This window comes from Dermacentor andersoni, chromosome 1 (assembly GCF_023375885.2).
Source record: "Dermacentor andersoni chromosome 1, qqDerAnde1_hic_scaffold, whole genome shotgun sequence".
Taxonomy (NCBI): Eukaryota; Metazoa; Arthropoda; class Arachnida; order Ixodida; family Ixodidae; genus Dermacentor; species Dermacentor andersoni.
In genome coordinates, this window is record NC_092814.1 from 172,398,627 (window position 1) to 172,511,366 (window position 112,740).

Consider the following 112,740-nt stretch of genomic DNA (forward strand, 5'->3'; position numbering starts at 1 on the left):
GTAAAGAGCAGGCGCTGTCCGCACCATTTGATTGACAAGTTTGGTGTAATTTGCCACCAGTCAAAGATTCTGAAATATGGAAGGTCATGGCAAATTCGCGCGACGATTAGGCACACGCGACATGTGGCATTGCGCAGGCCTCAACTCCTAATACGAAGAATATTCGAAAAACCGAATAGTAGATACAGTTAAACCTCGACATAATAAAGTCTAATATCGGCAATTTGCTTCGTTATATCGAAATTTCATTCTATTGAAATTCGACCTTTTATGCAAATAAGTACAGTCGCCGATCAATTTTTCTTTCACGGAAAGGGGCTGCAGAATTTCCCGCATTATCGGGCAATCGAAAAAAGCTAATTTGAACGAGAAAACAATTCATTATGACAAATTTAGTAGTTGGCGAGGAATGATACGACTAATACGAGGAATGAAAGCGAAGCGAATTATACGAGGAATGAAAGCGAAGCCCACCACGCTTTCGCGTGCACTCTGCCCCCGCGGCTGATAGCGTCGCCTGCATTGGGACGAAGCTATCAGGGAAAACGCCGGCAGCGGGGAGTGAATGCTTCGTCTGCCGCTCGCTCCAACGAGTCACCAGAACTCGAGATTACGCAACCTCCAATACTAAACGCGCGGTAAGACAGTTTACATGGTGCCACGCTATCTCGGCACGCCCACTCTTAGCACACGTGGCAGATTACCTCTAAAGCAGGGTGAGTGGCTCCGTATGCGCTCAGCCGCGCTTACAGCCATGCGCAGCCACTGCCGAGACGCGCGCCAACTTACCCCTCACTCACCCCACTCCGCCCCCTCGCATGCGCTTGATCGCGCTACAGCTTGTTCGCTCACCTCCCCCTCTTTCCCTTTGCTCGCGCGGGAAGGCGGCACTCCCCCGTGAAGCCCCCCCCATCTTTGTCTTAACTTCGCACACTTTCACTCGCACTTAAAGCACACAGTGCGCGAGGCCCGATAGGATCTTATCGTACTTGGACTTTATATGGAACATGATGCGGCTCCACTTCAGCGGTCGCTCTTGTAGAGCGGCGTGCGATTGGAGAGGTGCGTTTGCAAATAGCCACTTGTAATTCAATCATTTGACCACCTGCGTCCGCGGAAGTTTCCGTTTATTGTCTCTGCATTCCTTTGTGGTGGCAGTTAAATTTCGTTATATTGAAATCGCATATCAACGCACTTCGTTATATTGAGAATTCCGTTATATTGAAGTTTGTTATATTAAGTTTAACTGTATTTGATTTGCAAATCGAATTATTCAAACATTCACTATTCAATTCGGTGATATTCAAGTATTTGCACCCCCCCCCCTCCAGCCACGAGTGATGCAGGTGTGCAGATACCACGACTTGGTGCAACTGTGCTTGGCACTAGGTGCCATAAGACACTGAGCCGCCACAGTTCCAGGTCACAAAAAACAAAACAAAGTTGTAATAAAGTAGTTCAGTTTATATACAAACAAATACAACAAATAAAGAAAAGTAACCATGACAGCATCAACACAATTCTAAATACAGTTTCAAATAAATGATATTACCGTCAAACTAAAATTTTTAATAAGATATTTAAAAAATATATCATGCTTACTTACACATTTCCAAAAGTATGAACAAGCTATAAGATAGCAATAAAGAAATTGAAGCAAAATCAATAATTAGCATTATTTGGAAACAAACATCAAGCATGCAGTAGCATATCATGTCCATCCCCCTGTGTTGTCCAGGTTCTTTCCAAATGTAATAAAACAATTAAAATCTATAGTTTAAAGTGCCGTAAGTAGTACAAAAAAATAAAATTGATTTTGTCATTTACCAACAATAATTACACTACCTAGAAAGACACAAGAGGGACTAAAAAAGTGCCACTTGATGCTACCTTACCATGGTTAAGTCAATTCAAAAGGGGAAATCGGTGGCTGCAAGCCACATATACAATACTTTGACTACAAGGAAATTAGGAAGTCTTAAAAAATTATAGTGAGCATTTTTGTTGCAAAGATTCCATCATTTTCCAAGGAGAATAATATGAAAAGAGAAAGTACTGCAATTGAATAAGTAAAAAGTCACAACATATTTACCCTTATGTGGCACACAAGAGTGCAAAATTGAATGGTGACTTAAATAGAGAAACACAAACATTACACCAACATTCCCCATTCACTAAATGTTCTGTTAGAGGTTGCCAATACAAAAATGTGTGAGCAGGAAGTATCAGTAACCACTGGCCACAGCCTCGTGTTACATTGAGTCAAGGCTCCAAAGATGTAAACATTGCTGCATCATAAAACCATACAGTAAATTCCGTTTGGCGAAAGTAACCATATTATAGTGCTCCTACTTCTGCAATGTAATTCGTCAGTATTAACATAAAACAAGCAGTCTCTAAACGGCCAAAGTAGCTCACTGATCTTTTGCTGCACCAATATTTCCACCAAAGCTGCAGAAATGCCAAACACACTAAATGCATAAAAGCAGACAAATAGTACATCAACCTAACGCTGCTGAAATAACATGGTGCATAAAATGTCACACATGCATATCTCTTTTAATTTAGTGTGTGAAGTACAAATTGTTTTGATTTTTAAATGTTATCAAATTCTAATCACAATTTGCAAGCTTCACTGAACAGCCAAGAGAAACTGACTTTTGTAAGCCAGGTTTTTTACAATTAATCAGCCATGAATATTTACAGAAATAACACAATGCTGCCCGGATGTCAAATAAAGACAAGTGGTCATACAGATTCGACCTAAAATACTTTGTCAGACTAACTGTACCATCAACAAACCATCTTTATGCGAATTAAGGCAAGGTAAAAGCAAACAAGACTACCTTTCAGGTGAGCAAAATAAAAAGCTTATATATACACCCTTAAATGAAAGACATACATACTTTTATGATGGAAAAGCACTGCTAAAACAGAGACGTAGGAAGCGCACAGGACAAAGTGCTTCCTGTGTACTTCCCAAGTCTCCGCTTTAGCAGTTCTTCTCCATGATGAACATTTACCAACACGCCCAACTGACAGCTATTCTAAACATACTTTTATGTTACATGCAAATTGAGCTGATTCTTTTCAAAACTAGCAGAAGCATTCTAGCCATAGGGTTTACCCTTTTTTGTTATCGCAGCCTGGCATCATGGAATTTGCCATAAAACTACACGTAATATGACACACCATATTATGCCAAATTTCTTAAAACAGCACCAAGAGGCCTCTCAAGGAGGCATGGCAAGTGTTTGCTAACACTGACTTTGCACATGACATACATTTGGTGGTTTACAGTGCAGTCAATTGTTAAAGGATACATTGCCGTGGATCAGACATTGGGCTGTGGTTGCTTCAGCTGTGGGTGCTGCCAGAAGCAGTGTAAATGCATTTAGCAGGCTCAAAGAGAGCAACCAGAGCCACTTACCACAAGTACTCTACTGTAAAGTGAAGCCCTTCCAATCAAGCAACTGAGGAAGATTTGCTGATGATCAAGTGCTTGTGTGTTCCTTTTAACAGTATATCACGCTATTATTGAAATCCTTTCTTCTTTAAACATTAAAAAATCACTTTCTTCAACCATTTACATAACACTGTTATGAATGAGTTTGTTGACAAAAGACAAACTGCACAATGACAAAAGAAGTAATCCACACAAAAATGAACGAGAGTAGCAGCATTAGTACCTTGAATTTAGCACAATATACGTAGGCCAAAATATGTCAAGATGTGCTGCTCCTGATGCACGCTGAAATTCCACTTTGCCCACCAATAAACAATGGTGACATTGGTTCTTGTGTTGCTTAAATATTTGAGCTCTCTAAAACACTCAAGGGAGATGTGTCTCACAGATCTATTTTTGTTAATAATTGAGCTAATCGGATGGAAATCGCGCATAATATAGAGCTTTACTATCCTGTTTTCGAGTATGATTCCAGTTTCTCAATATCATGTGGTTTCTCTTGAGCAAAGTTTAGGCTTCATACCCGGCCCATGCAAGTGTTATAAAACAGCCTATATATTACTCCTTATAAACAAATAATTGCAAATAAGCTCAAAACCAATTTGTATAGCTTTATTATTTAAAGATGTTTTTAAATAGTGACTTTAGTTACTGATAATTTATTGGTAAACGCACATGACCAAAATTAGCTGCAAATTACAATAAAACCTAAATACTTGCATTTTACACACCTTAGTGCATGTGCATGCAAAGTTGCCTGAGATTGAGTCAAATTAAGTACAATAATTTTTGTCCACAAGTATTAAAAACAGCACAAGCTTGAAAAGGAAAAACGTAGTGAAACAACATTGTTTCTGTTTCCTAATAAGAAAGCCCATGTTGAGTTAGTAAAATATAGTGAGAGACCTGCATAACTCTTCATGCATGACTGGACGCTTATAGGACAACTGTCAGCTAATTAAAGCTAAAAGAAGGTTAAATTCTTATCTTACGTAAAACGAAAACGGCATGAACATAAAATCAGGAGTGGGAGGGATGCAAGAGACCCAATGGCAACTACACAAGCTTGAAGCCAGTATTAGCACGATCATCTACACACAACAAAAATGTTTTCAGGTTTCCAGGCTACCTGAAAAAGCATCACAAATTGTAATAACAATTACAGTCATGCCTTGCTTTATAAAAAAACCTGTAATATTTAACTTAATAGAAACTGCCAACGAACCTCGCAAATATTCAGCAAACATTAGCAGTTTCTTTTTCCAGGTTCACCATCTGATTAATTAAAGACAAAACAAAAGTAAATGCAAATGGCACCTGCAAACCAGTAATGCAGTGGCAAATTATGATATAGCATGCAATGAGCAAGCCTACTCTAGGATACTAGTGCTAAAATCAATGCTGGTGTTACCATGCTGGCACCTGCATGATGACCACACACAATGTTCAAGCTTGTCGACAGTGAAAGCTTGCACTGTCCAGAGCTGACTAAGACGCAGGAAAGCACTTCAGTTAGCCAGATTGCATGCAGGCGGCAACATGATCAGGGGGTACCAAAAGTGCTCAAATATCAGTTGTTTCCCATCCCTGCCCAGGTACGCAAGCTCTTCAAAACACTTGTCAGACCAGAGCACCAGTTCTGCCTCTCCTCCCTTGTGTCAGCAGACAGCAGGTGGTCCTTGCCATTGATGTGCAAAACTATTGTGTGAGGTCGTGCACATATGTCACGTGATGCCAGACGTGCCTCTGGACTGGTGCACTGGCTCAACTCCAATCGACCTACTGGTTCCTGCATCATGGCACCGCAGAGGCAGAAAATTAAAGAAAACTGTCATGTAATGCTATCACAATAGCACAAGACAATTTCTCATCCTGCAGGTGTAAACATGCTACTTGAAGAGGAGGCTTTCAATACATCACAGGTAAAGAAACAAAACCTGCAAGGTTACGTTCATCATTCAATTCATATGCAACTGAGCTAATATGCGAACATATTATTCCATTTTAATGAAGTCATACAAAAAGAGATAGTGTAAATAAGCTCATGCACACGATAATCTTTTTAAATGCATTGAATTAAAAAAAATTTTTGGCAATGCTCTCTAAATACTATTGGAGAAAATGGTGACTGCTAACATGTTGCAGAGGTATGCAGTCATTGACAACGTAAAACTGGATCAGCTCTGCTTCACACACCATATCACATGCTATTTGCAGCGATGTAGAACCTAAGGTTTCCTTACCTGATTACCATGTTGCACATTTGTGAGCTGCGCTTCTCTGTATTGCTAGTTTGGTCGAACGCTGGGTATATTACACTGCATATCTGGGGCCGTATTTCCTAAAGATTCTTTTTTCTAGCACTTTCCACATAATCTGTCCTGTCCAGTAGCCAATAGTGGCAATACAGCTTGACTTGAGCCAATCATGAAGAAAAAATGGGTTATTACAAAATCCAGCACCAGGATGTGATTTTCTATGAGTGATGGATTTTTTTTTTGTAGCGGATAATGAAAACAAAGCCAACACTTCACAAAAATTCATGCACTGAATTTTTCTTTATGAAATATTAAAAATATTAGTTACAGTTGCAACACCATCTATAAGAAGAAACCAATATCCTTACTAAGCAAGTTTCAATGACGGCATATAGTGAACATTTCCGAATGAAAAACATTGATTTTGAGAGAAGCCATATTCTGCCATGACCAGAAGCTGACAATGAGGTGGCTATAGAGATGTGACAAGTAAGAATGTAAGAAAGGCAGACAAAAGTATTGACACACATAGGTACAAATACTTGCCAACTTTGCTTGTGCAAAAAAAAAAAAAAAAAAGGTGCAATATTAACTGTATGACAGTAAACTTCCAATGCTTTGGCTTTTCTTTTGGTTATAGAACTAGGTGAACATTAAATCTGGGTGCACATTGTTTTTATACTATGAACCCACAAAGAACTGCATGCACATTACATTTAAAGGCACATCAGAATTGGGTACATAATGCCAAATGCAGGGGGCAGCACTGTGTCTGAAGTTTTTTCTGCCTCTTCTTTTATTTCAACTGAATAATTCTATCAGTTCCGCCAGTCTTGTCACCTGTATTAATTGAAGTTGACTGTAATACTATTGTGTTTCTATCATGTTTTGTATTTAAGTTTCTCAGTCGCTTTTGATCATGACAACCCTTGATATACAGTGGAATCTCGGTGATACGAATCTCAAGTGGCAGCGAAAATATTTATGTCACCAGAAAATTTGTATCATCAAAAAATAAGGGGGATTTATGTACAGGGGATTTATTTGCATGGAAGAAAGTGCCGGATGTCCGCCTGCGTCTTCTTTTCTGCCAGGTCAGCCGGCGAAGAACTTCGGAAAGAAAAGAACTGAGCAGACGTGTTTTTGCGCACAGTCTCTGATGCAACCACGCGCCACAGAATGTCAAGTGCGTGCATTGTTTCTGCTGCCGTCGGAGGCTGATCACAGCTGTTGTAGTTATCATCATCATCACTGCTCGTGGCTTCAACTTGTGATGTGTTCACATCATCCGCAATGTCTGCAATGCTTCGCAGACTGCAAGTTGCGAGGTCGTCAGCCGTGGTCACAAAGTCGTTGGCAGAACAGTTCACGCCAAGTAGGTCCCAATTTTCAACTTGGAGCAAATCTGGCTTTTGTGAAGAGGTGGCCACACTGGATTTGAAAATGCCAGACTTGCTGAAGCAGTTGGCAATTGTCGTAGGCAACACACGATGCCAAGCCATTGCAATAAAGTGTTGGGCATCCAGAAGATTGATTTGCAGGTTTGCGTCCTTGCGGTCAATTTTCGCCAGGAGACGTCACACCAACAAGCTTTTATAATGATGCTTGACATTCTTGATAATGACTGCATCAAGCGGTTGGAAGTGACTGGTGGCATTTGCTGGCAAAAATACAACTTTCACACTCTACAGCATCGTCTCTTTTGGGTGTGCTGGGCATTGATCTAAAATCAATACAATCTTCCTGTTTTGACTAGACATCTTCCTATCAGGTAGGTAGCAAACTGCAAAAAATTGGAGGACCCTTAAGCTTCGCCTTCAAGAGTGGAACGTGACAGCGTTCCCGTCGACCCGCCAAGGGGTGTAAGACGCGCTACATCGCAGCGACTACACGCCCCGCATCGGACGCGGTGAGCGTCGAGCAACGCAGCGTTCGGCGCGACAACGAAATGTGCGCCTGAGCAAGCGACGCACGCCTGAGCCTTAGAAACAGCTCGTTTCTAAGGCAACACCGCGTTCACTAGAGGCGCTTTTGTACCGCTTTGAAGCATCGAACTCGTGGCTCAGTGGTAACGTCTCCGTCTCACACTCCGGAGACCCTGGTTCGATTCCCACCCAGCCCATCTTGCAAGTTGTTTTTTATTCATGAAGTGCCTGCTGGGATTTATCGCTCACGGCCAACGCCGCCGGCGCCACCGGCTTTTCTGCGACACGAGCTCCTTAATGCTGTCGCGTTAAAACAATGATGACGTCATCCATGCCTTTTTGTTAGCTTTATAGATGCGAAGTAACCGCCCGGCTACCTTGAAGCATCGCGGCTTCTGTGATTTGCCTATGACTGTCAGCTGCATCTTTTCCAATCGGCACTGCCGGAGAACAGCACAGTCATGCGCTATTTGCTCTACTGCCCACCCTGGCAGGCTTCACCTTTAAAACACAGACTCTTCTCGGGCTGCATGTTGTAAAAAAGTTCAGCCTCGCCCATGTTGAAAATGTCTTGAGCTTCGTAGCCCTCAATTAACGCTGGCAGTGTTGCTTCTATCCAATTCTCAACAGCGGAGGCATCGACCTTCTTAGCTTCGCCGTCGATGGTCTTGTAGGCAAGGCCATGCCTGGCTTTAAACCTGTACATGCATCCTCCGGAGGCCTGAAAATCTTCTATGCTGAGCGAAAGTGCTACGTCCGTGGCTTTTTCACGTAGGACTTCAGCATCAACACTGACGCCAGCTGCTGTCACTTCTTTAAACCACATCAGAGAAGCCTCTTCTAACTTGAGGTGATGAGAAATTTTAGACTCCTTTTTATTGATGCCAAAGCGCGGCACATTGAGCATAATTTAGTCGCACTGACTAACAAGGTTTGATAGAGTAGACGGCACTAGGCCTAACTCTTTGGTGAGGTCTGCGCAATTTTTCTTTGGTTCCTCATTCACTTTCTTCAAAATTTCTAGTTTTTCTTTAAAAGACAGTGCCTTCTGCTTCATCATACTTTTGGGGGCTGACATGGCTCTTGAGGATTGATGCTTGTGAACAGACACGCATGCATGAAACAGGCACGCGCACACGAGCGGCCCGCTGCCACAGCCGCCACAATGTTCTCTGGTTGGCCGGTCCGCAGAGTGAACGGGCCAATCCGCAGCGGCATATCCCTTGTGTGCAGGTGAAATGATCAAAGTATTCAACGTCAGAAACAAGGGGGAACGCTTGATTGCCGCCACGGCTGCAGTTTATATATAAAAACTAAAAAGGAAGCTAGAAGCACTCGAGCTGCAGCCAGTGGAAAAGAAAGGGACAGCAAGAGGGTAGGTAGAGGGAAATAAAAGATGGGAGGGGTCAGGGAGAACGGACAGGCGTAGAGGGGGTGAAATGTTCTGTTCATTCAGAGCAGCACCTCGCCCGCCGCTATTATAAACACACCAAGAGGTGAAATACCATCGGCGGCGAGGACTAATTGCTTTTGAGCTCATGAGCATCCACGGCCGCAATGAAAATCCCGACCCATCTGGCCTCCTGCCCACACCGCCATCGGCTGCTCGCTGCTCGCATGTTCGTATCACCCGCACCAAAGTGATAAATGTGTACAGATCATCTGAATTTTTTTACATTATATACAATGCACTTTGTCCAGGGAATTTTGAAAATTCGTATCACAACAAAATTCGTATCAGCTGAATTCATATCACCAAGGTTCCACTGTATAGCATCAGAAAGTTCATTCTGTGCCATTTGTATGAAAGTCATTGCACTGCCACAGGACAGTCTTCTGCACCATTAACAGTGCCCAATGATTGAAATGCAATACTCGGGGCGCATGGCTGCCGGCACTTTTCGCACCACCGGTGGGTGCTGGGAACACCGAGCTGATGCATTATGATATGCAATAAAAGTGAGAGCCTTTTCGATGCATTATGACTACATTTGGTCCCCCAACAATCACTTAGCGCTCACTAGTGGCGCAGTAAGCGCTGGCCACCATGTGGTCTGATTATTGCGTTTCAACTGCTAAGCAATGAACACGTTCATAAAGCACTGTCATCACAACTTACTAGAGTCTATTTCGGTGCTAAATAACAATCATAGGCAATGTTATTCCATTCTCCACCTTAGACAAACAAAATTGTTTTGTTTGTGCATACATACTTGCCTAGCAAAAAAAAAAAAAAAAGAGTATTGAATTACAGTGTCTCAAAAGCTAAGTACAGTTTCAGTTGAGAAAGAAACATCCAAGTAAATATATATGTAGAGTACACATACAGGTAATGACTGCAAAGGGACTGTTATTGGTATAGCAAGGACATGTCATACAAGGACATCGCATGTGCACACAGCATAGTGCAGTGCTGCAAGCAGCTTATGAGAGTGTATAGCAACACCCATACATTCATTGCACAACTAATAGTATGCATGCACTGACTGTCTATTTAATTAGTGCCTAATGATGAAGCACACTGATGAAAAGAAAGCAAAAGGCAAGTACCCAAAAGGCATGTACTACTGTCATCTGCAACCTAATGCCTGCTTAGTATTGGCATGCATTGAAATCTGGAAATAAGAAATATGGAGACAACCCATGCTAAATTGGCATTAGCATGAACATTACCATAAACCTAGAACTAATTATTCACTCTGTTGCCTTGTTCATAACGCGCTTTGTGTGCACAAGGTACAAGACGAAAAGAAGAGAACTCGTGCAACATGCTGAATACAGTGAACTGAGTCTTATGCTCAGTATGATGCTAAAGTTACACAGGCAGGGATTTTGTGCACACGACTTTCACCTTCTGGCCCGACAGTTACATAATATGACTAAGAGTAGGCAAATATTAGTTCGTCCATTAAAAACCACAGAATATATTAAAACAGAAGACCTAAGGATCTCTACATTGAAAAGCCTAATATGCAGAACCATAAATAGGAAATCTGAAAAATAATGCCTGTGGATGTCTAACACAAACTGAGGCTCTGCACAAGGACTGCAGAAATACACAAATGTCCTTATGGTTCAAATCTTGCCCATGACTACATGAAATAAGTTGTCACATCCAAACACCCTTTTATAATCCCATACTAATGGTGCATACCAACTTTTTAAATGGTTAAAGATGAATGGGGAGCTGGCTACAAGTTTATTCAAATTAATATGCACCATGGCACATACTAAACTGCTTGGGTGAAATTGTATGCAAAATCATGCCTTGTGATTATTAAAATTTTACATCCAATGTCTTTACCAAGTTACCAATGAGGGTAAGTTCGTAGTTCCATTACAGCTTACAACATTAACTCCTGCAGACAAAACAGAAGCATACCGTTTTCTGTACTTTGCTTAAATAGGGACATTAAAGGCAAATTATGTCCAGCTGAAGTGGTAGATTAATGCCAAAGAATGTCTGAGGCATCAATATTATTGAGAACAATACTTTACTAATTGAGAAAATGAAGTACAGTAAAACCTCATTATAATGAAATGGGATATAACAAACTAATGGATATAATTAAGTGATCGTGATTCTCCTTGAAATTCCGATAGATGCCCATGCATTGAAAACCTTGTTTTAATGAAGCTAAAATTTCCTCACAATGGGTATAACGAACCTTTTTTAAAGCGCAGCTCTTTGGCACCCGTTCCTTCATTTTGCGGCACCGTCGTGCCACACCATAACCAGCTCTGTAGCCGGGGCCAGCGCGCTGCTTAGCTGCACATGCTCCTGGCGTAATCTGTCATGCACGGCACGAGCCCTGCTCTCTTCGCTCCTCCTCCAATGGCACTCATATGCGGCGGCAATCAGAGCGCTGGCTCAGTGGCGGCTGATCTCGATTATGTGCTGCTGCCCAAGCCGAAATGCATAGCCGCCGCCGTTTGCCACCGTCGTTCGCCACCGCGTGTACCCCCTACCCCCCTCGTCTCCTCCGTAGCGGCGACCGCGCAGGAGTACACGGTGTTCTACGGTTGCCGAAGCGCCGGCTCGGTATCAGTGGATCACAGTGCATGCTTCCCAAGCCGAAACGCAAAGCCACCTTCAGCTGACTCGCTAGCAGCGTCAGCGGCGTCAGTCAGTCACTGCCATACCTTCGCCGCGCAACGTTCCTATGCGCCTACACGCTGCTTCCTGCAACCTTCCGATAAGCGAGGCAGCTGTGCCAAGCTATGTTCCGTTTGCGGCGGCTGGTGTGAAATGTTCCACACCAGACGGATTGCCCAAGGCTTACAGACGGTTTATATTATAATATAATCCATCTGCCTATATAAGCAGTTTATTCTCAGCGACTTCTTTCTGAGCCCTGAGCGAGGCAACCAGTGGAAGTCCTTTGTCTGCCGCTGCTGCTAAATGAGCTGCCCGAGCAGAGGCCCAGCGCCGTCACCGCCAGAATCCAGAAGTGTGCTACGCTGAACCAAGCATTGGTGCAGCAAGTCTAGCATATATCCATCTATTTCTCCGACCACAAAACTATCTTCATGACAATCAAGAACTGGGAGTGGAGTGTTTCTTGAAGAAGTGAAGAATAAAATGTTGTAACTGTACATACATGTCTTGCTCGAATTATTTGCCTCAGTATATAGAAAAGCCAAAACAGCTGAAGAGCTGTGCTCAAATTTCGCATTAGCAAGTAACGTAATCATCGGCAATTTTTTTTTGCACAATGAGCATTTACTGACCATTTTGGTACCTGTGAGGTCAATGTCTTATAGTGTGTGACGTTCGCGTCTCCCGGTCTCCCCTTTCCTGTGGAACTGGTGGACCCGCCCGCTCTTCTGCTGCGTGCGTGGGGCGCCGCTGACTGGTTTTGTTGTTGCTTGTCGTTGCCTCCGTGTGCATCCACAATATAAGTGTTTCTATTGGTTCCTTCGTGCGAAACGAAATCAATCGAGCAGAAGGTGGCTATGCTGAAAGCCGTCGAGTCCGGCATGAAGAAGAAAAAGTGGCCGAAGACTTCGGCATAGTGTTGAGAACGCTGCCGACATGGTGTAAAAGGCGACAGAAAGAAGCTGCGAACTCCCGCTTTCGAAGCTGTAGAGAAGGCGGTCTTCAAGTGGTTTTTGGACGCAAGAGCAAGCGGCGCTCCTGTGAGTGGGGCACTGTTGCAGCGCAAAGCGAGGGACTTCGCATGCACCATAGGGCATGACGATATTGTGGCGAGTGTCGGCTGGCTGCAGTGTTTCGAGGAGTGCCACGACATCATTGGCAGGGCTGTCAGCGGGGAAGCGCAGTCTGTTGACCGCAAAGCTGCAGTGGCGTGGGTGGAGACAGACGTTGGACAGCTGCTAGAAAAATACAGTGCCAAGGATTTGTTCAACGTGCATGAGACAGCCCTGTTCTACCAGATGCTGCCGCAAAAAACCTTGGCCCTCAAAGGTGAACGCTGCCAGGGCGGTAAGCAGAGCAAGGTCCGCGTAACCGTGTTGCTTTGGGCCAACATGGATGGGTCGTAAAAGGTGCCGGCCCTCGTAGTCGGCAAATGTGCGTCACCATGATGTTTCAAAGGCAAACGAAAGCTCCAAGTTAGTTATGTATCCAACCGTAAGACTAGGATGACGAGAGAAATTTTTGCACAATGGCTGCGGGAGTGGGACGAGCGGCTGGGCAAGCCGAATCGGAAGTTATGCCTCGTACTGGACAACTGCGCGGCCCACCACACTGCCACTGTGCTCAAAAACATCGAGCTATGCTTCTTGCCACGAAACTACACTGCAGTTGTGCCACTCCTCGACCAAGGAGTTATCATGAAGTTTAACTCGGGCTACCGCAAGCGTGTAATCATCCGGATTCTGCTCAATATGAGCATGAAGCGCGAGTCCACAATCGACTTGTACATGGCGCTCGAGATGCTACAGGCTGCTTGGATGGCTGTACCGGCAAGCACGATCGCCAATTGCTTCTGGCATGCCTCATTTGGCGTCAGCAGCGGGGGTTACAGCGAAAATCTCGGTGCTGCCGCCAATGAGGGTGCCACGGGCGACCAAGCCCTGGCGTCGTGGGACGCTCTCCTTGACGCCGGCATTGTGCCCGACTGCAACACCTTCTGCACGTACGTCAGTGCCAATGCTGACGCGGTGACAACAGAAGAGCTAACGGAGGCGGAAATTGTGCACGCGGTGACGCAGGTGCCTAATGACGACAGTGACGAATGTGTCCACGACAGCTCAGAGCCTAATATTGGCGAACCCGATGTACCGATGCCCGCACAAGCGCTGGATGCGGCAGACCTGTTGCACTGCTTCTTTGCCGCTCACAATGATGCCGAGGATGAACTCGAAATAGCGGCTGCAGCTGAAAAAAGCCATCATTCGCCTGAAGAAGACGCAGCAAAAATCTATCAGGAACTTTTTTCTGCGAAGTGAGCTGCCAGCTGGTGTGCTGTTGATCGATCAGTGATGAATCGTTTGGCGTGAATAGAGTAGCAATTCCTTATTGTCTTTTTTTCGCTTGTTTTTTTCCGTGAGACGGCCGTTTTCTTTTTCGCGTGGTGGGCTGCTGTGAGATTTGGTGGTGAGTACATCCTCTCTTGCTTGCTAATTGTGGATAGAAATGGATAGTGGTTATAACAAACTTATGGTTATAATGAAGTAATTATGACCCCCTTTCAACTTCGTTATGAAGAGGTTTTACTGTAAACGCAGGACACGATTTGAGACTCCCCGAGGGTATTCAAGTACTAGCCCGATGAAGTAGACACTCCTCATTGTAAATGTCACTAGTACTCAACCACTCACAATAAAAATGTTGCATTACATTATAAGACGTTGAAAATGCTACTTGTCTAATTCTATTCAATTCTTAGAAAAAAATAACTTTTAATATTACCCTTGACAATGACAGGGGTGGTTAAAAGGCTTTGTTTTTGCCCGACTCTGCGGTGCCCGTGCTTCGTTACCACGTAGTGCTGCACTGGTTTTGCTGGATCATGAAACTCACACAACAACAATACACAGCTGTTGCCTTATTGGACCCCCCCCCTTTCTTTTGCTGTTTACAGTAAACAGCTAATATGAATGAAAACACCAGCAATAATATGGAAAACATTTTTTTTTGCACACTCTTACAAATGAATCTTGTTTATTTATGCAAAGTTTACTATGTCTGGTATTATACTCAGTGAATGATTGTTTTTTTCTGTACAAAACTGATGCTACCCTACTGCCAAGCAGGTGAAGGACCATTGTCAGAAGGCCAGTAACATTCTTTTGCTTTGACCCGTGGGCAATTCTAGGTATTGTCCAAAAGAATGAATAAAAAATAAATTCGGACAGTGTGTTCAATTACAAGGAATTTCAAACCTTCTTGTGTTGCATAGCTTTTCTTGGCAAAAAAGCAAATAAAGCATTCTTTATAAGGTAATGTTGCTTTAGAAATCCTAATGCCTGGAGTAAAGTTGAGCACAGTAACTCTTAGAGATAAGGGTCGCGCACACATAGTTTTCAAGATGCCAGATGTTGACAAAAGTGGTGCAGCTCCTACGCCGACATCACAAGCAGGAAGCACAATGTGGCCAGCAGTTCTAGGGCATGAACTGAACGTACACAAACCAATCTTTAAAATAAGTTATGATCAAACTGTACAACTATCAGCTGTGCAGTCTGGTGCACATTGCCTAAATGCCCATAAATATGTACGTTACAAGCTTTGTTTATATCCACACGCCTAAAAATATATACAAAGTTGCTCTAAATGGCTAGCACATTCTTTGGATGAATGAAATAGATAACTTGCCTTTCTTTAATTACGGAATGTTTGACTTTGTGCCATTAGCAGGATACTGACTGCTTATGTAAGCATGCCTCACTCAATTGAATTCTAAGCACCCTCTGCATTTTAAAGCTGCATTTCTTTTAGGGGCGGGGGAGTGTGTGGTGGCTTAACTTCAAGTTAATATAATATGCACCTTAAAGCAAGCTGTTGAAACCTTCTTGTAATACTATAAAATTTCAGGAGGAGGAACAGTTAATCTCACACTTGCCTTGCTGCCTTCATCTTCAGGGTAGCGCCAGTAGGACAGTCTGTTCTCAGCTAGCACACACCACCGTCTGTGCCATGCACCAAATCCTCCCACTTCTTCAAACATGGACTAAAAAAAAAATTGGAACATGTTAGAACTAGTGAAGTTGTTACAACATTGCAACAACAGCAGACTCCACTTAAAAACAGAAAAAAAAAGTAGCAACAACTTGACTTGGGCGAGTTGGTTCATTTTGAAGGTATATTGAAGCAGCTTGATGGGATAAGTACAAGAAAACAACCACAACAGGTCCCATCATGCACCTTTAATACATCTTCAAGAAATAAGTGTGTTATTATGAAATAAGCTTGGGATAAATGGTACAGCAGTTCCATTGAAAAGTGTTGAGTATTTTAATTTTACTGCAGTGAAAAAGATGTTATTGAACTTTAAACATCACAGCTCCTTTTGAATAAAGTATGCAAGAATTCTGCACAGCTCTTGCATCGAGAATAGCACTGCCGACTTTCACCTACATGTCTTGCCGTCTGGCCTGAAACAGTAATGCGGACTGGGACAGTAATATATATGTCGTCCTCACTAGAATCATGATCTTTGCCACCAACCTTTGCGTTAATGTCTTCAATGGTTTGCTCTTGCCTAGTGACGTGTTGATGGTGAAAATACTGTTGCAACTTTGGATCCTTAATTTGCTTTCACTTGCCTGCAACTACCAAATAGACCAGAATTTTTTTCAACTATTTAGCGTCATCAATTAACATGGTTGTTAAACTGTTCCTGCTTCATATCTGGTATGACAGTTGATGAGGCAGACGGTAGTTTCGGTTTCTAAAGTGAAGTTTTAAATAAAGCATTCTGTTTACACGATGTCTGTTAGTGTTGTGCCTTTGGGTGGCAAACCAAAGTTTGTACCCTTGTTCCATTTATTAGTCAATTTGATTTTTTTAACTATTTTTCGTGGGGTCCACTGCACTGTCAATTACAATAACACAAGGTATATTGCAAGCTTACGATGGGTAACCATAAACAAAGCTTGCTCCACAATCAGGTGCAGTACTTATTTATACACCAAGCATAAAGCTTATGAGTCATTAGCATTAAAGGGGCTTTGAAACATCTTTTGAGCATAGTAAACAAATGTTGCCGATCTGTTAATGAGGCTCCTGTGAACATGTGAACCAAATATTATTGCATTGCATACAGCAGGAAGTTTACAATCTCGTGTCAGAAGCAGTGATAAATCGCTCGCTCTCGCTTCCAGTAATGTTGTCATGCAGAATCATCCCAAGCAGCTGGACCCACAACAGCTATTGGCTGATTTTATGATCATAAGAACATACTTAGTGATTGTTGTTCATTTGAGCTAAGTGAAAAATATATGTTTGCAATCTCAAAAAGACAGAAAAACCATTTTATCTTTGCACTACTGGTCTAAACACCACAATTGCACATTGCTGCATCAGCTGTGCATGGCCTCGGAGATGAAAAGCATAGCATAGATAATCTGGCCGTGATGGGGCGCTGCCATGAGCCGTCTCGTGTTCAACCTTTGGACGGGACCATTGGGGCATTGCTTCCTTGCGCCCTCTTGCTGTCTTTCCTCTGTAGCTTCCAGTGTGATAATAGAAATGAGAGGAGACAGAAAGCTTCTGATCGGTCCGAAAACTACGTCTAACTTCGATTTTGCTTAAACGATTCAAAAACATTTTGCGACAGGAGATCCGTGAGGAGACATAATTTAATAGCGAGTCATTCTATGATTAGTAAGAAAAGTGTTTTCAGGGCCCCTTTAACAGGCACTTCCAACATTTTTTGAACATGGTAATTAAAGCCACTGAATGGAATGCAAAGCTACCTTTCAAAATGCTGAAATGTACTTTGCAAAGGTTTCTAAATGTCTTGATATATACGTACCCTTAGTCTTACACCTCAAATCCTTTGCAATATGAATCTGACATTTCAATCTGCTAGTGTGTTTGTTGACCTGAGAATGTTACACTTTCTTAGTTTCACGCTAATTCATAGTTGGAGACTTTGCCCTGAACTAAAATTTCCATACTTTTTTTTTTATGCAGTGTAAGGGTGCTTGCGATTCCAAATATATATTCTGTACAGCATGATATGTTTTCTCACTGCTCACTAGAGTGGTGCTTTCATGATACTGTATTAACAACTGCACATCACAATGTTCTGACTTAGTGCTGCATTGACAGCTTGAGGTATTCAAGTCATCCTCATGGCTTTTTCCTTGACCCTCTACTTCTGAAAAATAATGACAATGGCGACTTTCTAACACTATAGTCGCCGATTGATAATTTGGACATTGGGGACTGCCAAAACGTCCAAATTATCTAATCCAATATACCAGATTCAGCCAAAAATCAGCGACTATTTTAGATATAGCCAGAAAAGGTGTGCCATATTCTTGGATCATCACTTTAGGAGATACCTTCAGTTTATAGCACAAGACACATCGGCGTCTAGCAGCGACAGCATTTTTGGCGCAGTGCCAGCACGCTATCTATAGCGTGACTAGAGCAAGACGCATCGGCGTATACAACCGCTATCATCCTTGGCACAGTGCCAAGCACACAAAATATTGTGAAAATGAAAGTCTCTTTCAAAAGTGATTGTCCAACAATACCACCCAAGTTTGTCAACGCGTGTTGCTGCAAGCACATATTCTTGTCCTTGGCCTAGACATTCCATGGCTGCAATTTTCTAGCAATGCCTTTTATGCTGTTCCTTTTCACGATTTTCACATTTAATCAGTGGACAGTGCTATGCTCTGCACGCGTTATCGACGAGATCAGCCAGCCACAACAGTGGATGGTAACTAAACATGGTTTTTGGGCGCTAGACGAGACGTACAAAAGGAAAGACACACACAAGGTACCAATGTGCGTGTGTGTCTAATTTTGTATGTCCCATCTAGCAACCGAAAACCACTTGTTTAGTAAACCCCACCAACATGCCCAAGAATAAGCTTTATTAAGTGGATGGTAAGAGTGGTGTAAAATCGAGCGGAAAGCATTGTTACAATATCGTAGCCCGTATCTCGACCATTGTCATGCTGTCACTACAGATAGATGAAAGTACAATGAATGCATGCACTGAATTCTCATTGGCGACTACAAGACCGACTAGGCCTCACTAGATTTAGTTTTGTGGAGCACCGGCGACATGGTCGGAGAAACCTCAAAATGAAAATATTTCCATCTTGCTCCACTCGGTGGCCATATTGACGCATGGTCGTGCAGTCAGAGTTCAAATTATCATACAATGCGCTGTACTGTGTCCGAAATTTCGGTCGTCCTAATACACTAAGTCTATGGGGCTAGTGGCAGTGCTGTAAGGCTGTCCAAACAATCAACCATGTCCGAATTACCAGGGTCTGAATAATCAATCGTTCACTGCAGTGTATATGCACCTGCTGCTGGGGAATTGTGACTTGAGCAAGCTGATACATGACTGATTAAAAAGCATCTCTCAAAATGAACATGAACCCTAAAGATGCACAACACGAAATCATTTTGTGTTCTGACATCTTTGCTGACTTGGTTCACTTCAATCCAATGTCTAATCAGACTTTCTTACCTACTGCTTCTTTAAGAACACCGAAAGCTTATGCAACTTACCAGGAATCCTCGAAGCTCGTGGTGATGTTCAGGTCTCAGCATCAACTGTACTAGCAGTGTCCCTTCAAGGGGCGAGTTTGGAGGAACCTAGCCCAAATAGGCAGAAATGCTTTTAGTTATTGTATCTCACTTTTACAAGTAGCAACAAGTACTTATATGTTATGTATTGTATTTTCCAGACAAAAAAGTCACGTTTTTTTCCACAAAATTTTCTACGGTGCAGTTTATATATTCATAAAACAATGCACGCTGGCACGACCAATATGAGCATTATTTTTCCCCAGGCATCCTACACCGCAGAGGCAATGCCAGCGATGTGTCTACAACATCTTGCAAAAGTTATTCAGTGGCTGATGATGCTGACCCAGTGATACTGCCCGCTGAAGTAGCTGAACTTTTTGACTGCGTCGACGGATGAGGCCTTCAATGGCTTCAAGTAAAGTGCAATAAAGCTTGATCTTTTGTCCCTAAAAGGAGTCTTGATCAGTTTCTTTTTTTTTTCAGCTTTTGGTGGCTCACAAAAATTTTTACGGAAATTCAGCGGCACAAAATGACTAAGCACAGCATTTTTATGGTGAACGTAGAAGGGTGCATAATCACGCTTCATCATGCTGACTGCCTTAGAATACTGTATTTTTCTGCGTATAACTCGCACCCCCCCCCCCCCCCCAAATCACAACAGTCTGGAAAGAAAAATATATAATCGTGCACATGATCTGTAGAAATAACTGCATACAACAATGTTCAAATCTTTGCAAAAACAGTCTCCATTCGTGGATGCATGACTTTTCCACGTCGTATCTTCAGCCAGCAGCTCTGTTCCCCCATTCTTCAGCGATGCTGACAAGGCTGGGTTGTCACGGTCAAATCAGTCATGTGATATGTGACGTGAATCAGATTACTTTGCAGCTAGCATTCACACGACAGCAGATGACAGCGCGAATGGAGCAGCCCTCATATGGGCAACGGTGATGGAGCAAACAAGACCAAGCCAAAAATCTCAATGGGGTTCAGCTCACCGCCGTATCGCGAAGTGCTTCGCATGGACGAAAAGAGCGCCGTGGGAACAGGTGACGCACGAGTTTGCTGGCACCACGTGAGCTATTCGCTAATTACTAAGCGCAAAATGGCGACCCATAAAGAGGAGGAGAATGGTCAACCATTAAAGAGGTGAGAAGGGAGCTTCAACCCACAGAGGTGAGGAGAGGGTGGGGTTCCCTAGGAGATAACAGAACTTTGAATGGCAGAGAACCTTGCCTTGAGTTGTGGCTTCATGGAGAAATTCACATATAACCCTCATCCCGATTTTATATCTAACTTTTTTGAAATTTGGGAATGGTTATACGCGCAAAAATACGGTAGACGCGTCTTATAATTAGATGCTACTTACGTACAGTCGACTTCTGTTAATTAAATGCTGGCGGAACCAAGAAAACTGATCCAATTATTTGGTGGGTCCAATTAAACAAGATGCAGAAAAAGAACATCAACACACCGCTCATTCTAGCACGTCCCCAAATCAAATGCACACGCACTTTCAATGTGTCCAAAGCAGATTACTAATGCAAAAATGACATTAAAGCTCCTAAACAAAGTAGAACTCTTAAGCGCACCTGATTTTTGTAGCAAGTAAAATGGGCAAGGGTGTAATATGTTACACAACGGTGGCCAGTTTTAGAGCCAGCTTCATCACAATACACTGTGATATGTGGCAATGCACCTGAATGCCCCTGAGGCAGTTTTGGTATCATGTGCAGGCAATTAACTGTACAGGCAATTTTCGGCCCAATTTTCTTTAAAGAAAGGTTAGTGTTAGAGTTCGGTAAATACCATAATCAGACATTGTAAGCTAAGGTTCACGCTTGAAAATTTCGCTAGGGCAGGTCGAAAATAGGCGTTGTCGACGGGAGATGGTGTGTGTTCCACACATTCACTGTCCCCTAAGCTCTGCTGAGAAAGATGCTGCCATAAAGGGGTTGCTATTGCAGTCACCTAGGGGTCATGCAAAAGCACGTGCAAGTTCGAATTATCCAGTGAAGGCCAATTTTAGGATTGAGACAACAAAAGCTTGGGCCAATAGAAATGCATCGGAACTGGCCGGGACCTTTGGCTATAATCAAATTAACAAATGTTTACTATACGAACTTTTTTTTTTATATATATATATTGCAAAACGTGGGGGATGCGACTTATATTTATAGTCCAGAAAGTATGGAATGTATACAGTGGTCTACTGTTAAAGGGCAACTCCAGCAATTTAGGTCAACGGATCTGAATGAAATTTACTGAGTGCTCCTGCATACTTACCATAATTTCTTTAAAACATCATGCTTGAGAGTTGTGCAGATCTTTTACAAATGAATTTTGTTCATTCCCATGTACCACTTGCTTTGCCTGCTCCTCAGCTACTGGCCACATTGCGTTACGACGTAAAAGGTGATATATGCAGAGCATGCTGGGAATGAATGGCAGACGACAAGGCTGAGGAGTGAGCTAGAGATAATGAGCTAGTGTTTAGTGTGACAAGTTGCTGTCATGAAAAGTTACGTTCTGTGTGGAAGGGCAGGAGATGGTAGGCAAGTGGTGTTGCATTGTAGGCTGTACGTACATCAGCCCTTGCCATCTGCACACACAGTTTGAGCCGATGCCGATCACGTTCAGCTGAGGTTAAGCCTATCACAGTGGCCAAGTTCGTGCGTCTACTGCTGAGGGAACCGAGTGACTGACCTGAATCTAATTAAGCCAACAGAATGAAGAAAACTGCTTCTGTAGTTCAGTTTTGACTATACAGATTGAAATAAACCATTCCTCATTTTGTACAGTATACATGCAAAAAGCTAGAAGTTAAGATGCGGGTGTGCTATCAACATCGGTACATTACCATTCTCAAAGGCAGCCAGTCGCACACGCTAGCCCTTTCCTAAATTAAATCTGACTATGTACACGGCTGTATTTTTACATATTGTTATGATGACTCATTACTTAGCTTCCGAGGTAAACTGTTTGCCTCATATCTCAAATGGGCAGCAAGCGGAAGCCCTTTCAATACAGCAACGTGAACAACCGCATTGTTCAGATACCAACAGCGTCAGTATTAGCATTGGAATTTCCACGAGAAAACTACACATTCTCTAAATCAGTGGTTCTCAATGGGGGTTCGTGAAAGCCATAGCTGCATTTTTTTAAAATTTCCCGGACGAGATTAATGCAAGCCTTGAGGCATTCTGGTTGGCGACTGCAGAAATGTTTCCCCTTTTACATGAGATGGCTGTAAAGCTTTTGTTGCAGTTTCCTGTGACATATGCATGTGAGCATGCTTTTTCCAGGCTTGCATACTTGAACAGCAAGTGCAGAAACAGGTGGAATGTGGCTGCAGATATGCAACTCTGCTGAAACGTGACTGCACCACGTATTGACAAGCTGTCCAGATTGAACTGATGTGGCACATTTGTTTGAACCTTCTTTGCCAGGTAGCAATAAATGACACCTGTTTCACACCGCATGTTGTGTTAATCTAAACCATCTCCTCCCCACTGCAAGGGGTCCTCCATCATTTCCATCGGTCCAGGAGGGGTCCCCGACACATCCATGGCTGAGAACCACTGCTCTAAACGAATTATCATACGGGCTAAATCCTAATCTATGCCTACATTATGCAACACATTAATTGTGTGCATGAAGAGAATATGAATAATGATAACATAACACATAACACGCCCACATAACGCTTCCGTACCACGGTCCCCCGCTCGCTGTTTTCAAAAGTGCATGGTCACTCATACCAGCGCAACTCAGAGTGCTGCAACGGTGCTTATATGCACAAATTCGGTGTGTTTTGATATGTTCTGACATTAGCTGATGTCACCAATGAGCAGCTAGCATCATATCTCAAACAGACGATGTACCTGTCCATGTAAACAAATGAATCAGTCGGTGCTAGGGACTGTCAGCAGCATTCTTGCGAAATACAAATGCGGAAAGTCGTGCTCTACATACTATTATAGTGAGAATGTGAAGCGCCTCCTTGAGAAGGGGTAAAACACCTAAAATAGAAAGCAGCGCATATAAAATCAGTGGTTAGGGCTACCCTTGGTCTTCAAGTCGCAGTGCGATATGTTGCACATGGGTGCTGGCTCTTGTGGTGGCGGGTCAAATGCGAACGGCGATTTGTGGCTATTGAATTCGTCAGAATCATAGCTGTCACTGTTTGGCAGATCCGACAAGCTGGTGAAGCTGACATTGTCACCCGAAGGTCTGGCACAGTCACGAATCAGCCGAGCGCCTGCTCTTCGCTGGTTTCGTTCACCCTGAAGGCAAGACCGGCACGCCTTGCGCGCCTTCCCCGCTGATGTATCTCTTGTGACGTCACACGAAGAGGTTCGCTCGGCTGCTTGGTTAAGTTTCGGTTTCATTCTTGCACTTTTTTGCTTATTTAAAATTATTTTCGAACTTGCGGAACAATTTTACTATCAGACATGTGACAGGGGGTCTCGGGAACCTAAATATTACATTATCTTGAGATGGTCAAAAACGCGACGGAGTTTCCCTTTAAATAAAACACTGGAATGCTGTTCGGTGCCACCCGCCTGTGGCTGCAACGAGTTTTGCGCAGGCACAGTGAGCACTGTGGGCGGTGCTTTTTTTTCCTCTGCTACCGTCTGCTGCCGTGCTTCAGGTCGTCGTGAAGCAAGCCATTCACACATTCTTAAAGTTGGCCGCACACTGCATGGTCATGCTCTGATAGCCAGCCGTTTCAAAGGTGAAAGAGAACTAGACGAGGCAAAATACAAAATATTATCTCGCAGATATTTTTTCCGTTTCAACTTAACACACAAACATCAGAATTTTTTTTACGGATGTCTTTTTGTGGCACAGCCATATTAGAGAATATTCTTTTCAGGCAGTGCCCATCTCACGTGTACTAATGCATAATACATATGTAATTATATAAGTAATTAATATTATTTATATAATTTCATGAAGTAGGCAATTCTTTATGAAAAGAGAAGGCAAACAAAAGACAGCAGTGTCATTGCTGTTGATGTGTAGGGCGACATTTATCTGATTATAGATCAATCCAGTCACTTTTCTTCTAACTGGAAGTAAAGTGGCTGCTTTCAAATAATGTACAATGTGAGCTGCTTGCTTAACGGCAATCCGAAGCGTGGCAGCAGATGGTAGCAGATGACAAAAGAGCATCGCCCACAGCGCTCACTGCTCCCACGCAAAGCTCGTTGCAGCTGCCGGCCAGTGGTGGCGCCGAGCAGACACCATGCACTCCGCTGTTCCCTTTAACAGTGGACTACTGAGTGTGTACAGGGTGTTTAAGCTAACTTGTGCAGGCCTTGAAAAATGAAGCCATACTGTGCCGACATAAGCAACACAGTATTATAGGCTCTGGGTGTGGGATGAGTTTGGATTGGCGGCACCTTCATGTGGTGGCACCGTGTATGTAATGGCATGTGAGGGACAGGCAGGGCGCTTCAAGCACAGCCGCTGCCAGACACAGTTCATTTTGTTCTGTTGTTTCTTCAGTTTTGTGTTGCTGAAATACCACGTGGAACCAAATACAAGCAATAATGTTGCGTTTTTAGGTGCACAAACAGTTACTCAAACACGGCTCAAGCTTGAGAGGCAATTCAGTTCCATCTGTTTTCATCACGGACTCGCTAGATGGAAAGGCGTAAAACCTCGTTATGTGTGGTCTGTAGGCAATGGTACATATACTTCCGATGCTGCTTTGCTTTTGTCTGGTTGTTTTAACATAAATAAAAGAGCTGTTCATTTGCACATGCTTCATGTTTCCTGTAAATTGTATCTTCACCTTTGCAGGTGTGACGGCTCCTGCTCTTGGACACCAAAGGCGAACCCGCAAATTTGCAGTTGTGATTTTGCTGTCCACTCAGTGCTAGTTCTTTCTTTTCTCTCTCTCTCTCTTTTCTGGAGGGGGAGGGGGGGGGGGAATATTTTCCTTCCTTGTGCTTCCCAGCTCTGGCTGCATCTGGTACACGACTGTTTGCTCTGAATCAACGATGAACGCCAAGACAGCGACATGTGCACCGGCAGCTGATAATGGTTCTGATTGTGCCAAACTGTGTGAAATAGACAAAGACTGCAAATAGACATTAAGATTGGCATATCTTTGCGAAAGAAAAAAGAAAAACATACCAAAGAAGTCGGGAAGAGAATCAGAATCGGGGGGGGGGGGGACGTTTAGTCTGGGATTGTTGTGCTGCCTCGCCAATCTACATGATTAAATACACAACAATGTGAACATCTACAGCAATATAACATCCATAATGTAACTGCTAGATTTCCACGTCCTTTCTGCAGCGGTGAGCTTTGTTTGTGGAGTGCGGCGGTGACCTTTCTTGAAGGCATATTCACGAAAATGCGTTTTTCAGTTCGCCAGGCCTTAAGAGCTGCAGTGCAAACTCACTGGAAGCATCGTGTGCATCTTCGTCTCATCGTTTGCATCCAGGCAATGCCAGTGCTCTTACTGCTGCAGTTCGCAGCGCTGTTGGTGCCTTACGATGGCCAACTGGTGTCTATTTTTGTCGAAGAGCTTCATTTATTAATGAACTATCTTAGCAAAGTCTAATTAGATATCTTCCGATGCATTGACTTAAGAACAAAATCTTTATTACGAAATTTGTAGAGGGTACTGAGACACCGAAATGAATTGTTTCCATAAAGATATGTGTTGTGGGTTTAATTTTCCTTACCTCTAGGGAAAGCACACAAGATTTGAATAAGAACCACGTGACTTGGCACTTTCATGTAGTGGTGTGATGTAGCATCTTCAAGCATGCTTTGTACAAATTATTACTGCTGCATGCAGACAGGTTGTATGAACAGGCTGTAAGTTATGGGAACAGAACAGACATAGACGTATTGGCCTCCAGTTTTGTCAAGATGACTTGTCTGCTGGAGTGATGGAGCCACAAATGACAGCATAAAGAGCATATGGCAACTCCCAAGGCCCTGTCATCATTTTTGTTATTAAAGTGAGGAAATGGCGAGAAAGCTGTGGTGACAGATGGCATTGCATCTGAAACGACAGTTGAGGCTATTGCCACAAGACCAGTGTTTTTGCTTATGGACTGTTGATACGTTCAACTTGCTTGCAACATGCATTGTTCATTTGAAACTTAGGGGTACAGAAACATCGGTGTGCACCAGTGCTTAAAGGGACACTAAAGGCAAATACTAAGTCGACGTGGCCTGTTTAAATACCATTTTAGAAACCTCGCAACGCTTGTTTCATGCCAAGAAAAGACTTAGTTTACGAGAAAATTGCATCTGAATGGTCCGAATGCCTCTTTCGAAATTCAAATCTCCTGCCACCTAAGCGGGGGAGTGGTGGCATTGCATGCGCCATCACCACATTCTGCTGCCTGCCGTCGGTGAATAAAACAGTGCCCGACAAATGGCGGTACCGAGTCAAGACAGAGAGGTGGATTCGCTGCTGCAGCTGCTTTTTGGTCAAGTGGTGTGGACCGTTCGGGCATCTCGCGACATCACATGGAAGTCGAATTCTCTGCTACTTGCAGCTTGTGCAAGTTTCGTGAGCCAGCAAAGCTAGCGCAGCACTACGTGATCATGAAAACGCGAAAATGCGAAAGCGTGGGCGGCGCAGAGTCGAGCACGAACAAACTCTTTCGACCACCCACGACGTCAACGGCAATTTCAATTTCTTTTTTTTCTAAAAATGAAATAGAACTGGACAAGTAGCACTTAATTTCATCTTATAATACAACACATGGATGTTTTTTGCAGCGAGTTGTTGAGCACTAGTGACAGAATTTAACTGAGGAGTGCTTTTGTCATCGGGCATGTGCTCGAATGTCCCGGGTGAGTCTCTAATGTCCTGCATTTGCCTCAATTTCTTGATTATTAAGGCTGTGTTCGCGATAATATTGACGCGTTAGAGATACTCGAGCACTAATTTATCACTTTAGCTTGACTTAGTATTTACCTTTAGTGTCCCTTTAATTATGTGGCACTTTTTTTTGATCACACATGCTTTGCATTTATGAAACACAGAACCAACAGCTAGTCGTTTCAGAAAAAGCAAAAAATATATTATTTCTCAATACATTATAAAGGTTCTCCATTAATAATTTTGCATTACATACTTAAAAATAGTTAATCTGTTAATTAGTTTGCTGTGCAAGAAATGAATTGCTGAAGAGGACACTGAATATTACTGAGTTGGTTTTATTTGCATAGCAAGGGCTTACATTGTTAACGTTTTTGCATAAATTAGCTCAAAGACCTTGTATGTGTAAGCAAAACAGATGAAAAGTTTGCTCTTAAAGAGTGCTTATTACCAGTGGTCATGTGATATTTTGAACCAGCATATATTTTAAAACATTTTCATAAAATGTAAGCTTATTCTCTATTCTTCAATACAACAAATGTAACACAATACCTTTTCAAGGTTGAAAGTTGACCGACGACAGTTTCCAACTGTAAATCGTACAGAGCCAACGAGGCCAAAACTGGGTGTCCTTACTTTTGAGCCTGATGGTGCACAAACTGCAAAATAAGCATATAAAGCAAAAAATTAAATTAAATTACGGGGTTTTACGTGCTAAAACCATGATCTGATTATGAGGCACGCCGTAGTGAGAGACTCCATAAATGTGGACCACCTGGGGTTCTTCAACGTGCACCTAAATGTAAGTACACGGGTGCATTCGCCCCTATCGAAATGCGGCCGTCGTGGCCGGGATTCGATCCCGTGACCTCGTGCTCAGCAGCACAACTCCATAGCCACTAAGCAACCAAGGCGGGTTACCATATAAAGTAAAATTAATATGTGGCGTGATCTATTGAGAAAAGCTTCAATTAGGAAAATGTTGCGTCACCCTCTCTATAGCCCTGACCTTTCACTTTGTGACTCACATTTTTGGACCTCTAAAGAAGGTGTTGAAAGGTCAGAGGTTTCACTCAGATATTGAGGTGAAGGCCCCTGTCCATCATTGTTTCGATAGCCAACCTTCAAAATTTTACCTGAATGGCATTCATAGATTGGTCAGACAATAGATTAATGTCTGAATGCCTATGGCGATTTCTTTCAAAAAACAAATACTGTGACACACTCATCATGGATGCCTGTACTAATGTATAAAAAGACTACAACTACTACTTTTGCAGATGTAGTCTGCAAGTAGTTTTCAGTCGATCAACCCTCATACTTTTTTCTTCTGCTAGAAAAAATTAAGTTCACAGGTATTATAAATGAGCATACCTACTACCACAATGAGAAGTAAAGGCCCAGCCCAATTTCAGCCTGGCTAACTCAAGTGTTCCTGTGCATACACTAGGCAAAGTGCTCCAAATACAAAAAAAAATTTCGCATAACATGATATAGAATTGTTCATTAAATTGTTTATTAAACTGTTTATTAATGCGCTCAAAAACAGGGTAAATAAAAGAATGAGATTAGCTCAAGTGATCACACTCGTGCAAGTGTTAATGCTTGTGTGTGGGTACACATTACGGCCATGGATACAATGCATATGTTAGGAACTAGACTCTAGTACTATACTCCAATAAAAACTACACTGCATTGCCCTAAGGGGCCAGATGTGCACTTCCTGGCACAGTTGTATTTGCACCAATGAGACCATGCAGGCACGCACAGCAGCAGCAGATCATGCTGCATATTGTGGCACATGCATGTGCAAATCATGTGGAGTAGTGGGTGCATCAAGGGGTTTCATTTTCATTTAGTGTGGGGCATGCAATATGACAGATGCCACAGAAACCACTTACACAAAGAATGAAAAGCGTTTATTACTAGTATTTGCATAGCGACACTCAACTCATTGGTTATATACATACTGTGATGGATAATGACATCAACTGGCTCACTAACAATAAAATTATGAGATGTCTTGGTCGTGAAAACTGCTTCCTTGAATGAGGACACGCGTGCCCTGGTGATAATATTACAATGTAAGGAGGCCACCAGACATTATCTATTCTGCATGAGTTTGGTGTGTGATGCCCTGAAAGCTTCAGAGTAATATACGATTTGTATGGGATGAGGAAAATTGTACTTTCTCCAGAGATTTGTCATTGATTACAAATGGGTGAACATGTGGGGATGCTGGACTCCCTCATGTCCCCTGACTGATGTTTGCCCTGCATGGTGCTTGCATCACCTGGAATCCGGTTCCCCTGCAGAGCACATGCCGCGGAGGGAGTTGGTGTCATTAGCCACACAGTACGACGACAGATGGCACGAGTGTTTTAGTGCTGGTGTAACCCGATGAAGCGGATACTCGGGCTCAAGAGGAACTTGCTTCATCCTCTCTGGCTTGAAGTCGGCATAGTGCACGGACTAATCACGTGATCATCAGCACGCTTCATGTTCGAGAAAGGTTTCGAAGCATGACACTGGGATAGGCAAACTTGATCACTCAAAAACACCTTCGTTCGCGAGACTTCACTTGCGAACAACTTAGACGGTGTCCAGCATCGGGCAAACATTATTTGCTTGGTATCCTCATTTGGCGAGTCGAACTTTCTAGATTTCTCAGTGTATTTCATTGACATATTTCGCTCATTGCATATCACCTAGCTGGCATTGTACAAAAGGTGCTATAAGTGCCTTTTCGTTTGTTTTCACTACTGTGTGTGGTCGTTCCTTTGTCACCAAGAGTATTTAGACCCCACAGAAAATTGTTCTGTAATTAAGGACATGTCGATGCAGTAAACATTTATGAATTGTTTTATTCGTTCACTTGACGATTCCACATCCATATAACTTAGGTATTCTTTCCAGCCCAATGAAATCAGAATGAACGAGCATGTACTGTAATAATTTCGTTATATCGACAATTATGCAATAGCCTACCCTGATCTTTAGGTATCTTATAGTGCAATAAAGTTTGTCCATAAAGCTTGTAGTTCAGCTCCAACCACCCTACTTGTGCTTTGTGGGAACTACTATTTTATCATTAACGTAAGCTAAAGATGTCAGAAATGTGAGTAGACAATTGCACTCTAAACATATTGAGGAATACAGATGAACGATTCACAATTCAACAATTGGATGTCCGAGCAGATTGCACAAAAGCTGAAAACCAATCAATAGTACCTATATACATATTGCAAAACTAAAAAGATGCACTTGAATAATGTATATAATGATGACAATAAAGGAGAACAGCTTTTTCTCGTTATGCTGTTTTGTGCTAGAATACAATATTTGTGGAAAGTAAATAGCCAGAGTATTTCTCTGCTTCCTCGAATGAACTGCGCTTCGAACAAGCGAGAGCTCAGAACAACCAAGTTTGAAGTTTCCTGAGTAACCAAGGCTGCACGGGAACCTTATTTCACTTTTGTAAAGTTTATGCTTACATTTATTACATATGAAAGTGTAATATCCTAGCATAACTTGCAAGAAAAAAAGAAAAAGAACAAGGATGTATTTTTCCAAGGCAAATACAATCTTTCAATTCAAACACTCATTAACATGTTTACTGCAGCGTGGGTCACAAGTCTGGCACAGTAGTTATCCCCCTGTGCAGGGCTTTTTTGCTGTGCACAAGCGACACCTTTGGTAGAAATCAACTGAGAGGAAAAATGCTTGTTACTCCCAATCTGATGTGTTGTGGTGCGAGCACAACTTCCTGTTGACTCACTGGTGGGTGAGTGACAAGTGACCTATCAATGAGCCATCATGCACAGGAGTTGAGACTTCAAGAAGTACTGCAGCAGTGATTGTGTTAAAAACACTTGTTGAACAAAACATATTTGCTACGTTAACCCTTTGAAGGTTTTCGCCGTACATGTACGGCGGCGGTTTTCTGTCCCGCAAGGTCTTTGCCGTACGGGTACGGTTCCGACCCTCCGTTTGAAATTTCGCGCCATAATGACGATGAGCGCTCATCGGGAGGTGCTGCCACCTCTTAGCACTTACAAGATGCGTTTGAAATTGGTGCTACCTTCTTGGGGAGATAAACAGAGCTGATTGCTAGCTTCAGCGCGTCGTTCAGACTGCGGCAACGCCCCTTTGGCGGTTTCGGTTTCGCCGCGTGATCGCAACGGAGGCGCGCGAAACGTCATTTTTTTCTTTGTCGGCACTCTCTTGCAGGGCGGTGGAAGTTGATTTCTATCTTGATTGGCGCTGCTCTTAGCTTGCTTATAGCGGCGTTCGCGAGGTATTCCCGCTCTCAGTGGCAACGCGCTTTCGCGGTTTCGGTTCCGCCGCGTGATCGCAACGGAGGCGCGCGAAACGTTGTTTTTCTCTTTGTCGGTACGCTCTCGCAGGGCGGCGGAAGTTGATTTCTATCTTGATTGGCACTTCTCTTAGCTTGGTTATCACCACTTGCTTATCAGCGCCGTTCACGAGGCATTCTCGCTCTCCGCGGCAACGCGCTTACGCAAGAGGATGCCTCAGACCTCTGCCCAAGGCAGCCGCACGCAGAGATGGCATGTGTGCGCCAACACAACTCCTCGCTTCAAGAGAACAGACACGCATTTTAGGTGTGCAGACTGCGATAAGGCGCTGTGCGTAGACCCGTGTTACAACGAGTACCACGCTCGGAAATACTATTGAACATTTTGCAATTCTGAGTGATGCCGACACCAAAATACTGTTCCTAATTATTTTTGACTATTTATTCCCGACTTAATACATTTTGGACATTCAAGATCCGCAAAAAAATAATTTGACCACCTGGGACAGTTTTTTTCAAAATAATTCGACCCTCAAAGGGTTAACAGAAAAGTCAGTTTTTCCGGACAGGCAAAGCATTAGTTATGATAGCAAATTATTAGACAGCTATACAAAGTTGTATACAGTTGTTTTATCAGCTACATAAACTGCTGTAAACATTCGCTTACTAACTAAATTAACAAGCCCATTGTCATGCACACAAGGCAAACACGAACACATCTCACTCAATGACCTCAGACCCTCGATGTCAGAATGCTGGTATGATGAATAGTGGCAGCAGCACCAGCGAGCGAATTCTCTTCCATGCTGCCTCTCGCTTCAACGCGAACTAGGAGCACGAGAACACTGTGGACACGAAGCCTTCAGCTACCTCTGGTTGGCTAGCCTTCGAACCCAGCACAGACTGCCTCCAATATAGGCTATACATAAACGGGCTATACATAAAAGTTGCCAGCAATGCGCAAGAAGAATAATGGGATCCAAGGTGCTCGATACTTAAGACAAGTGATCATTAAATGTAACAGACAGCAATGCTAAGAAAAGCATCCAGATAGTATTGAACATTTTAAAATTATTCTTACAGTATCTAATAATTTGAAGTTAGAGGGATGCTAAAAAGAAGTACTAAATCAGTTTAGACTGAAAAAGTATTCTTTGAAAACTCTATTGTTAATTTAGTGATAACAGGTTGATTATTAGAAGAGATAAAGGAGGCCAAAGTTACATTTTTTAAATTTTGCACCAAAACCCCAGCAACGGTAAGTCAGTGTGATGTCACAGATTTCACAGTATTTTTTTGTATTTAGGTCTCGTTGGCTCAGTAAATGTTTCCAAAACTTGCCAAGTTCAATCTTTATCCCCTTTAGAATACAATGTAGCAAACCTTTACCAATAAACAATGAGCAAGGTCCTAGAAGACACGGTACGGTCAAAATGTATTATGTCACGGCATGCTTGTGCAGGAACTTTGAGGCTGCGTTGCTGCCCATCTTTAGTTTTGGAGTCTTTTCTGGCTTACCAAGCCTCTCCTTATGACACAAGTGGCTTCTTTTGTATTGTAGAAGGGTAATTTACTAATAAATGTGAAATTATTTTTCTCTTTAGTGTCCCTTTAGATCTGTGAGATTTGGTAAACAGGACAGTAAACAAAAAAAGGGACCGCAAACAAAAGTGAAGAAATGCCAAACTGCCTGTATTTGCTTATTGAGCTATGACTCCCGCAACCCCTTCCACCTCGACTTTCTTGGGTATTTCTGTTGCATATATGTAACCTAGCCTAGAAATTGTTAGCCAACGCTACTCGCTGCCATGGCAGAAAATGTGTAACATTCATTAGGCTGGTATGTTGCTTGTAGTCCCAATATATAAGAGCAAGCTATTAAACTCTATTGTAACATTAGTCAGAAACATTTTGGCAGTGTACACATTTTCATGGCTGTGTTTAAAGGGTTCCCTAAAGTAGAACAAATTTCTTTCTTACTGACAAAAACACGGTCAAACTTCTGCTGTGCAAATTCTGCCAAGAATGCTACAGCATGAGGCATCACCTTACCAGTTGCAGGCGACAGGGTAGACTTGCTAACACTTCCTTTGCTGCTGCTTTTAGGTGTCAATTTGTGCTTGCCATCCTGTATTCGTGAGAAACAAAGTTTGTTCGTTAAAGAAATTAGTAAAAAACTAGAATAAAGACTCAACACAAGCATGAGCTATACAAACAAGTTGAGAACTTCCATCAATAGAAAACTGTGGCTATCAAGCATAACAGTTACAGTGACGTGTACAGTCATAACTTCCAAGAACACATGCGAGCATTAAAATTGTACAATATGAAATAAATGTTTTAAGTAAACTCCTATTCCATATGAAAATTCAGCATCTGAAATTAATAAATAATCGGCTATTGCCAAAGGCTCCCTATGATGATTCAGGATTGCAGCACACTGCTCAAGGCATGAAATGGCAGAAGTGTTTAAAAGGTTGCTTTCTTGTTCATGTGTGACACATCTTCACTGTTTCAATGTTAAGCAGTTACCAACTCACTATTCCAATTAATAGAGAAAGCACTCAGTGATCTCTACCAATAAAGCCACATATGAAAGAATGACTCCAAGTGCACTAACTTACAGTGCTTAGACAATGTGATCAGCAAAAGTTTAATTAGCAATGATTGCATAACTTGCCTTTATATATTGCCTAGCCAAAGGTAAAATATTCCGTCTTTCTTGGTTCTTTACTTTATCTCATTCAGCAGTGCTAAGGTATAATTAGCATGTCCTAAATAAAGTTAAAGTCATTGAAGTAGTTATTATACTAAACAAGTAGTACCTAAATTAAAGGCCACCATAAGTTAATTTCTGTGGCTTCTTTTACAGGCTATACTGATGTGATGTGATAATGCAATTCAAACAGGAAATTCTTAATAGTTGTACATCATAAGGGCTAACAGAAAGATAACATGAGTAATGTCTTAAACAGTGCTTTAGTAAATGTAACTCTTGATGAGCAATAAGGAAAGTTATTACTGCACTATTAGTGGCAGAAGTGGTAATTGTACCAGCAGTACAGTGTTGTGCTGAAACATCTGAAAAAAGTGATCACAGTTCTTGGCTCATAATTAGCAGAAATCCACAAATTAAAACACATAATTAGGGCAGCAGCAGCAAAAAAAAAAAAAGTGCTTCCTGGGGCTATGTGTACATGACTAACAAGAAAGAGATGCAAGTACATAGGTTTTTGGCAGAAACTTTTTAGGCCAAGAAAGTTTCTTTGTATCAGGACACTTGACAAAGCCCCAATACACTAAAAATCACATCAGTAGCAAGCTTCAGTCTAGAACTGAATTGCACCAGTGAAGCTGGTGTGAACTTCAGGTGAGTTACATTACACATCATTTGGTTTTATGTGCCAAAACCACTTTCTGATTATGAGGCACTCCGTAGTGGAGGACTCCAGAAATTTCGACCACCTGGGGTTCTTTAACGTGTACCTAAATCTAAGCGCACGGGTGCTTTCGAATTTCGCCCCCATCGAAATGCGGCCACCATGGCCAGGATTTGATCCCGCGACCTTGCGCTCAGCAGCCCAACACCATAGCCACTGAGCAACCACGGCGGGTCTGGGGTTCTTTAATGTGCACCTAAATCTAAGTACACGGGTGCTTTCGCATTTCACCCCCATCGAAATGCGGCCGCCGTGGCCGAGATTCGATCCCGCGACCTCGTGCTGAGCAGCCGAACACCATAGCCACTAAGCAACCACAGCGGATGAACTACACGTGAGTTCTACTTATTATTATGAGAGGAAAACGTGTTGTAAAAGGCAATGGCATGTCCAACAACAAAAGACTCCATTGAAACTTGTATACATGGCTTTTGCAAATCTTCTGAAACACAAAAAAGGCACAACCTTATTAATGTAACCACACTGAAACATACCTTTCCACCAATGCGGTACTTGCGATGATGTGACAAGGTTTCTTTTTTAGTTTGCTGGAAGGAAGGTGAAACATTCACACATTACTTTTGTGAACAAGAAAGCGCTAATTTCAGTTACATTAGCACCAATGGACAAAAAGCCTTTTCCCAAGCAATAGCATCTTGTGGCAAAATAATGAATCCACCATACTGATATCCAAGGCACATCTTCCATTTAGTGATGCACACACTGCAAGCATCTGCTTTGCATTAGTCATGGCTGTCCTCCCTTTCAAGCTGCAACATATGTGGTTAAAACTCACTCAACCCTGCCCTCATTTGTGCTCACAAGGTTTCAATGGGACTTACAGGCACAGGCTCAATCGTAAGGTGGTTTGCACATTGCAATTCAAGAAAAAGTTTACCTTTCTGTTTGGTGAAATATTCAGTTAGGTATTCACCAGCTGGCCTTCACACCATGTATGATCTAACATAACATTTATTTTACCGCAACAGCAGTTAGCTCAACCCTGAGTTTGCTTTGTCCACCCACCCACCTGTCCTCTCTAACACCATCATCTTAACAATGCCACCATTGTCATCAATGTGTCATCATTGCCTGCCATCATCTTTAGGGCACCTGCTCACTTCATCCCCTCCTCATCATCACTATCACCATATTACGAAAGAAAAGCAAACCTTGACTACAACCACCACTGGGGATTGTACTGATGCAATGCAACAATGTGCAGGTGGGAGCCAGGTGTGCTACCCACTGAGCTATCACACAAATTCCACACTTTGCGGGGTTTTAGGCATGTCACCTGTGTATGTAGTTGGAGGCATTCCTGCCAAGTTCCAAACTTGAGAAAAATTAGGGACCTTTAAAGCAGGGACAAGGGTAGTATGAGGAGGGGGTTAGGCTTACTTATCATCATACACTGAAATTGGGCAATTTATCACCTTATCAAAATTTTCCATTGCTTTCTGCTCACTTGCAGTCTCCTAATCCAGATTACAGTGGTGAGCCAGGAATACGTGGTGGATTTAACAAGTGCACGCTCTTAGATGCAGATCTTATGCCTGCCCAAATGAACAAAGTGTTGATGCTGCATAGGGTGAAAAACCCAGCGGGACAACCCTTGCAAGATTTTTTTTAAAAAGTCAGAAAATTAACACAATCCGTAAGCAGGCTTTCTCGCAAAGCTAACTTTCCCTAATCAAGATAGCTGCATTTCTGCTGGTAATGCTGATACCTGTTTTGAAACCTCAGACAGTGCGGAGAATAGACGGTGGCAGGAATGATGTCACTGACCTGCATGTCGACATTTCAATTGCGATTTTAGCCCAAGGTCCACCATCTTGGTTGCACTCAAGATGTGCGGAGAAGCACACTTGCAGGTTTTGCATATCGTCTATCATCCAAGTAGAAACAAACATAATATTCACCTACCAAGGCATAGATCTGTACTTGGACTGCAAAGTCTGCCCTGAGATCCCGCAGAGTCATGTGGTTACTGAAGCAAAGAGCATTGGTACCAGCATTGTCTGTGGTCGACAGCATCTGGCTGGCCAGCACCTGGGCTCCATGCTTTACTAGGCACAGAAAGTAGTGCACATCTTCCCCTGGAAATATCCACAAATACAAGTCAAAACATGCAATATTGAGGCTGTGAATAATAAAAAAATGCATGTTAACAAAAATCATGTTTAACAGGACCTTACAACATGTCTTCAAATTAGAACAATCAGCCCAGTTATTAGGCCTTGACATGAACATTCAAGTGAAATACTGTGCATTCAAATACTGAAGACACTGTATAGTCTTGCTCAAAACAATGTTTGTTACTTGCTTGAAATCCCTGTCACTTTTAAGGTGAGACATTGCTATGCTTGTCTTAAAGCAGCTATTGGCTAGCTTCCTTACACTCTAAAGAACATGTGCCATTTCACATACAGGAGTCGCAAGCAGAACTGCTAGGAGAGCCATAACGAGTTTGGGCAGCATGCCAGGCAACATAAAGTAGATATTGTGATCACCTGCCACTGTGCCAAGTACTGTGCATGCAAGTGGAGACTTGCAGCTTCGCCAGGACTCAAACTTGCTAAGTCACCGAAGAAAGCCTCAAAATGTGGCAAGATGTAACTTACGGCCATTAATTATTAGTCTAAAACAAAATGCTTTGAAAAAAGAAAAAAATAACCTCTTGTGGGAGGAGATTGGTTAAGAGGGCACCTTCAAACTGAATGAATTTTGTAACTTCATCACAAAAGAGTTGTGTAATCACTTTAAAGTGACAAACACCTCTGTCAAAATGGTGAGATGCTTTGGTACTTATAAGATAGTGCATAATAAATGTTCTCCTGTTAAAGTGTTAAGGCAGTTACAAAGAACGGAAATTCATGCCTTGTAACGATTATCTTCCTCTGAATGGTGTTGCCCTTTCGAGAAAGAGGAAAACGAGAGCACCCACATATTACACAGCATGGTCAAATCAATGTCAACTGTGGTCTCGGGCATATGACAGGTGTCAGGCTGTACACACAGTACCTCCTGCATTTGCAGGAGTTTGTGGAGGGTGAGAGGATAGTTGGCTAATGCTTAGGCAGCTTATGAAAGTACTGCATTCAGAGGGCATTGAGAGGGCCTTGTGGGTAGAGGTGTGCACGAGCTCCGGATGACCCGGAAGCCCGTACCTGAGCCACCTCTATGGGCTGAGCTCGGGCAGCCCATCGTCATCTTGACTCTGCCTCGGGCCTGGCTGGAGCCACTGTATTTTTCCATCTGGCCACATGTACAGAGCCTGACTCAAGCCCAGAAAATGGATGCTATGGCAGATCGGCCCTTGAGTGCAACAAGAATTTGTTTGAAGAATTTGAAACACTTGCTTGAAGCGCAAGTTGCTGGACAACTTGCTGTTTTTGTGTGATGACTTATGATGTGGTAGTGCCCGTTTTCTGAATATAGTAGGCCTTGTATGTTTAATTAGCTTTTAATTTAATATGATAAATACCAATTTCATTCAATCTCAAAAAAAAAAAATATTGTCACCGTGACAAAGCCCTGACAGTGTCGGGCCAAGTTAAAGTTTTTTGTGTCAGGCCGAGTCGGGTGGGCTCATTCTTTGACAGGTGGAAAATCATGCTGAACCTATCAAGAAAACGGCGCAGACGGTGCCTGCTCCTTACTGTCGACAAAGGCTACGCGCGGAGCGGTGATCGAGTCACATGATGAGTGGTCCTTTTGTCTGTCACGCAGATTGGCCTTACCATAACCAACCTGCCGTAAAGTTAGGCTAGCCCTTCTGTATTTTGGAGAAAAACTGGAAAGCAAAACTTTCTATGTAATTTTATTTATTTATTTATTTCACAATACTGCAGGCCAATGTGGCCCAAGCAGGAGTGGAATTACAATGAAATGCGAAAAGGACAGCACAGAAATAATTTCCAACAACATTTGCACGACAATATAATACATCGGTTTCACTGGGACGGTATTTATCATACACACACGTAAAAGAACAGCACATCAATAATTTACAACAGTACTTGCACCAGAAATAACAGTTTGGCTACGTTGATATTTAAGACAAGTGGAGTTCAAGGGCTTCGTCAAAATTTTCAGCCTGACAAACAAACTCAGGTAGACTGTTCCAATCCGAAACTGTGCGTGGGAAAAAACTCTGCTTAAAAGCCTCTGTTTTGGCAAAAATTGGTTGTAGGGAGTGTTTGTGAGTGTTACGTGTTGGTCTTCTTGCGGTGGACTTTAAATATGGGGGTACCGATATATTTATTTTTCCAGACAAAATATTATGCAAGAATTTTAGTCGACTGATTTTTCTGCGTGCAGCCAGGGTGGGAATGTTATGCGCAATCATGAGCTTAGTTGGAGAATCCAGCCTTTTATATTTATTAAATATAAATCTGATAGCTTTCCTTTGCAGGCGTTCTAAGCAGTGTATATCGTTTTTTGTGTGTGGATCCCATACAACGGATGCATACTCCAATTTAGGTCTGACAAGGGCATTGTATGCTTGAAGTTTAACATTCACCGTTGCCTTTGTAAGCTTCCTTTTTAAAAAACATAGTTTGCGAAAAGCTGTTGCGCAAACTACAGAGATGTGCGCTCCCCATGTCATATCACTAGAAAGAGTAATTCCTAAATACTTATATTGAGTTACTGCTTGAATGTGAGAACCATGGATAGTGTAAGTGAACATGCTAGGATTAGTTTTCCGCGTTAAATTTAATAACACTGTTTTGTTAACGTTTAGTTCCATGTCCCATTCTGCGCACCAGCATTCAATGTGGTAGAGCGTTCGCTGTAGTAGCATATGATCTTCATGGCAGGTTATTTCTTTAAACACTATACAATCGTCCGCAAAAAGTTTAATAGACACTGAGTCAGGGATTACTTGAACTAAGTCATTTACATATATAAGAAATAATAATGGCCCCAAAACACTCCCCTGGGGAACACCGGATGTGACGCTGAGCATCCTAGATACACTAGATTTGATTTCAACAAACTGCTGTCTATTAGTTAAATATGCCTCAACCCATTTGATAAGATATAGCGGCAATCCTAGGTTATTTAATTTTCGAAGTAATTTACAGTGCGGAACCTTATCAAATGCTTTAGAAAAATCCAACAGAAGTATATCAATTTGCCCAGAACGATCTAGAGCTGCTAAAAAGTCGTGAATAGTTGTTACCAATTGTGTCGTCGTGGACATTCCCTTCCGAAAGCCGTGTTGGCAAGGAGATAAGACGTTATTATCTGCTAAAAAGCCCTGAATATTGTGAGCCACAATATGCTCTAGTAACTTGCAACAGACAGAGGTTAAAGAGATCGGCCTATAATTAGAAATGATTGACCTATCACCTTTTTTAAAGATGGGGATTACGCGTGCAATTTTCCAGTCATCCGGAAGTTCGCAACTACGCAAGGATGCATTAAAGACCTTCGCCAAGAAATCGCTTATCTGTATAGAATAGCGTTGTAAAAATGTATTTGGGATTTGATCTGGTCCTATACTCTTCCTGGTGCTCAAGTTCCTTAACATAATTAAGACACCTTCCCTTGTGACGATAGGAATGTCCCTATCATCAAGCATAGCGGGTTGGGGTACGTAAGCACTTGATGGAGAGAAAACGCTCTGAAAATATACATTAAAAGCCTGCGATATTATAAAGCCGTCAGTTTCGAATTTCCCGTTCAGTTTAATTTTATTTACCGTTTCATTGCTTTGACCCAGAAATCTCCAAAATTGAGCAGGATCATCTCTAATGAATGCAGGGAGAGTGACGTGATAGTAATATGTCCGCGCTTCATTTACTTTAGTTGCCAAATTTCTTTTCAGTTCATTGAAGTTCTCAGGTATTACGTCTCTACGCTTTCTAAGTCGCTTGAGTCTACGTTTAATATGAATAATCTCCCTAGAGATCCATGGGTTTTTACGGTTCTTACGTACCTTCCGGAATGGGACATATTGTTCAATTGAGAATATGACTGCCTTTTTAAATTGTGCCCATAAGGCATTAACATCATCATGTGTAGTGTGGTTTAGTGCAGTGTCTAAGTAATCTGTGATAGATGTATCATCAGCGCGGTCAAAGTCCTTAATACACACTGAATGAGTACTCGAATGCTCTGCGGACCTTCGATAAGACCAAGAAAAAAACAATAAGCTGTGATCCGACATGCCAGGTTCAGTACTAATAACACCATTTAAAAACATATCACTTACAAAGAATAAGTCCAAGACAGCACTGTTGCGCGTAGGTTCACAGACAATCTGATCAAGGTTCAGAGCTAGCATTGTGTCTAAAATAACATCACTCGATTTAGATTGCCCGTAAACTAATTTATCCCATTTAATAGCTGGAAGGTTGAAATCTCCTGTAATAATCACGTGTCGTGGGTGTTTTAGAAGAAGATGATCGTAAAGTTGTTCGAGAAATGATTCTGACATTTCAGGGGCTTTATAAACAACACAAAGCATAAATGTAACAGCATTAACAGTGATGTTCAGAAACAGGCTTTCGTGATCATTAATCTGGTTTGTCAGACATACATCAATACCGAGTTTAGAAATGACAGCAACTCCTCCGCCACGTGTGCCTCGATCACGCCTGTGTATCTGATAGCCGGGCGGAATAACTTCATCATCGTGTACGCCATCATGCAACCACGTCTCAGTGATAGCAACCACATGAGGGTCGTAAGTCAAAAGCAATATTTCTAGTTTTTCCACTTTGTTCACAATGCTTCTGGCGTTAAAAGAGAGCACACGAAGATTCTTAAGAGTAGACTGTGAAAGCTACGCTCTTGGTGTAGGATCTTTCCCGGATCGGACAACAACACGTGTGTTCGAAACGTCATCCCATGCGTAGAATTGGGAATCGATGCGAAGTTTATCGTTCACTAGTGCGACCTTCTTTCCTTGTTCTTTATCAGCTTTAGCACTTTGCCACAACAGTTTTCGTTTTCTTAATGTTTCGACAGAGAAGTCATTTTGCACGGAAATCTGCGTTCCCTTAAGCTTTTTGCAGTTGCGTAGCACTTCTTGTTTTTCCATATAATTTTGAAAAAACAGGATTACAGGTCGCTTTCCAGGATGTTTTCCCAGGCGATGTATTCGAGCAATAGACAAACACTTTACACCAAGTCTGTCCTCGAACACATCCTTGATTACTTTCTGTCGCAGATCAGCCTCAGTTTCATTTGTTCGGTCATCTATGCCGAAAACCACAAGATTAGATCTCCGACTCCGATCTTCCAGTTCTACAAGTTTAGCCTGTTGCAATACGAGTGTTTGTTGAAGTTTTTCAACAGAATTGCTAAGGATTTCGCAATTGTCTACTTTATGTGCTATTTCACTGACATTTGTTTCAAGGTGGGCCATTCGGGTCGAGAATGCATTGACGGTTTTTTCGGCGTCTTCCAACCGCTTTTTAAGCTCTGCCAGATCATCCCTAATAGCCTTTTGGCCTTGTATCAACGTCTGGAGCATATCAGCATTGGAAGGACCCGGATTCAATTCTACATCGCCACAAAGTAACAATTTGCACACATGATAACACTCGTAGGCTAATGCAATCAAAGTCCGTGGGCACGGCACAACAACAACGCCTCTTTCATCGCTGCGGTATGAGTGAACACAACTAACCTGGAACAATAATACGGGACGCATGGTTAACGCTCCGCTTCCTGCGTTTTCGCCGAGCCCACTGAGGAATCCGTGTTGGAGCTGCTCCTTTATAGGTTCGGGACTGGCCGATGTGACGCATGCGCTGCCGGTATCTTGTAGGATGCCTGACGTCCAACTGATTGCCAAATGGGCGAAGTTTCCGCTTGCTCCACGAGCACGCGCAGCGCAGGTATCATTCTGCGATGTCCAGGAAGCAGTGACGATAGGCAGCAAAGCCATCTGGAACAATAATACGGGACGCATGGTTAACGCTCCGCTTCCTGCGTTTTCGCCGAGCCCACTGAGGAATCCGTGTTGGAGCTGCTCCTTTATAGGTTCGGGACTGGCCGATGTGACGCATGCGCTGCCGGTATCTTGTAGGATGCCTGACGTCCAACTGATTGCCAAATGGGCGAAGTTTCCGCTTGCTCCACGAGCACGCGCAGCGCAGGTATCATTCTGCGATGTCCAGGAAGCAGTGACGATAGGCAGCAAAGCCATCTGGAACAATAATACGGGACGCATGGTTAACGCTCCGCTTCCTGCGTTTTCGCCGAGCCCACTGAGGAATCCGTGTTGGAGCTGCTCCTTTATAGGTTCGGGACTGGCCGATGTGACGCATGCGCTGCCGGTATCTTGTAGGATGCCTGACGTCCAACTGATTGCCAAATGGGCGAAGTTTCCGCTTGCTCCACGAGCACGCGCAGCGCAGGTATCATTCTGCGATGTCCAGGAAGCAGTGACGATAGGCAGCAAAGCCATCTGGAACAATAATACGGGACGCATGGTTAACGCTCCGCTTCCTGCGTTTTCGCCGAGCCCACTGAGGAATCCGTGTTGGAGCTGCTCCTTTATAGGTTCGGGACTGGCCGATGTGACGCATGCGCTGCCGGTATCTTGTAGGATGCCTGACGTCCAACTGATTGCCAAATGGGCGAAGTTTCCGCTTGCTCCACGAGCACGCGCAGCGCAGGTATCATTCTGCGATGTCCAGGAAGCAGTGACGATAGGCAGCAAAGCCATCTGGAACAATAATACGGGACGCATGGTTAACGCTCCGCTTCCTGCGTTTTCGCCGAGCCCACTAATAAATAAAAGGTTGCCGCAAAACACAGGTCCACTATTAATTTGAGATGCTCATTGGTATTCAGTGCAACAGAACATCACTAATTCATTAGTTTCAGAGGTGAGGAAACACATCTATTCAATAGAAATTCTATTGATTAAAATATATCTCCCAGACCTTCATATACTAGAATTGAGCTGTAATCAGTGCTGGTATACTAATTAGGTGTTCCCTTTATTAAGAGTACCCTGTACATTGTATATCCCATGTACCTATGTTATTGATAGCTTGATACATTCTTGTCATGCATGCTAGTAGAGTCCTGAGCACCTACCGCAGCATATTTTCTAGTTATCCTGGGAAATACTGGCAACTGTGCCACAGGCTGACAGCTTTGTGTTAACGAGGGCAGCGTTCGTGGTTGGCGAAAACAAAAAGCTGCTCTTTTTTCCGTACAGCAGCATGAGCAATTTCCGGGAGCCAAAGAACTGAGAGTTCCCTGAAGTTGAGGTGGCGCTTTCCTGATTTGGTGCGGCGACTAAGTGGCTGGATCATCATCAAACAAAATCTTTCATTGAGTACTTTCAGCGCTCATGTCATCTCTCTAGTCCAACGTCTTTCATTCGCATTGTAATTCACTTTCGTTTTAAGTTTTTTGCACTCATGTTATAGGCCAAATAAAACGTTTAAAGCAAAGCTTTCTTTGCCTCTTCCTTCGACTTTTCTACTGCTGCTGTCTGTTACACCGCGTCGGGGGGTGGTTCAGAGCATGTGTACACATGACAGGACTGAGTCATAGAGGAAAGACAACGCGAAAAAGTTGTTTGGACATTTGCACCGTGTTGAATGTGCACAATGCCCTCTGGAGCTTCCTGCGCATCGCCATATTAGGCTCCAAACAGCAGTAATTATTTGTGACCTCCGCGCAAAAGCATTGCAAAAATTGCTGTGCTTACCTTTCTACTAATGTGCAAGTCCAGAGAATGGTAGAGAGGAGGGAGGAGAGGAGGCAGAGACTGGGTAGAACCAATGCAGTTGCAAAACAAGTCTATAAAAGCCTTGCGAATTTTTGCTCGCAGTTCCCATACAAGGGGGAGCGGGTGGGGGAGACTGGGAGAAGGTGACGAGAGAAGGCAAGGAAACACGACTGCGGTTGCGGGCAAACAGGATAAATTTAAAGTACGGTATGTTTCTGCTATTTCTGAAAAATAAACACCATGCAAATTTGTGAAGTGGGAAACTTACGCAGAGCGTGCAAAAGCAAAGCTGCATTAAAGCACACCGTAGGGTCTAGGCGACACTACAGATGTGGTCACACGTCGTATCAACCCTTCTGTGCCCGCCATGGTAGCTTTGTGGTTATGGCATTGCTTGAGGTCACGGGTTTGATTCCGACTGTAGCAGCCGCATTTCAACAGGGGCGAAATTTAAAAAATCTTGTGCACTTAGATTTAGGGACACGTTACAGAACACCATGGTGTCAAAACTAATCCAGAGTGCGTCCCTATGGCATACCTCACAACCCAATTGTGTTTTTGGCATGTACAGCCCCATAACTCTATTAAAGTTTAACACTTTTGCCGCAATTTGATGTGACATGTGAGGCAATGACAATTCTAACCTTCTCGTAGGTTATGAATAATGGCGCACAACACCACCTCAAGCAAACACATCTCATTGTGTGTTCTGTGTACTACAGAGACAAACAGCAGTGGTACATGCAAGGTAACATTTAACATCAACTCACCACTCTTGTGTTGGAATAAATCTTGAAGAAATTAAACATTTGCCGTCAACATCATAGCTAATTCTCGTCAACCAAAGCAAACAGCACAGAAAGCTTCGCTTACATTGATTATCACAGTGCGTGGGATCCACTATTTTTTTTTTTCAATTTTTGCTCTTCGATAATATCACCTCGCACTATATTTGGGTCTGTGTTATACATGGGTATTTACGGTATGTACTAGATCTAGCTCTGGGTGTGTTGGCCGATGCCGCTCACGGTCATGGTGGCAGATGCGGAATATTCTTTCAATCACAAGCGTTATGTATTATGCAAACAAAAAAGCCGGTACTTGGCCAATTGTTTTAAAAAAATTATTTTGGGGTTTTGCATGTCAAAACCACAATATGATTATGAGGCACGCCGTAGTGGGGGACTATGGATAAATTTTGACGACCTGAGTTTCTTTAAAGTGCACCCAATGCATGGTACATGAGTGCTTTTGCATTTTCCCCCCAATGAAATGTGGCCGCCATTGCCGGGATTTGACTCTGTAGCCTCAAGCTTAGCAGCACAACACTATAGCCATTGTGACACCACGGCAGGTTGGTACCTTTCCAATAAGCCCTCGTATGCTATGTGATGTGATTTCCATGGCATCAAGGCTACCAGATGATTTTTAGCACAAGCCAAACATACCACACTGAGGTAAGTTGCATTAACAGCAAATGAAAATGTACCTACCAAGAATTCCTTCGAGTTGAGCAGCCAGAAACTCTCGCTTGAGCGGCAGCTGCAGTTGACTCAGGGTCAGACAGGCCCTCTCTTGGACCACTTCATCATCTCCACAGCCACCACGTGTCTTGAGTCGTTCGACTTCTGCTAGGCAAGCCTGCCTGCGCTCCGCTAATAGTTCCAAAATCCGCAATCAAAAGTTAATTTCAGAGGACAATAATGACATTAACTTTAAACATGCACAAAGGGCAGAGACAATAGTGTTCACACAAGTACACATTTTAACCTAATAGACTTACTTGCAAGCAAAAGCAGGCGTTCTCCTTCCACTTGTTCAGCAGAGCCAAGAAACTGCATTGTGGAGTGACACACATCCAAAGCTCGGCTTGCCTGAGCCATCACCACTGACTGACCTTCTGCTTCCCTGGACAGAGCCTGCAAGACAACGGCAGACTGGTAATGACACAAGCACTAGACCACTGATGCTGCAGAGACAAGTGTTATAGTGAAGCGTAGCTATATTCATGATGTACTCAGATGTGAATGCAAAACAGGGCACTTGGACACCACACATGCGAAACAGGCCCCCCCCCCCGCCCCCCCAAAAGACTTTTTTATGCCGCCAATTTTTTTAAATAATAATTTTAAGAAGAGCACCGAGTTGCATGACCAGTACCTCAGCTCCACTATATCTGTTTAGCCCTGAAGTACTTGGATAAAATATTCAAACAGGGACCATATCACAACGTGCTAACTGCAAATATTGCCCAATGTACCAAGAAGGATAACCTTTTAATGTAAATAAACTGCCAAAAGGCTAAAGGAAGCCAGTATGGTTGTAAGCGGGAAAAAATACTAGAAAGAAAAGGCATTGTTTCAATCAAACATATTCATCTTAAGAAAGAATAAATTTTAAGAACTTGGAGCATTTTGATGTTAAATAATTGCTAAAAGCTGGGTTCATACAGAACATTCGACTAAAATACAAGAAGAATTAGCGAATTTCAAGGATGACAAAGGCTGAATTTCAAGGAGGAAGAAACAAACCTTATTCATACACATACATTGGAAAATAGTGAAATCTCCTTTTCAGCTGCAATTTCTTGCAGCTAAGCAGTTGCCAAGTAGGACACACACTTCAAGCTCTTCAATTAGCTTTTCAGAGTTGACTTTCCAATTGTAAGGATGTCAATCAGCTTCTAGCATGATGGTTGGCAGTCTCCTGCTTCAGCTCGTCACATTAGGTCCAAATTGGTGGAACTTACTTTCCGCCAGGCATTTTTAGATCCTCAGGCTCAAAAATGGAGCCATGATCGCAGCGGTGTGAACTAGCAAAACAACAAAAGTAGTTGGAGAGCCTGGTCGTTTGGTTCAGGTTTTGTCTAGCTACACCATGCAATGGTAATTTAAACACACTTGACCTTTGTTGCTGTGGACATGACACATTACATTGCTCAGTGACACTCTCGAAAGAAAATTATCTAGGATAATTTCCCAATAGAAAGTGTCCATGGCATAGGCGCAATGCGAAATTAGTTACTGTGAATGTTCAAAAGTCACCCCCAACCCGTTTTCAAGGAATTCAGGGTGCGCATTTATTTTAAAGGAGTTTAAAGGACCCTTGAGTCTTTTTTTTTTCCAATTTAAGAGTTTTCAAGGGTTTTAAAGGATTTCAAGGTGTACGAACCCTGTAAAAGATGGGCACAGAATTTTCCCGGAAAAAAAAAAAAGGCACTTAAGTGATTCCTCCAGCTTTGAACTTGTTTACAACGATAGCAGCAGGCTCTCACAGTCTGTGGCGTAGCTAAAAATTTATTTCAAGGGGGGTTCTCTGCCAACAACTACCAACCTCCAACTCCTTCACCTCTCTCTCTATCATCATCAGCCTATTTTTATGTCCAATGCCAGGACGAAGGCCTTTCCCTCCGATCTCCAATTACCACTGCCCAGCGCCAACCAATTCCAACTTTGAGCCTGCAAATTTCCCAATTTCATCACCCCACCTAGTTTTCTGCCGTCCTCGGCTGCACTTCCCTTCTCTTGGCACCCATTCTGTAGCTCTAATGGTACATCGGGTATACATCCTACACATTGCATAGCCTGCCCAGTTCCATTTTTTTCTCTTAATGTCAATTAGAATATCTGCTATCCGCGTTTGCTCCCTGATTCACACTGCTCTCTTCCCGTTTCTTAACATTACACCTAACATTTTTGGTTCCATCGCTCTTTGCGCAGTCCTTAACTTGTTCTCGAGCTTCCTTGTCAAGCTCCAAGTTTCTGCCCCATATGTTAGCACCGATAGAATGCAGTGATTGTACACCTTTCTTTTCAATGGTAGTGGTAAGCTCCCAGTCAGGATCTGGCAATGCCTGCCGTATGCACTTCAACCCATTTCTATTCTTCTGTAAATTTTCTTCTCATGATCAGAGTGAGATTTGACTAAGATAAACATACTCTTGTACAGACTCTAGAGGCTGACTGGCGATCCTGAACGCTTGTTTCCTTGCCAGTCTATTGGACATTATCTTTGTCTTCTGCATATTAATCTTCAACTCCACTCTTATACTTTCTCTGTTAAAGTCCTCAATCATATGTTGTAATTCGTCCGCAATGTTTCTGAGATCTTCATCGTTGATCCTCACTCCTAAGCCTTCCCAGTTTAATAACTTGAATACTTTTTCCAAGCATGCAGCGAATACCATTGGAGAGGTTGTGTCTCCTTGCCTGACCCCCTTCTCGATAGATAACTTTCTACTTTTCTTGTGCAGAACCAAGGTAGCTGTGGAATCTTTGTAGGTATTTATAAGATATTCACATATGCCTCCTATGCTCCTTGATTATGTAACGCCTCTATCGCTGCTGGTATCTCTACTAAATCAAATGCATTTTCATAATCTATCAAAGCCATATAGAGTGTTATACTAGGAGAATGCCAGCAAACTTGAAACAGAAAAAATCGAGAGGCAAACATAGACAAAGCGACAGGAGGCTTGCTTTGTCTGTCTGCCTCTCGATTTTATCCTAGTGTAATTATGTACCAACTAGCCCAACAAGCTACTCTTATGAACCCATATGGAGAGGTTGATTGTACCCTGCAGATTTCTCGATTACTTGATTGATGACATGGATGTGATCCATTGTAGAATATCTGTTCCTGAAGCCAGCCTGTTCTCTTGGTTGATTGAAGTCAAGCGTTTGTATATATATATAGGTTGTACACCACGCAAAGACAAATTCCCAGGACAAAAATACTTTAACAACGAGGATGTACGTTTTGCAGCACGGTGGCTTTGGCCCGGTCTTGGATCGTCTTTGCCACTTTCACGTCCTTCTTTGAAGCGTTTGCTCTAACGCTTCACAGCGGCCAATTAAATGCAATCTTCAATGTACACGGCAGCCATACGGCGACTAATTTCTTTTTAGGAAACACCTTCAGCTGTCAAAAACCTCGCTACACCACGCTGTTCAACTTTTGGAGCGTCCATTATGTCATGCAACCATGTTCAATCCAGTGTATGAGAGCATTAAAGAACATGTATCCTCACACCTGCAGGTCACTTTTCTAAATGAGAGATGCCTGTGTGCTGCGCGCATGCCTCGCAGATAATGAATCGAACCGTTATTGAGCGGGGTGGGTTGGCTCACTTTCATTTGACTTGCCCTCGTACATTAGAAATGCAAAGATACAATGAAATATACAAATGCAAAGATACAGCTTGATAAAGGAAAAGAAGTGTCACTGGAAACAAAGTTCACTGCACATATTGGGGGCGAGGACTTACGGAGTCGCCATCTGTTGGAAGCACCTCCCTTGCATAGTATGAGGGATCACACAAAGCACTACTCATAGGTTTGGCTTATGGCGCTTAATAAAAACACCATGCGGCAGTCCTCCTGTACATTTCTGCAAGTACTCTCAAAACGAGGGAACTTTATTACTGTCAAAATAATAATCTTGGGCAGACTGAAAGCATAGAATCAATTACAGATGCCATCTGTTTACCGAATACGCACAGTGAAAGCCACTACGTGCGGTCGCCCCGATGGAGTCGTGCGGTCGCCCCGATGGAGCCCCGAAGGTCGGCAATTGCTGAGCGCAAACTATGTGAAATATGTTCTTATAGTGGGCAGTCTGTATAACCTAGTGGCGCATAATAGAATGAAGCCTCAATGCAAGCAGTGATCGCACGGGTTTGCGGTGACCGACTGCGCGTCTGCATGCATGTCCATGCACAATATTTCGCTTTTACCGAGAGCTTTTTCACAGTGTCCTGTGAGCTTTAGGCCGCAGAATATGTGCATTGGACCATCTACAAGCAACCATTGTTGCGTGGATGTTATCAGAGCTCTTCAAAAACAATTCCTTTTAACAAGGGAATTCGACGCCTACGGCGACTGTGATGTGCCGTCACGATGATTCAATATTTATTTTTTTCCTTCTAAATTCTTGGACGTTTCAATATTACTTCTAAAGTTGTGTCGCACTGTATGCACAAGCGGGTGATTTCGCGCTGCTTCTTTTTCGTAATACAGTGCATTAATTCATAACACAAACATGATTATATGCCATGCCTTTTTTTAATGTGAGTCTTACCACTCCCTTTCCGTTCCAGTGAACTTGCCAGTATCTAGCATCACCAAGTTCATAGACCAAACCGTCATGACGTTAGCCGGGCAGCGGGCGCAGGCGAGCGTCTCGGTGAGCGTTTTCTGCTACTCACCAAACATCGCGCAGTCCCGGCGCCGTAGCAGAAATCTTCCTGGCGTCTGTGCTTGCTGCATACTCGAGTTGTAGCCAATGGCTGTCCGCCGGTTCTAAGCTTCTCCAGCCAAGCTTCACGCAGCTCCTTTCGCTGCGGCTACGTGTGAATAAGGCTGACACCGGGCTCCGTCGCGTACGTCCGGCACTGCGGCACCGAGCAGTAGCCTACCATGCTGCATGCCTCCAAAGGCAGCCACTAGCTGTTATAGTGATTTCAAATGTTGTCAAGCAGACACCAAGGCGGGAAACTTCAAACTTTCATTTTCAACTCACTTCGGCGCTTCCGAAGCAGCCGACGTGGCCGCTGTGTCCACGTGATCCCTCATGTCACGTCACACTGACGGTGGCGCCAGCTTTCCCAGTGGTGGAGCTCGCCCCCAATACACAAAACCTCGCAACAAGATATTTAAATATATGTGTAAGTCTCCAATAAATCTACGTGTCTAAGAAAAAGTCACTGCATATAATGCAGCAAACAAGGCAAATAAATATGTTGGGCAATCACAGATTCACAGATCACAAAATCTTAAGGCGTTCCTTTCACTCCCCCCGATGTATCGCGCGCGATGGAAGGCGGCGCGCTTTCTTTTCGCTTTTTTCTCTTGAACACAAAACTGAGCCAGCATTGTCAGCTCAGCCACGCCCGTCTGCTAGCCAGAAAGCATCCAAAACTCTGCCAGGCGAAAATCCACTCGACCAGAGAAAACCGAACGTGCACCGAAGTGCGCCACGCGGTGGACGGGGCAACACGAGAAAAACGCATGCACTCTGGCTGGCTCCTGCAGCCCACGGGTAGCGAGAACAAGAAAATTGAAGAGGCTCAATGTGTCCTAGCGAATAAAAGTCAAAGTCGAAAAATAAATAAGAATGTAGTTACCTTTGCTGCCTTTAGTGTCTTTGGATGCTTTGGCACAGGTGAAAAAAATGTTGATATTCTCTTCTGTGACACGACGGCACAAATGAACGACCACGACATTTCATTTCATCGAACCTCGCTGCGTGCTTTGTCAACTTGTCTGATAGTGTGCTTATTTGGCTTATCTCATTGTATGGTCCACGATGTAGGACTTTAGAAAAGTTAATGGACCTTTGGCGTCAAATGACTATAACAAGATTAAACCCACAAAGTTCCGGAATTGAAAATCTAAATCGTGACTTTGGAAATGTCAATACACCTTTCGCATCAAAAGTTTATGAGAACTTTACACCCATAAAGTTTCGGAATTGAAATTCATGCGCTTCGTAGATTCTGCGGCCTGCACGAGATGCCGCGAAGAGCCTGCTAGCCATCAAAACAGCCTTGAAACTTTGTGCTCGGATGGGGCTCCTTGCGTTAAGGGACTCCTGGTGCATGGGTGTTGCTGCAAAATCCAGCCAGAGTTCGAAATGTTCATGCTGAAATATTTTTTCGAGGGTGAAAAAGACATTCTAGACAAAATACAGAATGATTTCCGGTGCCGGGGGTTGTTTTGGCCGGCAGTGCATGACAGCACAAAAAAATTCTGGGGAGGGGGGGGGGGGGGGGGGCTGAAGCCCCATAAGCCCCTCCCTCCCCTCCTGGCTATGCCCCTTGCTAGACAAGTGACATCATTTTCAAAATGCTTTTCTTTCGCACGGCGTAGTCGACGATTTGGTCAAGTACCAGGAATGAGAAGCTCTTCGACGAGATGAAGGCCTGGTGGGGAGCAACAATGGCGACAAGTTTGATGCATGTGCCCGTCCCATCTTTATCTGTGTTGGAACTTTTAGCGCTGATCCCCCCTCAGCAGTCACAGTTAACATGATCTGGAATGAGGTAGAGGTGCACCATGAGTGGGGCCGCAATGTTCTTTGCATTGGAGAGGAGATCGCCCCCATGACAACCTCACTCACAAGTAGGATTGGATTGGATTGGATTCTGGGGTTTAATGTACCAAAACCATGATTTGATTATGAAGCATGCCATAGTGGGGGACTCCGGATTAACTTTGACCACATGTTTAAAATGCCCCTAATGCACAGAGGAAGGCCATTTTTGCATATCACTCCCACCGAAATGCGGCCGCCGCGGCCAGGATTTTATCCCATGACCTCAATGACCTCGTGCTTAGCAGCACAACATTACAGCCGCTAAGCCACCGCGGCGAGCACTCACAAATGTGGCGTTCACGAATACCCACTCACGTAAGTACACCTACTCAGTTTTACTGGCATTCACTTGCATTCATGTTTATGTCAACTCACACACACCTGCACTCACTCACACTCATACTGGCGTCCACTCACACATGCTGGCGCTCCCTCATGTTTACTTGCACCCTTTGTCATTTACACTCACTACTGCAAAATGAGCGTGAGTATGATTGAGTGTACTCATGAGTATGCCAACCTCTGTAAAAATCTGTCTGAAATAACATGATATATCAAACTTGCTCAAGAGTTGTGCAATATCAAAATGTATTACACCTGACTAGTGCCCCGACGATTTGAAGGAGTGACAACAAATAATACACATCAGCTCTGTTATCAAGGCTTGCAAGTCAGGGAACTACCACACTCACTTTTATTTGAGCTTGTATGTCCAACTGGTTGGTTGATTGTGCTGGAGATGGAAACTGCATCTGACATGGTTTTGCAGGCTGCCCTGCTTGTCGTATTGGAGTGCACACTTTGCGTCTGTAAACACTCTGCGTGTGCACTAGCAGCTGATCTTCCTCTGGGGGCAGAGGAGCCCTACTTGGCTTAGGTGGAGGGGTAACCCTGCAACAAGGACAATGCTATCTAACACAGCTGGCTTACACTAAGTACTCAACTTTGCAGGGCTATCTTTACTCAGCAATCAAACAAACAGCAGCAGAACTGATAACTATGCACTTGTGAAAATTAGGAAAAATGACAGAATTCTTTTTAATGGCCTGTATGGCAATGAAACATTATGCTACTTCCATAAATATGAATGAAGTATGCCCAATGAAAACATTGTACAACACGTTCACTTTCCATCCCAGCACTGCAAAGGTCAGCACAACAGTTTGACAATCATTCTAATGTAATGGCATCAAATGCCATACAAAAATGTAGACAGGTGAACCCTTAGGGCACAAATTCTGCAAAAGTGATTAACTGATGGTGCTAATCCCAAAGCAACAAAGGAGGCCATGAGAGACGCCACAGTGGAAGGCTTGCGCTTAATAAATGAAATAAAGAAACGATAAATTAATGGAAATGAAAGTGGATGAAAAAGCAACTTGCTGCAGGTGGGGAACGATCCCGCAACCTTCGCATTACACTTGCGATGCTCTACCAATTGAGCTACCGCGGCACCGCTTCCCCATCCACTTTCTTGGGTATTTTATGTTTCCTAGTAGAACCCTGGGTGCGTCAGCCAGCGCCACCACTCACAAACCTTGGCGGCGAATGTGGAACATCCTTTCTGCCGCAGGCGTCACGTGAACGTGACCTTTTTGTGGGTGAAGGCAACCGGTATAAACCCACACATGCTACCTGACGGCATCAATGTTGCCGGATTCGAGACCCTCGTTATGTAATAAACTAGAAGAAAGGGGGTTAACCGAGGGGCCCGATCTTTATTAGTCATATCATTAGAGGCCAACAAACACTACCACCAAGGAGAGCATAGGGGAAATCACTTGTGCTTAATAAATGAAATAAAGAAATGGTGTGGGTTTATACTGGTTGCCTTCACCCCAAAAAAGTTCACATTCTCGTGATGCCTGCGGCAGAAAGGATGTTCCGCATTCGCCGCCAAGGTTTGCGAGTGGTGGCGTTGGCTAACGCACCCAGGGTTCTACTATGAAACATAAGATACCCAAGAAAGTGGATGGGGAAGCGGCGCCACGGTAGCTCAATTGGAGGAGCATCGCATGCGTAATGCGAAGGTTGCGGGATCGTTCCCCACCTGCGGCAAGTTGTGTTTTCATCCACTTTCATTTCCATTAATTTATTGTTTATTTCATTTATTAAGCATAAGCAATTTTCCCTATGCTGTCCTTGGTGTCAGTGTTTGTTGGCTTCTTCTAATAGCCTATTCGTCATATAAGTTGTTATAAGGAGTACCAATGGCCTATTTGCTTTTTGACAATCAATAGCCCAGTCAGAAACAACTGTTGAGATTACCACTTAGATTTTTAACAATTCAACTTATTGGCTTGACAACACAAAACCTTTGATGCTTGCAATGCTCACTGGGTCTTATAACACAAATTTTTTCCTCAGTTCAAGTTTACTCAAGCATGAACACACCCGGGCAATTCACATCAATAATTCATCCACTAGTTCAGTACGTTCTATCTCACATGCTATGTAAGGAAGAAAAATTTGGGTCACCAAGTTGTGCCAGTGGTTTAGGACAAATAGAAAAACATTATGGTAGATTGTTACCTTAACAAAAAAGCTGAATTATGCTCTTTGCTGATCAAACCAAGCTACAAAGATCTATTATTTGAGGATTCAAATTACAATTATAGCATTAACTATTTTATAGTTTCAAGGTATTACTAAGCCAGTGACTTCCAATCAGGACCAACTGACCACAACAAGCCCCATAAAAATGAATTGGCATTGACTCTGAATTTCAATACAAATTCTGACACACATGTGGATGGCCTTAGTCTAGTAGTGCACAGTTTACAAGACCGGAAAGCTTTATTTGTAATAGTTCTAATACACTGAAAGTGAGTGTAATATTTATTTACGCTAGCTTATCAGCAAGCCCTATTGCACTGTACACACTGAAATACAAATAACTTTGAAACCAGTGTGCAGGTAATAGAAATTACCTAGACGCAAATATGTATGCAATGTAAATTTCTCACTGACTTACAAGAAACTAATAAACAATTGTACAAGACAAATATGAACTCTTATCCAACTAATATCTTATACATGAAATACAAAAACTATTCTGACTAATACAAATCTGTATTGGTATTTTCACTGGGGAATAGTAGCATGCTTTTGCTGCTCAGTTTGAGAACAATCATTGCACACATTCCACTGCAGCAACAAATCCCAAAATTACAGAGAGGCACTGTCTTGCATAAACATTGCCATGACCATGGTGAAACTTCCCTTTTGTGGTAATGTTGCCAGCACTGTGGTTGATATAGCAGCAGCTAAGCAAACTTATATTGTTAAAAACTTGAAAGCAGAAAGCTGTAATAATGCATTCCCCCTATGTAAGCTGTTCAAGCAAGCCATAGAGTATTGAAGAGATGAAGCTTTACAACATTGTTCATTATGACAATTTTTTTTCCATTGACAAGCAAATCTAACTGCTTGGTTTTAGATACAGGGGATAGTGGTTGGATTAAAATTAGACACTACTTACATTGTCAAACCACCTGAGCAAAATATTTCAAGTCTGTCATATCCAATGCATGCCAGTTCACATTAGATGCTTAGAAATTGAAATGCACGGTAAGATACCTACCAACCCTTTTGCACTATTGCTGTGGCACTGAAGTTAAGCTACTTTTTTCTATTTCACGTAAACACAGAGACTAGTGGTATTTCATGTAAACAGAGGCTAGAGGAGACCAGTGGAAAAACAGACAGAAAATGACAGCATAAGACACTGATAAGGTGGTGTTCTTTTTGACGTTACTAGCAATTCAGGAATTTCAAAGGTCATGACTTCTGAATTGTTACAAGTTATCTGCTTTGTATGCAGCAAAAATTGACTGGTTTGTTTAAATTTTTTCTATTATAAAATTAAGGGGGCCTTGCAACACCTTTTATGAAAGGCATGATATGCATTTGGAATTAAAATGCATTTACACAAATCTTTTCTAACAAAAAGTTAATCAAATGCTATTGCTTTCATGTCCTCACAGCCTTCCTCTTCTTTTTGTTTTTCCTACTACATTACAGGCTGGGTGCTACACCAATCCAGAACAGTATTCACCACTGTTCCATTCTTGGAAAGATTTTCATTTTGATTTTAAAGCGGCAAGGTTTTTGAAAAGTTGAATGAGGAGGCAGGCAGCCTGTTAACTGAAATTGTGGACTCCCAGTTGCATGTACAAGAATAATTGGCTCATATGTTCATGACAGTATTGTTCATGACAGGGCCCCTCCAAGTCAAGTTCGTTTCAATTCTTCTGTGGTAGTTTACATTTTCATACTGACACAGCTGTTCATGGCTTGCGGAAACAAGCATCCCAATTTCAACTAGGTAATTGAGTTCAAGACAACAATGCAAAAAAGTGCATAGACAAGGTACTTACGTTGGAACATTGTTCCAGTCCATGGGTGGCAGTTCAGGGTACAGACGGTTTTTCGATACTTCTTTCTTCAGGGCACCCATAACATGCTCTTTTTCAGGAGAAGCATCATTTTTTAATCCTTCAAAATGATGATTACTGAATTCTTCTCTGCTCTCTACTGTGTTTTCCATCATCAGAGCCTTTTCTCTTACTATTTCTTCCTCTAGTGCCTTTACCTGGGCATGATGCATGTCATATGCAGCCACATCACAGGGAGTGTTGGGCATTTTTCCCGCTGCACCTTCAGCCTCTTCTAGTGTTTGTTCCCAGCTTTCTCCTAAACCAGACTCATCCATCCCTTCAACTTCATTGGCTGAGTTTAAGGTTGCAGGCTGCACTGTTATGGGGCTCTCACTTGAAGTTGATAAGTCAGAGCTATTCTCTGAAACACTGTCAACACGAGGCTTGTACTCACACTCCTCTGATGTGTCAGACTCTGAGGTCTCCACACGTTTTACTGTAGATGGTACCATAGTTGAGCATTGTGCATGTGTGATGCTACTTATGCTGCCAGTAGTACACAAAGGGCTCTGTCCAAGACCAGCATTGTTAGAAACCGATGACTGCAGAGTGACAATTTTGAAGCTTTGAAACTCTGGTGTCAATTCCCGTTCCTTCTGCTGCGTCATGGCCTCTAGTCGGGCACGTGCTTCAGCAACCCTGCAGTGTCGCTCCGGCTCCTCCAAAGTGGCCTCACAGTGACTTGGTGCGGCAGATGTTTTGGCTTGGTTGCACACATGCTTTTCTAAAGGCTTGCTTTGCTTCACCACCTGAGAAAAAATTACATGACATGTAGAAAATACAACACAACTGAACTGTTTTCATACTGAGAAACAGCTACAGTGGAGATACAAGAGGAAAAAAAACCTTTAACAATGAGCAAGAAATACAACAGTAAACGATGCAATATAAAATTACACCAACATCACAACATCATTGTACAATGGCCCCGTACCTTCCAAAAAAATATGCAATCAACATCTCTTAATACTATACATATACCTTAACAAAGTTCATCCTGAACGGGTTATATTGTATGTACCATCAGCAAAAATTTAAACACGAACAAGACAAAATTGAGTGGAACGCCGGTTTACATAATTATATGGAAGTGCAATGTGCAGTCACTCCGTGGACGGTTTCTAAGCATGGTGCTGTACCAACATACTTTTTCAGAACCTAAATTTTACAAATGCAGGCGAATATGAAAATGCAACAAGACACTCATTTTCATTTTGTTAATTCTTTAATTTATGCTGATATTGCAGTGGAACCCTGTCCCCATCTTTTATTGCGATAACATTGATATGGACACTCCAGGCGAATTTTTGCCGTCGCCGCCACCTTGATGTTCCATATAAAGTCTAAGGGCGATAACACCATCACAGTATGCTTTATGTGTGAGTGAAAGCGCGCAAGAAGAGCCAATGATTGGGGGCTCAATCTGGCGTGCGCAAGGAAGGAAAGTGGGGAAGAAATGTGACGTCTTTTGTCGCTAGGAAGGCCTGCGGGGGAGGTGGCATATTACTCAATCCAACGGGAGATGATGATCACAGCTCAATCTAGCGTACGCAAGAGAGGACAGAAGAAAGGCAGTTCACTGTCTTCTGTTGTGCACATGGTCCCGGGGGAAGGGGGAGGCGGCGTTGTACTCTGGCAGCAACTTCTTATTCTGCGGTCGCGCATGCCCTATTTTGAAAGAGATCTGCAGAGTGTAGATGCGCCAATGGCTCATACCTCTCGGCAGGCTGTGTTCTCGCTGCTCAATTTGTACTGAAGCAATAGACAGCACAAAGGTCACTTCGCTCGCTTCTGCTGATACGCTTCCTCACACCAGCGTTTTGACAGCGAGTGTTCACGCTCATCAAGTGTGATGTGTTCATGTTTGCCTGTGTGCGCTGACGCCATGCTGCGAATGTTTCAGAGCTTATACAGCCGATACAAGTATCCTTACTCCATACAGCTGTCCACTAACTTGCCATTGCAATCGATGCTTCAACTTTCGGGTGAAACTGACCTTTTCATGAGACTGCAGAAAGAGTACGTAAGGGTTGGGAAAGAGTACCAGAATAAATGAAAGCAGCCCACTTTTAACATGAAAACAGTTCATTTCATGAAATGTAGATGCAGAGGTTAAAAAAGATTTCAGACTGGCATCTGTCATTTCATTTATTGGCCATCAGCACCAAACATTTCTCCAGTGTTTGAAGCACTTTGTTGCTGTCCAGATCCCATTGAGTGTTAATGTGCCTTTGGCGAATGTCAATTAATTCATCAAGCTTTTACTAAATAGCGACTCTGGCGATTTTCTTTATGGCAGGGAAGCAGTGGTTTCAAATTTTTTTGTATATCATGTCAAGCAAAAGGTAATTCAATTGGCATAAAGATGCAGAAATAAATAGGTAGAACACACAACATCAAAACTGGCACATACAAAGAGGAATGCTATTGAAAATATCTTGAGACAGTGGACAGTGCATTTTGTTTTTTTAGACTATAGAGATTTATTATAGAAAGGCTAGAAGTGTAGTGAATGTAGCATTTTTACAGAGGAGTTTCAAGGCGAGCTGGACATATTTTGCCACTAGTGATTGAGCTTCAGAATACCAATGAACAAAAAGTTGGTTAACTTCTTTATTTTAGCTTTGGAGGCAATCACATACAGTACACTTCCGTTAATCAGATTTTTTGGTTAATTTGATCCCGACCTAAGGTCCCGGCCAACGTCTAGCATTTCTATGGGCCCAAACTTTCGTTATTTCGATGCTAAAATTGGCCTTAGCCAGATAATTCGAACTTGACCTGGCAGCATGTCTCGGCAGAGCCCGGGGGACAGCAAATGCATTGAACACACATAAAAAATCTCCCCTTGAAAATGCTTGTTTTCGACAGGCCCTAGGAAGATTTGCAAGAAATAATGGTTGCTCACAATGTCTGATTACAGTATTTGCCTGACTCTAACGCATGCCTTTTTTTCCCCAAGAAAATTGGGCTAAAAATCGTGTCAGTGCCGTTCATAGGCTTTGTCGCAGAATATGGCTGTATGGCGGCGAAGCTGACTTTAAAGTTCCGCGCAGCTAAGCTGATTTTCGGAAACCGGCGGCCACTGTGCAACACATTAAACCCTTACACATTTTTCCTTGCTAGAAAATCAGGTGCGCGTTAGACTTCTACTTTGCTTAGGAGCTTTAATGTTATATCTACATTAGTTTTCTACGTTGGACACACACAAAGCGGGTGTACATTTGGTTTGTGGGCATGTTAGAATTGCGGTGTGAAATGAATCGGCGGCGTGCGACGTTTTTTTTCTGCATCTTGTTTAATTCGACCCACCAGATAGTTCGATCACCATCCTCTGTATGCTCAGGGTAAAATTAACAAAAGTCAAATTTGGAGGCAGTCACATTTTAATGCACAGTAAATTTTTTTAATCTTGAAAATCGCATCTAATTCGAGATATTCATAAGAATTTCAACACTAAATCCATACAATATCGAAACCAAGCATGGTGTGCTGATGTGACTGACAGAAAAGCCCTGTGATCAAGCATGCGACGAAGTTTGAATGATGGCCTGAATAAGTCTGAGAGCTACTGCCTCTTCAGACCAACACATTACCAAACCTACACATATACAGCAAAATGTACCCACACACATATCGCGGCATCTGCTCCTGGTGCAGTGACACATGCCCTACACTCTTTCACATCTCCTGGGGGTGTAGGGGCAAACCTCAACCCTTAGACGCCTAGCACATCATTTGAGCGGTGAGAAGTACAGCTGGGCGATACCCTGGCGGAACAAGAAGCACTCGTCCAGCAAGTACGTCGAGCAGCCAGGGCCAGTGGAGCCCTGGAATGAGGACACCACCCGCTCGACCTCAAGATCGACGACCTCGATGGTCCAAAAAAATGTTTTCTCTCTCTCTCTTGAATGATGGCATGCTGCAGAAAATGGCCCGTTGCGGCATATGCTTGCCAAGCAAAACGTGCCATATCAATATCTGTCGTGGTTGACAGAAACATCGTATCAAATTTCATCCCACTTTTTTTTTGCACTTGGTTTGCCATGTGGCATTGCGCACTTTTTGTCACATGGCGTTTTGGTCCAATATGATAGCAAGGCAGCCTTTTTGCACTCCCAGCATGCTCAGTTTCAATACTGTTTAGATTGAGCATTGGAATTTGATCACGAATATCTTGAATTATGTGCAATTTTTTAGACCCACCAGATAGTTCGATCACCATCCTCTGTATGCTCAGGGTCAAATTAACAAAAGTCGACTGTTAAGGCAAATTTGGAGGCAACATTTTTAGAAATGGGTGCCTTAACAGGTGAGTGCCTACATTTTCCATATAAGCAATTTCCCCCAAGGTTAATTAAAAAGGTTAACTATCTTTAAACAATGATTCTTCTGAAACTCACATTATTAGCAGCAAAGTGTCTGCCTCACATAGGAACCACTCTACAAAAATTCACCAATGATTATGATACTTCCTAATGCGAAATTTGAGAGCAACTTTATACGCTTCTTCATTTCAGAATATATTGGCCAGTGAGGACAATCTGTCTCGTGCGGCACGTTGCAAATGGAGTGAAGTGTGGCGCGACTGCCTTGCTAATAGGGAGATTGTGAGAGGCAGTGCATGGGTGATGTGTGGGCGCAATTCACAGCAGCTGCCACCGACAGACCTCCGCTCAAGCAGTGCTTTGTTTCCATATATGGTATTGGTGGACGCACTCGCCGTAAGCTGTATTGACGATGTCATCAGTAAACTGACAATGCGCGCTAGTCTGGTGCCATATCGTAGCAATCATCGCTGCAGAACACTGTCTTGCATGGCACTATGCTTTTGCCACACCCTCCTTCTCCGTTTTCCGCCTCATGGTTCCGTTGCACCCTCCTCGCGTGCTTTGCTATCACTGTCTTTCATCCCCTGCTGTGTTCCACGTTCGCTCTTTCACCCTTTTCTGTGCTCGTTCGCTCGGTTACACAGAGGTAGCCAACGATCAACGCAGCAATGAGCACCTAATAGCTGCGCTCTAAAACACCTCGTTCCCTACACTCATAGCTTCTATACAAAAATCTGTATAGCTTATAAAAAAAACAACCTGTAGGTTCAATTACAATTAACTCTAAACATCTTTTGTGTAACAAAATTTCTGGCAGAAACACTATAACAAAAATATTTCCACTGAAAGGTCATGTTGCTGCAGAGATTTCTACAGAATTAGTTAAGTTGAACTTGGTCCCTCATGGCAATGAGAGTCCTGCACAGTGCACGCAGAATAATTATCTTTATTTTCAGCACATTTTGTTTAAAGAGAGCTTCAGAAAATTTAAGCACCAGTGCTGCTGCTCCCATGCTGATGTCATTATGGCGGCAAGCCCAAGGTGGCCATTACGAGTCATCCTTTCAAAGACAGATCAGGAAAGCACATGCCAATCTCCCAAATTATTTGCAGAGAAACTGCACAGCTCTGTTGCATCATTTTGTGCACATGACCAAAAGACATGCAAAACGAATTCCATTGCAATTTGTAGGCGTTGAAAAATCACTGGAGTTACTCTGTAAATGGAAAATGCCACTGCAGTGATGCTACTGGTTCAAGCCATTTCAAAGCAGTAAAATTAGTTTTTCGCGACAGATTTATGAAACTATATTTATGGGGCTTTTACAATGGGCAAGCTATGTAAATGCAGCAAGTGGTCCCTGGTTCAGAAACGTGATCGAAACACTAAAAATTTACAACCTTTGACATAAATCTCAGTCACCTGCCCATCTCAAGCGCCAGGCTCCAGCCAGTGCGCCTTGCCTTTGGTTGGCGAGTTGCATCACACTGGACGCGCACATGTCGATGCCACTGAATGACGCCAATCCGGGTCACCAATAATGTTGAGGTGGCCAAGGAGAGAAAGTCGCTGTGGCTACAATTTATTGCAGCTGGCCAGGCATAGTACCCATGGTCTTGGGGAGCAGCAGGTGGGCACGACCGCTCGGGATGATCGTGCCAGCATGTACTATCGCGCACAAACGTGTATACAGCGCTCTTTTTGCTCGTCGGCGCTAGGGCCGATTGTTGCACTACTACACATATGACAATGTTTCCCAACCTGTAATTCAGTATCTCCATGTGTGCTATAAGACATTTAGTTGACAATTTATATATGGCTCAAGTACTAAGACAAAAAGACTGCAAATGGTGCCCTTAAGCCATGCTTTGCCTACTAGTCTGCATCACAAGGACCTTATAGTGGCGGACCCTAAGAAAAGAGTCGAGGTGCAACTATTTCCAAGGTTTGACATAGATAAGGCACTTTGGTCATCTGTTGAGCACACAGTTGAGCAACTTAGTTGAAGTATTCCCTCAAATGATCCGATTTACTTAACACAGTGTTGCTTCCAGTCTACAACTCTTGCATGGATAGCATGCGAGCCTGACATGAAGCTTGCCACACTGGATGCCAAGGAAAATGGAGGAAATGATAGTGTTCTATAAAGTTTTTGGCAAGTTGAAGTGTCCAAGTCAGAGGTGCAGCACCCTATTTTCACTCACCGGATATGAGCGCTCTGCTGCTGCCTTAGAGAGCTTCATCTGCTGTTCAAACAGTGCCTTACGCTGGGCCACAGACAAATTCTCAGGTGCTTCACAGGGCTGCTCTGCCTGCTCAGCAACCACTGCAGCTTCAAAGAGAGCTCTCCGTTGCTGTAGTGACAGCTCACTAGGATCTCTCCCCAGTTGCTGAGCTTGCGATTTTTGTGGCACTCCACCTGCATTGAGGTTCCACAATTAGGATCACTCCAAACCAGAGAGCATGTTCACATGCACTGGATTCAGTATGTAGTGACATTATTCCAGAGAACAGCAATTAAACCAAGATGCAAAGGTAACCACAAATAGGACACAACCACTGTGATACATACTTTGATATTGTGAAGTACTACGATACCCAGCATTTCACAGAACATAGTTACTATGTGAATCTGTGATGAGCCAACAAGCAAACCCTCAAACCACATGTGGCAGCCATATCAGTTTTTGTTACACTCTATAAACTATGCGAGTTGCTCAATCCATAGTCCAGATTTAACACAGACCAGTGTTTTGCAATCCATGGAGCACTGGGATATATTAAAGTTAGGAAGGTATCATGGACTGCTGAAAGACGTGTTTAAAAACACTATTTACCAGAAAGACCAAATAATGTATCTGGTGAGTCACTTTCACTGGCCTATCTATCTGAAGCTGTATTTTTTTACAGAGATGCAGTTTCAATAAAAACAAGCAAGAAGGGTTGATGTTGAACAGGAGATAATACTTTTGACTGCCTTCAACAAACCTTGTATCACTGTATTAGCTTGATACCTTTATGTGTGCGTGCTTTTCTTTTCTTTGTGTAACCTATGCAAAAAGTAAGGAAGTAAGGCAGCTTACCTTGGCGAGGATTGTTAGGTGGTTTCTGGTGTATGACCGTTACGTTGGGCACGTTCGCTTTTTCTGATGTTTTCTTAGTGCTGACAACAGTTATAGCTGAAGGCAATGGTGGTGGCAGTGGAGGTGAGGCAGAGACAGTACTGGATCCTTCATTTGTTTCCACTTCAGCAGGGCAATCAGAGTTGCCAGGTGCTTCACAGTAGGCATTTGGCTTAAATGCGTAGCTTAACTTTGAAGCTGATGGAGATTTCATGAAACCTTGGGCTTCCTGAAACAAAAAAGAAACCATACTTTGCACAACCAAAATACTAGTCATTTCTAGTATTATTAGAGACAAACTATGCTGTGATGGTGCAGATGTAAGTGCCATATGCAGGACATACATAAAATGGGACAATGCGCAGTGTCAAAAGAAGGCACAGGACCCAAATCAAGCCTATTTCCTTATAGCAGTGGCTTAATTCTAGAAAGAACAGAACAGAGTGAATATGTATGCATAGGAGAAGTAAAGCGTGCGACAGCCTATCTTCAAATCTTCTTTATGCTTCCATTACTATTTAATATAGATGTGCAATGCAATACACAAACACATGCACAATGTGCACACACATACACACATGCATGCACACACAAGAAACAAACAGGAATCAAGACAACAGTGCTTCAAGAAAGCAGCTGCCAGCAACATACAACAGCAAGCAGCACCATACCAAGCTAGCAATAACCTTGGGATCCCAGTTGTTTTTCTGTGAACTTGCATGGAGACCATTCACCTCTAAGTCCTTACAGCTAGGAGGCTGCTTAGACTTGTCTATCTTTGCAAGAGTCGATGACTTTGGCCCACAGGTGCTAGATGGAGCCATATCTGAAATGTAACAGTGGTTTCTTAATGCAAAATGGAGCACAGTTAAAGCAAGTAGCTTGCATACCCAAATGAGAAAAATGTCCATGCTTGATAGGATTTGATGTACAGCTCACTAAAAACCCCTAATAACATGCACTGGCTGAAGATTTAGGCAAATGTGCCACGTGAATGCTATGTATATGAAATTCTCCTAACACGTGGCAAATTTTGCATTAGAGGGACCGGTCACTGCATAAATGAAAGAGTCACGAAAAATGACCTAAAATTTAAAAAAAAAATGGCCTGGTGAATTTGCCTGCACACCACGCCTGCATGTGTGAACCATGCTTTGGTGAGATTAGGATTCTTCACAGAAGAAAGAATCAGATCGCACAATAGGTAATGGAAGCATACTACTATATGAGGTATGTTCAAAAAGAAACTGAACTTTTGAAATAGCACGCCAACCGGCAGACGGAGCGCACTGTGGCTACTGAGCACATGTAGCAGCAGGTTTAGACAACAAACTGCCATTTGCCGCGTTTCACTCTGACCGTTAGTTGGCGAGCTACAGCTGCTTAAGTGAGCACATGAACAAGCTGTTCTTTGGATTGGTGCCAAAGTGACAATGAAGGAATTGGAAGAACAGCGTGTGTGTGTGAAGTTCTGCTACAAACTTGGGCAAACTATCACAGAGAAATTTCAGTTGCTTAGCCAAGCATACGGGGAGGACTGTATGAGTTTCACGCAGTGCTATGTTGAACACGGAAGAACGTCGGTCGGTGACGATCCCAAGCCTGGACGACCTTCCACATCCACAGATGATGACCACGTCGAGAGAGTTCGAACTGTGATTGGTGGAAATTGTCGTTTGACTGTTCGAGAAGTCGCTGACGAAGTGGGTATCAGCGTAGGATCATGTCATGAAATTTTGAGTGACAAACATGGGATGCGTCGTGTCAGTGCAAAATTTGTGCTGCATTTGTTAACTGACGACCAGAAGCAGAACCGTGTTTAAATCAGCCAGGAACTGCTCGCCACTGCCAATGACAATGAAAACTTTCTTAAGAACATCATAACAGGCGATGAGACATGGGTTTATGGCTATGATCTTGAAATGAAAGTGCAGTCATCACAGTGGGTGGCCAAAGGTTCTCCTCATCCAAAAAAAGCATGCATGAGTCGGTCAAAATGAAGGTGATGTTCGTTGTGTTTTTTGACTGCAAAGGCATTGTCCATCAGGAATTTGTGTCACATGGTCAGACGGTAAACAAAGAAGTTTACCAGGGAATCCTAGCATGTTTGAGAGATTCTATGTGCAGTAAGAGGCCTGAATTGTGGGAAAATCAGGCTTGGATGTTGCATCATGACAATGCCGCAGCTCACGCGTCGCTCCTTGTCCGCAGCTACTTAGCAAAACACCACACTCCTGTTGTGCCCCACCCACCATATTCTCCGGACCTATTCCCAGCAGACTTCTTTCTATTCCCCAAGCTGAAAACCACCTTGAAAGGACGTCATTTCCAAACCGTAGAGGAGATCCAGGACAATGCGAGAAGAGACCTGGGCACCATTCCAGAAAGTGCGTTCCAGGAGGCTTTCCAAAAATGGAAGAAAAGATGGGAAGAGTGCATTGCCAGTAGAGGGGACTACATTGAAGGGGACAGCACTTAAAATGTTGTACCATAAGCAGTAAAGGTGTTACTATAGCAGAAGTTCGGTTTCTTTTTGAACAGACCTTGTATAATAAAGAAAAACATTAGCTGTATGTATAAGTGAGACATTGCTTCTGTTATATAAATTGGAGACAAAACTTTTAAACTGCTGGTTGTCGTAAAGGTTACGATTAGTCTTCCCATGTGTAACTATTTATTTGTGGGTCTGCGCCCTAAATAAGTCAGCTGCATGTGCCAGTTGTGCCATCCTGAATGCGTTTTCCTTTTTCTATGTTTCTTTTTGGACGCACATATGTCTTTCTGATTTTCAGGGGTTTCTAACGCACCTGTAACACATTTCTGTATATGAAAAGAGATTGTCACTAGAAGCAGCAAAAGCACAACAAGAGTGGTGCAGAAAAGCACACCTTACATGGGCAAAGGCGGTGTACAGAGGCAATTGAATTTTTGAATAACGAACATGAATTTAAAATTTATAATCTAACAATGTAAAAAGACATCCTTAAGGTCCATTGAGGGCCCTGTATTTTCACTGCAATGAAGTGAAGTAATTTCATATCACTGTTTCTATTTAATGAAACCCTTACAGATTTTCACCAAGGCAAGCAAAACTGGCACAGACTTCATCACTAATGCACCTATCTCTGCATACAAATGTTGCCAGCAAGTGCAGGGAAGCAGCTGCCAAGTGATGCACAATGCTGCGCCACCTGCTCTCAAGCTACAGAACTTATGCAAGGCATGTTCCTTTTGCACCCTATAACCTATGACTGGCACCTCACTGTCAAGCCTTTCACACAACAAAGAAATAAATGTTGTTCTTTCCTTGCATTTTTTACTGCCTGTGGCAGCACTAAGAACAGTTTATACTGGCTGCACAAGCTGTTTGAAAATCCGGCTTCAAATCACTATAGACATTGATAACATTCTCATTCTGTCTGTCTAGGCACTTTGTGTTCACCAATCCGTCTGTCACCACTGCCCAAGGTCATTCTGGAGCAATTTTTGGAGAAAGTAAAATTGCATTTTAGAGCCCTTTGCAGCAGACAAAATTTCATTTTGGAGAAGCTTGGAGCGCACTAAATTTCATTTTGGAGCAATTTAGAGCAGATAAAGTTTCATTTTTAAGCAGTTTGGAACAGGCCAAATTGAATTTCGGTGGAATAATGGAATATGGAACATGGCAGCGCACTTCGAAACTACGACGAAACAGGAATAAACCTACATGAGCCCTGTACTGCAACTGCCTTAAGCAGTGTCTTAAGCTTAATTTTTAAGCAGATTACTCTGATACTGAAACCGTCTAGTGCATGCATATATTTAATTACTGATAGCAATCACAAAAACATGCATCCTGCTATAGTGAGTTCGAAATTTCCAAATGTAGCCCAAGACACTTCATTGCAATTACATGGACACTTCAGGCGCATTTTTGCCATCACCGTGGTGTTCCGTATTAAGTCCAAGGGCAATAACACCATCGCCATGCATCGTATGCTGTATGTGCGAGTGAAAGCACACGAGGGAAGGCGACGATCACAGCTCAATCTGGAATGCGTGAAGGAGACGAGCGGAGAGCAAACACGCCATCTTCCGTCGAGTGAATGGCCGTGGGGGGATGGAAGGGAGGAAGAGAGCAGCTTCGACTCTGCAAACAAGTGCATACTCTGCACGGCTGCGCGTGCCGTATCTTGAAAGGGATTTGCAGATGGCTCATATCTTTGTGTGCGCTGTGTTCTCGACGCTCTAGCGTTAAAGCGATGGACAGCACAAAGGTCACTTCGCTCGCTACTGCTGCCACGCTTGCTCACACCAACGTTTTGACAGTGAGTGTCCGCGCTCATAGAGTGTGATGTGTTCATGTTTGCTTCTATGCGCTGACGCCATGCTTGTTAATTCAGTTAGTAAGCAAATATTTCTAAGTTAATACGGCCGATAAAACTATCCTTACTTTGTGTAGCTGCCTACTAATTTGCAATCGCAATCGATGCTTCACCTTTTGGGGCGAAACAGCAACTTTATTTATCAATGCATTTTTCTTTGTCTCAACGGAGTGGGTGAAGTGCGTGGAAATGTGTTTCAACAACAGACCACACGGAGAAGCCAGAGTTACGAACTAATCTGGTTTATTATTGCAATAGCAATTAAATGGACACTCCAGGCACGTTTATGCCAGCGTCGTCACTGTCGCCATAATGTTCCGTATAAAGTCTAAGGGTGATAACATCATCGCCGCGCGCCATGTGCTGCATGTGCGAGTAAAAGCATGCGAGGGTGAGCTGACGATAGTGGCTCAATCTCTCGCACGCAAGGAAGGAAAGCGGTGAGAAAGCACACCGTCTCCGCCACGCATAAGGCATTGAGGGGAGGGGAGGAGGGGGGGATGTTCTACTCCGGCAGCTGCTGCGTCTGGCACAGCCGTGAGGGCCCTATCTTGAAAGCGATCTACAATGGGGACAGAGCACATGCACAGAGTGCTGATAGCTTCATGTGTGCTGTGTTTTCACGGCTTAGTTTGCGTTGAAGTAAGAGGCAGCACGAAAGTGAATTTGCCTGCTGCTGCTGCCACACTTCTTCACTCCAGCATTTTGACAGCGAGTCCGCGTGATGATCAAGGGAGATGTATTCACATTTGCTTGTGCGCGTGTGACACCGTGCTTGTTAATTTAGTTAGTAAGCAAATGATAAGTTTATATGATCGATAAAACAACTATCTTTACTTCGTATAGCTGTCTGCTAATTTGCTATCACATCACAATCGGTACTTCGCCTTTCGGGTGAAACTACGACTTTCTTTAAAAGTCGTTCTTACATAATAGACCAGGGTGATTACGAAGCACCTAATGCTTAACTTTCTGGTATAATGTAAAACTATTTCAATCTGTTTTTATTCCAAAACCACCATTAGCCCTTTGTGATAGGTTAAAATGGCTGAGGCCCTGCCCATATGGGCATAAAGACATATTGGATTAGTTTTATGTTATACCGGCCTTGCAGACAGAGACGCCTGCCCGCTGAACTTGCTGCAGTGCACCTCCCGAATATCTAGTTTGTTTGCAGCACCCTTAGCCTACTTTTTGTTGTTTCGCGCCTCAGCTAGGGAGCACCACGCCACTCAGACCGCTCAACTGTATTTTAATACACTCTACATACAGCCGCCCTGGCCGTTGCGACAGCAGCGACGATAGCTAGGAGTGGCCGTGCGCACGCTGGCCACTTGCCAGAAGTGCCGAAATGTCCAGTGTTATATAAGCGCGAAAATTACGAGAAACTGAGCGGGAGGCACCATCATGTGGAATGTGAACTGCACTCTTTTTCGGAAAAAAATCCACTTGCTGTTCGCGGCCACTGCCGGAGCACACATGCCGAAGCCATTCTGGAGCAGCATGGCGCAATTTCGACACAGGAATTTACATTCATATCAAAAGGGCACAAGTGGCGCAGGAGTCCCACCACTGTATCAGCTTCCAGTCTGACACAGGAGATGAAGGCTCATGCTGTCCCAGTCACTTTACATGCCAACCACACTGACAGATATTGCCACCTTCTTGAATGCCGTCAAATCCTTAATTTTTTGGGGTGAAAGAGCAGTTTACAGCCAATATTCATCTGGGCCATAGAAAAATAACCACTGCCAGTGGTCAGATGCCATTAAGGCAGTTGAATTTCTCCAGATGGTGGAGGCCATGATGAGAGAGAACACAGAAAAGCTAATTATGGCCAGTGCAGAGTCACTTCAAGTGGCAAAGTCAACAGCCAAGCTTTCTGTGCACGATGTCATTGGGCACCACTCCTAAATAATGGATTTGCTTGCTCAAACAGGGCCAGCGTGACACAAGAATGATTAGCTGTGATCTTTGCTGCCACATCACAATCAATGTGGCATCCTAGCTTCTAAAATAAACCTGCTATGCATGGGGCTGTAACAGAGAGACTGACAAGCAACCATGCTATGCTAAAGCTTTAGAAGCTGCCGTTGTGGAAGTACAGTTAAACCTGGATATAACAAATTCAATATAACGAAATTCTCGATAAAATGAAGTATTTTACTTTTCATAACCTCTGGTCCATAGAACACCATGTACTTAGAACCTCACTATAACGAAGTGTGTATGCGATTTCCGATACAACGAAATTTTACTGCCACCGCAAAGGAATGCTGAGACAATAAATTTAAACTTCCGCAGACGCAGATGGTCAAATGATTTAATTACAAGCGACTGCTTGTAAATGCACCTCTCAAATTATGCGCCGCGCGACAAGAGCAATCGCTGAAGTGGAGCCGCATCATGTTCCGTATAATGTCTCAGTGCAATAAGATCCTATCTCGCCCCATGCACTGAACTTTAGGTGCGAGTGTGAAACAAGAAAGATGGTGGCTTCACAAGTGCCACCTTCTTGTGTGAGCGAAGGGAAAGAGGTGGAGGGGAGCGAGCTAGTGGCAACGCAATCAAGCGGATGTGAGAGGGCGGATATGGAGCGGGGTAAGCTTCCACACATCTCAATTTCTGGTGCGCATCTTGGCCTTGGCTGCGTATATGGCTGTAAGCGCGGCTGAGCACATACACAGCAGCGCACCCTGCTTTAGAGGTAATCTGCTGCTTGTGCAAGGAGTGGGCGGGCCAACATGGTGTGGCATCATGTAAGCTGTCTTACCACACATTTAGTATTGGAGATTGCGTAATCTCGAGTTTCGGTGACCAGTTGGAGCGAGGGGTAGATGAAGCATTTGCTACCCATTGCCGGCACTTTTCATGAGAGCGTCGTTTCAGTGCGGGCAATGCTATCAGCCGCGTGGGTGAAGTGCACACGAAAGCATGGCTGGCTTTGCTTAATTCGTACTGCCAATGTGAAGATATAGTTGACGTGCCATAAAACCGTATCATTTGTCGCCGACTCCCAAATTCATCGAAATTAATTGTTTTCTCATTCAAGTTTGCTTTTCTTGATTGTCTGATAATTCAGAAAATTCTGCAGCCCCTTTCCTTGTAAGAAATATCTATCGGCGACTGTACTTATTTGCGTAAAAGGTCGTATTTCAATACGTCAAAATTTCGATATAACAAAGCAAACTGCTGGTTTTACAGACTTTGTTATGTCGAAGTTTAACTGTACTACCCAACATCAACACACTATCTCATTCTAGCATGCAGACATTATCGAAGCATAACTCTGCCAATAATTGTGACTAAAGGTGGTTCTATTCAAATCTTAGAAAACAGCAGGTTAAAAATTTGGAATGAATATTTTGATTCTTGCTTCAAATATTGTTGCTTTTACACCCAGTATATACAGTCTAGCCCGGTTATAACGAAGTCGGCGGGAATCGGAAATCACTTCGCTATATCCGCTATTTCGTAATATGTGGACTATGAAAAAAAAATGCAAACATATGGGCATACCGATTTATTGCCGCTGAAAGAAGTGCTCCAGCGTCCCCTGAACACGTTTCGCGAGTGCGGACTTCAGGATTGCGGCTTCCATATCATCCAACTGCGAACCAAAGATCTGGTCGAATTCCGGACTCCCGAGGTACATCCGCAGCGTGTCAACAGCTGCGATGGCCGCTGCGGAGGTGAACGGCTTAGGGGCACAACTAGCATCGTCGCATTCGCTGTCGGAGGCGCTGTCCGCCAAGGTCTCTTCCATGACACTCCCGGCAACTTCTTCAGTCGTGAAGTCCTCGGTGGCAACAAGGTCTTCGTTGGCGAAAACGAAGTCCGTGTGGCTTAGACCCGCAGGCACAAGGTTCAAGTCGCTAGCGGAATCCGAAAGCTGCTCCAAGCAGGCCGTCGCGGCGGCAGCATCAGCGACGCCACTAAAGGACGCCGTCAGCCGAATATTGCTCTTATTTTCGCAGAAAAAATCTCCTCAAGGACGCAAAAATGTGTTGATTGGCAGATTATTTTTCGGTTGGTATTAAATTTCTTCGTTATATCCGCTGACGCGCTCTTATTTACTTCGTTAAAACCGGACCCAAAATGTATTGAAAATGCAAAAATGGGAATGGGAAATTGAAATCCCTTCGTTATAACCGCTATTTCGTTATAAGTGGCTTCGTTATAACCGGGCTAGACTGTACTTATACAGTCAAACCTCAGTAAATCATGCTTTAATTAATTCGAGGTTTTAAAGTTTCAGCAGTAAAAACTTCACAAATTCTCAAAGCATTCCTTGTGGCTAGTACCTTGTCAGTAAGCACTTGTGAACAAATCCCAACATCGGGCCATGATATCAAGGTTATGAGCCCCAGCATGTGCGGTTCAGGTCATGCCGAGAGCAATGCATTGATGTGGCTCACAGCATCCCAGATTTGTGTGTGTTTCGTCATGTGGCGCCGTAAATCTTGGACGCGGTACACGATATTCAAGATATTGTGGTGCATGGTTTTCAATGAAACTAAGTAGTTCAATACATCATGAATTTTGTAAAATCGAGGTTCATTATATCGAAGTTTGACTGTACATATATTTATATATGTATATCTGTGTGTGCGTACATGCACATGTGTGAATAGACCCTTTTGCTGTTTATGGACATAGGCCCTGCACAGCATCCATCCAGTTTTACACGGTTAAATAACACGGTTCTCAATGAAACTAAGTTTGGGAAATGAAGATAGTTCACGAATTTCATAAAATCAAGGTTTGTTATATTAAGGTTTGACTGCATATATACCAATACCATTAAACCTTGATATAACGAAGTCGATAAAATTGGCAATTAGCTTTGCTATATTGAAATTTTGTGCAATTGAAATTATACCTTTTATGCAAATAAGTCTCCGATTGATTTTTCTTACACGGGAAGGGCCTGCAGAATTTTCCGAATTATAGGGCAATCGAGAAAAGCAAATTTCAATGAGAAAACAATTCATTTTGATAAATTTGGGAGTCGGTGACAAATCATACAGCTTCATGCTACATACGACGACAATATCTTCTCGGCGGTACAAATTAAGCGAAGCCAGCCACGCTTTCACGTGCACTCTACCCCCATGGCTGATAGTATCGCCCGCACTGGGACGGCGCTATCAGAAATATTGCCAGCAGTGGGAAGCGATTGGCTGCCCCTTGCTCCAACGAGTCACCGAAACTCGAGATTACGCAACCTCCAATATTAAACACGCAGTAAGACAATTTACATGGTGCCATGCCACCTTGGCACGCCCACTCTTTGCACATGTGGCAGATTACCTTTAAAGCAGAGTGAGCAGCTGCGTATATGCTTAGACGTACTTACAGCCATGTGCAGCCACAGCCATGACGCACATGGCGGCAACTTACCCCCCACTCTGTAGACCTCTCGCGCGCTCTTGATTGCGTTACCGCGAGCTCGCTTCCCAACCCTCTTTGTCTGCTTGCGTGGGAAGGAGGCACTCGTGAAGCCACCACATTTCTTTTCTCACCCTTGCACACTTTCACTCGCACCTAAAGCACACAATGCGCGGGGCAGAATAGGATTTTATCACATTTGGACTTTATATGGAACATGATGCAGCTCCACTTCAGCAGTCGCTCTTGTTGTGCAGTGCACAATTTGTGAGGTGCATTTGCAAACAGCCGCTTGTAATTCAATCATTAGACCATTCGCACTTGTGGATTTATTTTCTTTGCATTCCTTTGCGGCGGCAGTGAAATTGCGTTATATTGAAATGGCATACAAATTCACTTCGTAATATTGAGGTTCCAAATGCATGGTATTCTGTGGACAAGAGGCTATCAAAAGTTATATACTTCGTTACATCGAGAATTTCATTATATCGAGGTTTAACTGTATATGTATTGTGTGTGCATGCGTGCACACGTGTGTACAGACCCTTCCGCTGTTTATGAACATAGGCCCTGTACAGCTTCCAGTTTTGCCCACTAACATAGCTCTCGAAATTCAGCAGGCAAAAATGACAAGGGTGAGTTGCAAGAGCGTGTTAAAAAGAAAGATGCGCGCAGATTTTCAACACTTTTCCTCCATACATAATCACAATTTCACATGTCAAGTTTGCCGTAAGTTATACAACAAAGAAGTATTCTTCTTGATACATTATGTGCCTTTCTTTTATCTGAAAACTTGAAAATGAACATTTCATACATCGAAACAACTTAAAAACACTGTTTTTGTTCCGGCTTAGTAAACTGATAAGACACGTGACCAGACGTTTCTTGGAGTCACAGGCTTGCTGTTATGCGCACGTAACCGTCAATACATATATAGTTTGATGTTTCAGTTAGGATCATCCTAAACTGTTAAAGACAGGCTTTTGAGAAACTTAACTGAAACACCAATGAACTTTGTAGCACATTTTAAGGTAAATTATTAAATTCTGGGGTTTTGCATGACAAAACCATGATTTGTTTATGAAGCCCGCCGTAGTGAGGGACTTCAGATTAATTTTTACGACCTGGGGTTCTTTAAGTGCACCCAATGCACGGTACATGGGCATTTTTACATTTCACCCTCCCCGAAATGCCACCGCAGCAGCAATTTGACGCTACGCCCTCAGGCTTAGTAGCGCAATGCCATAGCGACTATGGCGGATCAGCCCGACCAACTTCAAAAAGTACGAAGTTGTAATTTGTTTCATTGCTGCCAGCAATCACTGCAGCACACATGGCCTTGCATGTCACTAATAACATACAGCAGAGCCCTATGTTTTGCAAGAAATGAAAAGGTGGAAGTCCAGCATCGACAATATGCTGCAGCATTGCTCTCTTGTGCATGTACTGCGCACTACCATCCATAATGTTCATTAAATACACTATGATGGCCTATGCACTTGATTACAAAATTGGCACTGCGGTTTCTTATGGGATTTTATTGAATGTTTACTGACTAGGTTATAGCCAAAAGAAGTGTTTCTAGGAAGTTACAAAGCTTTTTCGGAGGGATAAAACAGACATTCTTTATTGAACTTTTCAATCTAAGGATGTTTTCATCTGGAAGCTACGACTTCATTATAATATGGCTTCACTGTGCATGTGCTCAAATGTAGTGGACTAGATCACACTACAGAAAATCATGTACACTTCACTTCCATTTTCCTTCAATAACTTCTATCATTCGCTTTGTCCTCTATTCTCCTAATTAATCATCTTTCCTTTATAGCTTACAATAATATACGTGCACAATTCTCTATTGTTTTAGATGGCATATTTAAAAATACATTTGCTGTTCCATATAGACTATAGCTAAAATTATCTTAGATTGATGTAAGAGGTCTTGAGTGCAGTCAAATTTTTCATCAATATGATGAAAGAGGCTTTAGGGAAAATTTGCTCTGTGCAGGCAAACAGACAGAATCTCAAGGTGATCTCAAGATACAAGGTGATCAGCAACAGTTCGTACATGATAAAACAAAGCATGCCGGAACTGGGAGTTGAAACCTCAGCACAGCCATCAGAGAAGAGAAAATCATTAAATTATGGGGTTTTACGTGCCAAAACCACTTTCTGATTATGAGGCACGCCGTAGTGGAGGACTCCGGAAATTTTTACTACCTGGGGTTCTTTAACGTGCACCTAAATCTAAGTACACGGGTGTTTTCACATTTCGCCCCCATCGAAATGCGGCCGCTGTGGCCGGGATTCGATCCCGCAACCTCGTGCTCAGCAGCCCAACACCATAGCCACTGAGCAACCACGGCGGGTAGAGAAGAGAAAATCAGTGAAGCTTGGTTAAATTTTCATATACATAATTGTTAAATTGTTCTGGTGTGCTTACTGCAATACCAATGCAAGGTTAATTATGCTTCTTTAAATGCATGAGAGTGAACAAAATATTTTATTATTATTTTTTTTTTTTCAGTAAGACACCACCCACACACGATTATTGATTCGTTTATGATTACAGCTCAGGCAAACGCATGACTAGCTTTTGTGTCCAAAACAACTATTGTAACAGCTACATAAAACATGTCAAACACATATGACATATTCCATCACATACTGCAAATGTGGCACCTGAACACCTGTTCATACGTATCACTGTTCTCATAATTACGTTCGTTGCAACGTTTGTGTGCGTACATTATTTTTGTCTTTGCTCTATTGTTTTTTTTTTAAGAAGTGTGTTATGCGTATATACTGCTCCTGCTGCTGAAAGAAAAACGAGGGGCTGAGGCTTCGTCAAGCTGTCTGCAACAGCTTTTTTCTGCAGCTCCTCAATCTTTACTAAAAGGATAGAAAATAAACTATTTGAAATGACTTCATTTTCATGAAGACCTAATTCTCATTATTTTCGTTAATGGAGTGCAATTAACAAAACATATAGCCCACAGAAAGCAAATCTTCTGTCACAAAGCACATGTCCCATTTAGGAAACTTATAAAACATTGAACTCACAAATCAAAAGGCATTTCCAGCATTTTACATTTCAAAGAAATAAATTAATATTGGGTACATGTCCCCATTCTCCATCTACAATCTCTCGAACTTTTTAACCTACGAGTTTTTCCATGGTAACCAATGCTCTAAGTTATCCCACCAAAAAATTGCAGCCACTACAAAATTTAACAAAGAAGTGGGGACAGTAAGGCATTGCTCAAACCACAAGACCCCCTAATACAGAGAGCACAAGTAGCATAATAGAAAGACTCACTTTGCTACATTTTTGCATGCTGACAAAGCTTTCTAAAGCTTGTTACCTGCATCAAGTAACACCTCTTGCCTTCTCCGAAGAGCTGCAAGGCCCCTGGGTGCTCTCTTTTGTTCATCAAGGGCCGCCGCCTGACTGAAGGCCTGCTGACGTTCCTTAGAGCTAAAATTTGGCGATGTATCATGCTTCCGTCTGAGAACTGCCAGTCCTCTAGGTGCCGCATTGTCATCTCCAACAAGCACATGCCTTGGCACTGCCACCCACTCAGCATCATCTGTACACTTGGATGCTGAAGCAACAGAAAATTACAATTAATGACTACACAGTGTAAACGGTACTCACAGTAGTATTTACATGCTGGATATTACACAGCTTGCTTCTGCATGATATAAATGTGTTGAAAATATAGAACAATACTTTTCACCTATTTAGAGACTGTAGCTATGTCTTGCACTACTTAAAATTAGAACATAACGACATCTTTATCTCAAAAGAATTGCAAGGAACAGAAGAAATGTCTAAAATTGAGAAAATGAAGTATGTTCTACTGTGAGATACAATTCTAGACTTCTTCAGTCTGGTACAACAGTAAATGCATAACTAAATAAACCACAGAAGAAAGATTATGAAACACTTGCTCATAGTCCAGTCCATCCTAGTTTTTGCACAGAGCTAAAGTTATCAAAGAATCACTCATTTGATTCAATTGATGGGATTTAATGTCACAAAGCAACACTTGGTCTACGAGAGTCGCCGTAGTGGAGGGCCCCATTTTATTTTTACCACCTGGTATTAAGCATGCACCTAGATCAACGTACATAATTTTGCTATCAGAATGCGGCCACAACAACAGGAAATCACACCCGTAACCTTGTACTCAGCAGTGTAGTCACTGAGACACTAAAGCAATTAAAAGCTCTCAAAAAAGATTAGTAAACAGTGATGCACTCCTCTTTCCATCATCATCCTATTGTACAATGTACTCCTTCTTTAAATCACACTACACACAGGCTTTCAAGCTCAAATGTTCACAAATATGACAAAGTTGTCATTATCTGCTCAATGCAAGTATCAGTTACCGCAGAACTTTGTTCCCTAACATGTCCCTTTATTTTCAATGAAGGGGCCTAACTGCTGCTTTCTAGAACCAGTCCCTCCCTTCTGCAAGACTATCACTTGCTTTCTTGCACAACTATTTCTTGAAACAAGAAATAGTTAAATGAAACAAGAGAAGTGCTCAGTATAGTGTTGGTATTCAGAGTAGAGTGAAGCAACAGAGAACTAAAGCACATTGTACATTTATGATGTCGTAAGCATATCATCTTACTGGCCCACAAACTAAGCCATAGATTTCAAGTCTCACAAAGCACAGTAATCCATCAGTTGGCTATAACTGGCACTATCATAAACCTATTAGCATCCCCTATGAAATAAAATGTCAAAATGGACACTTGACACTTAAAAGAGTTTGAGCTTAGTTAAACTTTATGCTTAGGTCAGCTTAGAAATTTCATGAAGCCTACAGTGCCCGAACTGAAAAAGAGCATATTCCTTGGTTCTGTTTAATCAACAGCATTTTAGGCGACAAAGTCCCAAAAGACTACTGTGATCAGTATTCTCATCACTTTGTACATTAAGATAATATAAAGTTATAGCATAGCGTATGCTATATGCTATAGTACAGTGTACGCTAAGCAGCGTACGTTTATTACAGTTTTAGTTTTAGTTGTTTTAGATATCAGAGGCCATATGCCATCATCAAGGCTATCTCCTGACTTCACCGATAGGTCACACTGACATCTCAAATGTTTCTCTCGTTAGGCTTCGACTCGTTCGAAATGGGAAGCGATGGCAAAAACTCCACAAGGTTATCCATAATACTCTATCATCGAAGTGGCCCGAGACTAAGTGAAAGCCGTTTACACAGTCACATGCTACGAACGAAGTGAATTTTACAAAAGCAATGCCAAACTCAATTCGAAGCGGGCAGCTGGGACAACAGCCATGTTTAACGTAAACTATGTACACCATGCAAAGATGGGAATACTAAATCTGAGAAATAGCATGCGTACGCTATACGCTATGGGTAGTTTAGCATTCTGCGCATGTGCAGTGACGACCCACTATTTTATAGCGTACAGAATGGTATAGCGTACGGTGAACTAAAACTCTCTAATGCAAACTGGATGGACACAACCTCTTGCTCAAAAACATACTCAAAAGTGCAGTTTCTACCCAATGAAGTTAGGGGCTACAGTATTTACCCATGAATACCATATGGATTTTAGCAGAACTATTTGCCGCTTTGGTGGCCCTGTGCTTAAAGTTATCAATCAATTAGGTCTCACTCAGTGAGCTGCTAGCTTCCTGGTTAGCTCAGGTGATAGAGCAACTGCCCCAGAAAAGCGCTGGTCCCATGCTAAATCCCCGGGCAGGAAGAATTTTTCTTTGACTACAAAGTTTTCTTACTGCAAAACCTGGGTGGGTATCCATTGTAGCTTCAAGCTACTCACAGGTGGGCGACAATTTTTCTCTATTGTGAAACTTCTTCAAACTTGCGAATTACTGCAGAACCGATTTTGCCATGCTTACCCAGTGCTGATGGAGACTGCTTCAAACTTCGCAATGTTCCAACTCTTTTTGACTCTGCATCTCCATTCTCCTTGTCATCACCAAGACATTGTCGCTTTGGAGGTGAAACCTTCTTCTCGGTATCACCATCTGAAAAATCATATTAATGCACTGCAACACTTATGTAGCACCTAAGAGTGCACCACACTGCTTTTTTATATTATTTGTTCATTTTCACTAAGCCACTAAAGAGAGGTGCTATCTGTATGTGCAACGACCAAATTGCACTCGTTTTTAAATTTAACATTTCGGTTTACTGTCTCAGTAGCCTCTCCTAACACCAAGATATGGTAGTTCATGTTGGGGTCAAATTTTAGAAAAAGGATTAATTAAATTAGATATTGTGGAGATAAAATTATTTACTTTACAAGTCATCCTATGGAAACAGCTTTTCATGTTATTCATCATCCAGAAGCTGATACATTATACAGCAGACTCCCATTAAGACGAACCTGGTTAAGCTGAATTTTGGTTGGTATCTCATTGACCCAATAAGAAGAGAAAAAGAAATGTGAAAATTCGGGCACAACTCATCTACGATGACTGTCCAAGTATACGAATAGCCGTATTGTGTCATGTATGATGCACATACTGCAGCCAGGCTCCTCTTCCGCGCTTCATTCTGAACATGCTGCGCCTTCTGGCAGCGCTGACGTAAAGTCCACACATACCCAATGGAACATACACAGCGATCCAAGCTGGCATCAAAGAGGTCCACCATTGAAGAGCGACACATACCCACTGGTACATACCAATAGAAACGGCCCACAATTTTAGACTGTACTGCCTCTGGGATTGGCCCACATTTTTGTGAGATAGCTAGACAGCAGGAAAGAAAACTTGTCTGACATGCCAAGTCCTCTCTCAAGCTTCCCTCTGAACACACTGCACCTTCTGGCGCCAGCACTGTGAAGTGTGCGCATACCCAGCGGCACACACACAGTGGCCCAAGTTGGAGTCAAAGGGGTTCATTGAAGAGCCACACATACCCAGTGGCATTACCCAAAGGCACATACCCACGAGAACGGTCCCCATTTTTGGTGGGACAGCTAGATAGCTGGAACTAAAGCTGGCCTGACAATTCCAAGAATGCTATTTGCATAAAAAGCACTCATTATCAAACACTAATTCAGTTAAGACACGCTTCCACAGCCACCATTGCTCAGTTCAGCAAGAGGCCCAGATTGGCAGATTTGGAGGGAGGCAACTGCTAGCTACACAAGAAGCAGATGGTGTTTCTCTGCACATAAACAGCTATGCCAGCATTGACAATAACCTGCAGGGCTGACACTAAAAAAATAAATTCCTGGGTTTTACTTGAAAAAAAAAAAAACAATATAATTATGAGGCATGCCGCAGTGGGGGATCCGGCTTAATTTCGGCCACCTGGGTTTCTTTAATGTGCATCCAATGCATGGTACACGGCGGACGTTTTCACCCCCATCAAAATGTAGCTGCCACAGCCGGGACATGGCGCTGCGCCCTCGGGCTTAGCAGTGCAATGCCATAGCCACTACGCCACCACAGTGGGTAGGCTGACACCATAGAAAAAAAATATTTGAGGTCCTCAATGTGCCTCTGCTGGCTGGTGAGGCCATTGCTCAGTAGCCACAAGAACCAGTATCACACTTGATGCAGCTGATAATGCCCTGAATACTCTCGTGCACTTTTTTCTCAACATGAGGGCACTGCAAATTTTTTGAGCAAGCTGCATGAACTGCCAGATTTTGTGACAGTGCACAGTACCAACAAGCAACAAGCAAGGATGCATAAAGCAATGCTCTTTATCGTGCAAATCCAATAAATGTGTTCCTCCATTTGTTCTTTTGGTTTTTATGCTCTTTCCTTCATTATTTTGCACTGCGAATTCTTAGACATACCACGAATATCAGATTTTGAGTTCTGTGGATCCCTTCTGTTAAGATGAACAGAATTTCACAGTTCCTTCAAGTTCATCATGAGTCTACTGTACTATATTAAAAAAAAAGAACTAGAATAAATCATGCAACAGATTACTCAAAGTGGAGAAAAATTTCACTGAGAGATTCAGAGCATCAGAGAATTCTACAGCCAGATGATTTGTGGCGTGAAGGCAAGAATTAAAGGTACACTTTTGTTTATTCATAATAAAAAACACTGTCCTTGTGAGAGAAATTTTACTTTCTTGAGAAATAAATCAAAGTATTTTTTTGAGAGAGTGTCATTTACTATTTTGTGCATCTTCTACTATTTTCTAAGCATTTCTTTGTTTTCCACTTTTAATTACAATTACAAAAGAGCATGTGAAAATGTTCCAATCAAGTGTTGCAACATTTATTTAGTGCTTCAGTACTTTGCATTTACCAAATGACACTCTTCAAGCATCTATGTACCATAGAATCTTATTGGTACATTTCATAGGGGACTCCAGAAAAATAATGCATGGTCTGTGAAAACGTAACATCTGAAAGCGCTTGCAGCTTCACTAAACATGAGGCAAAAGCCTACTCTCCAACAAAACTATCTCAAGTTAAATAGAAAGCCAACATACTATTCAAAACTTGCCAAATAAAGCTTGCTATTTAGCAGACAATTAGACTGAAGGTTAAACATGTTTTTTTGGAACGGTTGCATCCTTGAATCACACTGAATGAAGCTTGCTATTTCGATCTGGCTCTTATATCTAATGTTTCACAATAACAGCATCTTTTCAAGCACTCGCAACCTTTTCTTTACAGTCCACACAGCCGTGTGTATTAAAGTAACCACAAGAGGTATCAAAGGCCATGATAGTGGCACTTAATGTAAGCACCACTGATGAACAATGCCACATTGGTGGTGTGCCACTACAGTTTTCATTTAGGCATAGCAATTGAGAATGAAATTGTAACAAATGGAAAGGTAATACACACGACCATATGGCAACAAAATGGGACCCCTGCTTCAGAGTACAAGAGCCAGGAAAATGTAATGAACAGGAATATATCAACAACATTCTACTGTGTTAATTTTATCTGCAAACATAACATGCTTAGGCTCACAAAGCAGCAGCTGTTACTGCAGGCAGTGTTCAAATGTTAAACCTTGTAGTAAAGTAGACCAATTGAGGGAGGTTTCTGTGTTGATATACTGCAATGATTACCTGGAGAAGTAAATTACATTATAGTCGTTAGAGTTTTTCTAACCCTTGGAAAATGTCTAAATTAGACTTTTTCAATGCTGCACCTAACTGTATCCACCAAGTGTGCTGTGGTTGTACAAAAAACTAGCTTCTGTAAGTCAAGACAATGTAATCATTCTATTCCAATGCTATTCTTTTTTGTAAGCTTTGTCAGTGCAACAAGTGCCACTCCACCCACATTATCAGGACCAACCGGCCGTGAACGGTGAATAAAGAAATAGAATTTAACGAAAGAGATCCTTGCATTATACCGGCATACATTTCAATTGAAGTTTAGGCACAGTTGAATAATGTTGAACTTGAATGCCTGTACGTTAGTGTCATCACCAAAAGATAGCAAAGAGAACAGGAGATTATTGACAATGCACATTTCATACTTTCCCTTAACATTTTTTTTTTATTTATCAATACTGCAGATTACCGTGTGGTCCATGCAGGAGTGGAATACAAGTAATAAACAGAATCATAACAAGCAAGTAACAATCAGACAGGAAGAAAAACAACAAAGATAGATAATGCAAGACATGGGACACTAATTACAATCATAATACAGGCATTCTAAGTCACGCACAAAATCATTTGAATAAAAGAAAGTGGGGACTAGAGAATTCCAGTCTGACAGTTTTAGGGAAAAAAGCTGTATTTATATGAATTCATCCTTGCGAATATTGGGGCAACTGTCCTGCTATGGGTGTGTCCAGTTTTCCTAGTTGAGTGGGGACACACGCAATTTGGTATACATGTATTTACTTTTGTTCCCTGCAAGACAGTTATGAAGAAAAACCAGCCTATTGACTTTTCCGCGGGATTGTAAAGATGGGATGTTATGCTGCTGTAGAAGTAAGGAGGGTGAGTCGGTCATTTTGTACTTAATGAATATGAAGCGCACTGCTTTTCTCTGCACACGCTCTTGAATATCATATTTGTTAGGGGGGTCCCATACAATGGAGGCATCTTTGAGTGTAGCCCTAACGTATGTATTATATGCTGTAAGTTTAACGTTAGGAGATGCACTTTTAAGTTTCCTTTTGAGAAACCACAATTTTCATAGCGCAGAAGTACAAATAGCTGATATGTAATGACCAGATAAATTTGTTATTTAAAATGATACCAAAGTACTTGCATTTATCTACTTCCTGTATATTAAGCTGGTTAATTGAGTATGTAAATGTGCTAGGTATTTTCTTACTCGTAACATGCAAAAGTATACTTTTTTCTGTATTTAATTCCATGTCCCATCGAATGCACCAGTCTCCAATGGCCTGTAGGTTTTCTTGTAATATTGCATGATCATTTGGACTAACGATTTCCTTAAAAACAATGCAGTCATCCGCGAACAGTCAACACCACCAACATGGCATTGTTCATCAGTGGTGCTTACATTAAGTGCCACTATCATGACCTGTGACACCTCTTGTGGTTACTTTAACATACACGGCTGTGTGGAGTGCAAAGAAAGGGTTGTGAGTGCTTGAAAATATGCTGTTATTGTGAAACTTTGTTTAGTGCACAACACAAAGTACCAAAAGAAAGCAAATCAAGGCACTGTCATAGATAAACAGAGCATGAATGCAACAATTGCAGACACAAGAAAGAATATTTACAAGTGACAAAAGTTTAAATGACAGACACAGTTCTCTTTCCGTCCCAATGTGATGGTCAAATTGAGCCATAGCCCCCCCCATTATTGTACTCTCTATCAATAAAAAAAATTTAATGCATGCAGATCTACATCACCGATATGTTCACATTTCATTTGTGCACGTGAGTACTCAGTCATCAGATGCCAAAGACTGTGGGCTAATATAGCCACGGTTGTGTTTTCAGTATTTCTGTAAAAGTGGTGCAACGTTAGCCATCTCTATTCAAAGACGAAACTTCATTTTTTTTCCCTGAGTGTTCTATTGAAATGAAAACTTACCAGATTTCCATAGACTATTTTGTCAATAAAAAGCATGGCAAGGGCAGTGCACTAATCACAATATAAGAATTGCTACAGGCCCTCACAAGAGACACAAGTAGAAAACCATCTCTCGCAACTTGAAGCATCATGAGCATAAAGCGAGCGCAAGCTCTGCTGGAAACCCAAGAGTAACTGCCCAATGAGACCATCGCCATTTTTATGGAAGAGATGACCCGTCCTAAGTTTCTTTAACTTTTGTCCAGACTGCATATACTTCATTATTGTAACATGTACAAGTACACATACAAGTACAAGACTGAAGCACAAACTTGTGTGTCAGCCTCCCAATACTATGCTAAATCTGGTGGTTCTATGACAAGAAACTCACAATTTTCACAACTACACGAACACTTCCTTTTTTTTTTGTCCTCAATTACTGATTTGTTCAGTAGATGAGAATTTTCAGAATTTCATAAAAAATGATGACAAATATATCTGCCTCAGTTTCTTTAGAAAGCTGTCAACTCAGGCATCATTGTATGTAGCCTACATTCATATAACACAAAACAAATAATTATTTTTTAATTTTACCGGTCCCAAAGAAGTACCAAGTGCACCTCTGATTGCACAAAAATTCTGGAGGTACACAGCAACACAGGAGGCACACAGCAACAGGAGGTGGTTATCAGGTGATATCACAAATCACTGATGCATGCAATAGTCAGCATCCCATAGCAGTGGACACAGGACACACAATGATCGTGCTGCTGCCAGCTGAGTGCATTGAGTTCTCTTCCGTGCAGTCGCACTCCCTTTCCCAATGTGCCTCGCTAGATATTTTTACATTTAATTCTCTACAGAAGCTGTTAAAGTAAGCAAGGCATGAATGCACTCACAGAACTTCACTATAGAACAGCCTAAGTCAGAGATAATGAGTGCAGGCATCCAGTGAACCATGAACAAATGGCCAGACGCAATATCATGGTAGCCTAGATGTCTGCACAGTGCACATTCCTTTGTTAATATTGATGCAAGCCAGTGCCACAATGCAGTGCTCTCTCAAGTTGCTAACTTTTGAAAGCACTTGTAGGTATGATCATAAGAAAAAAACTTGCTATTCCAGCTTAAGAAATCTTGGACCTGTGAGCATGAATACACTGGCTAAACTGGCTGCATACAGCACACAGTACACGGCAAGCATCCAATGAACCATTGCTGGATGGTCAGACACATGATAGCACTGATGCCTGAGTAATGCCCACTTCTTTGTTAACGCTGACGCAACTATACCGTGGCATAGAAATGCTTTCAAGCTGCTTCTGCTTGTAGATATCAACATATCTTAAAACTGTGAGGTATACCTTTTTTTTTTTTTTTGCAGCATAACTAAAGAATTACCAACACGGCGAGTTTTCCCCTTAAGCACAAGACATTTATGTAGATGTCACAGTGACGAAAACAAATTTGCGCACTACAATTAACAGAAACGATAGCTAATTTGTCAGCTTATTGGCTTACACGATATAGCAAGTTCCTACCGTGAGCATAATCGAATCATCAAATCTCTACAGATTAAAAAGTTATGTAGTCAAAAAATTATTCATTCATCCCCCCTCCCTCTGTTTTTTGTCGGCAGGTTGGCAAGCACCATCATTGTTCACGCACATTACAAGGTCATGACACACCCCGTGGCGATCGTACACGAGGATACGCATTAACGAAGTTTTATACACCATACATTTAGAAGACAAAGCTGTAACGATCTCTAACCTCATTAAGGCATGTTCGTCGGCCTGCAATAGAAGCATACGGGTCCAGCATTACAGTCATGAAAAATGCGTCGATTGGTCATTTGGACCGTTAAACATTCATAAGCTCCATACGTAAGCATGAAACGCAACTGCAACATACGATTGCTTGAGGAAAATATGTAAGAATACGAATGGCAAGAAAATATTCACTGCATAGTACAGGTGCCAAAAAGCACAACCTTACCACATCGACAATTTAAATCATCAGCAGTTAGACTGCGCTTTGAGGGAGCTGGTTCCGCCGTTTTGTGACGCAGGTTTCTGCCCCTGGCCCTTGTGCGTTCTGCGAGCTTCTGCAAGAAAAAACATGAATGTAGTTCAGACACGGCATGAAACTTGCACGTCTTACGACAGATGTAGTGTAGAATATGTTGTGTGATCACAAAGTGCCGTTGTGTTGGCCACTTACTCTGGCATATTCGTCAATATCGTCCATTTTGGCAACGCCCGAGCTAGACAGTTACACTAGCACGCCTGGAAAGCCTAGCAAGCTAAGCTCTGAAATATTTTCTACGAGGAATACGTATAACACAGGAACGGGTACGTCAACAAATTTCAAGCGAAAGTCACAACACAGCTCTCACAACCAACGGCCCGCAACCGCCGCCAAAGTTCAAATGAAATCTCGTGTTTACCATACCCATTGTTGCTGCTGCTTGAACAGTTTCTAACGGCAGTTTTTTAATGGTTTAGTAGTGTTAATATATGACTTACAAGCTGTTACTTTAAAAAAGCGCTAAAATTTTGATGTTTGAAGCATGTCATTGTTTTTCTGTAGGGCATAGCGAACAATACGCGGCCAAGATAAAGGAAATCTTCTTCCATAAACGAAATCGAAAGAAGATGCAGCCGAAGCTCAACCGAAGCTTGGCCGAAGTAAGCCGATTTTACTTTAATGGCGCCACTCATATGTAATTTTCCTGATGGTTGCTTGTACAAAATGAACTGTCCTTTGCGTTGGTTCTCTTTAATTTTTATCCAAAAGTATTAATGTTGTGCTGGCACTCTCCAGTGTGAAATATAGTCAGTTAATCCTGCGTCTGTGCCCAGATATTGTTAATTTGGGATAACTGTTTCGACTAAACTAAGCGATGATATTAAGGCCGATATTGTTTACTTGTTCAGCGCGAGAACATTTTTTGGTCAGGTTATGCAGTACGGCACTTCCAATGCGAGACACCAAACCGAAATCTCGACATGTTCGAGTAAGTAAACGATGTGATTCACGTGGGACCGCTGCTTTGCGACGATTTCGCTTGAAATATGCACGAGCCGAGAGTAAGCTCTTAGCGTGTTCTCAGCTCGTGCATACGTGTGTGGTAACGTGAAGTTTTCAAAGGTCGAAGATACCCGTTGTAAAATTTTACGTAATGAGAGTTGAACTGTTTAAATCGAATTTTCTACATATTATTTCCCCTGTTTTTTCTACATATTTATTGTTTGACCAAAGGGTAAGGCAGGTATCCTACAGTGTTGCTTTGCGATTGATCTCTGCTTGTGCGAAATTGGGCACATCCTAAAGCTGACAAGCGACGAAAAGCAGAAGCCTTGACTTTAATATTATTTTAATAAGTGGAATGATCAGAAGTGGAATAAGCTAGAATGATCATTTAGGAATAATAATGTTATCCAAGCCTACTAAATCTGATCTGTTCAATCACTAACCGATATCTGTGCCCTCTGTTTCGCCAGCCATCACACTTCGTAGACTGGAAACGAGTCAAGGTTATCGGAGGCCCAGGTGGCGATGGTTGCATCTCGTTTATGAAGCTCTTCTGCAATCCAAATGCTGGACCTGATGGAGGAGATGGTGGAAATGGTGGTCATATCGTTTTTGAAGGCAAGATGCGTTTCTTCTTCTTTTATTTTTGAGTGAGGAAGGGGGTTGGGGTTTCCCGTGTAGCATCTTCTTTTCATGCTCGTGTTTTTTTCCCTGCAGCTACCAGTAATGTCAAGTCTCTGGAGCATATAAGCTCAACCATATGTGGTAATGCTGGCCTGCGAGGATTTGGCAAGGACATGCACGGACGATGTGGGGAACACACCGTTGTTCCTGCAAGTATTCCTGTTTTTTTTCCCTCTATGCACAAAATGGGAGCATCATGCTTTGTAGCTGTCTGCTTTAGTATGTTTAAAGCCCGAACATTGTTTCACTTCAAAGAAAATTTAACCAACTTGTTTACATCTATTTCTGGCAATGTAGAGTACATTGGTATGAAGAAAACTGAAATTATAATTTAGGAAAAATTAGTTCTACATGATTAATTAATTGCCAATTGATTTGCTGAACTATCCACAACTGAAAACTTCCTCCAGTATTTCAAAAACGCTAGCATGGTCTCTACATTGGGTTTCCAGCACTTAAACAGTTTTTAGGCTTCAAATTCAGCATATCAAAAATAAAGCGTTGGGCTTTGTGGTGTTAAATGACCAAGAAGGAAGCACATTTCTTTTAAGTTAATTTTTTTATATATTGCAGTTACACAAGCCCTACATAGGTTCTAGCCCCTCATGTTCTAAAAAGGTCTTCCACTCGATATTGCACCTTATCTCAAGCAAGCAGATGTTTCCCCTTTATAGAAATGGTCGCAAAGTTTCAATGACAACCCACAGGGATTCTAGTTAGCTTTAGTTTTAGTAACTTGATTGGTACCTACAATCATAATGGCGCATGCCAAGCTCCCGAATGACAAAGCTTTGGACTTTGTTTGTATTTTTACTTGTGAATCTGTTCAATAAAGGAACATTAAGCAGTAACACCAAGTTAATTCAGTGAAGTATTTCTTCAACACTTGATTTGCATTTATTTGGCTGAATATGCTTGATTCTTAGTGAAGCAAATGAAGGGCGAGGTTTCCCTTTTCAAATTTAATGCCTGAACTGTAGCGTGTCATCATTTTGCATTCTCTTCCCCTGTCCTCATCTTTATTAGCAGTGAATATGATATGCAGTAAACACAAACTAGGTGGTCATCGCACAACATTTTCATACTTGCAAGAAGAGGATGCAGGCATTTAGTGAAGCGTGACACCACTTGTACAATAGCTTTTTTAAAAAAAGAAGTTTGTCATGGTTGCGCCAAGTATCAACATACCTGCATATTTTTCTCTTGCAAGTTTTTGTAACGGGCTTGCAGTAATCTGTCACACTATGCTAAAAGAAAGTAGCTTAATATTGGCATGATACCAGGACTCAATGCTGCATACACTGCCATGTTAATGCAAGGCACATCATATAAGGAAACAGAATTTGACCTGAGGTGCATGTTTATTAGTTGCAAGAATCCACTTGCTGTTGTGCCAGGCTCACTTTTAATGGCAGTGATATTGTCTGGGTGGATACATATTTTGGTTCATTCATCGTTGAATGTAAACAGCAAAGCAACCTGGGAAAGTAATATTTCTTTAACTTGGATCTACTAAGCAAGGTAATGCTTATTCCTGTAATGTAATGTCTTGTGCAGGTGCCATTAGGCACTGTGGTGTGCAGTGAGGAAGAGCGCCCACTAGCTGATCTGGACACAGAAGGGAGCCGTTTCCTAGCAGCTCGTGGTGGTGCGGGTGGCCGAGGAAACCATCATTTTTTGTCCAATGAGAACCGTCATCCACGTGTCTGTCAGCTGGGCGCCCAGGGAGAGGCCATTGTCTACCATCTTGAAATGAAGACCATGGCTCAGGCTGGCCTGGTGAGTAGTGATCAGTGTTAGAGAGCATAAAACACTTTAATTAAACAAATAATACAGTAAAACCTCAATATAATGAAGTTCAGTATAATGAAATTCTCGATATAATGAAGTATTTATCTTTTTATAACTTCTTGGCCATAGAACACCATGTATTTTGAACCTCAAATTAGTGAAGTGTGTTTGTACACAATTTCAATGTAAGAAAATTTTATTGTCACTGCAAAGGAATACCAAGGCAATAGATGGAAAATTCCGTAGACACAGATGGTCAGATAGCTGAATTGCATATGGCTGCTTACAAATGCACATCTCAAATCGCGCCACACTACCGAGAGCAACCGTCGAAGCAGCCGACATCATGTTCCATATAAATTCCTAGTGCCATAAGATACTACCGTGCACCATATGCTTTCGTTGGTAGTGATAGAGTGCGAGGGTAAGCTGAGAAGGATGGAGGCTGGGTGAGTGCAGTCTTCCTACGCAAACAAAGGGAAAGAGAACGAGCTCGTGGTAACACAATCAAGCACATGCAAAGGTGGGGGGCAGGTTGGCGTGTGTCTCTTTTTGTAGTCCATATAGGAGGTCCCATTGCAGTCTTTGACTTCGGGACCTCCTTCTGTATATTAACATCTTGTAATCTTTCTAATCATCTCAATAAAAACCGATAAAACCGAAACCCTGCCATGGTTGCGCATGGCTGAGTGCATACGCAGCCCATGCAGCCTGTTTTAGAGGTAATCTGCCGAGTGCGCAAAGACTGGGCGAGACGAGATGGTATGGCATCATGGGCTCTGTCTACCTGCACGTTTAGTGCTGGCGGTTGCGTAATCTCCAGTTTTGGAGACGCATTGAAGTGAGAGGCTGATGAAGCATTTGTTGCCTACTGCTGGTACTTTTCATGATAATGTTGCCCCACTGCAAGTGACACTGTCAATCGCAAGTGCGGAGTGGACGCAAAAATGTGGCTTGCTTCGCTTCGTACCGCCAACATGAAGGTATCGTTGGCACAGCATGAAACCATTTTTTTCATGTCTGACTCTCCAATTCAACAAAATTAATTTTTTTTCTTATTCAAACTTGCTTTTTACAATTCCTCGATGGGTCAAAAACGTTTGTGTACCCTTCTGTTTAACAAAAATCCATTGGCAACTGTGCTTATTTGCATAAAAAGTCAAATTTCAATGTAATGAAATTTCGTTATAATGAAGCAGATTGCAGATTTTACTGACTTTGTTATATTAAGGTTTAACTGTACATCTATAAGAACACTCGGCGTAATTTATTCCGATCAGAACAGTGATATATGTTGTAAATCAGTCAGTATGGTGTATGCTTGTGACTGACAAGAAAATACAGGAGAAAGGAAAGTAACAGACGGAAAGATGCACACTGCCAAATGAAAATTTATTGAAGCAAACTTCCCTTTTTAAAGAAGGCCCCATGATTCCGGAGTATCCAAACAGGCAACATAACGCTGTTACACTCTGCCAACAAAAGAAAGAACTTAGATTGTCCCAGAACAAGCTAACCTAGAGATTTCAAAGGAAAACCAAATTCACTTTTATGGAGTGTACTGGGTGCATGAGGTGTTTGAAAACACAGCTTCAGATTCAGATTGCCATAGAAATTAATGTTCCTGATACATCAGTCTAGACGCTTAACTTCATATTCAACTACTTTGTCACCAATCTAGCACACCTTTTCCAAGGTAGAAGCTTCCATTTTTACACAAGTATCACTTGCGTTAGCTGCTGGTCACATAAACTTGACATATTACCACCTTGCTCAGTGCGGCAGGGTCCTTTGTTTTCAAGGTCAGAAAAGAGCTCATGCTTTTCGCAGTGAAGAGCCATTGGTGAAAAGAGAAAGAAGTACTGTCAGCAGTCAGATATCATCCAGATATTTAAGTTTGTCCAGTGGATGCAGGCTATCACGAGTAGCAACCCTGAAAAGTCAATGATGGCCATTGCCAAGCAGCTACAGGTGGAATAGTCAATACTAATCACATTTTATCTTTGCAAGGACATTAAGTACTAGGTTTATGTGACAGCTTTGCATCCTCCTGTGTGGCCTGCACAACCCAAGAATGGCTTGGTGCAAACTTCTATGAGTGTCACAGGCTTGTCACAGCCTCCTACTTCTAGTTCTGAATATTTAAACTTGCTAGACTATGTTTGATACACCACTGAAAGGTATACTAGAAAACAGGCGCACAATACTAAAAACTCATCCAAGGCTACTATTCTTGTCAACATCCACAAAGATACAAGTCGCAGCCATGTTCAAAAGTGTATTGAGTCAATTATTGAGGAGAAAGGTGGTTTTACTGAACAATTTTTGGAAATGACCGTGAAAATAGCACTATGTACAAAATTTCATCCAAATACTATACAATTTTGTTTGGAACATCCTTTCTTTTCCTAAAGTCATTATTGTTTTCTTTAGTACTTTGCACTCCCGTTAATTCAACCTCGGTTAATTCGACTTTTTGCTTAATTCAAGCACATAGGAAAGTCCCTGCAAGAAAGCATGTTGCTTTGGTTAAATTGGCCCCTGCTGACCCCCACCTACATGCGAGCAGCGGTTACCAAAAGCTTGAAAACACATTAAATTCAGCAGATGGTGTTGTTGCTTCTCTAGGTGCGAAGCTGTTTTATTTAAATTTATTTTATCCTTTAGTGGCCGACTCTCCTTGTGCCCAAGAAGCCATTCATTGCCACTTGTTTCATATCATGTCATGCTGAGGCAGTATTTAAACACATCTGCGCTCTTTGCCTCATGCTGGTGAAGTCACTCATCAAGAGCGAAAGACAAAAAGACATCACAGAATACTTCAAGTAATAAAAAAAGGATTTGAATTCATTCATTTTGCCACCATTTGTTCATTCAATCTTTCAGATACTTGACCTTGCAAGGGTCTAATTAACGGGAGTCGGCTGTATCACTGTATTGTCTGTATTGCTGTACAAAAGGTAATTTGATTTTTTCACTGAAATCTTGTGTGGTACCATTTGATGCATATTTGTTGATGCTATGATGTGGCTTATCTTGCAATTAAAACCAAAATAAGGGCTTTGAGTCTTGCTACTATGCCTTTATTTTGTATGAGATGAAAGGGAAGCATAATGGTATTTGCCTAAGGTGTTGTTCTTTTTGTGGCCTGGTAATGTAATTAGACATGTTCAAGGTCTTATGTAGTGTTTTTTTATTGCAATATATTTTTAGGTCGGCTTTCCCAATGTGGGTAAATCTACTTTGCTGCGTGCCATTACAAGAGCCCGGCCTAAAGTGGCTGCCTATCCTTTTACGACACTGAGGCCACACGTAGGTGTTGTGAGCTATGATGATTACCTCCAGTTGGCTGGTAAGCATATTTTCTGCTGTTTTATGTACTTTCCTTGTGTTCTGAGAGTGAGAATGGTACGATTAAATTAGAACATTGTGTAGTGATAGCATGAAATATACATTAGACATGTGACGCATCATGTGACCATGGAAATAATGCTGAAGGCTCTGAAAAAGCAGCCATCTTGCACAATGCATGGTCCAGTTTGTAGTAGTCTTTATGTAGTACTTTTTCTTTCACTATGTGTCTGCTGGCTTTATTTTAAATCCATAAGCAGGAGAGGGCACCTAATGTGTCTCTGAATAAAAATAAAGCAATACCTATATGCTTGACAAAGAACTTGGAATAATAATTGGCAGCACATTTCCAAAGTTTACTGCATATAGTGAGTAAACAAAGGAATTTGTACTGGGCAAAGGTTAGCTTGACACAAAATGCAACATGTGCCACAGGCCACGCAAACATAAACAGAAAATTATAGTTACAATGGCAACAGTATTGCTTATATTTGAGCAAAATTGTTTTAGAGAAGTTATCATAGATGGCAGTATTTCTTATCTCTATAATATTCAAGTTAACAAACTTTGCAATGGAGTCCATGGTTATAATTTATAGTATTCTTATTTTCAATATTGCATTATATGTTTGTGTCATCCTAACATAACACCAATGGTAGATGGTGTTATGTTAGCTACATGGGCTTGTAGGTATGGCATCTTGTGTCTCAGTTGTTCTGTGTGGCAGGCAGAATGACTGGAACACAGAAAGGCACGTTAGACAGAACACACAGTGCCAATGGTAGACTTGTACAGTATACTTCCATTCATTCAACTGGTTAATTTGATTTTTTTTAAGGTTCCAGCCAGTGATTACAGGCCATAACTTTAATTATTTCAATCTTGAAATTGGCCCTTGCAGGATAATTCAAACTTTACAGGGCACCACACACATGTCTAACCCCACTGGTGACTGCAATGGCTGCAGCATCTACCTTGGCAGCACTTAAGAGACAGCAAATGCTTTGAAGACACATTATCCCTGGCCAAAACCGTCAACTTTCGTTCTGCCTTTGGCTGATTTCAAAGCAAAAAGAGCAGTTCACTAGGAATGATTACTGTATTTACCCCTTTTCTAATTGTTCTGAAAACTGCCTGCGCATTACTGTTGGATACAAAACCGAAATCATGTTTGCGATATTACCAGCAACCTACTGCCAGAGCCAGCGTCAGTGTTATTTTCACCCAGGATGGCGGTATAATAAGTGTTTGCACATGATGGCAACAACACGCTGCTTTCAGGGTTTGTTAAATTAGAAAAGCTCATCCAAAAGATAAATTTTAAATGCTAAGCCAGTGGCAACTTAGTAGCATCAAATGTTTTCAGCACTTGAAGACTTGCATGTGTCGCAGGATGAACTGACGGGGTGGTCAGTCTAGGTGTGGGCCATCATCGTACTTGTGATTGTAGCAGAGTGGTTTAAGAAATGTAGAATGTAGACTAGAAGCAGAAATGGACAGAAATGCAGAAATGGACTAGAAGAAGGGCAACATGTTGTGCTCCATAAACAGCAGTAAAAATCTGTCTGAGAGTGACAATAAACAATAAGGGTAAATAAATTTCTTTTCTTGTCAAGGGAGTCTCTGCAGGTTTCATCTTATTTCTGATTCATACTACTTTCTGTGTGTCTGTGCTATAAAATCGAGTGTGCATTAGCCTTGGGGTGTACATCGTTTTATGGTACAAACCCATATATATAAGTGGGTGTGCACTGGATTCTGGGGCACATTAGAATCTGGTAAATACTACCAAATGAAGCAGTGGTGTGTTTCTCAACATTTTTTATGCCTCTTCTTTTAATTCAAGCCACCGGGTAATTCTATGAACTTCTCCAGACTCGTAAAGGTCAAATTAATTGAGGTCGGCTGTAGTAAAACCGTGTTACCCGCCCCTTGCAGGATGGGTAAAATGTAACTTTTCACTGGAGTAAGTGCGCGTCTGCTCCTCTAGCCCAGCTGTGCGCTGCCACACCCTATCTTGGAGGTAATCTCTGGCAGAAGCAAAGGTTCGGCGAACCGAGATGGCATGTGCGCTGTCTTCGAGCACGTCTAGTACTGGAGGTTGCGTAATCTTAAGTTTCGGAGACATGTTGAAGTGAGAGGCAGCATAATTGTTCCCTTCCCTTAGTTCGCACTCTTCATCATGCCAGCATTGTGACAGCATGTGTTTGCAGTCATCGAGCAAGATCAGTTCATGTTCACCTGTGCACATGTGACACCAGGTGTTCTAATTTAATTACTGAGCGAATCTTTACTGCAATTATATGGCAGGTAAAACTACAAACCCTACTTTGTGCAGTTGTGCAATGCTTTGCTATTGTTATCAATTCTTCACCTTTTGGGTGTGACTTTTCTTTAATGCAGCACAGAAAAAATGTTGCCATTGACAGAAGCAACTTTCTCCTGAAATTGATTTATTTGCAAAAGCTGCCTTATCCTGAAATATATTTTTTCGTGATTTTGAGGACTTGATCCTTGCATCCCCCTTATAGGACAATATGCCTTTGTAACTCTTGTGTGTTGGGGAAGTGGTTGTTATTGATTTCTCTGCACCTCCTGTCATGCGTAAGATTATATGATTGCATAAAAACATAGAAAGAACTTTCACTAAGCAAAAACACATTGAAAACAGAACTGGACCAGGCAGCCCAAGAAGCTGCTTCTCTTGAAGTAAATGGTGATGTTAGAACATGCATGCACCGGGAAGATGTGCATCTGTGCTTCTATTTTGAAAATTATGTTCAGCTACGAGTCCTAAATTTTTTGTCGTGACTCTTCTTGGAGGAAAAAAATAAAACAAAGATTGCTTCATGAAGGTTTATGTTGCCGAAACCCTAACGCCAGCATTTACATTGAACATAGCCACTTATGATAACTAGAGTTCTGCCAACTTGGCTTAGATAGCATCACAAAATTTCCCCACCTGACCTGCTGCTTCCATGCAATATCACATGCTGATAGTGCAGCCTGCAAGCACAAGGTGGCCAATAGAAATTCTTTTATTGAAGACTAAGGATCTGTAGTGTGTACGGCAATTTCTAAAATTATTTTATGGATAAACTGTGCAATTTTCATCAACATTGTTTGGCACACATGACCAAAATGTGTTGTGGAGAATTTGACGATATAAGCTTTGTTGAAATCTGGAGCTTTAAGAATTGCTAGATTTGCCCTTTGATGGTAATGTAACCTCTCACAATCTGTTGGTATGCATAACCACTTGTGTCATTATTTTGGCTGTGTATGCATTTCTGGTAATTTGTATGTCCAGTTGCTGATCTTCCAGGACTCGTGGAAGGGGCCCACAAAAATCGAGGCCTGGGTCATGCTTTCTTGCGGCACACAGAGCGATGTGGCTGCCTCCTTTTTGTTGTAGACCTGCAGTGCCCTGACCCAGCAAGTCAGTACACTGTGCTGCTCACGGAGCTGGAGCACTATCGTCAGGCAAGATTCTTTTCAGCCCTCTTGTTTGCACTACTTCATAGCACAAGTGTTTGATGCTAGTACATTCCAAGAGAAGAGCACCGAAAAATGTGGTGGTAAATGGCAGAACAGTGAGTTGTCACCTTTGTTCTCTTTGTTGCCTTCAGTTCTAGGAGCTTCTGCTGCACACCATACTGTGCAAGCTACTGAATGGACCGAAAGCCATTCTGCAATATCAGCTGCTTGGTGATCGTAATACTTTGGCACATAACAGGTTTTTTCCATAATAAAATTACAACATGTTTCTTTAGGGACACTCTTTGCAGAAATATAGCAGTGGACATGTTGGAGCTATAGAAGTTTAAAAAAAAGCAAGCTTGTGCCTCACTCTACGCATTTAGTTACATGTTGCATGATTCTGTAAAAAAAGATACTTTCTTTCTTTTTTTTCTTTTTAACAGCTTTCATTAAAAGCACTACTCCAGGTTATCACACTAATGGAAACAAACTTATGAAAATCTCCTATTGTAGATATCACAATTCTGTCACATCACCTGGATTACTTGAAGAGGTAGAACTACTAGCAAGACAAATTGTAGCGTAAGGTAAGCTTACTAACAAAATTTCACTAATTAACTGTGTAATTAGAGAACATTTCACCATTGTGGAAGTGAAGCACATCAGCACTGAAGTACTAATCTCCATTTAGCAAAAACCTTGTGCTTAGCACTAGTCTTGAGAAGTATATCCTCAATAGCTATGGCAAAACGCATTGATGTTCCAGTTAACATTTATCGGCACTCCATTTTCCTTAGTTCTCAGCTGAGAAGTGTTAACTACCGTATTTTCCGGACTATACAATTTTGAGAGATTTTGCGGGGTGCGAACTATGCATAATTTTATTTCTTAAGATCGGAGGCATGCTTGAACATAACGAGGCCATACTGTGCCTGCAAACATTTCCCATGCTAAATTACACAGCAAAATCAGTTCCACAATGGTCATCGCTACACTTGAGCAATATTTCTAGCTTATTCTGGCAGCTCAGGATATTGTTAGGGTGTATGAAATATGTGCCGTAAAATATGAAACACCGTGACATTGTACAAGCGAATTCTGCACCTTCCCCACATTGTTCAAGCTCAGCGTAGTCTTCTGCGCGCAAGAACTAAAGATTCTGAAGGTGATTAAGACATAGAGGAGCCATTCGTCGAATCTGACATGCTTGACTGTTTGTTCTGGCAGCCCAGACGAAAGTGATTTTGAGGGCATTTAGTATTGACTCCTGAATACTGTCTGATAAAGGACCCACGCTTTTACTGGTTGACAATAAAATTTTTGCTTACTTTGTGGTCTCCATCTTGTGGTGATCCACCGGGGCTCACCTAGACCACTGCGCAGGTTCAAGTATCCAAGCCCTCAGGGGGACGACCAGCTCAGCAGCATGTGTTGCGTGTGCTTGAAGCAGACGTTCGTTCAGTTTCCACTGCGATTGAGACGTAGCGCCACAAGAAGGCCCAGAGTGCAAAGAAGGCATTTATTATACGAATACTTCAGCATTGTCGAACTATTACAGCCTATCTGCACGGTGTGCATAAGCCGGAGCTCCCACAATTCAAGGGTGGCACAACAGTATCAGAGAATCATATAACATGCTGTTATATGGCAGAATGGCTGCCAACAACGGTGCTACCAGGGCTATGTCCCTTCAGCTCAATATACCCTCTGAGGGCAACCCAGTACAGTATAACCGCGCACGTGAAGTGAGCCACGTCTCCAGAACAGTAGCCTCCAGAAGCCTCGAGTAGCTCCAGAACAGGAGCAGGGAATAGGTTTGCACCCGCCTCGACGTGGCCAGCCAGCAAAAGGGCAAACCAGGAGAAACGGAATTTAGTACGCACCATTTCGTTGCCTGAGAGCTTCTCCCCATGCCCCAGCTTTCACGGTCGGCTCGAGCCACCACGAGAGAGGGGATGCAAGTTCCCGCCCAAACAGACCAATCGTGTGAGTCCTCAGTCTGCTTGAGTGTGGATGGCAGCAAATTCTTTATGGCCCCGCTGCTGTATGGTGCCCTTGGAGCAAAGAAAGAGGGAAAGCGGTGGCCCGCGCATGCCAAGTTTGAAAGCGACTTTGCCATGATACGGTCCCCATGCCTAAAGCCTGCTGCACTATGACACTGCAATGAAATGGAGGAACACAATCCCCACAACCTACTGTTATGGACTATCCAAGAAAAGCTTCTTATTTTAAGCCTAAATTGCCCTCTGCAGACTATATTGCGGAAAATGTGGTAGTATATTGGTGCATTTCACCATAGTATTATCTCAAATAGTTTTTTTTTAGAGAAACTATGAAGTGGAATACAGAATCATTTGCCACACATTTTGTGGCAAATGCCTTGTGACAAGGACTAGTCCCGGGGTTACTAAATTTTGGACATGCTTTCAGTAATGGCAATCTTCAATTCTGCTGGTTAATAACGAAATATTACTGAGTAACTTATAACTAATGAGTTCATCACTGATCATAAGCAAATTTATGTACATCATTATGAATAATTTTTTAGTCCATAATGCAGGTACACCTGGTGTAGTGTGATAAAGGGTTTGGTTTTATAGCAGATCACAGTCAAGCACGCACAAACAAGGACAAAGTGAGGAGTAGACAACACAAGCACTTACTTTCAACTGATCGTGTATTTACAAAATTGCATCATATAAATACTTTCCTTCATGATGTCACAAGACGGAAATGCTGACATCAGGTGGCCATGCTCAGAAACTTAGTTTCTTTGGACGACAGAAAAACAGAAGGTGCGCTGACGCATGACACACCCGCCTTTCTAATGCAGTCTGCTTCAGTTAGCTCCCTAACACCCTGGTTGTTATTTTTGGCTGCTATCTTACACATGTTGAACAAGGGTTTACATGGCTTCTTGTTCTTTATTCCACAGTCATGACAATGTACGGAAAGATTCCCATCGCGGTAATTCGCCACCTTCCTCCTGTGTTCTAGAAGTCTTTCATTCAATTTTCTTATGATAAAATTCATATTGATGAAGCTCATATGAAATTCATATGATGCAATTTTGTAGATACACGATCAGTTGGAAGTAAGCACCTGTGTTGTCTACTCCTCACTTTGTCCTTGTTTGTGCACGCTTGACCGTGATCTGCTATGCATAACCAACTAGCCCAAAAGTCGGTGCTCTTGGTTTTATAACACCCATGTTTGTTCAGTTTCTGCACTGCTTGGCCATAGAACCACTGCAGTAGTTGAATGTTCCGGTGGACTTAGGCAGCACTGTCAACCACTTCTGCTATGATGTAGGGGCCACACTGTAAGCTCTTAGAATATTGAACAGCACGATGTTCATATGTGGTAATGGTTAAATTTTTTTTTACCAGGTCTGCTCGGAAACTACGATTACACACTGAAAGTTGTTCAGGGGGAATATAGTGAATATAGCGAGAATTTTACAGTGAAGCTGTTAAGGGAAGTTCCTCAACAGTTTCATGCAGCAGCAGTGAAAGCTAATGGTGGTGTACGGTGGCATGGTTGAATGTAAATAAAAGAACAGCAAGCAATGCAGCCTGCGTGGGAGCCCCAAATTTTCTTTGAAACATAATAGAAAACTTCTTCGCAAAGTTTATCTTAGCCAGATATCCGTGATTTTTGTTCTTTTGTTTCTCACATCGCATTTCACCAGCTCCACATTAAAGGTTAGCCAGGAGGGGCTCAAATAGACAAACATTTTGTGATTATTGCGTCTGGGCCTTTTGGCTAAGATCAGCTTTAGTATCTGATCTTAGAAATGTTAATGCCATGTTGAACCGTTTTACTTTTAATTATTTTACAGGAGCAGTTCAGGTTCCTGTACAAAACTCAGATAGAGTAAAGCATTGAAAAGAATCTGATATAGCAAAGGAATTGCACTGGGTATAGTGAAGTGCTTGCAAAGACTTGCATAGATTTTGGACAATGGCAAAACAGATCCCTAGGACTTACAAAGGGTGTGAGGACTTCCTTGTACAGCTTCACTGTCTTTGATGCACGAGTTGCTTGGATTGATATAGATCTTATATACATCTTGAATATACACTAAAACCTTGCTATAATAAAGTTGAAGAGGGAGCCAAAATAATTTGTTATGTCCATCATTGCCCTTTTGTTCAATATATGCCCAGTGGAGTGCACAATTGTAAACATGAAAATACAAATGCAGCTTTGTGGGCCACAGAATCATTACACGGCCACGTGTGCGATGAAATTTTAATAAAACAATGAAGAATCTCAGGCGTAGTGCCACTGTGATCTTGCATTGACAATGCGATCTTGGAGGCCATGCCCAGCTGCCAGACTGTGTGGCGAGCCAAAGAGAGATAGAAATGATAATCTTTTGCACTGCTGTGTAGCGTGGCACAGCTTGACTTGCCCAGTTGCGTCTGCCTGCGTGGCATGCCGCAGTCAGAGAGAGGCCAGTGGAAAAGTGTGATAGTGAGCCGCTCCTTGTGTGCATCTATGTGCAGTGGTGAGAAAAACCAGTGTTGCTTGCCGGCATATTCAACACGGGGACGCTAGAGTTTTGAACTGCAGCGGTGAACGAGTGCCAAAACGCGTGGAAACCACTGTACTCGGCTCACAACGGTGGGGTATTCTTTGGTTTTGGATATGAATCTAGTTTGTTATATCCATTGGCAGGACAATTTTACTGCATTAAAACAAGTGTCTAAATACATGGATCTCAATGGCTATTTCAAGGGGAATGTTATTTACTTTGTTCTATCCATTATTTCATTATAACAAGGTTCCAGTGTACATCCGCAAAGGTTTCTATCTTTTTTAATAGAGTTTAGTAATAGCCTATATAGGAGCAAATAAATGGTGCAAGGAGATGGCGCAAAGAAGTGAGCAACCCTCCCTATAGTAGAGGCTTTCCCTCATTGCCTGACGCAGCGTTGGTAACAGTTCCCTCGTGCATTCTCCTATACGAAGCCCAGGGCCCTGCCATCAACATAAAGGGCCCTGCCATCTTTCTTTTTCCTCCCTTCTTGTTGCATGGGATGTTTATAGTCATGATTTTGCGTGCTTTACGTTTCATGGGAATTCCCATGATCGCGTTGCTGCTGGCTATTTGTGCACTGCAAGAGGTACGCATTATGTGATAGACAAGAGCTGTGATGTTGCGTCTGCTGGCAAGAAGACTGGCTGCTCTGAAAATAAGGGCACGTAGGCTTTTGTTTTAATTTTTGACTGTTCTTGCAGCAAACACTGGTTTAATATTTTGCAAACACAATCACCCTCGTATAATCTACGCACCACTCTAGTTTTGAGTGCCTAAGCTTGGCGAGAGACCCATTAAAATTACCCTCCCCGACTGCAACATTTATAGCCTCTCTGCCTTGCTGTGTAAAACTCCTTTTTAGGACTTAGAGTAAACATTTTGAGGGTTCAAACACACAAACACGATTTTATATTTTATTCCAAAAATATTTCAAGAACATACCCCTTGCCAATATGAGTGCAGTAACAGTGCCGCCCCTTGCGCTTAACTTTATGTCATGTACTACCATCCTAGGCAGTATAAAACTGACAGCAATAACTCTTCAAGCATGATGTGCACATACTGTTATGCTGATGTGCTTCATTTGCTGGCAGTCATGGTACCAACACTGCTTGCTGTCCCCAGCACTTGCCTCCACAAGTTTCAGTAAGCATACAGCTAGCTCAACTGACTGAGTACCAGCACTAGTAGTTTATACTGTGCTGGCTTACTGGATTAAACTTTTTACACACCAAATTAGACCAATGAATGTGCAAACTTGTTTGATAATTTAAAGAGAAGCTTTCTTTGCCTCTTCAACTTTCCACTGCTGCTGCTGTTGCTGTCTTGCACACCACGTCAGTAGGCGATTCAGAGCGTGCATATACATTGCAGAAGCATGGCAGAGCGACGTGAGAAACTTGTTTGGACCTTTTCATCGTGTCACATGTGCACAATGCCCTCTGGAGCTCCCTGGATGTTGCCATAATACACTCCTGACAGCTGTAATTATCCGTGACCCTTCACAAAAGCATTGCAGAAACTGCTGCATTTACATTTCTACTGATGTGCAACAGTCCAGAGGAGAGGTAGATGGAATGGTTGAGAGGAGGTAGAGATGGAGGCAGACATTGGGTAGAGCCAACGCAGCCACGAATTGAGTGAATGACAGCCTTGCCACTCTTCACTTGCAGTTCCCATACATGGGGGAGGGTGGGAGAGGGAAAAGGCAATGTGAGAAGGTGAGTAAACGCTATACGAGAGCGGTTGCGGGCAAAAGTTCAAGGTACGGTACAGTACATTTCTGCTATTTCTGAAAAATAAACACCGTGCAAATTTGTCAAGCGGACAACTGATGCACAGCGTACAGTCACGAAGCTGCATTAAAGTACCTTAGCATCTAGGCAACACTACGGAAGCAATTGCATGTTAAATCAACACTTCTGTGCCTGCCGTGCTAGCTTTGTGGCTGTGGCATTGCTCGAGGTCGCGGGTTCAATCCTGACCACGGCAGCCACATTTCGATGGGGATGAAATACAAAAACGCCTCTGTACTTACATTCAGGTGCTCATTAAAGAACCCTAGGGGGTCAAATTAATCCATAGTCCGTCACTATGGCATGCCTTATTAATCCGATTGTGCTTTTGGCACATACAGCCCCATAATTCAATTAAAGTTTGACACTTCTGCCACAATGCAATATAACGTGAGAGGCAATGACAATGCTAACCTTCTTAGAGGTTATGAACTAAGATGCACAACAATGCCTCAAGCAAAATGTCTCACTGTGTGTTCTGTGTACTACGCAGACAAATGGCAGTGGTGCATGCAAGGTAACATTTAACATCAACTCGCCATTTTTGTATTTGGCTAAACACTGAAGAAATTAAACATTCACCGTCAACATCACCCCCAGTTATCACGAATCAATGCTAATAGCACAGAAAGCTTCACTTACATTGATTCCCACAGTGCGTGAGATCCGCATGATATTTGCTTCTGTGTCTGATGTGATAAATTCTGAAAAACCTTTTATGTTTTCGGGATCTTTGCGAGTCTGCACAAACAGTTGCACAAGTAAAAGCGGTGTAAAAGATGTTCCAAACATGTCTTGCTTTCAGGGGTTTACTGACGGCACCCATGCTGTGATTGCCAACAAGGTTGATGTGCCCGGCGCACTAGACCGCCTAGAAGCCCTGCGAAAAGAAATTGGTGGACGCTATCCCTTGTTTCCAGTGTCCGCAAAATATGGCGTGAATCTTTTAGATGTTTTGAAGTACATAAGGAGTACATATGATGCTACCGCACAACAAAATAAGTCTTCTTGAGTGTTTGTACAGTGCAGTAATAAATTATATTTACATAATTATTGTGTTAATGTCTACTGCACCACAGAGTCACTTGGCAGCATGAATAGTCTCTAGTGGACTGTGTGCATGTTGGATTTGCTTCTGCAAATTTACAAGTTTAATAAATGTATTTTGAGAATGTTGAACATCTTTAATTTTGCACTATTAACATCTCTGAAAAACTCAGACCGTTGAAGAATAGGACTGTCATGTTTCTGAAAACAGAAGATACTGATAAAATGCGCAGTAACAGAGATAGGCTGACAGAAGGAAAAGTTGCCATCCACTCGATTCTAGCATGGTGCTACAACAGAAACTTCTAGGTCATTTCTTAAAAAGAAAGGTTACAGAAATTGCAGTGGTCTGGGAATGGAACTCCCACTGATACCACCCGGTGGCAGTGACAACTTTTTCTTTCACAGCAATGTCTTACCGATGCTAGTGAGGACAAAAGCCCAAATTAATTTTGTGTTAATCTTCTAAAATATCTAAAGTAGTCTTCTAAAATATCTTTGTAAAACGGCAGGCTGTATTAGCTAGTAAATAGCCCTACCCACAAAAGAGATGCACATGTTAAATAGCAACATCACTGTGTGTAGCAAAAAGGATGGACTGATGGGCTCATGGCATGGTATAGCAGATGGGTAGATTGTATGGCATGGTATGGTGGATGTGACAGTTGAGATCCTTTTGTTGAGATATGGGTTAGAGTGAAGGCCCCAGTTTGACTACTTAAATTTTTTCTGCCAAAACACAAACCACCTGAGTAATCATGGCAGGGTGGTAGGGATCATTCACTTGCTGTACAGAAGTCTGCGCAAGAAAGTGAATCCTGTGACACAGATGCCGCATGGATCTGATGGAAACCACCGAGAACAGTCTGTACCATGCATGAAAGCAATGGTGTATTTTAGTTCATTTACCTGCAAGAAACAGCGCATTAGACGGATGAGCAGATGTATTAAAGTTCCTCGCATCAATTTTTGTTATTCACTGGAAGTTGTAAAGCACTGTCCAGGGAGTGTTCTGTTGAAGAATTTCTGAAAAATGTTTAGCCGAGATAGCGTAATAGTGGAGATAGAAGCAAATGAAATGGTGAGATGCAGTGATATAAGCAGGTGAGCTACCCTCCCACAGCAGCGACTCCCTCTCATTGTCTCAACCAGCATCCACAAGTGACACTGCTCCCCATCTTATCAGAGTCAGGGGCCCATGACCCCCCCCCCTTCCCCCACTCTTTTTTTTTACTTTGTTTCCCATTCTTACAGTGCAGTGCATTTCTGGTGACAGTTTCGCATGCTCAGAGTTTCACAGAATGTTCGAATTTTCAGGTGTTTTTGGAGCATACATTGATTTAATACTTTGCAGACATGATTGACACATCATAATCTATGCACTGCACTTATTTGCACTCCCTAAGTCTGGTGAAGGGCCCTTTAATGAACAGTCAAGGGAACACCAGAATAATGTCGGCACACTTGTTGTGACAGGTCATCTTAACGCACATTGTGCATGCTGTGGATGTAAACTTTCGTTCAGTAACATGCAAGTGTAAATCAAGAATGCTAGTAAGCTGACTAGAGAAATTACAGACACCATTCAGATAACGTATGAGCTGCCCACTCAAAAGAAACCTTGTTTCTTTCTCAATAGGAGCTTGTGATTAATAGTTTTCTTGGTTGTAGTAGGCATTCTGTGTTCTTTCTCCCTTCATGCTATGCGACGCTCTTCGTATTGATCATCTACAATAAATTCTCAGTTGTTACTAGTGTCATGTCTCTGCCTCCTCTGTCATCAGTATACGCTATACTGTACATAAAGAACACAGCCGCCCACTTTAACCGGCCGACATGTGATGTGGTACTACAGCGTAAAAAAAAGTTTTCACATTTGCACAACTCTGACACATGTTTAAATGGTTGCTTAATTTCCTTTAAATAAATGTAGTCTATTGGGCAAGAAGCAATTTCTATCAATTTCTATGATGTAACCATAAGAGTTTATTTCATGCTCTGAAAATGACATCTGAGAAAGCAGGAGCTGTATCCATAAACAAGCTGCCACAAGCATCAAGCTGCAAAGTAGGTAACAGGGAACTAGCTATAGTGGAGGTGGCCTACGTGAATAATTTAAACACTGCAACCAACAATTTCATATGAGGTTAAGCATTAACTTAACCAGCACATTAGTCACCATGTTCCACTTTTCACCACCTTTGCCCTGGCCACTCTTCATTCATCTCGTGCATTGTATTTAGGTTGCTAACACTACATTGTGTAGAAACGTTACTATAGTGCATAATTAGGGTTGTTTGTTTTCGGGTATTATTTTTTTTTTAATACAGGGGGGGTGCAAAAATTGTTATTTTTATGAAACCATTCCGAAATATGTTCTTTTTTTGGGGGGGGGGGGGGTTCAATCCACAGATGTATTAAGTAATACACCAGAGTTTTTTTTTTATCAGAAAGTACGTACCACTGGCTTCATAACTCTAAAGTGCTAAAATTGGTGTTTGTTTCAAGCTGGTAATCAGGGGGGACGTCAGGGTTTTCTAGCAAATACTCTCCGAAATTTGGCATTTGTTTGGAAATGAATCAATAATGATGACAGTAAAGAGGCTTGATAACTTCTACAAAGTTAAACATTTTAAACATCCTCCAGTGCACTACACCTGCAGGCTTGGAGCGGCATTTTGCACCAGCGAAAGATGCCGAGAGCGAGTGGGGCTATAATAATCAAAGTACAACCAAATTAGGAAGGCCCACTAAGCTTGAACAAAGACACTCCCTCACCAGAACAGGAATTGGCCTTCCTGGTGCAGTATTCGGCCACAACCTCCCCAATGATATCTACAATTAACTCACGGCCCTCAGTCTCCAGCAGCTGCGGAGCAGCTGTCCAAGGCGGTGGTCAGACCTGTAACGTAGCAGAGGGTGCCAAGAATCTCTGGGTCCAGACAGGCCGCCAATGGAAACTGACCCTGTCAACCTTTAATTGCCGAACTCTGTTGAGTGAGGCTAGCTTAGCAGGACTCCTTAAGGAACTATCAGATATTGTTTGGGATATCAGTGGCCTTAGCGAGATTAGAAGGCTTATACAGTGCTGACTAACGGCCATGTCCTCTGCCATAGAGGTCTCCCATATAAGAAGCAATACGGGGTAGGATTCCTGCTCCATAAGGACATAGCGGGCAACATTGACGAATTCTACAGCATTAATGAGAGGGTAGCAGTAGTCGTAATCAAACTTAACAAGAGGTATAGATTAAAGGTAGTACAAGCCTACACTCCAGCATCCAGTCACGATGATGATAAAGTAGATCAGTTTTATGAAGATGTTGCACTAGTGATGACAAAAGTGCAAACTCGATATACTGTAGTAATGGGCGACTTCAATGCAAAAGTTGGGAAAAAGTAGGCTGGGGAACAAGCAACTGGAAACTACAGTGTCGATTCTAGGAACACTAGAGGAGAGATGCTGGTAGAATTCGCAGAAAGACGACATTCTAATTGACATGAAGAGAAAAAAATGGCGCTGGGAAGGTCATGTAATGTGCAGAGTGGATAACCATTAAACCATTAGGGTGAGAGAATGGGTACCAAGTGAAGGGAAGCGCAGTAGACGACGACAGAAGACTAGGCGGTGTGACGAAATTAGGAAATTTGCGGGTGCTGGTTGGAGTCGGTTGGCGCGGGACAGGGGTAATTGGAAATTGTGGGGAGAGGCCTTCGTCCTGCAGTGGACATAAAATAGGCTGATGATGATGATGATTCACTAAAAGCTGGTCATCGATTTTTTACACACCCTTGTTTACATAGATTATCATCTGCATGCACAACATCTCACTCTCCACTCGAGACCTGTCCGGTCGTTGAACCTATCTCAACAGGCAGAAAGTTCTCTTGACATCACAGCTTCCATTAGCTAGGCACAACAATCTTGGTGCAACATTTGCCAGCCTGGGGTAGCGACCGGTATGGTCATGCCAATGCTCAATGAGTTCAACAGTTGTGTTTGTGGGGTTTGCTTCCAGCAATTACTGGTTAAACTTGTCGTGAAGTGAATCTACATCGTCAGTTACGGACATGAACAGAGGTTGGTAGTCATCAAATGACTGTTCCAACAGACACTTCTGAAATGGATCCAGGACGGCTCCGAGCTTCTACAAAGTTAGCTGGTTTTCGTCTTTATCTTAGACGTTCCGTTCAACAGTGCAGTGTCATTTTGTGGAGAGTTTTGTGCAGAAATCTTTACAACATGTTTTTACTAATGTGGCGCTGCTCTTGGGTAACAGACAAAACAGCCCTGGCGTGATCGCTTTTACTGATCATCATTGAAAGCTCGCCAACAGTCTGCTGCAGCTTGACGTTTACCAGGTGATCAAAGCTGGGCATCAGAAGTTTTCCGCTTTCAAGCATATTTTGGGCGTATAAAAGGGTGCGGAGTGTGTCTCTCATCAGGATTGCCTTCGCATAAACAACTTCTTTTTCAGAAAGTATCACTTGAATAGCTTCCGCTTTGCTGCTATCATGCGAGCTTTCAGCAAGTTCCGTTAACGAGCTCGACATTTCTATGACAACCACAAGCGCTTTGTAGAAACCTTGCCATTTATTTGGAACAACGGAAGGTGGTTTCTTAACATCAGGTCCAAAGAGGCCATTAAAAGCACAAATTTCAGTGTGCTTTTGGTAGAGCTTGTTAGCGTGCTTAAATAATGCTCTAAACTTGATCACTACGGATCGAACTGTTAACACGCATGGTAAAGGAATGGCATGATCAACACTCGCATAAATCAGCTGTGCTAAATCTTTCATATGTAATGTAAGATTAGGATCCCTTCAGCTTGACAGATTTCTCGTACCATTTTTCGCATGTACTCCACTGAGTGTGTGCCTACAGCCACAACATCTTTCCACGTCTTGCCTACAGTCAGGAGAGCCTTGCCGGCTATGCTGGCCACTGTGTAGCTGTTCGAAGCATTTATTCTGTCGACGTCCACCAAAACAACTTGCTTCTTCACGATTTTTTGGCTATAGTAGCACAGGAGAGTGTTGATGGTAGGCACTCCAGTGATGTCTCGGGATTTGTCGACGATAACACTCACTTTCACATCTTGCATATCATCGCGGATTTTCACCATGTCCTTGTCAAAAGCTTCTTTCGATATTTCAGCCGAAGCCTTTGTCCTGTTGGCATGATCTTCGCTGCCTTGCAGTATTTGCATACGAAGTCCCCCAGAGGTCCATCCGCCAGCTAGTGCATGCCAATTCCACTGTACGCTAGAGCACGAACAAAGTCATGGATTACGCCGTCCGCTTCAGTTTCTTTCACACATTGTCTACAGTACATATCAAAGAGCGTCTGCTGAGATTTTCCCGCGATTTCCGACCCAGCTTCCTGGGTCGACATCTTGAACTTCTTATGACGAGATGACACTCAATGCTCGCGAATTCGGTCGTAGGGCTTCGTCGCCGGATCGTTGACCATCTCGGTGTTGCAATATTTGCACTCCAACGTTGTGATCTGGAGATCTTCATGCTCTTTACACCAGTCATACAGTGTCTTTCATTTTCTTCCCATCTCCACACTGAATTTTCCTGTCGCTTACTGGAGCCATATGTTCACGACGGTGGCTACGAACGGGTGGATGTCCACGAACAGGTTCATCATGAGCATCACGAGACACTCTGCAAATTCATCACGGGTGGTTCCATTCTTTGTGGGTATGTGCACTGGTGGAGACATGGCTGAGCACTTCTGGATGCCATGGAGTACCGTCTGTTCCTGGAGCTCTAACTGCTAAAAAAATCTCTACCCTGGAATTGGGCCAAAAGTCTCTCCAGATCTGGGTGCTCCAATGCTAAGAATTGTAGCAATGTAAGATATTACTGCATCTTGTGCCACCTGCAGCCAGAAAGCGCATACTGGCACTTCTGTTCCTTCCTGACCTTCAGTGTGACAGCTACTTCGAAGTTCTTCAATCGTTGTACATTTTGCACCATGGTCGCAATGGCGACATTCAGAAGTCAAACATGGCTTAATGCATTGCTGGCAGTCACACGTAACATATTCAGTTGATAGCATTATGGAAACTTGACAATTTTTTTTTCTACTTAATGCAAGTGCGTGGATGAACTTGCAGATTTATCACTTACTATTGATTGCCGGCCTGTGGGCAACAGATTAGCACACCTCTTCCAACAAGCTGCCATTAGTCGAACTTGTGTGCATTTTCTTGTCTAGCATACAGATAATGCCGTTGGCATGCCAGATTGGCACATATTTGTGACAGCACAGATGGACCGCGTATGAAGGATCAAGCATGACATTGCATGGCACATGAAATTTTGGTTACTGTTATACATTTGCAATGCTGTGACTGCTCAGCTGCTGCCTAAGCCATGGAAAAGTGCACACCAGTATTATCAGGTGACTCGGGCATGAGAAGTAGTGTGGAAAAGCCGTCACAAAGGCCTAAGGCCTGCTCTGCACATGCCCTTTTATATGTGAGTGCAGATGCTCGGCACGCTCGTACATATGTTGGTGTCTTCTGCCAGTCATCAAATGCATCATTTGTTCAGTATTTGACAAAAAGTTGAACATATTTATTGGGAAGTCATGTCATTTTGGAACACCTGCCTTTTGTTGGTCACACATCTTTCACTGGTTATGTGGGCCAATAAAACACAGGCATCACTTAATAGAGGTACTGTATTTATTTGAATATAGATAGACCTTTCTTTTGCAAAAACGTTACCCAAATGAAGCTAGCAATCTATATTGGTGAACAAAGCTATCAAAAGTACTGAGCTAACAAAGTTCCTCTGTTGCACCCATCGTAAAGCCAGTCTGGAGATTATTCAGACTGGCCTTAAGAAATCCTGCATATCCAACACACTCGACGGCACCAAGGATGACATCGTTTGGAGTGCCAAGGATGCCAGCATAGCATCGAACAGGGACGACTTCTCTGGCAGTTTCGACAAGGATGCCACTTGTGGCATCACCCAGCGAGATTTAGTAGCCAAGCTTACAGTAAATAAAGGTATGGGTCAACCTATATCTAGGTTAATTTTTTTTTCTTTCTAAGCTAGTTCAATTATAGAGGTCAACCTACATTGGTGTTTGACCTATTTTCTAGTAAATATGGTAATACCAATGGGCTCTATCATGAATGTATAAACCAGAAAATCATGTGAATTGGGAACATATCAATGTTATACTGTAAACTTTTGAGGACTATCTTTTCTGCAAAGAAGGCCACTAAGAATAAATATTATATGAGCTCAGGCAAACAACCTGAACATGTAATGATGTACTTTGGCATTTGCCAGCCCATTGTACGATGAAAGAAGAACAGGAAATAATAGGACTAGTGAGGGGTGTGCAAGTATTCTAAATTTTGAATATAAATGAAATATATTGCTATTCAATCTGTATTCGATTCAAGAATTAACTATTTTATGTTTAATATTTGTTTCATCCTAATACTATAAGGAACAACAGTTCTTGCTGTCTATAGGGAGAAAGACTGATGCAAGTGGAGACTCTTCTGAATGATTCTGGTGCAGGCGATCTGCAGTTGTTGCACAGACAATGCAGTTCCTGATT

At 42.5% G+C, this 112,740-nt stretch overlaps 2 protein-coding genes across 4 annotated transcripts; one reads left to right on the top strand and one right to left on the bottom strand.

Moving 5' to 3' along the window:
* Nucleotides 1-1,443: 1,443 nt before the first annotated feature.
* LOC126547442 (uncharacterized) lies at nt 1,444-87,842 on the bottom strand. Of its 2 annotated transcripts, none has more exons than XM_050195446.3 (18): nt 87,636-87,842; nt 87,411-87,519; nt 80,314-80,442; nt 77,771-78,010; nt 65,337-65,476; nt 64,612-64,879; nt 63,733-63,947; nt 57,137-57,945; nt 53,450-53,648; nt 46,447-46,582; nt 46,157-46,318; nt 36,881-37,053; nt 35,449-35,502; nt 33,567-33,642; nt 27,752-27,858; nt 19,318-19,404; nt 15,680-15,787; nt 1,444-5,255 (listed from the first exon to the last, which is right to left on the bottom strand). In XM_050195446.3, the coding sequence occupies exons 1-18, from the start codon at nt 87,660-87,662 to the stop codon at nt 5,037-5,039; spliced, it is 3,258 nt and encodes a 1,085-aa protein (XP_050051403.2). In that variant the 5' UTR covers nt 87,663-87,842; the 3' UTR covers nt 1,444-5,036. The 2 variants fall into 2 exon arrangements, with proteins under 2 accessions (XP_050051403.2, XP_050051401.2); XM_050195444.3 differs by having other exon boundaries at nt 65,322-65,476.
* A 254-nt stretch (nt 87,843-88,096) lies between these two features.
* On the top strand, nt 88,097-105,146 carry LOC126547451 (mitochondrial ribosome-associated GTPase 2). 2 transcript variants are annotated; one of them, XM_055062760.2, is made up of 8 exons: nt 88,097-88,431; nt 88,919-89,066; nt 89,166-89,281; nt 90,690-90,911; nt 94,137-94,275; nt 97,585-97,757; nt 98,268-98,341; nt 104,902-104,990. In XM_055062760.2, exons 1-7 carry the CDS (start codon nt 88,318-88,320, stop codon nt 98,301-98,303), a joined length of 948 nt encoding a protein of 315 aa, XP_054918735.1. In that variant the 5' UTR covers nt 88,097-88,317; the 3' UTR covers nt 98,304-98,341; nt 104,902-104,990. The 2 variants fall into 2 exon arrangements, with proteins under 2 accessions (XP_054918735.1, XP_050051412.1); XM_050195455.3 differs by lacking the exon at nt 98,268-98,341 and having other exon boundaries at nt 88,098-88,431; nt 104,902-105,146.
* Nucleotides 105,147-112,740: the final 7,594 nt, after the last annotated feature.

Excerpts from the sequence above, each read along its gene's own strand:
- LOC126547451 (XM_050195455.3), top strand. The coding sequence starts at position 88,318 with ATGATATTAAGGCCGATATTGTTTACTTGTTCAGCGCGAGAACATTTT. Across the intron at positions 94,276-97,584 it reads TGATTACCTCCAGTTGGCTG|TTGCTGATCTTCCAGGACTC; the intron begins GTAAGCATATTT and ends TTGTATGTCCAG. Across the intron at positions 97,758-104,901 it reads AGCTGGAGCACTATCGTCAG|GGGTTTACTGACGGCACCCA; the intron begins GCAAGATTCTTT and ends TCTTGCTTTCAG.
- LOC126547442 (XM_050195444.3), bottom strand. The coding sequence starts at position 87,662 with ATGGACGATATTGACGAATATGCCAGA. Across the intron at positions 80,443-87,410 it reads TGATTTAAATTGTCGATGTG|ATGGTGATACCGAGAAGAAG; the intron begins GTAAGGTTGTGC and ends ATGATTTTTCAG. Across the intron at positions 37,054-46,156 it reads TCAACTCGAAGGAATTCTTG|GGGAAGATGTGCACTACTTT; the intron begins GTAGGTACATTT and ends GGATATTTCCAG.